General features: G+C 37.7%; 1 protein-coding gene across 2 annotated transcripts; it reads right to left on the reverse strand.

The window, feature by feature from the left end:
* Positions 1-26,715: 26,715 nt before the first annotated feature.
* KCNN2 (potassium calcium-activated channel subfamily N member 2) lies at positions 26,716-102,964 on the reverse strand. 2 transcript variants are annotated; one of them, XM_027670882.1, is made up of 10 exons: positions 102,715-102,964; positions 101,140-102,290; positions 100,887-100,982; positions 80,054-80,472; positions 53,057-53,198; positions 39,968-40,078; positions 37,362-37,489; positions 34,846-34,854; positions 32,752-32,821; positions 26,716-30,876 (listed from the first exon to the last, which is right to left on the reverse strand). In XM_027670882.1, exons 1-10 carry the CDS (start codon positions 102,893-102,895, stop codon positions 30,589-30,591), a joined length of 2,595 nt encoding a protein of 864 aa, XP_027526683.1. In that variant the 5' UTR covers positions 102,896-102,964; the 3' UTR covers positions 26,716-30,588. The 2 variants fall into 2 exon arrangements, with proteins under 2 accessions (XP_027526683.1, XP_027526684.1); XM_027670883.1 differs by lacking the exon at positions 34,846-34,854.
* Positions 102,965-144,179: the final 41,215 nt, after the last annotated feature.

Here is a 144,179-nt window from a genome sequence, read left to right on the forward strand (position 1 = left end):
GTTTCACTACAATGTCGTGAGGGAAAGGGCTGTAATTGCTGGGAAAGAATCCTGCTATGTTCTATGTGAGCACTTTGAATTGCAAGACAATTTTTCCTGAGATTTGTGAAATCCATGACACAAAGTGGTGGCGTGAATAGGGTGGAAAGAATCATATATGAATAAAAGCATGGCCTTAAAGTAAGGTAACATACCAGGGCAGAGAAAACCATTTTACATCATATATGAATTACCACACTCCTGAAACAGCATATTTAAAATTAAGTAAAATTTAAGTTAGCCTGTTATTCAATTTAGACAATGTCAGGGATAGGAGTTTGTTGGTGTATGGGGCAGAAGAGAAGCCAGGCAAAGAAGAAAGTGACTGGGAATCAGCAGCAGCTTGAGGAACTCTCATCTCCAGGTGGCTGCAGCTTATGGTCAGTACGAGTCCTCTCAGGCAAGTGTTCAATGTGAAGGGAAGGACAAGGCCCTGCAAGAACACATAGGAGCAGTTTGCACAAGTGAAGATCTGAATGAGAGCTGAAGACCCTAAAGGCTATAAGATTAGGTACCAGCATACCTATAAAATAAGCAGCATGGTCTGTGGGAACATCTGCCTCCTTCTGTAGGTCCCTTGCACCTTTGAAGATGTGAATGGAAAAAGGAATGTATTTTCATTTTGGGTTGGCATATTTCTGATATGTTCATTTTATTTTTATGGGCAAACATCAAGATGGCATTTCTCAAATCTTCCTACAATATCTGTATGACTTGTGCCATGAGGATGAACTGTGCACTTGAGTGCTGGGTCCTAAATTTCAGTGTTGTTTCGTACTTTGTGAATTTATGGTGAGTTTAAAAGAACTTCAACTCTCATGTGGACAAAAATACTATTTTGGTACAAGACCAAAAAAAATGAAAAAGGAAGAATGTCTTTTGCTCTATAGAGTTCTGCGTCGCACATCTAGCTCCTGCCTTCCCGAAGGGAGAGGTAAGAAAGGTAATTTGCTTTACTTCATGTTCATTGCAGTATCAAATCCTACTGTATCATAGCCATTTCTCCCAAAATAATGCCCAATAATTTTAATAAATTAATGAATAAACAAAAATAAAATCTGGCTCATAGAATTATTCAAGAGAAGAATTTACCTAATTGAGTTATTATTGTGATAAAAAGCAGAATAGAAGTCATAGAGCTGTAATCAATTCTGTACTGAACTCTTTTAAAAAAGCTGATTAGTACCCCTTTCTGCAGCCCTTTGCTCTTTCTTCAAACATTGACTAGTGTGTACTCTAGAAGATAAGATCAATGTGACTTGATAAGATCAAGTCACAAAGTGGTGACTTGCTTACCATGGAATGAAGAGTATCCCTGTAAAGGATGCTAATAAAACATTAGAGAGCAGCAAAAAAATGTTTAAGCATTGTGAGTAAATTGCTAGGAGAACTAAATGAACACTTACAACTGAAGAGACCTACTTAATGCTAAATTATGCTGTGAGATTTGAATGGTGCTCATTGTGAGGCTATAGCATTGTAAAAACAAAAGACATTTCAGATACGTGAGACTAATATTTGCTTTCATGATATCAGGAGTTACAATATGCTAAGACAAAGGCAAATTCTCATTGGAGAGGTTAGAAACTGTCACAAATCACTCTGTGTGATGCAGGAGAAATCCAGGAATCTAGTGTCCACTATGAACAAAATTAACTGGGGAGCATGTGTTTTTCTTGTCTCTAGATGACTGTCAGTGTTCAACTAGAGGGTAAAAAGTTTTCATGCAAAAATATTTGGTTACCTCATCTCCTTAAATAGGAAGAATTAACTTCACAAACTCTACTACTACTGTTGTAAGTAGTGCAAAATCCTAATTTCCTGAGAACTTGTAATAAAAAGAGACAACCTCCCCTAAGACTCCTGGAACATAGATTAAAAAGAGTAACAGAAGGACACAGTCTAAAACCTGAAAATAGCTAAAATAAAACCAGAAACACTGGCTAACTCTGGGGTAGACGATGAGATTGACAAGGCTAGGATATTGTCAAAGCTGAGGATGGTAAGGATGTTGGCAGGACTATGCCCACATCAGCCCATATACAGACCCACCACATCCCAACAAACAGAGCAGCGTAGGGCTGGAACAGTGATCAGGCTGGCCAAGGGGTATGTGGCCACTACAGCAGCTTCATTGATGAGAAAAGTCCAGGGGCAGCCAGGAAGCCAAGACAACAGGTCAAAGACGACAAAGGGTTGCCTGAGCTGACATGCAGCTCCCAAGCCAGGGAGGGAGAGGTGATCAGCAAGTCATCACACAGCTCACTCTTCTTACTTTCTGGGAAAACACAGCTGTTTTCCCAGCAGTTCCACTCAAGGTTGTACCTTTGCAGAGCTGACCTTGAATACAGGCAGCTATACACTTGTGGCAGAAAAGGACAGCATGTGAGACACTGACTTTTAAAATGCCAAGACATGGAGCTGTTGTCAGTTTTCCTTAAGTAGAAATAACACAGTCTTGTGTGTTAACTAATATTGATGCAGAAGACCCAAGAGAAAAGAACTGCTATAGTTACAAAACCAAAACCTGTGGAAAGATATTTAATGAAGATGATGGGATTGTTTATGTCCCAATAGCTTTGCATGTGCTATACATGGAACAGAATTTACTCAGGAATGTAAGGTTCACTGTCTTATAAACATCTTTTCTGTTTTCAGCTCCTGCTTCCACAATCACAAAACAGGATCAGCACAGTACCAAGTCCAAGTCACTCTTTGATGAAAATCTGACCTGAAACATGCATGGCATGTGATCACACTTCTGTAGAACTTGCCAAATGATGTGGCAAAGAAAATAGAAAAGTCAAAATCTTGTCTTTCTTTTATTAGCCAGCACAAAACTAGGCTGAAGCTTGCTTAGGCAAAACTGATCTTTTTGTGAGAATGTGTTCTCCTCAGGATGGTTTATACCACGACAGGACTATACTACATGGTTGCAATGTCTTTGAACCCAACACTGTGAGTTCAAGAGCTAAAGGCACTGTGTTTCTAGCACTGCTATCCATTGATTCAATGCCACTAGAATCACATCTAAGTCTTCTCACTCAAACCTAATGTTTACACATTAACTTTACCCTGTCTTGAAAGAGATGCCAATGTATTTGAGAAGAGGTAGAATTTTTTTCTTTCATGGGGTTAGATAGTGGTCTGCCTCTATTTCACTAGTGTGAATTTGTTATTGAAGACTGCATTGCTTTCATTCTTCATTTTTATTTTAAAATATTATCTGAACTGTGTAAGATTTCAACACTCTTTGAAACCTTTAATCCAAAACGATGATGCAGCATGATTTCCTGCTGTAATCCATTAACCTAACACAACGTGTGGTCTCTGCAATGATGACTGCATCTCAGTGTAAGAAATACCTTGTATTTGAGCTATTCTTACATTTTATGTAGGCTGAAAGCAGTGTAGCACAATACTAAAGATATCTTTCAGAGAAAAGCTGTGCTCATAATCTAAGTAGCCTTCAAGAATAGCAGAAGCCCAGGTCCAGAGAAAACCTGTTAATGTTCATACATCTGAAGGTACTTCTGTGTAGGCATTTATATTTTAAAGCCTAATTCTGGATATATGCAGTCTAGTATGAGAAAAGATAAAGGTTTCAATATCAAGTCACCTCAGTTTTAACGTCTGGGAGGGCTATGAGCAATTCTAAACAATTTTTCTGCACAGACTAGGAACTGAACTGGGAAAAGATCAGTGCTAATTTCTGCAAAGGGTGAATCTGTACCAGACAGTGCATACCAAGAAGCTGTGTATGTAGAGGTGTATGATAAGGACCCAAGACTTGAGGTTGTTTCCTGCTAAGTTGATGAAACTCAGAATGGGGCTTGCTTTTACCAAGTGTTAAGGACAAACGGCTTCTCTGAGGCATAAGTCTGTGCATTTCTGCAAAGAAACCAAAAAAACGGAAATGAATTCTGTGAATATACACAGACTCAGGTCTTTGTGCTCCTACAGTGGCTTTCTACCACTGATTTGCTTTGTATCAAATTCAGTGCCCATATGCTATTTCTTCTACTGGTGTCAGGTGTTGAAGTACAGAGGCAGATTTATTCTTGCACAGCCAGGTAATTGGAGGTAAACACAAGTAGAAATAAAGCCACCCTTATGTGCTGGGTGAGTAGGAAGAAAGTAAAAAGGTCCTTACTGTCGAAGTTATGAAGAAAATTGCGTTGGTTGAAATACAGGTAAAGTTCCTCAAACAGGAACAGAATTTTGAATGCTTCCTTATATAATGTGATAATAGGTGTTAACTGTACCTTCCCATTCAGCTGTATGCCTTGCTTGTAACTACGTGGAGGACTTCAGACAGACAGATCACAAAATATGAAGTGAAAATCAACAGCTAACCATTATTTTGCCTCCTTTATTGACTGAGTCTCTTCCAGCCTTCCTTGTTCCGAATCTTTCTTATCTTTTTGATAATGTCAAGAGGAGATGAAACACTCTAGTAGCACAACCAGAAAAGAAAATTAATGTGGAATCATACTGATGCACCTTAGACTTCTGGCACTTTCAGAACTGCATTGTCTTTATTCATTCTATCCCACAGCTTTAATAATCAAATGTTCAATTCTCAAAAAATAAATGTTAAGGGCATGAAAAATGTATTTGGTAACTTTTTGAATTAAATAGTGGAGACAAATGGTGCCTGAGTAATTACCTGTTGCAGGTTTTTTCATGTCCTGGAAAATAAAAAGTCTTCCGTTCTTAGTAGTAAAGTTTGCCACCGTATCAGACAATTGCTCTTCCCTTCTTCCCTTTTTCCCATTCCCTGTCTCCTCAGGAATTTTGTTCTCAAAAGGCAATAGTAGCTTCTGATAGAAATTACTAGTAGTACATCATAATTACAAAGGAAAAGAGGAGTGAGTATCTCAAATGACAAGCAGAAACTATACATGTAGCTGTGGAGAAAGGTGCTTCTATGTTTTCTTTTTTGTTGTTGTTTTTTTGTAGTTTGTTTTGTTTGCTCTGGTTTGATTTTTCTTCCTGTTGGGGAAGAAGTTTGATCCTGGTAGATTTCAAAGTTAAAGGATATGTCTTCAAGGAACAAGACATATATCTACCTTATTTGCAGGTAGGAATCCATTCCTGACAAGCTTACAGCTGTCTGGCTTCTTTTGGCATGTATGCCACAGAGAGTCTGACCAGAAACATAGACTCTCAGTGGTTCTGAGGTTCTGCATAATCCAGGGAAAATGTATAAAGTTCTGAAAAAAAATGCCCCACTGTTGGCCCAAGCAGTAGTTTGTACTCTGCGTTTTAAAGCATATGTTGAGGAAAGGAAGAGAAGAGCCTTCCTCAAATGCTTGTTCCCTTTACATCTTTTGTGCTATATTCAACTCTATTTTATTTGCATGTTGCATAAACTTGGTCAGTATTTTTAATTCTAAATGCTATTTATCCTGCCTTACTATGCAAGTTCTGTGGCTAATTAAAGTGAGAAAAGGAAATGCTTTAATGTAATAGAGGGGTAATATTTGGTCTAGTTCTGCAGCCACTCAATTAACTTTAGATTGCAACAGAGATTTTCAGAATGGGTTTGGGAAGACTATGTAATAACTGTGCTCAGCAATATTAACAAACATGAAAAGTTCTGGCTTTGCTGTCTTGGACATTTGGGGTGGTTTTTTTGGTGGATCTGATCTTGTGTTTCTGAATTTTCATGAGGCTGAAATGTGCAGTCTTGAAATATCCTCATGAGGACTTGAAGACTTTGTCAAGAAACTAATTTTTCAGCTGCCAAGTTTTGGAACAGGAGCAATGCCAAAGCCATTTGCTCTGTAATGACTATGACAACTTAAAAACACCTGGGTAACCCTTGCTTGTCCTGCTAGGTAATCCAATGAAGAAAAATTAATGACTAGTAGCCAGTCTGTGGTCAATGCAGCACGTGTAAGACTTGGTGGCAGCGGTGAGGAAAGGCACTTTTTGTTAATTTTTGCAGTAGTGTGGTGGGTGCTTTCCAGAGTAATTTGCTGAGATTGTACATAAGCTGGGACAGAGTAGGGTATGAGAGCAGACAAGATGATTTTGCTAAATGAAAATTAATATGATGGGATGGAAAAGAATAGAGAGATTATCAAACTAAGAACTGCTTTCAATAACACTGAGTGACTTCTGGATAAGGAGCAGTAGTGGCAGGCCTTAGAGTCCAATGCTGCTGCCAGCTGGACTACTGTCTGCATACACCAGTTTTTGAAAATGGAATCTTGCCCAAAACATGTGAAAAAGCTGACATGTATGAGAGAAGAGCACTGTAATGTGTGTACTATCAAACTAGCATAATTTTACCAATTACATTTCTAAACATCTCAAACGGTTTTCTTTTGGAATGCAAGTATAAGTGGTATGTGGACAAATCAATGCTTAAATATAATACATAAATAATATAATACATAAAGAACTTCAGTGTCTGAAAATTTAGTATTGTATGATAAAAATTTTTATTCTTGAAGGAAATTAGAGTAAAAAAGAAGGTTTAATTTGAAAGATGAAATAGCTCAAAGTAGCTGTATATATATGCCAGCAGCTTGCAGAAATTTGTGTGGTTATGGAATAGGGTGTCAGATTTTTAAAAAGCAAAAAACTACATGCTTGCTATAAAAACTTTTTTGCTGCATAGTTTACATGCTAAAAAGATACATGGCAATTTGCTCGAGAAAATCCTATGCAACTGGCAATGTGATATTATGTATTTGTAAAGATTACATGGGGATTGTTTAAAGAAACAATTCCCCATATCTAAATACAGTTGTTGGGTGAGAGAAGAGGATTGAGAGTGTTTTCTACTCCTCCTGTTCAGTGAGAAATTATTTTTTAGTACGACAAAAACAAGCAAAGGTTCTGTGACCCAGATAACATTTGATTTTTTTCTTGTGCTGTATGAAAGAGAACAGCAAAGTAACAAGTGCCTGATAAAAATCAACAGCACTTTGAAAGTGCTCTATGTTAGCCTGACTCTCCTGCATAGACAATCTTCACAAGCTGAAGAAACGAAAGTTCCTGAATGGGCACTTAATTCACCGGAATGATTGCAACCATTTCTCAGTGAGCATTTTCAGAGATTTCTGACATGTTCTGGAAACAGAACTGAAATGACAATAATTTGATGCCTAGGGGCTGCAGTGCAGCAGAGCAGAACAAATATGTGAGGAAGGAATATCCCTTCCCAGAAGCAGATATAATTTGAGAATTATACATCCTCCAATACATCCTGATTTCTGTTTTTGAGTATCCTGGGATTCCCTGCAGACTGCACAGGCTGACTGGCATGCAGTTTTACAGGATGGGTAAGAAGAAAGATCTGCTTTCATGGATTTCCCCACCTGTACCCCCACTTAAACACGAACAAATTCTGGAGGAACCCACCAGGCTGTCCTGCTTTCTGGCCCTGGCACGCTGCCTTCTTGTTAGGGTTGTGAAAGAAAGTAGGCAAGGGAGGGCACAAGAGCAGCTGCTCAGAACATTTCAGGAAAGCCATCCCTGAAAGAAAGTGCAAAATCAACTGAAGGGGTAGCCTAGTGCATCCTCCAGATAAGCTTGTGTTGCTGATACTTGATATGCCTCCGGTTGAAAAGCTGGGTTTTTTTTAAAGACAATCTTTGTCAGGGACCAGCTGCTCCACAAGTCCTGGGGGGCCAAGGGTGACAAAGAGGCAGGCAGAGAGAAGTGCATGTCTGCAAGAGGCTCAAGCAATGACCAAGGACTGAGAGCCTAAGCTTTAATGTATCTCCTGAGCCAAGGGGGAAGAGGTGCTGCATGAGTCATCACACAGCTCTTTCTCACAGCATATCTACTTACAGGGAAGTTTCATCCAAGGCTGTGTGGCTGCACTATGGCAGACCCAACCTTGAACACAGGCAGCTAAACCCTGAGAAGCAGAGTGGAAGATTGCAGTGTACCTTTTTACACAGGGCCCTGACATCCTAAAGCATTTTAAATAAAACTTCCTCTCACTTAATTTTTAAATTTAAATAGCTTCAGGCTCATGGTAATATGATAATTTATGGGTTCTCTTTTAGACTCATCTTTCAACAAATTGCACTATATATAGGTTATGGACCTGGAAAACATACTGCAAATAGCAACTTATCAAGTAGGCTATTAAAGTTGATTTCTTTCAAACGCTCAGTTAGAAGTAAGCAGAATAAGAATGTGTTATGAAATTATATTCTCAAAGGAGCATTGTAATGCAGAAAGTATTAGAAATGGAAAACCCTTAACCTTGTCTTGGCTGACTGCCTCGATTCCAGTACAACATGCCACCAAATGGAGATCTGTGATTCCCTGTTCCCACTCCTACTGAGTCTGCTCTCCAGTTCCAAAAATGAAAGTGGCAGTCACACAGTCTTCCTCTGAACCCTTCCCTTTCATTCCTCCTTCTGGCACTACTTCTTCTAGCAAAACAAATATCAGAAAGGAATGGAACAGAGCAGCTGCAGTAATGGGGGTGGAGGTTTTATGTGGGTATTTGAAAAAAGGCAATGCTTTGCCTTGATCATAATGCTGTGCTATCATGTTAACTCTGTTTGGTATCATGTGAGTTTGAGACATCCACACTGGCAGATATGTGCAATGTTGTGAGAACTGAGTGCGAAAGGCTGTGAATTGTTCAGATGGGACATCTTACACATGGGGAAAACACCTCCTATATTATACTCAAATGATGTTGACAGTTCCCAAGAGTGAATTCCCATCTTTCAATTTCCTCTCTCCTTTTTGACCTGATATAGTACCAAAATGACCAAGAAAGTAGAAAGGTCAGGGTTTAGAAGCATATTACACTGACAGCTCTCTGTTTGTGAGGGTGAAACCAGATTTGTTTTAAATTGGTTAAGAAAAAATATCTGTCTTCTTTTCCTTTGTCAGTGTGCTACCTCTTATTATTCGATAGTGAATTTTTTAGCTTTGAGTACTGTGATGAACCAAGGCTGGGTACTGACAGAACTGTCTAAATGACATCTTCCTATAAATCCAACCAGGAGCAGATGCAACCCTCATGTTAGTGAGCCAACTCTTGTCCTGTTATATGGCAAATGACAGGTGTGAGACTGGCAACAGGGCTGCAGACAGCAGGCCAACCTCTTCTCTGAGGAGTGCTGAGGAACTTAGCAGGTTCAGTTGAGTGCCTTCTTTCTGGCTGGTGGGATGAGAGGGTTGGGGAGCTTACTACAGATATAGAGAGTGAGCTAGGCACCCTCACTCGGTTTCTTTGCTCCCTCAATCCAAACAAGAGCTGCTGTTTGAGGTGAGAGCTGGAAAAGGGCAGAGGGAGGGCTAATACTAGAGTCTTGGGGGCTGTGCAGACCTGCGAGGTTTGTTCATATCCCTTTTAAGTGCTGTGCTTCTTGAACACATTGAATCAAGGTTGAGCCCAAAACTGCTGCTTTGCCCTACCCAGGCATAGCTAACCCCACTTGTTCAAATATTGCAAAATTTGTGCAACCCTTGTATACACACATGGTATTATTTGGCTGCACAAAAATTTGTTGTTTGGGCACTAAATGGTTTTATATTCTCTGTGGGCTTTTTTTAAAATTGGTTATGCATCTCCACTTGCCCTATATGTGCCAGCAGTTACAGAAGAGAGCAGCTATGACAGATGAGCTAGCTACTGTTCAGAGTGCAACAGCTGCTCTTGGGTGGCTCTTCCTGGGATCTGGGTGCGTTTTGTCTCTGCAGATGTCCCATTAAGAAGTTCTGAGGGCCTTTCCCCAGTTGCCCACTTTAGATTTTGCACATTTTTTTACAGAAGTTAATTTCTTGCTAGTACTAAAAAGCTAATATTATGGTCTATGAGTCAAAAAGCTTCCTATTTGTAATAGTTGCATATCTGGAAACTTCTGTAAAGTAATCTCTACTGTGATTCTGTGTGAATATGTAGTGGCAGCACACACAAAAAAAATGGCTCAGAATTTGGCAATCCTTTGCAATGTTTATAGCGGTCTATTTTTCACCTCATTAGGGAAAAGCAACATTTAGAGGACTTCTTGGTTCTGTCCTCTGTAGCAGAGGGGATGGAATATAAGGTGGTTTATCTTGCATTGTAAGCAATCCTAGACTTTTAAAAATAGATTAAGTGTTGTCTCCCTGATAGTGAGTTGGCTGCTTCAGTCACTTACCAGTGAGAGGGTGGCTATCAGTGCCTGAAAGTCTGGTGCGTTAGCAAGCAATCAAAACAGATAAATAAGCTCTCTGGCCCAGGGAAGCTTTAAAAATTCCTCTGACCCTGGTATCGAAAGAATTCTTTCCTGAGGCCGGAAAAAGCTCTCTGTGAGGAGCTTGCAGTTTAAAAGCACTGAAGCTGAACTCCTCAGACACAGCTGCTCATTACAGGCTATTTTGTTTCACAATCTTCCCTCCAATACAGTTCAAATTTCATGGTGATTTCAACAAGCCCTTACAAACAGCTGCTGCATTTTACCAGAAAAGACTCCTGTATTCTGACACTGCTGAGCTTCCCCTCAGAGTTACTGACAGGATGGCAAATTTAGAAAAAAAAATAATGTGTTTCATCATTATCTCATTTTCAAATTATGATTTTGTGACCAGTCTGAGCTAACTGAACTTCCTATTACGACATGGATATTGACAGTATTTATAGCAAGCTAATTTAAATTTTCCCTTCCCCAAATGGATATGCTGTTAATACTTAGTTTAAAGAAGTACTTGCGTCTCCAACCAAGCTGTTTTCTGGTCTAGAAGGCTGTTTTAAGTGGTAGTCAGGCAGCTGCTGAAAGACAGCCTTGTGCTTTCAACAGTAAGTTTGCCCATGATAAACTGCTCTGGAATTTCAGTCTTTTGGCAGAAATGAATGTGTGCTACAGGGCTATGGATTTGTGAATTTAAAAAGATTTTTAGGTACTATAATATTTAAATTACAGTTTTCTTCTCATGGATGTGCTTACTCAGGGAAAGTTTTTACACCTCATGATTATGAACATCCCCCTCCACACACCATGGTGTGTGCCCATCTCCACACACCTCCTCCCCAATCTTTTTAAAAATGAGTTAAGCTTCCTTGGGATAGGTGCTGATTTCAGATACCATGTTTGTGTTCTCACGTCTTTCATTGTATCCAACACAACTACTTGCCTGTAGGTAAAAGAAAAGATAAAGCAATACTTGCTTAAAAGGATTCCCTGTCATAGATTGAAGACAGTTCAGAAACTGGTCACAGTATTATCATCTGCATATTATTTATGAGCTTTTCATCTTCCTTATGTGACAGCTTGTCTTTTCAACAAACCTTTACCTGCCAGCTGTGACCTTAGTTTCAGAAAAGTAAGTCCTGTTGACATTTGATGACCTCAATCATAACCCAGACTCTTCACAAACCTGTAAAAGAACTTTCAGGTGATGAAACAAAATAATTCAGATTGTTCAGTATTTTGGGTGCAAAACGACAGACTTTTATTTAAAAAAAACCCGACTTTTCAACTCTTCAGTGTTATCTATCCTAAAGCAGCAGTCATGCTATTTCATTCAATCTTCTTGAGCGCTTCCCCATTCTTAAAGGAGAGTGAAATGGCCATTATCAACAGTTTAATGGTCACCACCAAAATCTCAGTACTCTTTAGAAATTTTCCACTAACGTTCAGCCTCTTTGTCCTTAATTCTAGATCTGTGGCTTTTGAGAGAAATGATGCTGAGGGCTGTAGCCAAACCAAAACTTGTGAGTTTTGACTAAGATTCATAGCATGGCCAGAGGTAAAGGACCAAGACATATTATTCACTCAGGAGACCTGTTCTTTAGCTGATTTTCTTGTTGTTGATGTGCAGTCTACAGTTTACATCAGTACAAGGCAGTTAACCCATGTAGAAGCCATGCTGATTAGGTAACCCCGGTGCCAGAAGCTGTATTGCTCAGCAGGGGTATCCACTGAAGTCCCACATCTATGGAGAACTGCTGTGTCTTTCTGTGAGGATGCAGATCATGACAGAAACACTGCTATTGTCCAAGACAACCAAACCCAGTTATATATTTTGTTCATCCCTAGAGGATGAGGCCACATGAGAAACAAGCACAGTTGTTCCCTATTGTGTTTGCCATCATGGGACCTTCACATTAATTCCTGGTTGTAGCCAGCCTTGTATCCTGCTCACCATCTGCCAAGATAATGCTTCATTTGAGAAGAAGAAGAGGGCTGCTCTCTACAAGGGAGACTGTAGTTAAGATTTATTTTGCAGTATATTACTTAAATTTGCTTTGCAATAGTATACTTAACATTCTTACTTAATATATACCTAATATGAACTACATATTTTCTTTTTAGCATTAGCTTACTCAAGAAAACCAGTTCTGCATCAATTCAAGAAGATCTGATTATTTTTTCCTTTTGTTTTCTCTTACTGTCCACTCAGCCATTTACCTGCAGGATTCATTGAAGTGTCTGGAGGGACAGTTGATCTTTCCTCTTTCTGCAACCAATTTTTTTGGCAGATAGCAGAAACCTCCCATTTCAAGAGATCATGCAGAAGATATCTGTCTTCTTTATGTGCTGTAGTGCTAAACAGCCCTGCCTCTTGCCTTGTGGTTGTCCTGGATTTGCTTTGGAGAAAAAAATAACAAACTACCATTTCCCCTGGCCCTTCCTATCTTCTTTTTTAAATCTCTACAGAATGAGATGGATATAGGGTCTCAACTATCATACAACCAATTTAGGAGGATGGGCACTCAGTATCTGCAATAATAGCAGCAGATGATTTAAATACAGTTCAACTTTAGTTGTTTGGAGAGTGCAGTCAAATATGTTGAAGTTGGCTGATCAAACTAGACAATGGTGTTTTCATTTATAGCACAGGCAGCAGTTTCACTTGTTCACAGAACACATAAAATATCTAGTTTAAACAGACAGAACGTTCAAAATTCAGGGGGGTAACTGTTGTTTAGGGATGCAAAGTACTACCTGAATATTACAATATGTGAAGTATCTGGAAATTTGATAGAAGCCAATGCATTCTCCAAGCTCTAAAAGTAAACTGCCTATTTATGTACCGGCACATGAATTTATGTAGAGTCTTTTAAGGCCTACATGAAGAAGTCAATATTTCTCCACTAACTTACATGTAGAAATGTATGATCACTTCACTGTGTACAAAGGCTAATATTAAGTCCTGCTAACAGCATTAAAACTTTAAAGTTTATTTACTGTGTTTAGGAAAATCAGGGTGTACCTTATATTCACCAAGAACTTGGTTTCTTTATTGGCATCTCTTTTCTCTACAATTATTTTTCACATAGCATCATCCTGTCAATTTTTTTTTCTTTCAATCCATGGCACATAAAAGGTAGACAGGAGTTCAGATTTAATGAACTGGGCTCTTTAGTAAAAGCTCTTAAGCAAAAAGAGTCTTAAAAAGGAAACTTGATAACTGATGTTATCAAGTAATATTTGCAAGATTTTTATTTCCAGTGAAGAGCTAATGTTAACTGGTTTTTGGGAGAAGAATTTTGGTCTGTTTTAGATCTTGCATGTACAAATGCAATGTACAACCACTGCATTGGAGTAACACATGATTAGTGTCTTCAGAGCTGTAGACTTACTCTGCAACGTAGTCATGGACATGACTGCCAAGATGTGCACAAAAGGTTGAGAATTAGCAGTAATACCTGTAAAGTTTTTTCTAGTTATGTGTGTGGAGTGAAGCACATCACAAAGATGAAGATAAGGTTATTGAAGACATTTATTGAATACAGTTGTCTAGGAGAGCACTATGTGGTGGGCTTTCTTCTCCTATGAAAGCACATGTTTGGGTTATCTGGTAGAGTGTAGATGAAGGAGAAAAGAATGAAAATCTTTGATTTTGTTGTCAGGCTAAAGACAACTGCATAACTACCTCTCCTTCATGTTTTCTGTGATTCTGTGATCTTTAGCAGGCATGGGGTGAGGTGTCCTACCATAACAGTGAGCATACAAACCTTATAAAACAGAATTTATAGCTAATATTACGTTATAGTGAGATGAAATCAAAACATCAGTGGTAAACGTGGGTTGACAGCAGAAAGTAGACTTCTTTATCTGTACAGGAGAAAATGCTGGTGTGCTTTAGTATTTATTTGGCTTAGATAACTCTGCCCTGAAAAGCTGTGTTATAAGCTAGTGAGGGTCTGATGTTTTCCAGATCCCGTGGACTCCAGCTCCAAGGAGCTGACAGTACTAAGTAGTCCCATAGTTCATGCATGAAGCATATGTTAGAAGTCAATAGGTAAAAATTCCTTTTTTTATTTCTATACAAGGACCCCCTAGCTGTATCCAAAAGGTGAAAAGTGCATCATTGCCACAGGTCAGCCAGCAGATTTAAGTAACAAATGCCTGCATAAGAAAGGAACTTTGCAGAGACATCCATTTTAGAATTCATTGCTGTTGTAAGGGAATTAGATTCTCTTACTCAGGCAGTGATTCACAGTCCTGTCCTACCAACTGTGCAGTAGCTAATTGGTTAGCTAGTTTTAGGTAAAGATTAGTATTTTTGTGGATGGTATATAAAGTGCTTTGACCTGGCTTCCTAAAGCAGTGAGGCATGCAGGATTATAAAATTAATCAGTCCCTCCTTTCCTCTTAAAAAGTGTTGGCTAATTTCAGAGAAAAATAATCTTATAGTACAAAAGTAAAACTAAACATTTTAACAAAACTTCTAGGACCTTAGCAGCAGGACAAAGAGACAATCTATTACTATACCTCTTATGGGAGAGCTGTGGCATGGAGAAACACTTGCAAGATCTGGATCTTCAGATTTCTTTGGGCAACAAATTTTTGTGGTCCCTCCACTCATGGAAATGCTTATTGGTCAGTCCTTGTGAATTGCGTTGAGGGTTTTCCAACATTATTCTTGCCTAACTGGCAACATTCTTTTAATTAATGTGGACTCCTCTCTTTCCTTTTCCAGTTTCATCTGTCGCTACAAGCACTTTTGTTTTAGACTCTGCTAAATTCTCCAAAAAAGTCTGAAGCTTGTTTGGTCTCTGGTTGCCTTCCCTGTGCAAGACTGTAAGGACTGAAGTTCTTGGGCAAGAGTTCCAAAGCAAAGAGAGAAATGGCAGAAAGGGACAGAAATTAAAAAACAGAAGAAAAATAGCAAAGATGAAATATTCAGGTAAGTTAGTTTTAGAAATACATTTTCTTTCACCTTAAATCTTGCAAACAAGTTGTCTACATTCTTAGCTTTTTATTTACCTTTCTTAATTTTAGAAAGACAGCAGGCTTCAAATTCTTACGTATTTGGTATCCTTCCAGATTAGTTGCCATGGCCAAGGATATTATAGTGGCTTTGTAGACAGACCTCAAACCCTGAAACCAATATAATATGAAAAATGAAAGGAGAATTATATAAACAGGGGTATAAAACTCCAAAGCCTTAGTAGAAGTGTTTAGATTTTTTGCACTATAACTTGCTAGGGTCAAAGAGATTACTTTGGACAAAAAATATATTGGGCCGAAGACATTATCTCAATATAGTGCAAAAATGATACTAATAAAATTGATGCACTGACATATCAACCCTTTAAAAAAAATAAATAAAAAGGCAGAATCTTTCATGACAAAAGCTTTGGTTATGTGAGAGTTCTGCATTTCCTTGTTTATCCTGTGTGAACCTGACTGCCAAAGCTAGGTGTCAAGGATTTGCAGGCAATCTGTTTGAAAGGTTATGCCTTCTGAAATATGATATGCAGATTCCATGTGCTTAGCAAAGAACTGCCAAGAGATTGCTGGCAGAAATACTGGTAATGCAGCAGGTGGCCTACGAGCTTAGGGGTCCAGTCTTGGTTGAGATCTCAAAATTCTGCCGTAGGTTCATGTGGCAAATTTGATGGATGAGTTTCTCCCATGCTTTTAAACTTGTATAGAGTGAAATGCATTTGGGAGAGAGTAGGGATTGTCTCACTGTGTTCAGTTACACCATAAATGATCCTTATTTTGTCCTATTGTAAATAAATATCATCCCCTATACCAGTATTAAGGAAAAGAAAACAGACAAAAGTGAAGAGGGATTGCATCTGATGGTCACATCTATTAATTTCAGGAACCTATTGCTTTATTATGCTGCTTTCTGTGTAGTGCTCTGGTAGATGTCAAATAGTTTGAAGCAGAGCGAATAAGGTAACTGCAAAGATGAACAGATTTGTGTAAACAAATGTGTATTTGTACACCTCAAACAACAGCCCCAGAAGACTCCGCTGTTACTGAAGTGAAGGAAAAAAACTTGAACAATGCATAAATACCTCCATTAGGTGAAAAAAAGTACCTTAAGGGAAAAAAGTACTATAAGCTGTACTTACCTGTAAATTAAAAGGCTCTGGGCTTTTAAACAATGACATAACTGACAGAGTAAGGTGATAACTGTTCTAGGGAGTGAGGAAAATAATGCTAAAAATAGTTGCATCCTGTGAGCTGTGGTTTCTCCTCACTAACAAAATTTGCTGATTTGAGTAGTACCGTCACTTTCTTCACTTCTCAAAAAAATGTAATATGTGTCACAACTTATCTATAGCTAAGAGCAAATGAGTTGTAATTGTAAGTTTGTATTATGGGTCTGACTATGTCTACAGATGCTAGGAGTCTATAATGTCCTGCCTTTCTAACTCAGTCTGTCTATAAATAAATACTGCTCCACAGTGGTTTGATTAAATTTGGTGCAGGAAGGGATACATGCTCTCTAGGGGGAAGTTGGCCAAATATGTTTTCAGGGAAATTATTTTTTTCATTGAGGACAAAATATTTAATTAAAAACTCTTGTTCTCCTTCATGACTTATAAAAAGTGAGATAGACTTCTGCTGAATTGTGAGTATGTGGCTGAAATATGTCCAACACAAGTATAAACTAACATTGTTTGATTTGTAGGAGAATGCTAGTCTTATTTGCACTGCAAAGCAGCAACTGAGCCACATAGTAAATTGTCAGACTTGAAATGGATTTGCTTTAAGTTGGTGAACAGCTGATGAGTCTGGTTGAGAAAAAGGTGAGCTGGCTCCTCACTTGTCCTGCACTGGGCTTTGGGAAGACTGAACAACTGAATGTTTGGGTGAAATGGAGGCCTCACAGCCTGATGTTGTTTCAGTGAGGCACAGAAGAGCACCACGCCTCTGTAGCAGCCAATAGCCACGCTCCTCCTTAATCACACAAAACAAATTTTGTTGTAAATCTTGCCTGCTGACACTGATAAGATCAGGATAAGCGCAAAAACCCTCTGATGAAGCTCAGAGAGCCACCACTGCTGCCTCAGTGGGTGGAGGAGTGCCAGAGTGTTTACTTTACCTTTTACCACTCTGTGATTGTGCAAGTTCTTATTGAACTCAACCAGGCTGATAATGCTGAGTTGGGTATAATCAGAAATGAAGCCCAGCAGCACCAGCCCCTCTGATCTCTGAGGACCAGCTGAAACGCAATGGTTTTTATTTTCTGCCAAATTTCTATGTCCTTAATGCAACAAGCCAGCATCTCCAGCAACAATTCAGTCCTGTGCCCTTGCCAGCATACTGTTGAACCGCTGGATTTTCCATTAATACATTGGAAAGGCTCCACTTGTTTTTTGTTTGTCTTTCTACCCATACAGAATGAAATCTAGTGTTAAAAGCTGATGTGATGTTGAACTATTTCTCCTGTCCTCCGGACCTCTGCAGTTGGATGACTGTGCAGCTTCTGGGAACTCTGTGCCACTAAACAGACAAGGATTTGATTTGCTTTTCCTTAATGGCCGTTATTCACCAGAAGCTGCAATAGCGGTGTACTTCCATTTGGTCCTCCTGGGGAACAAACATGGAGCAAAATAGCTTCATTCCTTTTGAAGACATAACATGTCATGAACATCTAGTGTGAAAATTTTTCTGGGACTTAAGAAACTGTTAATGCAAACCAAGAAGATTAATTTATATAGTAACAGTGGTGTGCTATCTTTCAACAATGACAGGTGTTTTAGAAAGATCAATATTAAATTTAAATTATTTATTCCTTTAAGTAATAATCTTTACTGATTTAGATTGAGAGTGTGCATATATGTGTATGTGTGTGTGTGTATATATATATATCTAAAATATAAATAGAAGATTGGGTCCACCATTGTCTTTTAATTTTTACTCATTTCCTCTCCATTACTGTCAGGGAATGGCTACATTGTCTTTTTGTTTATAATACAGTAAGGCCCACAATTGAACCTACTTATATAGGGTGTTATTTGAGGTTCTAGTATTCTCCTCTGGGCACTACCTGACTTTCTCAGAGGTTAATAACAACCAGTTGAAAATCCACTGGGAGTATTTCTAGTTACCAAGTAGGCAGCTGCTACTAAATTTAACCCTTTCCAACATGCGGAAACAAGAGAGACCCTCGAGAGAAGAGTAAAGGAGGAGTTCAATTGTAGAGTGTTGACAGCACTTGTGTTAACTAGACTAGCTGAGAGTCGATGCTGTTGTTCAATAAAAACTGGAAGGATTATTTCACAGAAACCAATAAATATATTCAGATTTGGAAAGCTGCAGTTGTAGCTGCTACAGGTAAAACAGCACTGGGTGTCAGCAGCTGACCAAGAGGTGAGATGCAGTATTTTCTCTTTCTGATCCTGTTAAACCATTAAGAGTTTTCCCTATAGCTTGTTGAAATCTGTTTAAAAGACTATAATTAACCTAGAGTGATTTTGATTCCAAAATATTTCTGTTGGATTTTTTGTGTTTTTTTTTTTAATGAATAACTTTTAAAATCTTTCCATAATTCTACCCCTACCCACTCTGTGTTACGGGAATACTAGATTTTTTTTTTTTTGTTATCTTTGTTATACAACTGATAAGGAACAGCTGAAGTTAGATGAATGTAAATTTTCTGTAGTCCAAGGAATTTTTAATTTTCTTGTCTAGGAGGAAAAGTGAGGCATTGAGTATCAAAATCATGACTCCAGATCAGCGATGTGCCACTGGTACCGGGCTAGACTTCTATGTGTTTGTCACTGCTTAAAGAAAATACAATTGACAAGCGTGGAAGTCCAAAAGAAAGCAGGTCATCAAGAGTGAAGCAAGATGTTTAAAAGGACAATCCATGTTTTAAGCATGGATTTTTTTTTCTTCAAACCACCATGCTCATCTCTGACCGGTAATTAAAGGATTATTGAAATAATGCAAATCTGAAAAAAGGGAGAAGCATAACATATCAACTTCTCCCATGTACTTCTTTTAGAGTTTAGTACAGTTGAAAACAATAATGTTGCATAAATATTTCGGCACCAATTCCCCATGTGATACTTTTTAAGTGACTGTTTAATGCCCCAAAAGGTTGCATGTTACAGATTACCTCTAAAATTGTTGAACCTCCTGTAAAAGAAATCACTCACAGCATTTTACATATCATTAAATTCTTGCTGGTTTATAATTTCCTCCTTGTTTTAGTGTATAATCAAGTATTCTTCTAGCATTTTTGGTTTTGTGTCTACTGCAAAAATTCCTATATTATACCCTTATGTTATGCTTTGGGTGTTGAGAGAGACCCCATTTAACTTGGGAAAAATGAGGTTTAAAAAATAATTTTAAAAGTGTTTTAGAACCAGGCCTCTCAAAGACATTTGGATGCCACTCAACTTGTAGTTTTTATACCTTCTCCCAAGATAGTCAAATCATCTAGTGGAATACTCAGACCTTGATTTGTCATTCAAAGCATCTTGGAAAATAACAACAAGAACTAAACCATTTTACAAAGACGGTGCTTTGGGGGACCAAGTTGGAAACATGGTTGGAAGAAAATGTCCAGATACACATAGATGAGGAGGTAAACTGGGGAGGTGGGAAAGGATTTAGGCATTTAGCAAGTAGAACTACACTGGGTGCACTGGGCACATCACTCCACTCCTCACAGCTGAATAGGAGGCTCTTTATATGCCAGTTCATCACTCATAGGACTACAGGCAATCAAATCCTTATGTGAGAAACCAGCACTAAAATGGGAGTTAATGTCTTTAGTGTCTTGAGTTTAGCGACTCAGTTGTTCTAACTGTTCTAAGCAATTTTAACCTTAATCAGACTAACCTTTCCTATAACCATTACCTAAATAGCATATGATCTAACTTTAACCAGCTTGCTGGGTTTTGCCCATGTGGCATCAATAGTGTAGTAAAAAAACACTTTAACATTGTTTCCCTGTTTTCTAATTCCTATATGTGGAACATAACATTAAAAAAAAAAACCACCACATCCTTTATTGTTAAAGTCAATGCACCATAGTAGAATTTTTAGCAGTCATCTCTGTGGCCTTTTAAGCCAATCTGCTTTCCTAGAGCAACAAAATGTACAGTATGGCACATTGTCTTTGCTGATTCATGTAAATGGTTCTATTTCTTTACTGTAGGAAGGTTTCATAAAATTTCTAATTACAGTACTGATATCTGGAATTTAGGCACTGGCTTATGTTAACAACGTCTTCATTAAGTATCTAATACTGTAGCGGAAAAATGACTAAAAAACCCTGATGGGCCTGATTCTAAGATAGACTATCTTAGTGTCTCTCAGGGCTGCAGCACGGTTATGAGAAGCATGAGTGGACAGGCCAGCAGGATGACCAGGTTGTGCCAGCTATGGTCAAAGAGCAGCATCATGTGTCCAGGCACCATATGAACACCAGGCAGAAGTTTCTGCTCTGATGATCTGCACGCTGATGGGATACATTTTGGTAGTGTTGATTTGTGGGATATTACTGTGCTCAAGTATAGTGCTTGGACAGGTAAACAGCAATTTAACTGTATGTTGGCCCAGGTCAGTGTTTATTTTCCTCATAAAGACACAAGTATTGGAAACCTCTTGTGTTGGAAACATTGTGTTTCTGAATGCCAACAGGGCACTGCAGCTATCGTTAAGTAAAAGCACCAAACTTCGTAGGGTAACTGGTGAAACCACCCATCTTCAGTGGTGTATCCCAATTGGATTAGTCTCCAAAGTACAGAATCATTGCACTATTTCTGGGGGAAAAAATATTCATTCTTTCTGTTATAGAAGAACTTTTAAAGCAGTTATCTTTTTGCTTCCTCTTATAAAAATGCTATAGGTTCTTTTTTTTTTTCAATCCCCCTTTCTCTCCCTCAAAACTAAGTTGGGGATAGAAAAAGCCTAGGACTACCTTCTCGTGAAGCATTTAACAATGGCATTAGTACTCAAACTGGCACTTGCATCATTGAATTGTTCTCTATTTTTTTTTGCTTTCGAATCCCATCAGAGACAGCTTCATTTTTTTAATAATGTTACACTCGCATGGCATTGCCTGATGCAAATTTCAGACTACCTCTAACTCACAGAGGAAGGAGCAAAGCAACAAGTTGCTAGGGCTTCTTCCCAGCCAGTAAGACAAGAAGAGGCTGTAGGGAAATATCTACTTACTACTTTCTACAGGGATATAAGCCCAGCTTTCCTGCTTTCTAGGGGAGAGCATACTGTCACTGGAAAAATGAAGCTGATGAATGGGTGGCCATTACAGCACGCTCCAGAAAGGAGCAGGAGAAGAAATATGCTTGTCAGTGTTTACTCTGAGTACCTTTATATTTGAATCATCTGAGCTTATAGCAAAAATTAGGCAGCTAAACCTTGCAGAAACGAAAAATCTTTTTTTCCTACGATTGTCATTGCTACCCTGCTTTGGAGTTAATTTAAATGTTCACCTCCTCCTCCCCCCCCCCAAAAAAAGGAAATGTCTATTTACAGATGCAGGTGATGTATATCCATCCCTGAGGGTTTAGAAAGAAAATCTCAGTGAAGAGTGGTATTTCCAATGGATTACTTTGGATAAATAACTTCATTGTTATCAGAGACTTCTCTTCCGTGGGAGTTACATTGCAGAAATTACAGGGCTTGAAACATAAATGAATTTATTGCCATCAAGATGTTCTGACAGTCACCTTGCAAAATACTTGGAGGAATAATACATATGCAGCTTCAGGAAAGCTTCTGGCTCTGTTTAAATGAATTAAACAGAGTAGTGTGAAAATGTTTCTTCATTCATAAGATTAAATCACCACATTCTTTGCTCCACTCCTTTGTGCAGCTGCCTTGTACCTAGCCTTACTGCTCAGCCTATTTATCTTGCACTCAGCCTATTTATCATGCACTCAGCTGAACTCAGCCAGAACTGTTCAAACAACTGTGAAAGGACTTGTGAAGTGTGAGGTGTGCTGTTCTGTAGCTCCTTGGAGGGCAAATAGCATGAGTCACAGCAGGGAGAACTTCATATCCTGAATCATCCATTCAAATGTCACCAGCTAGTATCTTGCTGTTTCATTCACAAGAGGTGTTTTCTCCACCAACTTAGAAGGTCACAAGAGGCCTCTACATCTGACAAGGTCTTCTTTACATTCACTAAACAAAGATCAAAGGTGGAGGGAGGGTGTAAACAGCTTGAAAAAAAGAGACTTTACCAATCTGCTTGTCAGTTGGCAGAAAAAGCCTAATATATAAATGCCATGTAAATAAGCTCTTTCTACTGAAAAAAAGCAATACTATTTTTCATATTTCTTCCTTCTCAATCTTTTTAATGCAGAGGAAAAAGAAGGCAAATGTTAAACAACTAAAACAAATATTTTCTATGGTAACAGTCTAGCTACCCATATTTTTTTTTGTCTAGTGCTCTTTGAATACTGTATGCTACAGCTGCAGGTCTTTGAGAAGAAAGATGACGGGAAGTAGATGTTCACATGGGTGAAGTGTGAGCAACAAACAGATGCCCTTATGCTGCTACCAGACATCAGACACTCTTGCATCATCTGCAGGTATGACCCACTTCTTCTCCATGGCAGATGTGAACATGGCCTCCAAAGGAAAACTCAGTTGTACCCATAGACCAGTGTTTGCAGACTCCGCCTGCTAAGTATCAAACCCTCTCAGTCCTATTTTTATGTCTCTGAAATTCATTGCAAAAATTATTTGGAAAGCCTACCTGCTTCTTGCCCATCTCTGTTCTGATTCCCTTCAACTGAAAAGAGTATCTGAAATTCTGAAAATCCACATATTTCATGCTGCCGTATTACAGCAATTGCTTCAAATTGAAAATAACTGAATTACTAAATACATTTTATGTGCTGGAGAAAACAGGGCAGGAAATATACCCCTGAATATAGAAGTTCTGGAAAAGCAGTCTTTTTCCTATGTACAGTTTTTTTGTTCCTTCTTATGCACCTGATAACTGAAAAAAATATGACCTAAATTCCTACCACTGTGCTTTCGTTAACTGAACAGCTTCCTCTGCGTGTAGATGTAACTCAAAACTCTGAAAGAGCAGAAACTCTTCCAGCTATTCTTCCATTATCTTCCAAAGCAGCTTGGGAAATCATGGGAAAGCTTCTTCTCTCCAGACCTGACTGGGGGTGATGTACCGAGCTGCCAGCAAAAGGTGTTACAGCACCTGCTGACCAGGTGAATTCAGTGGACATAGATGTTTTCTAGCATGGCTGTTGGTGCCAGCTGAGCAGCCTGAAGTCAATGCACTCCTCCAAGGCTACTGAGCCCTGCACCAGGAGGTGCTTTCAAACAAGTTGAAACCACTGAACTTGTAATGTGTTTGATCCACCATTACTAGACACACTGACTGAAAGCTCTGTTGCAAAGGAAGCCAATGGTTTGCATAGGTGGTTTGCTAGCACATTTTAGCCTCAGGACTGTCTTCTGATCTCATGTGGTAAGAAGAGAATCTGCATATTTTGACCCACCATCATGTAGCATAAGTGAGACTCTCAACTCCAACCAATGCAGATTGACCCAACTGACATCCCTCCTTGCACATTTCCTGCCCCTCCTGCCCCCTCCCACTCACTTTTAATTTTTTGGAAGTAGATTTAATGTTTAGCCACTTAGAAGACAAGTTCCTAAATCTCATTGCCAAGCCAGAACACCTTTCTTAGGTTTGTTCTCCTTGAATCCTGATAACCAGTGCTAGTGGAGTGCTGTTGGTTTTGATCTTGAAAGCAGATCATTATCTGAGAGAGGCCTGCTAAGTGGAACAGCATTGTTCTGTGCTCACAATGGAGCAGCAGACCTCATGCTTTCTTCACAGTGGTAGCACAGTCTGTCACGAGTGAGGTCTTATTATGCTCGTGATGTGATAGGAAAAGCTTTTTTCAGTCTGTAATACCATTTAAGACATAGAAGAATGTCGTGATACAGCGATGTGGGAGGAAGAACAGGGGTTACATGCTGATGTCCTGCTGAGGGGCCACGACCATCTTCAGGTTGGGTCTTGCTACCTGTTCTCTCCAGCTCATGGCCACCTCGCCTTTCAGATCAGCACTGGCAGCTGTGTACCAGGGATGCAGACAGAGGCAGCGATGGTCACCAGCCCTCAGCAGCTGCTGGAGGAAAATGCATAAAGTGAAGGGTTGAAGGTGGGCTGGAGCAATGGAGGGAGTAGCATGAACCATTGAAAAGGCCTCTTAATCAAAGCACATGCCTGTGTGCTAAGTCATGTTTGCAACAATAAAATCTTGGAGCTCTGATTGTTACTATAATGTTACCTAGCATGCCACACTATTTAAAACTGCAGGATAAGTTTAGGAGTGATTCTAAGATAGACTTCTTGTTCTCCTACACACATCAGGTTCAAGTGTGTATCATTGGACAGTTCTGACTTCTCCATCAGGAGTCTGGACTCAGTAACAGAGCACTGCCACACCTCATTTTGTGCAGATTTGTGCTTCCCAGCACATTGTATATTGAAGTTTTGTAAGTTCCAAACTGCTCCCGAGGTACACTTTTTGTTTGATTGTTGCTTGAGACCACTTGAAACCTCATCTCTTGCAACTTATCTGGAGGGTAGGTGTCTGTCTTTTGAGGCAATAATCCAGTGCAATCTCTTTCAGGTTTTCTTCACATTTCTGTAAGAGTTTGGAGTTCTTTGTTAAAAAAAAGTCTTGCTTTATACCTGTGTGATGAGCAGCCCTCATATTTCTCTAGTAGTTTGTCAGCTTCTCCATATAAGGTGATAGATAGTATTAAACACATACAGTGTGTCCCTATTATTCATTGTCAGGAAATATAATTGCACAGTCTCTTACTTTTCATCGATTCCCATGAATTTCAGATCTGGAGTGAGGCTTCACTTAAACCTCTTCTAAGTGGTGAAGCCTCTAGCTGGACAATTCACCTACTCAAATTTTTTACCTTCATTGTTGTTGTCGGTGCTACATGGTGTTTAGTCATTTATCTGGACTGGAGATGCTCTTTTGTTCAGAGACTTGCTTTGTTGTAATCCACATAAGAGAACATACATCTCCTCTTTAGATTCAAGCTACTTGGAAATTCAGGTTAGAAAGGGAACAATAGGTCAGAATAGGCATAGTTTTAAAGTAGAACCTTTTAATCTAACTAAATGCTTGTAGCTTGTTTCATGTATAATTGAAAACAGTATAGATTCTCCACAATATTTGAAGATACTAATGGGTTTAAGTGAATTTAAATGAAAGGGAAGTCATCCTAAAGCATTTTATGCTTCACTTCTCCATCTGATTTGGTTACTTGCCATGTTAGATTGCAACAGGTTTGAGACTGTGATTTATATCTTTTGTTTCACTGGAGCTGTGTTGCATATCCTCCAGTAAGCAGAAAGGATTTGCAGTCCTCTGTAGGAGAATCTTCTTCATATAAAGGCCTGAATATTATTGATCCAGTAGAGCCTTAACTATATCACTGTAATAAAGGGATATAGTACACAGCAGTATGGTGATGCTAATTCTGGGAATTGCCTCCATTTTAGCATGTCTACATACCCTAGTCCAGACTATGCTGCACCTGCTCCATCCATGTGCTGTACTGTCCAGCTGCAAGCAATTCTTGGCAGGGAGTCAAGTGTCTGCATTGGGCTTGGTGCTATGCTAAGCCATGGGTCTTGAGCAGAGTGACATAAATTCACACAACTCTCCTATTTATTGTGATCATCTTGCACACCAGGCTGCTCCTGAGAGATGGGACTTATTTGCTCAGTGCTGTGCTAACTCACACTATAGTGAGAGAAACCTGTTCTTTCTGGAATGAGTAAAACCCTGTGGTTTCTAGACCAGAGCTGATGTGCAGTGAGGCACTCAGACAGGTCAGAACCATACCTATGTACACCTGACTGCAAAGCATCTCCTAAGCGTCTCTTTTTCTTTATTCTCAGTCATGGAGAGAGAAAAGATCCTTACAGATACTCCTTAAAAGGTAAAAAGGCTAATACACATTACAGTTCAGTCTTCTCTGCATTTATGCTAGCAGATATAGGACCAGATTCATAAGCCCTAATTGACAGATGCAGGTTAATTTTATCATGCATATATAAAGTTCCTTAAACATAAATCTCCACACAAAAAAAATGGTTGGCTCTGAATGTGTGTAAGCCCCACCTCAAGACTGTACTGATATGGTACTGCTCTTCCCAGGCTACAGCTGGCTTATATCTAGGTAGCCAGGAGTGCTGGCTAAAATTTGTGCCCGTTTCTACCGAAGCAGTTAGATATGCTGATGCAGAGGTGGGTTTCTGAAAATGAGGCACAGCAGTGTTAGCTCTTTCCTACCTTCCCCATTGTATTTTGTTCCTTCTCACCTCTTAATAAGTATTTTGATTGTGGATTAAATAGGCAGAAAGACTTCAAGGACTTTAATAATAATAATAAAAAAAGGGGTATGAACAACAAAAAGTTTGGCAGACGGAGAGAACACACTAATCAGAAAAATCTTCCTTACGTTCATAAAATTTATTAAAACTTTTCATAACTTTTAGTTAGGGGAAAAGAGTTTTCAGACAATTTTCATTTTTAGTATTGATATGGGTAATAAGTTTTATTCTGAATTTTAGACACATTTAAACTGTTTATTCTTTTATGCTTCAATATGCTTTTAGTATGTGGCATATCAATTTGAATGTTCACATATGATCTGACATGGAAAGAGTTTTACAATCTGTAAAACAGTATGCCTGTCACCTATTTTTGACCTGTAATGATGACAGTGGTTCAGACTCAGTCTGGGGAGCCATGGTTTTTAAATAGCTCACAAGGAAAGGTATGGACTTCCAGAAGACATTTAACCTGGATGCTTAACTTTTAGATAGTGAACCTCTCTCCATATCAGATCCATCCTTACGGAGCAGCAGGAAGAAAAGAAAGGCTGAGTTGCACAAGTCTATCTGGAAAGATCTGCAGGCTTACAATAGCTAATGATTCGCAGAATTAAGAACTGCAGAGCTTTTGCAAGCATAATACATATGAATGTGTTATTCTGATCCTGCAAAAAACCTAAATGTAACTAAAAAGCACTGTTTAAATCAATGCATTGAGTTTTAAGCATAGCGAATAGGCCTAGTTGTGATCTTGCATTTCAGTCCTCACAGGCAAGGTATCTTTGCTCAGTCTCTGTCAGACTCCAAAGAAACTGATAAATGGAATCAGTGTCTGGAATGCAGTGAAAAGGAGGAGTATAATAGCAACTGAAAGCTGAATTTTCCTGTTGGTGAAACTAAGGCAAGATGTGCATGAAGCTTTACAGCTGTAACATGGTAAATATGCCATATGCTTTGAAAAACAATCTTTCAGAGAAAAATCGACATTTAACTATACAGCAGTTTACAAGATCTGTCATAATGCTATGCTTTCCTTTTAGTGAGCTCATATGCTAACAACAGTAAAGGAGTAGGTTTTGGAAATAAAAAATCAGCAATGGAATTTATGGTCAAACAAGGAAAGATGAAAAGGAATTTTGTGACAGGAGTAAGAAAATCAAACCAAATTGCTTTGTGCTTTTCGGAATAGAAGTTCATATCTGTCTTTTCAGGTACTGGATTCAAATGTACCACTTAAGCATTTTCTAAAACCACGTAGTACAAGAAAAGAACCACCTGTACTGAAAACACAGATAAAATATTTGTAGTGAGTTTTAAAGTAAATTAAGATGTGGAACTGGAGTATTCCATGGTGTCATCACTTCTTGTTTGCTTTAAAAACAAAGACAGAAATCCAAAATAATCTGGCAGGTTGTTACAGAACATCACTGATGGGGATAGTCCTGGTGCATCTCACGGTTGCATAAAGCTGTTGCAAGAATTTAGTGAGTTCAGGCTCCTGAGTCCTACTGTGTAAAAGAAATTGAGAGGTCAAAGATGACAATTGGTCTTTCACAACAGAAATAGCCAGCTCAATACTTATAGCTGGAACTTAATTCAAATTGAAAGATTGACATGAATTTTCAAAGTAGACCTTTGAAAATTCTTAAAAAAGTTCTTAAAAAATCCTGTTGTGCAATTCAGAGGAGAAAAAAAAAGGGTCCTACAAAAGATGTTGTAAACAATGATAGAGCTAGTTCAAGCTGACAGGACAAATGGGAATGTATTCAAGCTACAGCAAGTGTATTTCACATTCAATGCCAGGAAAAGTATTCTAAATTAAACAAACACAAAAAAAGAGAGAAAAAAGAATACTAAAACTTTAGTATTAAAATTCCAATATTATTAATCAGTGCTTCTAAACCTGCCAGCAGTGTAAAGCAAGTGGCCACATGACCATTCACAATCTCATCTAGTTAAGGACTGGACGAGAAAAGTATTAGCACTATATAATATCCAACTTTTCTTCTGGAAATGAACTTCTTGAAAACAAAAGCAGAACAGCAAATACTATGCATACTGCTTGTTATTTCCAGTCACAAAATACCACAGTCTGTAAATAAGGCACACCAAAGGCATGCAACTGTCCTGCTCTAGGTGGGAAAATACTGCAAAGTCATAATCTTTCTCAAGGACATAACAAGTGTTGGAGAAATTCTTGACCTTTTCATAAACATGCAATGCCTCTGGATGTCACTTACATTCATCAGTTATACATTTGTAGCACCAGAAAAAGGAGATCCTTTAGTTTAAATGGACATAAAGTGTCTGCTGTTTTTCAGATTATATATTTGGTTTGGGAAATTACAGTTGCTGGAGAGAACAGCTCTTTTGTCTTGTCCAGCAAGGCTGTGCCATGACTTCCTGCATTACTCTCTCCTGCCTGTTCTTACTGACCAGAACTCATAGAGTTCTCATAGAGCAATCTGCAATTCCTTCAACGCGCAAGTTAGTTACTTCTAGGTAGACATAGTATTCCTTGGAAACAGTCAGACAAGTCTACTTGTTTAGGTACAGTGTCACCCTTGTCTGTAAATTGGGGGAGGGGCAGACTGGACTAGTATATTTCATAAAGAGCAAGTACTAAAAAATATTTCATAAAGTCAGATAATTTCCTAACTAGGAATTGTGAATGCAAGTTGCATATGCTGAGCATTAAAGCTTACCTAGTTCTGCTACTCTGGATATAAACCAGGAGATAAGTCAGTCAGAGCCTTTTCACAAGTGCCTACACTATGCTTTGTGGTTTGTTTGTGTTTTGATTTGTTTGTGTTTTTTTTTCTAATAAAAGTAGGAGACATTTTTTGTTCATGAAAGTAAAGTACTACAGATACCAGAGTGCCATAACTCCCGTCTACTGCTGGCTTTTTACAAGAATTTTTGGAAATATTGCTAAAAGTGTTTTGCTAAGCTTGACTGCATAGCAAGAACCATGGGGATTACCCAAATATAACGTATACAGAACACTGTGCTGCTATCACACAATTGTGTATACTGTAAGTCTGTGTGTCAGTCATTCACTCCAGAAACATTAAACACAAAAAAGGGAGTGAAGAAAGTAGCAACCTAACACTTTCAAAACCCAAAGAGCATTATTAGGAGACTTCAGGCTTGAAAGCGATGCTTTTGATCTGGACATACTTACCTGGCATAATTGTGAGACTCTGAATAGATAAGCAGGAATTTTGCCTGTGCTTCTTGCATGCCAGTAGCTTTACAAATAGTTTAAAAGATCATTGCCACAGGCATTGCTTAAATAATTTTATATACATAAGTATATATGTATAATCTATGTCTGTGTGTGCGTAACAATGCATGGTAAACAAAAGCCCTAAGATTAAAAATCCCCATAGATCACTTCATGATTTATTTTCTAGGATAAATTATATTTTTAATTAATCACTTCAGAAATCGAAGCTATCAGTGACCTTTTAAAATTACTATACAGATACAGCACACTTTTAGATTAATATTGATTTTTTTCCCCCTCCACTGCAAGCAAAGTTTAGACAATTAGCTTTCATACTAAGAAATAATTATTAAGCTTCACTTTTTTTTTTCTTTAAAAGTTCATAATTAAGCCTTTTGATTGTGAGCTTTTTTTTTGGTTGTTAAGTCCAAGTAACCAAGCAACTATGTGCAGAAATTAACCTTTTTATTATATTATGTACTTTAGTAGTAAAGCCTGTTTGAAGTGCATGAATAAAAAGTTAGTGAAATTACAGGAAGAACAATCTAATATAGCGATAATAGGTGCATTCACTGTGCATCTGAGAGGAGGAGGGGGGAAAAAAGAAGAGTTTTCACTCATTTTGGCCTAAAATGTATTCAGGTTTCCAGGATTCTGACATCAGAACCCAGATAACACTGGCTAGAACCATAGGGCTTTACAATAAAAGCTAAAATATTGACCATATGATGGCAAAAAGTCTTTATTTGCAGTTAACTTATTCTCTTCTAGCTACTCTCTGATGAAGTTGGTGGTGCTGTGGAGGATGATCTCCTTCTTCTTGACAAAGATCGTGATCGTTCAGCACTGTAGGCAACATGCTTATCATAATTTTGTATTTGAGCCTCGAGGAATTCCCTCTGTTGCTGGCTGATTGTCTGGCTAATCAGTCCAGGGAGAGCTTGAATGCTACCAATTAAAGTTTCCAGTTTAGTTTCCAGAGTAACAATTCTCTTCTCAAAATCTTCGCTTCTTTCATTTAAGTCAGAAATCATGTCATACATGATGTTTTGAGTCTGAAAGTAAAAGGATGCAAATAAAAGTTTAGAGAGACCTTACAAGTATTGTAACAAGTAGCACAACTCTACAAGGCTTTGTAAATATTTTGCACTTCACAAAAAAAAGGATATGAGTTTTATAATAATACCTAGTCTTGTGACATAATTTTAGATTATGTAGATTAAACTACAGTAGAATAAACTTTCCACTAAATCTTTTGAGCATAAATGCAATATATTTTGAGGAGCATTCTAGATGTCAAAGTCTAAATGCAATTAAGGGAAGACCAAACACTATTTTGAAAGTCAGGTGCTTGGCAGAGCACCAGGCTAAGCTTTTTGAGCAGTCAGTTGTGTAAGCCACCAGCAGACTGATAGCTCCAAAGCTGTGCTTCATCTTTGACTGTTCTTGACTCTGGTTTTAAACACTTTCTTCTAAGTAGAACACAGATGTTATTCATTTACTCTCTCCTCAAACTGAGCAGGTTTTCTTGAATTGGCAGCAGGAGTAGCTGTGTGGATTGTTTTTGAAAGTTAGCCCAAGGAGTAAAAACTCAATTATATGCTTCTTTTTTCTGCATTCCTCAATCTATCTTCCCTCCAAAAAACACTGTTTGGTTACAGCAAGTATACAGAGTGTACTTTAAAATGCCACAGTGGTCACTAAAAACATAATCTGAAATGTGTTATTTCATAGAGAGTTGCAGTTGCTTAAAAATAATAACTGAATTTCTGCCTCATAGGCTGAGACTTCAGCTTAATTAAACTAGAATTAAAGCTGGATGTAATTCAGTAGTCAAACTGGTTGAAGTTTACAAACCATCCAAAGGGAAGGCAAATTAATTGAATGACTGACTGCCTGAAGTGTAAAGCACTTCAGTATCACAGGAGTGTTGATAACCCATTTCTCTGCCTTCTGTTTCAGGATGCTAGCATAACCCTTGAAAGAGAAACAGTCTACAATAAATAGTATCTTAAAAGTCCTTATTAGTTGCCAGAAGCATTAGACTGAATTATATTTTCACAAACTGAAGTGTCAAGTGGTTCTGCATAGCAAGAGAGTAATGAAAACTGAAGAGTTTAATCTCTGCTTTGATGCACTTTGAGTTGAGGAGGATTTTGATGTAAATGAAAAGGTGTACAAGAAATCCTTAGGAAGAGCCTGTTAATGCCTCATATTAAGATCACAGTAACTGTTAAATATTGAGGTCTAATGAGAAATCTGAAAAGCTATCAGCTCAGACCTCTAGCTGTCTAGTTGTTATTTTATATTAATGACAAATCCCAGCAACAATAAACAAGCAGCCTGCAACTGAATAGCCTCTTTTACCTCAAAACAAATGATTTAAAAAAAATAAATAAAGTCTTATGATGGATTGGCAAAGTAGGCAGCTATTACTCATTATAAAAACTTAAATAAATACAGGCTTAAACTTATCAAAAGTCACTGCTACCTAAGACAACAGGAATAGAAAAGCTCTAATTCCAGTCTAGGTGGGGTCTGTGTACCACAGTCGCTCACAGCACAGTCACTATCACCAGATGGCAAATCTCTTTACTACACAGCACTACACCACTACAACCCACTCACAGTTCAGCATTTACCATGACCACTGCAGTCACTTCAGGAGCTCTTACGATCAGCCTCTCAACTGTGAAGTCTTTTTCAAATGTACAAAAAAATAAATAAATACAGTGTATTCAAACTTTGGTCAGAACCATAAATAAGATATTTCATTCAGTAGGTGCTACCACAAAACACACACATATTTTCATTTGCTACAAATAACAACCTTGTTAACAATATTTGTATGTATAATGCATAACATTTTCACTTACAAACTCTTAATTTTGAAAGGATGAATGTTAAAACAACAGTAACTGCCTACTAACCTTTGCCAGGTCCACCAAAGTGTTGGCTTGATCGTTCAGTTTCCTTTGTTCCATTTTTACACTTCTTAATCTAAAAAGTGGAATTTTAAGTCAGATATTTTTTGTATGTTGCCATACTAGGATTTCTAAAGAGCATGCACAAACTTACAGGAGCAAATTATTGCACGGACAATGCCTTGACTACTTTGTGTAGAGTCAGAATTGGTCATGTGCCTGCTACAATGAGAAGCATGCTTCTTCAACACCGCAAAAAAGGAAAGAGCAAGGAAATGTGAGAATACCATTTGCCATGGTCAAAGTTGAATTCAAAAAAGGAGATAACAGTTTATCCAGACTACATGAAAGAAAGCCAAAACATTCCCCAAAGCCTCAGTATCGTGACAAGTAGATATAGGAAGAAACATAGAACAACTGTTTTTTTGTCATTATTGTTGTAGCAATCAAGAATCTTCCCATGCCTACATGACTAGATACAGGTATTAGCCCTGTTCTGTCGGAAATGGATTGGGTTAGCAGGTGTTTGAACCTGATGGAAATACAGTGATAAGTGAGTTTCTCCTTACTTTAAACAGAACTTCCATCTTACCAGCAGCTAAATAACCAACATACTTGCCAATACATTTGATTTTCTTAGACAATTTGTGAATCTAAATATGATTACATTTTAAATTTACATCAGACATTCCTTTGCAATGCACAATTTAAACTACAACACTGAAAACTATGAAAGAAGCAGCAAGGGTATATTTTTTCTTTGATAAGTACCCATCTGCATTATTATTAGTTATGCACATTCTTTGAAAGATATCAACACATGGGCCTTTCTCATGTGTTCCCTGATACAAAGCCCATATTCTCCAAATTAACTACCACAGGAGTGGTTTGTAAATGTGATTTCCACAAATAAGCAATTTCTCCCTTAAGTACGAGTCATTTGTTCAGCATTTCAGAACAGACAAATACTTGGACTTTCAATGACTTTTCTGGTGGCTGTTCTAAGCAGAAAATAACATTTTTCAAAACCAACATATAATTTTATAAACAATGTGTGATAAGATACCATTTTAGTCTACTAGGATGTCAAAGGCCAACCAAGATAACAATTTGGTTAGCTGTCAAATGGAAGACAGTTTGGCAGCAGGTGGGTTGCCAATGCATTCTCTGCCCATTTCTCAGTGATGGTATTACTTTGAAAGCTAGTTTAAAGAAAGTCTTATTGAAGATATTCCAAAATTAGAAAGTTTCTGTTCATATCTTTAGTTTACAAGCATTTCCTTTCATATCTAGACTAACCGCCATGAGAAAATAAGTTGTGGAGAGAGAAATATAATCTAAAAATATTTTAAAATAAATGGAAATAACTCTGTTAAGGTAGAAATGAACTGTTCACATAAAACTGGCATTCCAGTGTCTTGTTACTTGAATGTCATATGCTCTTCCTCCCCTGGAAGCTTCTTTCAGAGCACAACATAAATGCAAACTGTAGGAATAGTGCTTTCAGAGGCTATAAGATGGAATTTTTCTAAAGCAAAAATTATGGAGGAGTCTCCAAGGCATGGAATTATATAATTACAGTCTCAGAACAGAGTAATTACTCAAAGGTGAGCACATAAGGATTTGACTGGAGAATGACAACCCCAGTGTTTTGGTGAGCATCTCTCAAATAATTTGCAGAACATGTGTTTTCTGCTTTTCTTAAGATTCATTGACTCATTTGTTTGACATTTTAATTTTCAAATTCCAGGAAATCCACTGTTATTGTAGCAATACAAGTACCAGTTGACAACAACATGATAATTCTCCATGGTAACGAACCCAATACCTATCACAGGCTGTAAGAACTTATAGGTAATGGCAAGTCTTTAGCTGCAGCAGCCAGATTTAAAGAAAACCATCAGACTTTCACTCTTAAATTCATTAAGAGAAAATTTTGATTCGATGAACATCACTTATCACAGAAAAAGATCATGATTCTGGATCGTGTTTCCATGGTAGCAATCAGACCACTGAAGTTCACAAATAAAAACTCTATTTTTTGCATGCAGACAGTGGTAAATTCTGCAAATTTAGAAAGGAACAGCTTATACAACTTACTTCCGAGCTCTATTTTCATTTTGTTGAAAAAAAAAAGACAAAACAAAAGAAAACAAAGTGTAAAATATACTAAAACAACCAAATGAGCACAGTGGGCTCGATTCAGCAGGGGGAAAGTCCTAGAGGGTCCTACTTCTTTCAGTCAGCTGTCTGAAGAGTCTAACTCACTTGCAGTCATGATGAAGGAACTTGCAATAACTTCAAACCTTCCCATTAATTATCATCTACAGATTTTCTTCTTCATACATTACATAACATGCCTTTTAATGTTACCATTTAGATGATTACACCTTCATATTATCTAGTGTGCATGAGAAGCAAAAAAGACCCAGACCAGCTGAAGGCATTTTAGAGCTGTGACCATGACTTTGAGACTGTTATCATGATCTGCTCTGGTTTCTTTTACAAAACTGGCCCTGCAGCATCACTCCTTTTATTTCTGTCTCCAGTGAAATGGTTGGAAAGATGAAGGAGAGGGACCAAATAAAACTTAAGAATCCAGATAGAAAGATAGAAAATCATAAGTCAAAATGTTCAAAGATGCAAAGGGATAAAATATTAATTTGCATCCACCTACTCAGCTACAGCAGGAAGAAAACAAACTGCTAGACCAATGTTTTCATTCATGGTGCATCCTTCAGCATATTGAGAAAATTCTCTTTTGTTAATTTGTTTTCTTAAATACAAAAGTTTTGGGGCTAGAGTCCAAAGTGCTAAAGGAAAGAGGGGAGTGATTAACATAGCTGTTCAAAGTCTAGCTGTCACAGATAGCTAGATAGGAAAAATTACTGCTGCCATCTTCTTCACCCCACCTAATTAATTTTTAAGGGAGGTGCAGAACAACACTTTACATCCTGCAGAGCTCTCAAATGATATATAAAGCTGGAGATCGAGCCTGCTGTGCTTTTTAGATTCTTCTCCAAACATATGTGTGCATACACACACAGACACACAGGCAGACACACACACAGACAAAATAAATAGCCAAGTTAGAATGTTAAGAAATAACCTTTGCAATCAAGGATTCAAGTCCAGCAAAGGATGCACAGGACGTGCCATCCTCTCTCCCAGAACCCTTGCCACTCCACTCCGCCTCTCAGTCCTTATAAGCTAAGCAGGATGACCAAACTGGGAAAATATACCTTTTACATCCACGTAAAAATGCCTCAACTTTTGTTGCATTTTTATTTCTTGAAGTATTTCCACTATAGCACAGTGGTATCTAATCCTGCAAGTTTGCTAAATATAACAGTAATCGAGGTTTATAGAATACTTCATACCTTAAGCTTAGCTACCCATTGCTTTAAAAGATTGCTATGAAACAGAGAAAGAAAGAGTTAGACTAAATACACTAATATGAAATGTGTTAACCTGGCCTTTCCTTCCTGTTTTCCCTGCAAGATGACACATAGATGTTCATTTCATGATGGATGCTTGCTTCCACCTCTTCACTAGTTGCCTTAGACACAAACTGACACTCGAAAGTTATCAAACCATGAGTTTGAAATTAAATTTACTTAATTTATCTACATCTCCCCTGTATTTCATGGGAACTAATTTCATAGGCTGTACAAATGGCTGTCACAGGCTGGATGGGGACAACAGAACAGACAAATAGGTCCTGACCATTCCTCAAGAAGAATCCTGGTTCCTGGAGATGAAAGTCTCTTTTTTTTGTTTGTCTTTTCCTCCTACGTAGTTCAAGGAAGAGTAATTGAACCATTGTGCAATTCTGATAATTTTGATGTGCTTTATGACAAATATGTACTACAAATATTAGATAAATACTTATAGTCTGGCAATACCATGGTACAGTTTAATCCTACTGGTTTTAGGTCTCGGGCTCGTTTTCACTCCCTCAGGTAGAGGGAAGAACTCATTTCAATAATGCCAGAGGTGCTGACAGGTCACATGACTGTTGGTATATACTCCCATTTTCTAGAACAGATGTCAAGGGTCATAGCTGACATACCACCATTTGATCTTATGCACTGAGAATACATAGTGGAGAGATGGAGAGACAGAACTAAATTCTGTTGGGCCATGCAATGATGCTGGGCTCATGGGCTCTCTTCTATCACATAATTCTGATTTTAAAATATTAAACCACCTACTACAAAGAAAATGGTTTTTATTTTCTTCTGTCTATTGTAGCTTGTATCTTACTTCCTGTAACCAAATGAATAACAAAAAAGGATAGTTTTAGTGGCAAAGAACAAAAAAAGTCTTAGATAATTCCAGAAGCATGGGAAACTTCTTAAAAAACATTAACAAGTTTATATGGAGATAAACAACCAGCATACCTTCTATTCACTGTAGGCAGGTAATATAGTAAAACCTTATCTTTGCCTTATCCTTAAGAGAAAAATTAACAATCTTCTACGAAGGAAAGGGAATGGTGGGGAGAGAGAAAAGAGGGGCAGGATGGGACATGGGGACTAAGAGTGACTATGAGGGAAAAGGAAACTAACAGAGAAAACACCTTGTCAGGAAAATGAAAGCAAAATAGTACTTACTGATGAATAGCTTGCAAGAATTTGCGCTGATGTTTCCTTACTTTTGCATGGTCTATCTTTTTAACCAGCTTTGTATTTTTATAAATTAACCATGTTTCCCTGAGTACATTGGCCGCTGCATTTTTCACCTGTTTAATAAAAGAAAAACACCAAGCTGACAAAAGTAGTATTGTGTTATGTTTCCACTTTTTTGGTATAATGTCTTTCTAAAGCTCTTAACATGCTGCCTTAACTGTGGGAAGTAGGTACATCAAGAAGCTGCAGCAGTGAGGGGAGCAAGCAATAACTGGATTAAGAGGACTGCTGAGTGATTTCCTTATTACTTATAGACGCGAAGACTGGCCATACATACATACATAGATGTGATATTGGGATCAAATCTTTTTGCATCCCAGAATAATTTTTCCCTCTTCAGAGACTTAGCACTGTTTGGTGTTTATGGCAATATAAATTACAGTGAAGAAATACTAATGCATTATCTGTATGGTAAATAACTGTATTTAATAGGACCATAACATTTCTCTCTTTCTTGTTCTGTGGTTAGTACCTCTTAATTCTTTTAGGAATACAATAGTCTTTTAAGCTTCCAGAGCTGTTTAAACAGGTTAGGCAGTTTTTTTGTTTGGGTTTTTTTGTTTGTTTGATTTTTTATGTTTATCTCGTTTCTTTTTTATTGTTCTCTGAGAAGATGAAAAAATATCTTGTCAATTAATGTGGACAGAGTTATATTTCATAAATGATTTCATTTTTTTTAAATGTGGCTTTCCATAAAATGTTAAAGGTAAGACTACCTACATTTCTTTTTTAGGCACTCCAAAAATTTCAGTAATGCTTGAAAACAACAGACAAATAATTTCAATGAAATGTTGATTAATGGCAGAATGACTAGGTAACTTGCAAAGCCAAAATGTTTTTATTATTCATCTTTATTTTCTCTCTCTCCAGCTTTACATCATTCCAGTCACTGCAGTGTCAGAGCTAAGTCAGCGTCTAAGTAAAGGCACTGCAGGAATGTCATGCAACAGCCCTTCCCAGCAAGAGGTCCCCACCTGGTTCCTGTAAGTGTTGGAGAACCTTGGTCCTCTCTTTAGTGGGAGCACACTCACATTTTAGAGACCTCCTCACAATCTCTAACAAGCCCTTGCACTTCCATATGTTATGGTTATCTGCAGGCCGTGAAGAAAGCTCTCTAGGACTTGCACAACTACCTGTGACCTGATGCGCCTCTCAGATTTGTTTACTTGGTTTGTTTTCTATGTGCTTCAAGTTTCACGAGTTTGAAGCTACCAAAGCACCACTTGGATAAAATATTAGACTGATATTTAGATTTTTATGAAGAACAGTCGAATAAAATAAACTTCAAAAGTCACAAATGAACACCAGACTCAAGATATGGTGAATCTCTACAAAACTTTTTTTTCTTCTGAAAGACATTTGAGCTCAGCTGCCAGATTACACTAGAAAAGTGACTATTAGGAAGGGACAAATTGTGTTCTGCAGTCTAATATCAAGACCTTAACTGACTGTAGTAGGAGTGTAACTCAACAAGATCAGAAAAACACCTCATGTCAGACACCCTTTATATCTATACAACTGCCTTCCCACTCATCCTGTCTTTCCCCACTGTCACTGCTCAGAGATCCAGGCTGCTAGCGGTAACCAGTACAGAAATGAGAGAGCCAGCACAACCAGAGCAGTGCGCTGAGAAACACGGCATGTGGAGACATGACACAGCTCTCCACAGCACTGAGGGAGCTGTGTTGAGGAGGCAGCCACCCTCCTCCTTGCCTGGAGCAGAACTGTTGTCTCCACCTCAGGCACTGACATCCCTCTGCACCCATCAGTAAGAAGAAACTCTGCTGAGTTACTGTTGTGGGTATACTGACCTCTGCCTCCACATTGGCTCTTCTCAATAATGAAGATTAAACAAGTTGAGTGGACTGTGCAGCTACTACTCATTTTCTTGTTCTCTCAACACTGACCTGTCTTATTTAAGTAAATAAGGATTTCTACTACCTTATTTGCTGCATTTTTTTAATTTAAAATATTTTCATAATACTAATGTTTCTTTTTTAAAAAAAAAAATCTCTTCTAAAAATATATACAAACATCTTTCAGGGCCCTCTAGTACTATGTGCTGCTAAATAAACCTGCGTTGAAAACAAAAAAACAATGGGAAAGATTATCTTGCTCACAAACCCTGAATATATTTGTTTCCTTAGAACATCTCTCATAGCTTTAAATTCTTGGATGTATTGGACATTTCATCTATTTAAGCTAAAAAAAAATTATATTCTTCTCATATGCCACACAAAAGGTTCTAGTTTAATATAACAGTCTAGTTTCACCGCACTTAACTGATGGTCACACCAATTATCTTCTAGCTACAAGGAACCTCTACAGAATATTCAAATCCTCTAAAGTTTCTGAGAACTTGCAGTTGCCCTCAATTCAGAGAAAAACTCAAGGCATTCAATTTCTACTCTTTCAAAATCCCACTCATGAAAAGTTCATCAGGAGAACTGAGCAGGAGACTACTTAAAGCAAATGCAGAAACAAATTAATACACATTTCCTTTTCAGTTGTGAATATAAAGTGTGACTTACTCTTTTAGTTAGCTGGGTGTCCATCATGAAATTATGCACATGTTTTTCAGCTTTGGTAAGTTCTAACTTCCTTGCCACCACAGCTACCACCAGTGCAGTGCACCCAGCACCCTGGAAACAATAAAACAAACCCCCAAGGTGTTACTGCTGTATTTTGCAGAGTTTTGAGAGCAAGTTTCTCCTTTGTTGTAGAAGTATGGCAGGCATCAGGTGATTCATCCCTGGTAAATACAGTGAACATGCTACAGCTATTTTATTTCAGAGTAACATGAAAAGTCAGTAATTACAGGCTGGTAAACTGTCAAAGCACCAAAATAATTAGTGAGCAACACCATTTGAAAGCTCTACTTTTTTTTTTTTTTCTGCAGGGGTTGAAAATTTGGACACGTCCCATTTCTAATGCATAAACAAAGGGGGTGATCAAACCAACTTTTTAAACCTAGAATATTAGTAAATAAATGCTGTTCTTAAAAATTTCCTCAAGGTTACAGCAATTGCTAATGAAGAAATAAGATTAGATTAGTATTTAGTACACACACACAAAAAGAAAAGTTTTCATAGGATTTTAGGGCCTAAAAGTAATAATAAAATTAGTATTTAATAACCTTAGTGTATTTTCCTGTTGTTCTATGAGTCCTTCAGCAATCTTTTCCTATACTATTTCTGCATATCTTATTACCATTTAAAATAGCACACATACATGAGACCATTTCTTCAAAACTTGGATGGAGAAAATATCAGTTTTTTAATTTATGCTGTCTATTTGTATGCACATTCATGTATATACATGGACATGCATGTTCCCAACAGGACAATGCCAGTAGGTTCCTGTCCCTTAGAAATTACAGTTGTCTTTATCAGCATCACAAATTTAATTTTTTTTTTCTTTGGAGCGGTGAAAAGGAAAGGAGGCTAAAATGAGCCAGGTAGTAAGAACACATCTAGAGGTATAATTTACTTTACATGATTTATAAATTCTGCTGCCTGAGTATTTTTTTTATAAACGAATTTTTACAAGTTGTTTTTAAAAAGGCATAAAAATCTCATTGAATATATAAAGCTGTGTTTAACCTGCAGATTCAGTCCAATCTAGTTGTCATTGCACTTGTGTCAGTTACACTCCAAAAGCAATCTCTCACTGCACATTGAGGTCTACCACATTTTCATTCGCAGAGCTTTCTTCCACTCATTCTGTATTTCTCCCAAAAATCTATTTTCTGTCTGTCTCCCACCTCTATAACTGCCTTACTGTCTTCAGAAAATACAGAAGAAATCTCTTAATCTAGCTTTCAAAATACAAAATCCATTAACAAACATATAAAGACTGCAAAAGAATTAACTCATCGAAAACCCTTATTCACATAGTGTCCTCAAAAAAATGAATCTTGTCTCTCTGTGCACTTACTGAGGCACACAATGAATTTTGTGAAAGCCTCCAATTAATTATTTCTCCACTCTCCTGGTAGATTGTTTCAAGAAATTCATCTGCTCCCTCACAAGCACCTAATTCTCTGCAATTAGTTGTCACCTACCAAGGCTTTTTGCTGCAACAGCTCTCAGCATTCCTTCAAATGAGTGCCTTGTAATTTTGCTGCATTTCCTGCTTCTCTCCTGTCCTCAATACTAAGCCTTCTAGCTTAGCAGTTCTCTCCCCCTCTCTTCTCCAATCCTGCGTAAATAGAATTTCATGGCAAGTTACTTGAAGTCTTGCTCGCTCTATGAGACAAGTCATAATGGGGCTAAAAGTTCCTCTGCTTCTCCAGTTCCTATTAACAGTTAAAAAGGAAGAAGACAGCCCAAGCGGCTCAAGGCTAAGCACTGCAGAAATCCACTGAGCCTTCTGGGAACAGGACTAGGCAGGACATGCTCTAACATATGTGCTACCTCCCCAGGAAACAGACAGCACTCTTTGGGTCTTCTTCCTGTCACAGGAAATGCTAATGTGCAGAAGTCTTCTCTGCGTCCAAATAAATGAATAAATTATACCATAAAACACCAAGAAAATGAAGACAAAAGCAGACACCTTTTGGTCCAGTATACCAGGAGAATCAGGACCAGATATTGATTTAACGACATAACTGGAGTTCTGCATGCTTACAGCAAGAGCACTAAAATGGAACGGTTTATTAATACAGACCCCACTGGCACAAAACAGCTGTTTATGCAAATAACTGGGGGAGAGAAATACTAGAGCATCCTTTCCCAGTCCCCCTCAAAAAGGCTAGAGGAATGGTGACCGGCAAAAGGAGTTTGGTTTGAGGTGAAAGTGTTCCAGATTTTGTGATTAACTCTCCTCCTTTTTCAAAGTGACACAGTTGTAAGGGCCCAATGCTATTAAAAAGAATAGCTTTATGTCTCACGTGAAATACACTGCCTGCAGCAGCACATTACTGTCATTGATCAGCTATGACAACCACCTTTATGGTGTATATGCACTCCTATCTTCCTCATTTCCAGAACAGCCTATTGTGATGGAAAGGTATTCTAGATTCAGGTTAAACCTCTTGGTTTTGTGGTATATGATGGGATCTCAGGATATGAAAATGAGCTCTTTTTGTATTTCTGCAAAAGTAAGAAGTATTATACTATCTGCATGTTTACATTTTCCAGTACCTTGAAAGAAAAAAAATTACTCTCATAACAGCATACAAAAATTATGGAAATTCCACTTAAACTACATGATGCTAGTTAATACTTTATGTTACAGTGCTCTTTCATATTATATGCCTCTTCCTCAGAAGCTCAGCATTGTTAAAAATACTAAGAAAGTGAGAATGATTCAAAATTGCAGAAACTAAATAAAGTGATACAGTTACTTTAAAATGGTAGCATTGTAAGCACAATACTTTCTATGTTTTTTGAATATCCTGAGTCACATGAAAATCAGTAGCTCAGCTCATATGCTCAGGCTTTTTCTTATACACTACGTAGTGCACCAGCTACTTATTTATTACAATTATTTAGCATAATTAAAAGCACCATAATAACTACTTCAACTACAAGAAGGATTTTTTAGAGAATAAAATTCCACAAAGCCTTATCTTTGATTACTGCATTTTATAACTTCCAACATCATTTCTTTTATCCTGTTTTGAAATAAATAATACAGTAAATCACTGCATTAAGCTCTTGCTTAACTTTCAGGGGAATTACATATAATACGAAGAAAATAAAAAAGGCAGGAATGTGTATCTTTCCGAGTATCAAAGCAGCAATTAATTCTATTTGGAATTTGCAGTCCTTAGTCGGTCCCCTGTCCACCTCTTGCATTACAGAGTTATTGTAGTGCATTTTGACTTGGTAAGCTGCCTGATTTTAAGGGCACTTAGGACAGAAATTATTCCAACACATGCAGTGTAAGCAAAATGGTCAAACGAAAGTTAAGGTTTGACTATATTGCTCATTTGCTCCATTTAATGGAAACAGGCAATAACAGAATTGACCATCCATTAATTTGATGACCATCAAGTACTCTATGGTCAAGTGTTTGCCAGCAATCACCAGTTTTAAAAGCTGATGTACCTGAATTTTTCTATTTTTCAGAAATCATGCACAAGCTGAACCAAGTTATCTACTAATGCAAGAGAAGCCCTTAAAGATTATTAAAAATAGGCTTCCTTAAAACAACAAGATCAGGACTCAACTGGTGAGTTGAGCAATGCTTATTTCCTATTTCCAAGGATTGGAACATGAAGCACATGAATCTCACCCTGAATGCACAGTATTTCTTGCTTGATGGGAAATGTTGCATATTAGTATACAGGAAAAGCAAGAAGTCTGAAAGTAAACATATTATACATCCTCAGTCTTCCAGTTGAGCAAAGCAACAAACTCTGGACTGCACAGTGGCACCATATCTCTGATGGTGACATAAAACTTGCATCTGTGAGCAGTACAATCTTGTAGCATAAAGTTTACAACCATTTACACAGGACAAAACTTCCCTTGACTGTCAGTCTGTTCAGCTGTTGTCCTTTATGAAAACACTTTGAGGTGTCTGCAAACAACCTGAGGACATTATTTGCATCTTTAAGTCTATATATGTTGTTCCTGTTCAGGACAAATGATGCCTAAAGTTCAAATGCTCATGCAGGTAAGCAATAGTCTGTGAAAGCCATCCTTCAGTACCTTCTTTAATGCCAACAATCTAAAGCAAGTTTCCCTGATAGAAGTGTAAGTAGAAATGTATGTGGACATTTGACCACATACATACTGAGGTACTTGTTAAACAGTAGTAGGCTAATCATTTTCCTTAAAAAAATGAATGGAAGGATGGACTAAATTGAGGGGAAAGAAAATAATGTCATCAGACATTGGCTTCTTGGTATCAAGTCCGTGCTATTTGTAAAGGTAAAGTGAAGAAAGGTGAAATCAATTGTATTTAAGTTATACTTTAAATTTAGCAAAATTTGAACAAAATGCTTAAACATGCTCCTCATTAAAAAAGCACAACTATTACTTGGTGTTATCTTTCACTTTACTCTCCAGCATCGTGAGCTACAACTTTCCCCATCTATCCGCACAGTGTCTCCTCTTGGCACTTAATTCTGAATTATGCAACTCTCAGCTCCTTTAAAAAAGTAAATTATCTCTTAGATACATCAGAAATTGCTACAATGGTTATTTCCTTTGCCTCTCATTTTTACTATGTTACTCTGCACTGTGTTCATCTACTCCCTTCTCTTTGGCATCACATACAGAACATTTGCCCTCAGTTGCGTTATCTTATAGCTCCTCATGGATTTGAGCTTTAATAAGCTCTTTCAGACAAAGTCCATTCCACCATCTATTTACTCAAGAAAAGCTCCCTAGAAACATAAACAAATCTAATATATAGTTTTCTTTCAAATTCCTCCCCGTCTTTTCTAGGATATTACTTACTACAAAGCCTTGCACAGCCACTGAAGGTACATCAGATTCTGGTATGCCAAGATCACTTGTTCCGATTCTACATGAACCCTCCTTGTTCCCCACTCTACTTGCTCTATGAGGATAGTAAACTGTTCAGGAATTTGGACTATGTATTTCTGCTGTCTTTACACAGTACTGGTATCAGTTGGATCAAGTCTTAAGAGTCCTGAATTGCTACAAGAATATAAATAACAATAAATAAAAATGGTAGATCTATATTATCCAATTACAGTGTATACATCATAGTAGACCTGACGTGTTTTTTTCTCCTTCAGATCCTGCTGTTGATCGCCAAAATTATGTATCAATATACTTACTATATATCAGCTGAGATGCCTTTTGCAGTCCAATCACAGTCCTCTGTTCTCTTCACTCATGCAGCCCACCCTGAGCTTCCTGCTGCTATCAGCAGAATCATCACACCAAAGCTAACTAACGTAGAGCTGCTAAAGAGAATTTTACACTATGGTAAACCACAGTAGACACAAGCATGGCAGCCAGAAGGAAAAAGCTGGTATTTCCCAAAGTACAGGATGACAGTGAGGCTACAAAATCTGGATCAAGACCATGCCTTTACTACTACTCACAACCGCCAAGACTGAGGGTACACACTGGTGCAATACAGTGATTGCAAAACTGCAGAGTTCAGACTTAAGTAAAGTCTAGCATTTACATCTAGCATTCTGGTAAAGGCCCAGTTTTAGCGATAACCATTGAGGTGCTTCCAACTGTCCAACTAAAGGTTTATGTAAGACAAATAAAGCTTAGCACTGGCTGCATTTTCCGTTAACAGCACTTGGTCAGTAGAGAAACCCTGTACTCCTCTAAGTAAATGCCTTTGGCATTTTCACTTGGTTCTTTCTTTGATAAGGTTCCAAAATACCTTTACAAGACAACACTGATTTGAGCCATTTCTGCAAACACCTGAAGATTATATACATGCCTGAAGGGTGCTATTGGTGAGAAGGGAAGCAACACTGTGTATCAGTGACTCAGTTGAAAGTCTCCTGACAGCTTTGTTTTACTGGACTGGAAGCGAAGTGTAGTCTTTAGTGGTGTAGGTGTCACAAAAATGTCCTGCTATACTTGCCTGTAGCTGAAAGAAGGCAGTTGCCACATTTCTTGCTCACTTCCCTTGGGATCCACTGAGGGACAGAGAAGGTCCGCTTTGCAGACATATGGTTCTGGTGGGAAATTTATCTCTGCACCAGAAAAGGCACAACATTCCTCCTGCTGCTCTGCATAAAATGAAAATCCTGTAAGAATTTAAACGGGTATTTTGTTCATTTGGATCTCTAAAAGGTGGACATACAGGACCACCAGGGGAGGGGAAAAATAATAATTTAAAAAAATGTTCCTTGAAGTAAAAACAAGCTCTCCAAAACAAGCAAAGCAAAAGTTGAGGGAGGAATCCATCCACAAGACAGACAGAGTCTAGGGAAATGGTGCTGTATAAATGTGGTTTTGCATGTGTCATTGTTTACTGGGAGAGATGTGTAACCTTGCAAGCCTGAAACAAAGTAACATGAGTAATAGGACAACAACTATGCCATCTCAGCCAAAAGGGTGACCTAAAATAGTTTTCCATTATTTATACTTTCAATAGTTCAATAGTTGCCTGGCTACTATTGTCTTCAGCAGAGTTTGTCTGCAACACATCTAGAATTTTATTTCAACATTTAAACTTCTGATATGTACAACAGTAGATGACCAGATTCCTTTACTTCTAATTAATACATAAGGTTTTTAGCAATGTTTCAAATAAAAATTATGAAGAGCATTAAATGTTATGTATAAATGTGAAATTGATTAAATACTCTCACACACAGTAATGGGTAGTCGCAAGTGGGGGTGAATTAAACTTCTGGAATAATGCAAGCTGAGTACTAGGAAAGACGTGGTTCAGCACAGGACATGATGATTTATAAAATGATGACAATACCTATTCTACAGGGAAGCCTATAAATGATAGTAGTGTTAACTCAGAGCAGCCTGACAATTGAATGTTCCCTGATGTCTGGGCTTCTGGGAACCCTTCAGTGGTCATAACAGCTAAAAAATCCCTGGAGATCAAAACAGTTTGTGCCAGTGTGCAAAAAACCTTTTTGCTGAGCAAAGAGGTGAAGTTCGACTTCCCTAAATGAGCAGGCTCAAGAGCCTACAAGGCTGATGGGAAATATTACTTTAATAATTTGGGATGATGGCTACCAGTGATGTTCTTGTCCAATACCTATGTTGTACACACAAAAGTTTCATAAGACTATGTGTAAAAATACACGAAAATTGGTGTATTAAATCTGAAGCTACTGCAGATGAAATTATATTTTTCCAAAACAAAGCAGAAGTCTTGCTCTAAGAGTAATCAGCTCCAGTCACATCAACATAAACAAAGATATCATGGGACAATGGCTGCTCATTCCAGCCAGGAACTAACTGCCTTTGAACTTGCTGAAATGCATCCATAGCTAGATATAAGTGAAACAGTTCCCTTATCCTCTGACACTTCAAAAACTTCCCTGCTCTACTGGTACAAATTAAAGACCTTCTGAGGAAGTTTTTTTCCCTTAATTTTTCTAATCCTAAATGAGGGTTGAAACTTTCAGGAGATTTTGTTTACTCAAATGGAGGTAGAGTCTCTGCCATTCTCTCACATTTCAGAATACTGCCCTAATGACCACTACTTTAGGGATCACTTTTTGGAGCTTCTCAACTCAATTTTAATACTTTATTTTTCTTTACTTCAGTTAAAAATTTCATTCCAACAAGCCATGGACATAAAATAATCCCAAACAATGTTTTTCGTCACAAAAGTTTCTATTTTTGCAATTTGTTGTTGAACAATATACACAATCTGTTCTAAAGCCTGATGTCACTTATATTTATTACTGAATTATCAAAACTAACTGAAATTAATTCTAACATATATCTGAGACGTGGAACTGAGATGCTATCAATTTGTAGGAAAAGCTTTTCATATTTTCTGTATTTTCAGGGAAGTAAAAATTGAGCAGTGTTCTAGATTTTTGAAATTCCTCTCATCCACAAAACTATTCACCACATTCCTCTGACTGGAATTGATCATACCTTTCCAGCTTTTAGAGTATAATTCAAAATACATTTCTGTGTTTCATAAACAACTATGTTTCACCAATTAAACAATGTAAATAAAAGTTTTCATAAAATTCCACAATGTTTTAGGCATTATTATGCAAAATAATTTATGAACTGTTTGTACATTCTCCATAGAAAGTTCTACAAAATAACTAAAAATATTTGATTGCTCAACTCTGATGTTTGCATTCTTTTTCTCTTTTTCAGGACTTATCCCAGAAGACATGCAGACCATGTCAACTATGCAATTAGAATCTCCTTTTTTCATTCCCTCTTTTTCTTACAATCTAGTAACTAGTAAATTTCAAAGATGATACAGTTCAGATTTTGCTACTTACAAAAGTCATACAGTTAAAAATTATGCCACTCTAGGTGCTATGTTCCTCTTCTAGATAGTTCTCTGTATTTGTTGGTAAGACCAGGCTGTCTGCAATAAAACTGTATACACAAACACCATAATTTAACCTTAAATGAAGAGCCCCCTATTCTCACAGAAGAAACACCTCATCCTCACCACTTTTTCATGATTCATAGGGAAGAAACTGTTATTGTTTAGAACTAAATGAATACTTCGAATAGACATTAAAACTCACAGCATGAGAACATTTTAAATGAGATCTGATTAATTTCTGATTCAAAATTTAGAGCTAATAAAAAGTAGTATCCCTAAATCCAGACTGTGCCTATTGACTGCATTACAGCTACTCTAATAAGAATTCTTCATCTACATGAGTGGTGTTCAAATCCTGTAGTTAAAAGATAAGACTCAAAATTTTTGCAAGAAAAAAACTCTAATCTTGTCCACCTTTATTGCATAAATTTAAGGACCTTTCCTTATTTATTTGCTTCTTTCATAGGCCTAACAATCTCTTTGAAGTTCATTTCAATAACAGAAGCAATTAAACTGTAATTTCAGCAGAAAGGCAGACACTTTGAAATAACAGCTATTTTATTTAAAGCAATCTTCATCAAAACAACTAGTGCACCCTGTGACAGGACAATTGCAGCTCATCCATTTTATTTGTAGCAACACAGGTTTGACCTACAGGTCTGCTTCTAACTGTTGATAGGTGGCTCTGCAGGAAGATTCTGCATCCTAAGCTTTGCATCATAAATTAAATGCACCATCTCACCACATAATGTTGTATGTATAAAAGGAAAAGTGTCCTCTCAAACCTTGCAACAGATCCTTTTATCTGGAATCGGAAGAATGGATTGCCATTATTTTATCTTACATAACTGTAAAAGCTTACAAAGGTCTATACAAAAGCTTACACAGGCCATAATTATGCATTGTCCCATATCCTCTCACACTTGCCCCCCCCCAATTTTTACTGATGATCTTTAAATTTTTGCTCACTTCATTATACTCCTCATAAAGCAAGGAAAATTTTGCAAAGCACTCCACAGCCCTAACTCCAAAAAGCTATTAAGAAGGTGGAAGTGCTGCCTATACAAGCAGTTGTGCTTAGCAACTGGACAAGTAAAGTGGTCCACCTGTAGCTGAGATCCCCCTGCTGATGAGGATCTGAGAGATCTACCTGGGTGTGCACTGATCACCATGCACAGTGTCTTCAGTGTGCAGACATAACCCCAATGAGTTGCACGACATGCAGCCATGGGTCTCCCCACTTCCTCTCTATCCTGTTCTAACAACAGTGACAGCAGTCATATTTCTATCCATCAATCACACTCTTGCAGACCTACCTAATGTATACAGAGGGCAGAGGACACGTGCTATTTGATTTATAGTCCAACTGGGCCGTAGTCTACTACTGCTGCCTAGTGAAGTCTCATTGGAAAAATACTTATTGGTAATCGAGGTGAAGTATCCAGTTCACTCACACTTGCTCGTCTGTAAAGCATCTCTGCATTAACCCATCTTTGTATTGTGCTGTGCCAGTATTTTCATGAAAATTTCACATATTTAACCACTTTGCAAGATCAGAAAGTAAACTGTTCAATATGACAATATTTTCTCACTATTTGCCTTCTTTGTTCACAGGACTTTTTTCCCCCGTTTTTCAAGTACATTAATCGGACTTCTTTGCTCTCTTACTCTCAACAGTTCTCAAAGCATTTTTCCTTTTGGTATAATCTGCATATGCGTAAAGATTTTCCTATTTATCAGCAGTGCATATTTGTAGAATTCCAAAGATGCCACTTGAACCAGTGCCTCAAGAGAGCAGTAGTTACAGTTCCAAAAGCCAGCTCAACTTGGTGCCATCAGCAAACTGCATAAAGTCCACTTCCCAGGCTGGAGTACAAGGCAGGGTTCAGTCTGAGCCCTCCATTTACATTGCACAGAAAGCAATTCCTGAGGCTGAAGTGGGAGGACAGCCAGGGCACCTGAGCTCTTCTTTTACCAAACAAGGCCTCCATGGGCCATCAGTTCTGAGAAAACAGTATTAACTCTTCAGTGGTCTGTGTAACTACTCCTGTATTCACAAGTATTTCTATTTATTCTGCCTTCCACCCTTTTTAACAGGGACCTTACCCAAAAGCTCAGTGGTATTTTTTATTGGTCACACTAATCCAACAACGTATTTGCTACTTCAGATTCTAGGGAACTACACTTTCCTTCTTAAAATCACAGTTGCATTTTGCTACATACATTCAGCAGTTTTCCTCATGTATCTTTAAGTTAGACCATCAATCACTCCTATTGAAATAAAAATCACTAGATTTGTTCTTTTAGGATCTTATATTTTTCACAACAAACATTAATTAGTTACTGTTCAAGTCTCAGAAGAGTAGCTGGAAGAGAGTTCATTATTATGCTCATACTTTGTATCTCCCAGATACTTTGTATCTCCCAGATCCTTTATAAAAACAAAACAAAACAAAACAAACAACCCCCCCCAAGTAATTTTATCATCTGACTTTTTCCTATTGCTCCATAATTTTTTTATCAAAGATGACATTAATGCAATTAGAGGTGAGGCTTTCAGAATTGTGTTACCTATCATCACATGCTAGCTACTTGGCTCATTTTTTTGTTAAGAATGCTATCTGTCTCTGGAGGTATTTATCCCAAACTCATTACCATAAGAGACTGGAGACTTTGCGCATCCAAAGCAGCTGCAGAATTTATGATCACTAAGAAAAAACAATCACAGACACAAAGGTGAGTATCATCCATACATTTTACAGGTCTATCAGTTGCGAAAAAGCAATGCCATGTGTGAAAATAGTATAAAAAGTAGTATGTATAAATTTGTACTTTAGTTGTTCACGGAAGCAACTACCAGAAATATTCTGAATCCAAATAGTGCTATCATAACTGAAATGACAAATCCATTTTAATATTTCAGCTTCTGTGTCCTTCATTCACATGTATATAGAATAAAATTTGCAAAAATATGTACTATGTTTTTCTGATTTTATTTTTACTTTGTTTTCATCATAATAAAATCATAAGCTGATCCACAGATATTTAAAATAACAGTCCAGCTGCTGCTATCCATTTGCACTAGCAGAAATGCATTTGTGTGAAACCCATAGATGATTATTACCAATACTACTATTCTCATTGCACTTCTGCAGGGTTTTGAAGGGTCCTAAATTTCTGTGTAATACTTATTCATAATGAAATTCTGCAAAGTCTTGAATAATTTGAGTGAAAAAAAATGATCTTATACCTGCACTTTCAAGTATTTGCTTCTTAATTAACAGTGCTTGGGAAGAAGGAAAGCTTTATAACAGGGTTCTGTCCCCATTCTGCATGTCCCTGTGGCAATATACAATGCTTCTCCATATTTTTCCTAATGAATTTATGAGCACATTTTATTCTCTCTGGTATCAAAATCTAACAAAGAAAGACAAGCAAAGCCAAATACCCCAGAAGATGGCAGATTTGAGCTCAGCCAACAGCCTTTACAAAAGCCTTCTGAGTCATTCTGCTTTCAGTCTGTACTTTCCAACTGCAGTGCAAACTCTGTATTTAAGGAGATATGCATCTGCCACCGTTGGCAAAATTTACTGCAAGTCTTTCTCAATAAAGCCAAAGACCTGAAACCAATCAGTTTGGTTTTTTTTTAAAAAGCATTTAAATAAAAATCTTTATAAACATTAAAAAATGCATTTGTCTATTTTACTTTCTGGACGTAAAATACACACTTACAGAAAAAATTTTACCAAAACGTCTGTTTAAAAGAGGCAATGATTTGATACCATCTGCAGTCAGCCATGATCCCAATACAGGTGTTTTAACAGAGGCAGATACTGGAACTGCATTAGTTACAACAGACAAAATTCAGATGCAAGTATGTATCTTATTGTTATATACAGTGTTACATGACAACCATTCTGCCTCTCTCATTGACAGGGACATTTATACAGAAGTAAATAAAGGTAGCAGAGTCCTGAACTCGTTTACTTCTAATTTACTGCAGATATGTGTAAATTTCCCAGACATTGTAATACCTTGGCTTACTCCCTACCTAACTTTGACCAAATGGTGCAATACCAAAAAATTAAACCTTGACATGAAATATTGAGTCTGCATGGCCTAACAACTGCTGAATGATATCAATGGTAGCAAAACCTCTTATGGTTCAAACTGCACAACTTAAATCCACTTAAAGCAATGGAATGCTATGGATAGTATAAGACTTGTAAGAAATAGATTAGAAAACTAAGCTCAAGCAAAAGGCTTTAGGAGTTTCACCACCATCATGTTTCTTTGTTTATGAATAACTTAATTTTAAGAAAGGAAAGTCAGAACTGAAGATTCATTATTAGTATTGGTACAATCACACGTGTCCAAAGATGATCAAGATGATATGATACTTTAACATTTAATGGAAGACTCTACTGCGATTTCTGAAGCTATGAATTATGTCAGGGTGGAATTTGTTTCTCTGTATTTCATTATGCAGCTGCTAAATTTTACCTAAAGAAGCAAAAAACTCCATTCCATGACCAGGAATGAAAGACTATGGGAATGGTCTGAGTAAGTATATATACTCTACAAGACAGTAAATAAATGTTTCTTTATGACTACAAAAAGTTTTGGGATTACTTGCAGCAAATGTAATCTCATATGCAATGAATAAATTCACTCACCATGATTCCAGTAAGTAAACAGACTCCTTTCCCACAGTATGTATTAGGTACCATATCCCCATATCCAATGGATAGAAAAGTTATTGAAATCAACCACATTGCCCCAAGGAAGTTGCTAGTAACATCCTGTTGATCGTGGTATCTGAAAAGAAGAAGAAAACAATTTCTTTATCATGAAAACAATTACTAAACTTTTGTGCTGCCAGAGAGAAATTGCATTAACTTGTCATATGATCATTCTTGTATTCTATCTCCTTCTTAAAAGCAGCTCTAAGGAATTAAATAAAACTTAAATGCAATTACATCAGCAGTAAAAAATCAGAAGGTATAAAAACAGAACCAGTAGTAGAGATACTTGTGATGGTTTATAATTCAGGATTTGGTTACTATCAGTAAAAAAACTGAAATCTTCTTTTTTAATAGAATGCCTTCATTGGGAGTACAGGTCCTGCTAATACTCTTCAGTAGCATAAGACACCAGTCTACTACAATAGCAGTCTGAGGCAAACGTGAAAGTGAGAGAAGGCTGCGAGCACATCTTCAGCTCCTTGGCCTAAATGCAAGTCTATGATCAAAAATCTAATCACGAGGTATCACATAAATGCTGTCTTAGACAACCTATGGCCTACCCTCGCCATCTACATGTTCAAGATAAGTAGAAAAATATGCTATTGTATTGTACCTTAAATATAGCAAAACCACCCTTTTGTGTTAGGTCAGCTATTAACTGAAATTTCATTATGTGCCATTTGTTGTCTTAGTTTCAATATTATAGTGGAATATGTTCATTTGTTGCTTCAAAGAAAACAAGTTCAGATTAATAACCTTGTCTTCACATAACATACATACCTAATAGACTGTGAAGATATAAGGACACATTTTAGGTCTAAAAACCTGTAGTCACCACTAGCTCTGTGGAGGAAAAATGCCTAATGGCCTAAGATAGGTGGAATTTAGCTCCCTGGACAGAGCAGCTCTCCCACACAGAATCTCTGTGGCAGCCACTGCAGACTCAAGGTTGCAATCACCCCTGCAGCTGCTGAGAAGCCTCAGGTTAACTACATGCTGTTAGATTCCCCAAGGGTATCACTTTACCCAGTTCCTAAATCCGTGTCTTACAGTGGGTCACAGAGGGTCATTAACAAATTAGTTCACAAATCCGTAAACAACCTGCTTTCCACAACTCAAATAATTGCTTGTTTTCGTCCTTTCTGGACCGCAGTCTCTGTGACGGAGCAAGAATGCAGAACGAGCACACAGGCTCTCTCAAGAAATTCCTTATTCTATCACTTGTAAGATATTCACTATAAATGTCTGCAAAACTCTGCATTCAGAGTCCCACCTATGCCCTGATAATTACAAATCATAAGACTTCTTCAACTACCACAGACCACAGCAATCACTCCAAACAAGTCTGCTCCATATTTCACCTGTACTTTTATCTCTCCTGGTGTCAGTGTTGTCTCTCACATACTTTATACAAGCTTTTGAAGATTTTTTGTTCTACCTCAAACAAAACCTAGAACATTGTTGAAGAAGCCCACATTTGGAGCCCTAAAGATGACAGTGACACAAATAATGACAACCACTACAGCAGCAAGACTAGTAAAAAAATGACAGCAACCTTGATTTAGCTTATGACCACAGCACTCTGCACAACAAAAACCAATCAGACATTGGTTTTTTTCCAGTGTGCACTCAATGTTATGGATTTTAGTCTCCACTTAACAAACTTAGCAAATAACGGCTGTGAAATATATGGATACAGGGAGAAAAACACAGTCATCTCATCCAGGAGGCAAGAAGAAAGCATATGTATCTAATCATGCTACTCCCTACAGAGTATTATGCAAGTGATATGACCCATAGGGTCTGGATGAGCTTCACAGAAGGGCACTAAAGCCACAAAATATTCTAAGGCTAGCAACTTAGTTAAATACTAGTAAATGCTCACATAAATATTTATAATACATTTCTTTAATGCCTCTCTTTGGATTTTGAACCCAGCCATTTTCATATTTCAGATAAAAAACAGGTTTTTCTGTGATGATGAAAATGCAATGCGATGCTTTTGACTTTTTCTACATTTTGTCCAAATAGTTAACATCCTTACAAAATTTCAGCACTACACAGTGATAATTACAGACATCTTAATAAGACTGAAAACAGAACATTCAAAGACAGCTCACTGAGTTCCAGAAATAAATACCAGTTTCACACAAAGAATGCCAAAATGTCTCTCTTAAGCCTTGAACAATACAGGGAAAAAATAATGGAGTCTTTATTCACTTATGCTCCTTTACCCATTTCAGAAAACATACAACCCAACATACACAAAGATTCTTTAGAAAAGGTGACACAGGGTTAAATTTTAAAAAGCACATGAGAAGTTTTTCAAGTTTCATTGAAGACACAGAGACAATTAAGGTTTCCTAGATAAACTGCTTGTTAAAGCCATCTGCATCCATACTGGGTACCACACTTCAAAGACCTGATCAAATGTTTTCATCTTGTTAGCTCAGGACTGCTGGATTTCCTACTCTGAATATTTCACCTGCTTGTGACTTTAAGGGTCTAGTTCAGCAATTAAATGTTGCATGCTTATTTTAAAAATCATCAGCAATACTTATGAATGACTTTGACTAAGAAACAAAGGATACTTTGTGCCCTCCCTATTGCCTCAACTGCTCAAGCATGGCAAAGCATACAAATTACCTAATTTGCCTAATTTAATCTTTCAACAAAATCTAAAAACTTTCTCTTGCACTGTACAGGGAAAGTTGGAAGGGTGATTTCTCAAGTTAAAAATCTGTAAGCAAAATAGAGACAATTTAAAAGGGTGTCACCCTCCTGAGAATCCCATGCCAGATTTACGGGAAGGTAGTTTTCTTCTGTCTTTTATATTTTTGCAACCTCAGTCATGATTTTTGAATCTCTGTGGTTAGAAATTCTGGTACATGTTTACACCATTCTGATTTTCATAAGATTAAAACTGTGCCATCTTAACATTTCCAAGCGCTCTACTATGTCACTAGGCACCACTACCACTTGGGATTCAAGCCTGAATAAGCAAAGCCAGGGGAGTCTTCTGCTGCCCTGTGTCCACAATCAGGTAGAAAATTACTATATCTATATCAAAGCAGGAAAAGCAATTTCTTTAAAAATTATTAATTACAGTATCTTATTTGTACAGTCATGGAAATGGCTAAAAATCAAAACAGGAGGCATGTAAGTTGCTTTGTTTTGAGGAGGGGGAAAGAAATCAATCCACTGCCTTTTATTACTTGCTTTCAAAGTTATCCTGCAACTAAAGACTGAACTTCTCCATTTATACAGGGAATAGTAAAACAGACAGAGCAGAAATTAAACTTTCCCATGTGTTTCTATAATTGGAGCTCTAATGTGTGGGGCGGACCCCTGGTGGCCTAGTGGTTAGCATGCGGCACTCTCACCGCTGTGACCCAGGTTCGATTCCTTGGTCCCCCGGGCAGATGGAGCTCGTTAGCCCTGTGAGGCCATCCATCTATGAGAAGGTCACTCTAAACAAACCTACGTCCTGAGGACCTCACTGCCATTGTCCAAGCTTGCTTGGCCCCGGCAGATGAACCTTAGGATTAAAGGGTGGGCTCAGTTCAGCGCATGCTGTGTCTCACCTAAAAAATCCATTGTGCAGGCTGGAAAGGTAAAAGACCTTTCCCAAAAATCTTCGTTCGCGAAGACTGGCCATTATTAATGTGTGGCACTGAAGTCACCAGAAGACCTGAGAAAAGTAATTCCTACCACTGTATCTTTCACTTCACTATTGAGACTATGCCCAGTAGAGTCAATTGCAGTGGATGCTATCCTGAGGAGAAAAGCCATCCACATAAACAGCTGGAGCAGAGCTGGCTCACTCACTGCCAGTCATCATATGCCACTACAAACATCTCCAAATTCCAGCTGGACTGTGAAAGGCAGCTTGGATGTAACACATTTCAGAATTGACCTGTAGTTTTCCTAAACCATCCATTCAATCTGTATCTGAGAGTTCTGAGATTTGACAGGAAAATACTGTACTGTGAACAGATTGGAAACCCAAAAGCTCAGGAAGTAAGGAAAAAGAAACAAAGATTTTCTTTCAGTGACACAAAGCAAAATCCTGCCATTACCAAACAAATTCCAAAACAGAAGATTTGTTGTTTTTAATTTTTATTTTGATAAAGGTTTTTATTTTTATTAAGATTTGGATTTTTAAAACTAGAATCACTACAATTATATTGATTTAAATATTTAAAGTCCACTATTCTTAGTCAATAAAAACTTGCACTAGAAATACAGTGAGTCACTTGAAAATAAGAGCTAGTTAAAACTGCAGCTATAGACACCCAGCCTTACATGGCAGCAGAAATAAGGGTCATTTAGAAAACCGATGTATTCCCCCAAAGTAGAAAAACCACTCGCTGAAGTGGTCACACAGGTGTAAGAATTATTTATCACACTCCTTTTCTAATAAGAAACATGCTACCTCAGGTGGTGCTGCAGCTGGACCACACTACTCACCAGGTAATCATCATCCTGTGAAACACCACTATCCAGTTCTCACCAACTAGCATATATAAGTCCTGACACTACTGTAATTTAAACCAAAAATAGCTGAATTATTATATTTGTGCAAAAATAGCATGGCTCGATTCCTTCTTATGCCAAACTGAGTGGGAGTTTTACAACTCATCTCAGAAAAACATAAATATATTCCTCATCTGACAATACTGCAGTGGCTTTGGTTCTCAAAGAAGTATTTCAGTTTCTGCATCAAACTGTAGTCCTTTCCTTCTGGTATCACTATTGGTATCATGATTTTCAGTACTGCTTCCCTTCCAGAACCATGTTTGTATGTGATATGTTTCATTTAATTTGGTAAACATCATCTTTTTAGCTGCACACAATTATCCCACATTCACATCTTGACATCTAAAACACATTCATCTTAAAAAGTGATGAATAAGAAGAAATCAAGTACAACATTAAGCTTGACCACTGATGCATCAATTCACACTTAGTAGCTTCATTTCAGTTTGTCTTGCCTCCATGGACAGCCTCTGATTACTTTCTATCTTTGCTTTTGCTTTCTTGAACAAGTCAAGGAAAGAACTAAAAAATGTTTGAGAAGATGACCCTTTTTGTAGGAAAGAAAATGGCCTGCTTTTACCATAATAATTAAGAAATTCCTGGCCTGTACTGGAATGGCAATCCAGGCTGACTTTTGTTTTGTCTTGTCAAACCTTAAAAACTTTTAGACTAGTAACAGCTGGAAACAGGCTCAGTCCATTACACCAGAAACTTGTGAAGATGCTGTTGAGACACTGATTGGTCTAACCAGCTATTAGAGCTCCCCCACAGTATCAGGTCATTCTGTTACAAGTGCCTTTTTAGTCTTAGTTATATGGTAGGTACTGGCAGCTTTTTAGCTGTTAATACCGTGATGATAACTGACAGGACTTTTTATTTCTTTTTACTTTCTCCTGTTTAAAAGAAAAAAAAAAAAGAAAACCTCAACAGCACTAGGAAAGAACAGTGGCGCTGACTCTGAGTATGATGGCAGAATTTTCAGAATTTTTGCCTGCCTTGTCAGGTTTAGGATCAGAAAGGCAGCTTGAAGAAATGCACGCTTGTCCCAGTCTTTTTATAACATATCTGTTGATGTCCCCCAAATATTTATGAACATGAGCAAAAATGTTCTTGCCACAAAAACTGCTTCATGAAAATACAGAACACCACAAAAAATGATTGGATTTCAAACAGATCAACTCACATCAGTAGCAGTTGTGAACCTAACCAAAAGTAATGGATGAGAGTAAGCTCTCTGGATTGCTTCTAACATGGTCAAAAATGTTCACGATTTTTCTGCTAAAAGTATTTGCTCGCTGTTTATAGAAAGCTAAAAAAACCCCAAGGAATATGAAGCATCATTACATCATTAGCATAAGTTACTATGTTAGCTAAGATGGATGAAAAAATAATCTAAAAGAAAAGAAGACAGAGGAGAGAGAAATCGCACAAAACCAGAAGGGTGAGATGGCATGTTTTAAGAAATTTTATCATTATTCTTGAATATTAAATTGCAGTTTAAACATAAGGGGGAAGACAAAATTACTAAAACCTCTAGCTGCTGCCATACCCACCTGTCAGTGCTTTGGGCAATGGGTAACCTACCAGTAGTGAAACAAGGAACTAATTGCCATTTTTTCAAAGGGTGTCTAGTTATTCTTTGTCCTCAGCTGGTGGGGGTCTTGCTTTGCCTTCCTGGTGCTGTAGAGAGATGATGTTCTGCTAAATCCTTATATCTGACTGCAGCCATAGTAGATGGAAAGATACCCCATCTTTCCAAAAGAAGCCATTCAGATACAAGCACAAAGTTGCTGAAGCTTCTTAGAAGTACCTGACTTTCTTGGAGTTTTTTTAACTTGCATTCAGTAATAGTTTGAGTGCTAGGGAGAATCTTTGGAATCAATTCTATGAGTATTGGGAAATTTGGAAAGCTTTACATTTGTTACAGACAGCAATCCACTAAAAAGAATAAAGGCAAAGAAAGGAGAATTCAGTATCAATGTCCAAAAAAGTAATCCTGTGAATAAAGTGATAACTACTGCTTTGGAAGGTCTTTGACTATATGAAAACATTAATATGTCTTATTGAAATTTTCACAGAGTTTGTTTAAGGAGAAATTTTTCTTGCCTCAATTAAGAAATACACCCAACACCCTCAACCCATCCCACCCTCTTTTGTACATATCCCCCAATACAGGCATATTCTTACTTCCTACTGTGTTCTTTTCATCAGTTTCAAGCTATTTTGTTTCTGCAGTGGCATAAGTGAAGTAAAATTGACAACAGTGGGACCAGGAGTTCTGGTGTAGTGTTTTGGGGTTTTTTTGAGTTTGTTTTTTTTTTTTTCTTTTTGTTTTGGTTTGGTTTTTTGTGTGGTTTTTTTTTTGTTTGTTTGTTGTTTTGTTTGGTTTTTTTCATTTCCACAGATCATCTTTCAAAATGTTCCCATTTAGTGTTTGCATGATTATCCATTTCAAAATTCTTACTTTGCCTTTATCTCACATTTCAGATGTCAATAAAGCTTTTCTGGAATGAATATTGTTCATTATCTCAAGAAGCATCCTAATAAAATTGATAACCTTATGAAACTCAGAAAAATGTAAAATGTTATCCTTCTACTCTTCAACATGTAGAAACATAATGAAATGTTTGTTTGGGAATTTAAACTTAACTATAACATATATTTACCTCCAACGTGCTTGTGGTGACTCAGTAGAATAATGAATAATGCTAAAGATCTCAGAAAGCTGTACAAAAAGTACTAAACAATTCTAAACTCCTAGAGACCTGAATGAGCTTTGCCTGAAGCAGGGTTTTTTAAACATATAATTTGACTGTTTTGAAAACCAATCAGGTTCACTGTGCCTAAACATGGCTTGTTTTAATAAAATGTACACAAGAGAAATGGAACAGAAAGTAAGGCCAGTATGAATACCTTTGTGTCTCTCAGAGATGAAAGCTATGACTAACAGCAGCAGCTGTCATGAAGGTTACATGACTGATTCTTCCCATTTCAAAAATCATATATTAATCACTCTTTGTGTAAAAGTTTGCTTAATTTTTAAGTATTTGGACTAAACCATTTTATTCTATTCAGATCATCTTTTAGATAGATCTATCTTCCTCGGGCTATACAGCAGGCTCAGGAATTCAGCTTTTCTCAGGTATTTGTTTACATTTGATAACATGCTGTCACCAACAAAAAGAGTTCTCATGTTTCAAAAAGTTGCCTTTGGATTTTAAAAACTCACCTCTCTAGCCTTTTCCATCTCCTATATACATTTCCAAACTCCATGGTCACACAGCTCAATTCTTCATACAGCTCAAATGTTAAGAGGCAAACTCAGGCCCTACTGGTTGTTGTTAGCTGCTGGATCAGGAGTACCAATCAGTACCAAAACAGTGTGGTCCGGAACAACTTTTATTCACAAACTTTGGCGCACATATTACAACGTGCTCCACAATTCCATCGTATGTGACTTTTTAGTCTTCACAAAAAAACCTTTTTCAATGCAAAGTGGAACTCTGCTCCAGGTTCATAGTGCTCACAGCACAAAATACATTATTGTCATACCATTTGGGGCCTCAATTTTTGGAAATGAAATATCACATTTTAATATTTTATAGCTCTCTGACAGACTCCCTGCACGAAGTTAAGATCTTTGTTACAGCCTATCATTATTTTGGTGGTCTTCACCTTCTGAGCTCTCAGCTCCATACTTCATGGTCTGATTAGCCTGCATACTCAAAGCTCCAACTAAAAACAAATGAACTCAAAGTCCTCTATAATGACACGCAGGTTTAAAAATAAATCTCTTAAATTAGACATCCAAAAATTGCATAACACCAAAATTCTTCATTTTGCCAAAAATAGTGGCATGTCCTGAGGCAGCAAAATAGCCTCTTAAATGCCTCAGTATCCATATGTGAAGCAACAAGGAAAAATTTTTAGTGAACAAGCAATCAATCAGGCTTTTCACACGAGCTGTTGACACCCTTTCGTCTCTTTAGCAGCTTAATGACGAGAGCATTGACCATGGGGAGTAAACTTGCTTTAAGGCTCTTCTCAAGCGTGAAGCCAAATTACGACAACGTTTTCATCTCACTGTTCCACCTGTTAGGGTACAGGCTGTCCAAGTAGCTCAAAATACATTTCTGAAGCTACTTGAACTCTAAACCAAATTCAAAATGGAGAGAGCATGACTCTTTAATCCAGTGGAGAGAGATACTGTCTGAAGCGTTTAGGATAGGAGCTGGTAAAGGGAACTTGTCCTTGACAAACACTCTTTTGAGTAAACATTAACTCTGCTTTCAAAGCAAAATTCAACAAGTAATCCAGAAAGGACTGAGACTGCAAACACATTGACTTAATGAAATAAAATGAAATATGCACTTAATGAAATAAAATGAAATATGCAAGACCTGCTCTTTCTGTAGTTCTGTATATCATCTTTATCAGAAATGGTTCTGCAAAAGAAGTTACTATAAATACACATTTAATATACTATTAAAATAGATGAATTTAAAAGTAGGAAACTGAAGTGACATAAGCAAGCTTGAGGGAAAACTTCTATTTTTCAGCACCTTTTAATCTTATTTTAAAGATATATGGATGTGTGTGTATTTCCTTTCTGCAGCCATTATTTTTTACACAGGCTAATCTTTGAGATTTGTCAATACAATAAGAAGGAATTTTATTTTTGAGGTTTGCTTTAATTTTTCAAAGTATACAACAGCACTGGTTAAAGCCGTGTTATGATAGAAATATGAATCATTCAAAATCAATGTTTCTTAATGAGCTCACTGTGAATCATTCTTTATATTTGCTAGCAAGTAATTCTATCCCCTCTAAAATTTTCACTTATCTTGCATTTTGCATATCTGGAGATACCCTGTTACTATTTTATACATAAACTCCCTGCAGAAGGAGGAAAGATTTGGGGTTTGTTTAGATTTTTTTTTTTTTAATTGAAATCATCAGAATCAAATGATATTTAAAGAATCTGAAATAATTTGCTGAAGAAAAACTTCAGAAATAGAAGTTTTGGAAATTAGAAATAGAATTAATCATTATACACTTCAAATGAAGCCCATCTTTTTTTTTTTTCCTGACATAAACCATCAGAATTAGGTAAAAGTTAGCCTTTTAGTGGGTGGACAAAAAAGGAGGAGGGGAAATTATACAGCAAAGATTATGATGAATTCTTCAGGAAGACTTTCTGACAAACTGAGCACTCAAGTTATTTTTCTCTTATAGAACTAATTTCATTTTTCATCACGCAAATTACTATTTTTAAATATCTTGGTTTTCTACAGTAGAAGCTGATGTATTGCCTTGTACAAAAAGGAATGAAGTACAAGTTCATGACCATAAAGCCTCCTCTCTTTTTTTATTGGTCCAGTTTTCATGAGGATATCAACAATTTTACCAACATAAGCATGTTCTCTAATGTAATGGACACTAGAAACAGATGACAAAAATAAAATAAACTAAAAAAAAAATAAAAGCCCAAGCCAATTTCCTTTCCTCTGGTAATAAAATAACAAAATACCAGATTAATCAAACTGTAAATTCTGCATAAATTGGAGAATAAAGCTGGTTTATATAGCACAGCAGCTTATAAGTAAAAATTTTTAAAAATCTAGACAAAATTTACTAAGTTTGAATCAGAGCAGAAGCCTGTGGTAAGTGCAAAAGATTTCATTGATTGCCTCAGATTTCGAGTAGACTCATACCCTGTATCATGAACACTGATGGAGTCATATGCTTAACTTAAATCAGCTAAAGTGAACTTGTTCCTTGAATATATTTTAATTTCCTTTATTAAAAGGAAATACTGTATTTAGAGTTTAACTCCTTTAAGTCACACTGCTTGAAACTAGCTAGATTTTACCAAATATTTATAAAGACAATTCCAAACCCAAAATCTGTGTACTTTTGAGAGTCAGTTGAAAGTTGTACCAAATCTCATTAACTGTTCATTAATGAAGCACTGGGCCCAGTTAGTACATTTAAAGTTATGAAACATAAAGTATAAAAATATAAGTATATATTGCCATATGGCAAATGAAACAAGGAAAGCACTTGTTACATACATATTTTCCACTTTTTTTTTATGTATGAAACTTCAGCATGAGGCTGTCAATATTTAGGGAAAAAAAATGGTTCTCCCTTTTAAAATTTTGTTCTTTTCATCAAACTGATTAGAAGGCTAGGAAAATACTTTGGGGTAAATTATTGTGATTAAGCCAGAGATGTTAATTTGCAGTGATTGAGAAAGGCTATTGATGTGGAAGACAGTTTTGTGACTCTGTGTTGCCGTACATCCTACAGTGGAGTGTGTACATGGATCAACTATGGGACAGACTTCTGTCATAAGTTTCTCAAGCTAAATGCAAGTTGAGATAATACCATTGTTTCAGAAAGGCTTTCAAAAATAGTATGCATGTCATGCTTAACTCTGGTGATTATAATAAAAGAACATCATTCTCATTTGCTTGACCTCTGCAGTGGCACATTCGAAGACAGATGTATTGCCCAGCTAAATGTACCCAAAAAGAAAATGCTTAAGAGACCTCCACCATAATATGCTAATTATGCTAAATGCAATTACAGTTTTCTTTACTCTGCTTTAGGCCTTGGCATATGCTATCATCAAATTCTGTAATAATGTGAATGTGAGATTACATGAAGTCTGAACCTTGTACTTTCTTCCCAATTCTGTCATTTAAAAAATTAAAATCAGGGGTTTTGATTTTGATGATTTTGCATTTTTGGCTTATTTGCTATTTGCTTTCAGAACAGAATAACTTCAGTAGGGATCATTCCGATTTTAATGACAAATATTTACCAAACAAATAGAAACTTGTAGTATTTTCTCTAAAGACCATGAACAGGAGAGGATACTTTCTACTGATAAATTTATTTTTACCAAAACCATTTTGTTGCCTAATATCTTCACCTTCAGTTAAAACTTTGTGACTGCATTTCTATAGATTTCAATGAAGCATTGAAGAAAAAATGAAATTCTGAGGGAATCTGAGCAGAAGACATTTTCAGCAAGAAAGAGCACTTACATATTGTCACTCTATTTTGCAATGGAGGGGAGAAGCCTGGATAGTGTGGCAACTGAATTCACCTTTTGCACTACCTACACTTGAAATGTGTCTTGGAATCGATATGTTAAACATGTTGAAAAAATCCTTTAATAAACCAGAAATTATCTACTGCCTATTGTTTACGCCACTGGCAAAGTCCATGTGAATCATACAGTGCATATGTGAGTTATCTATGTGACTTTCACACTTAAACTCAGTTCTTTGGTCAAGATTTACCCAAGCAAGCACATAATCAGGGGTCATGCTTAACTAAAGATGTGTAGAATGGGAACATTTGAATTTGGGCCTGCTGTCTGTAACTATACTGGCTTGCTATGAAAACTAGATTTAATTTTAACTAATTGCTCTTTTTTCAGACTGTGGAATGGTTCATAAAGGCTGTCAACATAATTATCACTGAATTGCAACAAGGAGTACAAGCAGGAAGAAGAAATGTAAAACAAACTTGAAATCTAATTTACAGTGCTCTCTCGGCCCTAGAACTGAGATGAGTCCACAGATGTGATAAAAACAGGGATGTATAATATGCGTGAGCAGATCTAGTTCTAGGAAGAAGAATGCTGCCCTTAGGGAGCTATTAATCCTCCTCCTTTCACTTATTTGGCACAATAGGCTTTCTGCAGGACTTTACATTTACAACAGGAACTCAAAAAATTGAGCCATTTTTAAGAACTCCAAACGTGACTGGAGAGCTAGAATTAGATACTTTTGAACTTTTCTGGTATCTTAACTGCTTCACCTGTTCTGCTTCATAAACAGTATCTGAAATTACAGTTTGAAAGCACCACAAAAGACATCAAAAAGGGTATATTTGTTTGGGGTATTTTCCCCCTCATTTAAAATGAGTAATGGAAACCAGCTTACAGGTCAAAGACATCTTATTCTATTAGCAAAAATCCATGACATTAAAGAATAAACAAGTTGGAGATGTCAGCAGAAAATGCTTGGTTTGGAAAACAAAGAATAAAACTAGACACTGAACTGAAGATGTTTGTCTCATTTTAGTGGAGTACAGGCCACTTTATACGTAAATAATATCTTTGCAGCTACAAAAGTTTCATTATAAAAATTTATAAACAAGTATATGATATATGTATGTGTACATATGTATACACTGAAAAGTTTTCCTCTATTAGTTGGACTACATTTGAGTGTTACCTCTTAGAGAACTCAAGAAATTACGTGACTAAAAGTAAAATTATCTTTCATCTTTAAAAGAAAAAAAATCTTTTCTTTAGATTGCACCCTTTGAGTTTCAGAAACTCAGTCAGGAGTCCCCCAAAGGGAAAGAGGAAAAAGAATTCTAAGTATATGGATTAAAAATCCCTGGAAAATGAGATATACAGTCTTGGTTTTCCATGCCATCCAGCTTCAGTCAATTTCTCCTTCAGGTTCTGGAGTTATGACTGAAGAAGTAGGTGTGGAGCTGCGGTACCAACCACACAGACCTCTGCAGGGAATGGCTTATGTTTTTTGAATATCTTTCCCAAAAGCATGTGAAAGAAAAATGTAAGCAAGCAGAAATAACAACATTTCCTCTATTTTCACACCTCTCACCTTGTTCCTCAAAGTGAGCGTAGCTAGATTGCATCTCTACCTGTACAATAATTTGAAACAATATAAAAGCATCAGCACTGTGAACTCTCTGAGTTCAAGACATTTTGTTATTCAGAACAGGGACATCACACCAAACAATAGCAGTAAACATAATTCTCTGCATGAAATAGACATAAAGAACTTAAATGACTTTGGTCAAGGTCACAAGAGATCTGTAGGATGGATTCTCTATTTCATGCTCTCTATTTCCAACAAACAGAACATCTTCTATATCACTAAATAATGCAATCTGCAACTAAAATTTGCATTGTTTTATGACTTTATAAATTATTTGCATATATTTAGCATACTTTTGTTGATACATTAAAACATTCGCTTCAGTGTTCTATACTATCAAGAATGCTACTGCCACTTACCTCAATAACAGCAGTGTTAGGGTTGCTCCTACTAAAACTGTGCTAACATTATTCTAGTCTAAATTTTTATTTTCCTTCGAAAAAAAATGAAAATGAACTGATAGAAGGTGTAATAGAGATTACTGTGTCTCCAGCACACACTAGAACACCAGAACACAGCATCTGTTCTTGGCCTGTTATCTGTGCTAGAACTCATTTTCTAAAAATCAAGTGATATCATACTCCTTGACATCAGAAATACAATCACTGAAGGACAACAGTGTCCTGCTGTGATACACTGATTGCGTCAGCAGGTTTTCTGCCTCCCAGCACACAAAGAATGAGGAAGGCAACACCGATGTGATCTGCTTGCAAGGAGCAAATACCACTCTTAAAGCAGTATTATCAAGAATTACCATGCATAACCTTTGTTAAATGCTTGTAGGCTTGGGAAAGGAAGAAAATTAATGCTGCAGGTATTGCTGAGAGCTGACAAGTATCTTTGGTGTTCAATTAACTAAATGTAACAGATCATTTCCCTTTGAAAACCTTGGAAAAAATCAACTGTGAAAGACTGCAATTTAACATCAAAGTTTAAACAGTCGGGCTTACATTTTAGAAGCTCATTAGTCTGAAGGTGTATGATGATTTTCTGAAAAGATGAATGACTAAAAACAGAGTTAAAAGGAAAAGATATTTGGGCATGAATACTTGATCTGAAATCTCTGTTCAATTTCAGGCAATGTCGCATCTCTAATTTCAGATTGTGAGAAGCTTTGCCAGTTACATCCATTGCATTCTTTATGAAATAATAAGAGGTCACCTTTAACTTAAGGAATTAGAACACACTATCTTCTTTCTGAAACGTAGTGAAAAGACAAACTGTTTTTATCAGAAGGCTATTACTTAATATAAATCATTTGCAAAGTTGTTTCCCGCACGTACTATTGCATGCCCAAAAACATGTACTCCAGCCCCTGGACTGACACTAAGGTCAGAAAGAAAAACATTCCAGACAATTCTCAGGTCAGGCCAATTAAGCCAGGGTGTCTACAAATTGGTAAATTTAGGCTATTCAATAACAACAAAGAACACAGTGACTGAAGGACACGGGAAAAAGATTAATGTCATCCCTCTACTCACCAAAAGTAAGCCTGAAGCTTGATGGTGCACTTTCCAAACAGCACCTGCACCAGAGTAAACTCAACAGTCTCCTATCCCACTGCAAGCCCAGTAGTTGGTGTGCCATGTGTTACAAACCCATGTTTAAGTTTCTCCCTCAGATGTACTAGAGCCAACTACTGAATTCAAACCAAAGCTGATGATCCTTCTGACACGACTGATTATTAACCAAAACATCTTCCATGCTCTGCCATACTTTTTGCCACAGTGACCAGGGGAGTAGCATCTTCCCTTTAGAATTCATGTCCTATATCTATCCTATACCTACGAGAGAGGCAACAGCATTAGAAAACAATCCAAAAAAGGAAAACATGCTCAGCCAAAATCCTCTTCTTTTCTCAATCAGCATTAAGTTGCAATGAGACTAAGATATTGTTTCTTCCTTCTTCAAAAAAATTCTTCTGTTAAACATTTTTACAGCAGCTAAGGCAACAATGTATTTTGACTATTTGATGTTTCATTTCATTTAAAAAACATCCAGATCATATGGGACAGCTAAAAGAAAGGAAACTATGGGCAGAAAAGCATTATTGGCTCATAGTACTTTCTGCAAGCAAAGACAAAGTACTCCTGCTAGGTCTCTCTCCCGTATTTATTAAAAGGATCATAGACTTTAAAGATAATAATTCGGCACTGGTTAAAGTCTTATGAAAAATAATACTTCCATATCACAGAACTGTTAAGTCCTTGATAATTTACCCAGTTATTCAATCAGTACCCATTCTGGAACATGGATTTTCATGGCACATGCTACTTAGGAGAGCATGAGGTCACCAAGTTACAGTTCAATCATACAGGTTTTGACAGCTCAGTCCCAAACTTTTCAAGATTTTTAGTCACATCTCTGCTTAACTGTTTGCTCTATTGTGCAATGATAGAAGCACATTACTTTGAAACTGTGTTCCTTATGTCTTAGTCTGCCTCTGATCCTATAATGGAACACACAGCCAAAGATACAAGGGTGAAATAAAATCAAAGTTCAGCTACTGTGCTCAAGTAGCAAGATGCAAATGTTTAACCATGTTCCAAAATGGCTATGCATAACCAAGCAGTGCCTTAGGTAATACTCACTAAATTTTGCTTAAACTAAAAGGAACTACTACCCCTCTCCTTGAGAGGTATGGTCTGTAGCTCAAGGATTGGAGATCATTCCCAATGATGAAAGGTATAAGGCCCTAAAAAAAAACCCCAAACCAAGCAACCATCCAACCAACCAAAACCAAACAACAAAAAAACAGAAGCCCAAAACAAACAAACAAAAACAAAACAAAAAAACCCCAACAACAGTCAGGCTGGTTGGTCTGACTAGGGCCAGGGGGGACCTTCCAACCCTCAATACCTCAGCAGCATGGCAAGAGGCGGCAATGCAGCAGCACAAAGGGAGCTGCAGAGGCCAGACCTTCACTGCCAGCTCACTCCTGCATGGCCAGCAAAGTCTCTTTTGGTTTCTTACTGCGATGGTGAATGTCCTAATGTTTGGTCTAGTAATTCACTAAATTCCAGGTTAGCTTTTGGGGTGGTTCACTTACTAGTAAGTAATAATTGGTTTGCACTTTCAAGCTGCACACACCCTGCTTGTAGAGTTCCTTTTGAAGATGCCTGAATTATCTGCCCCAAAAGAGGGATTACAGCATTACAGATAAGGAAATTGAAGCATAAACGTAGGAAGTGAAAACCCCTGAATTGCAGAGATGGGTCTGGAAAAGAGAGACTTTAGTATCCCAATTTTATATGCAATCCCAATCTTTGAAAGATTAAGTTCATTTTTTCAGTCTTACACACAACTCTCAATTCCTAGGTTTTTAAAACCTTTCTGCTTTGACTCCAAAGTTGCCTAAAACTCAAAATATTTTTAATGCAGCCAGTCTAATGAGACAAAACAAATACTATGGAACTACATTTGTATCTACTCAGGTTTATAATTATTAAGAATATTCTTTAGCATTATCATGGCCTGCTTTATTACACTATTGTAACAAAATAAGCACTGATGAAAAATACATCATTGCATTCCTAAGACTAGGACAGACAGTCTTGCAGTTCTGGCATACACACAATATTAATTCCATTCACTTTATATTAAGTGAATAATTTGTTTACACTTTCAGGTAATCACGTTTATCATAGAACACCACGTTAACATTAATATCAATAACATCATCTGTTCTACAGCTACAGATTTTATAATTCTGTCATTTCTTGTTTATGTATCACAATATGTTTTACTGCTTCTAAGACAGCATACACTGTTTTTTATTGCTATTTTTCACCTTTTAAGTAGTCTTTTGCAAGTCAAAGTTATCAGTATTTAGTGAATTAATGGATTGAATAAAACTTTTGAAAACAAACAACCCTTCTCCCCCAAAAACCAGCTATGTTATTGACAGTTATTGGCAGATATTCTTCTCCCTCTTTTTCTTTTCTCTCACACAGAAGTGCACTCAGATAGACATTCTGAGGTGATGGTAACATTGATTTTCATGCACGCTCATGCCAGTAAAAGTGCTGCAGATTTTTTCTGTCATACACCCCCATTTCCCAGTATTGCAAAACCTATTTTCAGAGCTGTATACAATCACTGACACTGATACTTAAGTTTGTACCCAAAGCTCATCCCAACACCTTGGCATGATTTGCATGATTACACAGGCAGGATGCAATCATTTTAGCCCCATCATCGAAGCTAATGCAAGCCCACAGGCTTCCACAGATTCTGCACCAGGTTTCAAACCAGGCTGTAGCCCCATGCCACTGTCACCCTCTATTACTGTGTGTGTTCTTATTTACGTAGCTGCTACTCTGGAACACTTGCAGTACTTTTTACCTTCATTGCACCTTCCCAGTGATGAGGGATTGGTCTCTTTTGCTGTCAAGCCTGGCAACAGAAGATGCCCTTAAGCCCCGTGTCACAAACACTCTATAGGAAAGCACAGTACAGAGACCTCTGTTTAGTGCCAGGCGTTTCCAGCTTAGCCTGATGTATGACTGCAGTGCAGTGCTGTGCACAGTGCCTGCACACACCTAACAGCAGCACAAGTTCACTGATCCTACTAGATGGTGGACTTTAAGGTCCCACCACCAAACTGACATGAACATATCTTCCTCTCTGCAAGTGAGACCTCAGAGGCTCTCACCTCAGGCTGCTCCGTATGGGCAGTGAGTAGGCAGGGGCAACAAGCCAGCTAGCAGGGCGTGATGCCTGCCTGGGCAGTGTTCTCAGCACGAGCTGTCAGCGCGGTCAACATTGATCAAAACTGAACAGTTCCTCTTGAACTGCTCTAGGCATTCATCTTCATTTGAATGCCACCAATTTTCAGAAGTGTTTAGCTCCTTTTTTTTCCTCACTAGAAATTATTACATTTATTAGTACTGCAATATCATATATGTAAGTGCTATTCTTCGATACCACTGTGCTAAGCAGTGTGCAAACACAGTTCAAAGACAACCCCCAACACAGAAGCTTGCAACTTAAATAATCCAAGATGCTTGTCCAATTCACATTGCACTGATAGCTTCAGTTTTCCATTAATATAATTCAATTCAATGAACCACTCTTGCGGAAACCCATAGGAATTCTGCCCATGGATTTTATTTACCACAGAACAAGGCTTAAAAAGAAATATTGGATATCAATCAGTTTTAGAGAAAAAGAACTGCAAGTAGATTCAGGTTCTATTTTCTAATTGAGGAATGCTCTTGATTGATCAGCCTATAAGCTCTGAACTAGTATAACATCACTGTTTTCAGAAACACAAATGTAGGTGATAACACACACCAACACTTGCACAGTTAAAATATGAAGAAAGTGATGTATCATGGCCCTAACTCCAAAATCATTCCTAGTGAGCACTGCACAACTGAGAACAGTGAGATCCCAGGAACACAGACACACCCCACTGATAGTGAGGAGGAGAAAGGAGAACAAACATCTTTTAAAAACCTAATGCATTTTTTCTGATTCAGCTGCCCAAATACAAATGTCTAAAACACACCACAAATGTTTGAATGAAGGGTATCCCACTGGGGGAAAATTCAGCAAATGGCTCTGGGAGGCTGAGTTGCCAGCTGGGGTTGAACCAGGACCATCAGTATAAATAAAATGAAAAGGAGTCTGGATTTCAGTCCAGAAATACCATTGAAGTTTTTCCAAAATATCAGTATCAGGATATGGAGAATTCCTGGGGTTTTGTGCCAAAACAGGGAAGAGCCTTGTCACTTGCAATGAATTTAGAAGGAAAAATGTACTTCCCTCTACAACTCTGACGCTCTTCCTTTGACTAACAATCTTTTTTTAAATATAAAAGCACTTAAAAAAGAAATACAAATACTAAGGGTGAGTTTCTTGGAATAGAAAAAAAAAGTGATAGACACAACCTTCAGCCTGACTCTTCAGAGACAGCTGCATGTGTCAGGCATGCCCCTCTCACAGACTGCTGCAGGGGGTATCATGTCAAGGTAAGACTCCCTAATCCTTGCCATACACATCGCTCCAGTTTGGTAGTATCTATTTCCTGCAGCATTAATTTCTTACATTCAGCAAGACAGATCAAGTCATGCAGGCAGAACTGTGCCCTTTTCTACTACCACTAAGAGAAAGAAGACGCCACTTCTAACCTCAAGATATCCTCAATAATGCCAAAGAAGGGATATATCCTCAATAATGCCCTAGTGATGGGACATTCTCCCTCACTGGTCACTGGTCTGCAGCATGATAAAAAGTTAGGGCTCTCTGTAACTGCTGTTAAACTTTGACACAGATTTAAATATCAAATGGTTCTGTAGGAATTATGTTGTTTTGTACATAGTTGAATTGTACTGAAGGTGACAGTGTTTGGGTCATGTGAGTAAGTAGTTCCAATATAAGGCTTTTTCAGCTCTGCATAAAAAAACAGTAACAAATTACCAGATAAAAACTAAAGTAACCTATGAACATGTAAAGCTCTATGGGTAGTAAAGATCTGCTGTACTTCCCATATATATGTTAACTATATGCAAAAATTGTAAGCATAGGTTGGCCACTAGTGTGATGTCTCTGCAATATTTATTACCAATTTGCTGCAAATCACCTACTTTCTCAAGAACAGCTGTAGTTAAAAACTAAAGCTGATTTTGAACTCTTCAAGGAAGAGTTTCGAACTCTTAAAGAAAAAAAACTACCCAAGCAAAAAAAAATAAAATCTGAATGTTTGAGTCAACAAGTTAAGAGGGGAAGGGTCACAGAAAAGGAAAATAAAGAACATATATAATATTCGAAAAGCACCTGGTCATATTTCCCTCCATAAATCCTCTAATTTCCCTAAACTGTGCCATTCCCCAACACTATCTATATACTGTTATTGACCTTACAGATTTGAATTTCTAGCACAGAATTGTAAATTCCCAATGAAAGCAATTCTTCAATAATTAAGGTCAGAGTTCAGTCAGCATATTGGCTGATTATTAGCACTGAAGTGACAACCATGGACTGAAGTTCTCACTGTGCCCTGCTCATCAGATCAAGAAGCAAAAGAAAATTGATAGTAAAGTTTAAATCCACTCTGCAGGGTGCATTTTTCAAACACATTAAACTATTGGAGCAACAAATTATATTTTGAGTGACAAGAAATTGTTTTTTACTTCAATATGACCTTTTTTCTAAGGACTGCTTTTGAAGTATTATGGGAAATAGTTCTGACTCATTTTGAAGTAAAATATTCCGAATAGTTTAAAGCGCTGATTAAAATTAGGGAATAAAATTATGTACCACATTTAAAAATACAAGGATCAGAGGATGTAACTTTGGATCCAGTAAAGAAATAATGATAAAAAAATTCCATAAATTGCTTTCCTATTTGAAGGAATTTGGAATGTGTACAATCATTCTTACTGACCAGAACAAAGATTCTTCCCTGAATTATGTTTTGTAGATTGAAGATTAATGAAAAAAAGAAATCATTTTGTCTTTAATAACAGGTAAGTACTCCTCTGTAAATATTTTCATTCTCTTCTGACTTTTCTATTTACAGAAATCGTTCTTACTTTGTTCACCATTCCTGGAACTATACATGAGCTTTTCCACTTCACTCTGCTCTACAACTGTTGTACATATAAATCCTTTGTAAAAAAAAAGATGGAATTTAACCTAAAAAAAAGTTTTCCTAGTCTAGTTAGATGACCCTGAAAAACAGATATAAAATCTTTTTTTCAGTAAGCAAGGAGATTTTTTTCACTTGTTTTTTTAACTTTTTTTTCTTTTGCACTATTTTCCTCAAAGTTAGGTCTGCTATTTTTGGACTAGAGACCCACCAATCTACCTTGGATTGATACATTTTTGTGAAGGAATGACTATATCCACTGACACTGCACAAGCTATTGCTACTTTCCATATCTATAAGGCTAATTCTAATAACCCAAACAAACCTGAAGAGTACATGCTTACTTATAATCCCAAAATTATTTTGCTGAGAATACACAAACAGCATTACTCCAAAGGAAAGTAAAACACGAATTTAGAAGAACAGCAATCAAACTCTACATGCATTAGAATAGGTGCCTGTGCTTCCTCCCTTAAATGTACATAAACTGTTTTGTCTTCAAGCAGCAGCAGAACTTCTGTGACAGACTCCCTTGCTGCCTTCATTGTTGGATAAAACAATAGATTTGATGTCTATTGATAACAATTGCAACAAAAATGCAACCCGTTACATCCGGTTTTAGTTATTAACTGCTTTGAGATGTAAATATTATAAAACAGTAATCTAACATTTACAGTTAATCTACGCTCAGCTTGCAAAACCAGGAATGAAAACTAGTAGGCAGAGAACCATTCATTCACGCCACAGGTGCAAGTCAGGATGATGATGGGTCATCATTGCTCATTGTTGTTTTGAATATTTACCAGTTCAAATGGTAAATAATTGAACTGGTAAATATTTCAAATGGTAAATATTTGAATATTTCTCCAGGAGAAACCTGGAGAAACCTGACTGCAAGTAGCACATTTAGTTTTAGTGAGCCTAGAGCCAAGTGAAGGTAAAGAACCATGATAAACAGCTAGCACTGTCCACACACAAACACTATTTGATCTGTTGACAGTCATGAGCCTGAAAAAAATAAAAATAATATGTCATTGTTTCTGACCTTCTGAGGCTAAAAATAGGTTTAAAATTAAATATTCAGGCTTGGGTTGTTTTTGTTTGGTGGTGGTGGTGGTGGGTTTTTTGTTTGTTTGTTTATTTTGGTCTTTGTTTTTTTTTTAACTAAGAAAAAGAATCTTCACAATAGCACTGCAGAGAATGCTAAAAGCAATTTCCACAGGAGTGTGGCCTTGGGAGTGTGCGTGTGGTACACAATGTCAGATAAGGTCCTCAAGACAAGCAAAGAACTTAAATAAATACTGAGAGAAAATTAGATAGCTAAAAAACATTTTTTCCTGAATGAATTACAACTGAAAGTGTCAGTGTATCCACTTGCTTGTATCAAATGAGTTCTTAACATTTGCCTCCCAGTTGTCATGTGTGACCTGCTTACTGGAAACTTTGTGATGGCGTCATATTTCCAACAAATAAGACAGATATTTATTTGTAGAAAACGAGGATGAGCAAAAAGCAGAAAAGGATTTCACCTTCACACACTGATGGATTTTTTTTTTGTTTGTTTGAGTTTGTTTTTTTTAAAACAAGGAAAGAATACACAGCATAACCTGACAGGAGAAAGAAATGCTGACTAAACAAACCACTCAATCTGAACTGACTTCATTGCCAGAAGTTAGAGAGAGGTGCAAATAGAACCAAAGATGGTGCCAAAAACATGCTCTCTGCAGAAGAAGAAAATCCAGTTCTGTTTTCAGTTCTGCTGCTGCAAATCCACAGTAACTCTGGGCATGTGATATGAGCTGCCTGGATGTACAACAGTGTAAAGTGGGCACATGTAGTTCATATTGCCTTGATATATGGGCACATTATCGCCATGTATTCAGAAAACAAGGTTCTTTCTTCCTTCACACAGAAAAAATAACAGAAAAGCAGTACACTTCTCACAGCAGAGACAGTTCTACAGAAGTGAAGCAAATTTTTCAATGATATAATGCTATCCATATTAACTTTCTTTTTCTTAAGAAATCAAACTTTTTCTATTTTTACTGCTATAAACAACTGATGACCATGCACAGAGCTATTTTCAGCAACAAGATCTGTGGGGGAGACTGCAAAAAGTAAGTTGCTTGCAGGGCTCACAATTCATATATGAAAGCAACATAGTAAAAAATCTATTAAGTTAGATCTAACAAAAAATTTAGATTTTCATTATGAAGCCCATATATGACAGACAACAATATATGGATGCTGGCAATGAGAAGGCAGATATTAAAACCTATGCAATGTAATCTTCCCCTCAAAACAGACATAAAAATTTGAGCAATAAACCAGTAAGAGCTTCTGGCACTTTGTGTTCAACACTTCATGCTTTCCCTACCTTTTCTTTTGAGATTTCCTCAGCTAGATCACTCTGCAGCTCCAGCAACCCATTTACACTCAGTTGGCTGTCCACCACCATTATCTGTACCACATTCTGCCCTCATGGATGACCTTATACTGAAGTTCTGGAAAATACCTTGCTCACCAACCCAAAGTGTCACTTGCTATAATTAGCATTCTGGGAGCTAACAATACAGACATTAAGGCACTGAGAAAGACACATGCCCTGTCTTAGTTCAGTGTATATCAAGTGATCAGTCAGATGACCATTAAAGCAGTGAAGTCTTTTTTCAGGCAGTCGACTTGCCTGGCTCAACCCATGACCTGTCTCTATAGGGTTGTCTTCAGAGAGATGGATAATGATGCTCTTTCATGTTACCTTCCTCACTATGAAAATCAGTGCTTCCAAATTTCCCTTCCTATTCCCAGGACAGTCTGCATTAAGAAAAGCCTGACTTTGAATAGAAGAACAATCTCAAAATCAGGCTGTCATTTAGCAGCAACAGCTTTTGCTGAGCACACACAACTTCACAGTAAAAGGCACTGCCTACTTCAATTTCCCCCCTCACTGAGAACATGGAATAGAATGAGAATCTTTCCTATTCAATTGTCACATTTCAATTTTCTATTGAAATTTAAAAAATCCAATATTTTAATCTATTAAATATTATCACCATCATCCTGTTCCAATTCGGATAGTCAGCTAAATGATTTAATACACCAATGAAACACTAAAACCGCTAGGGCAAACTTTTATGTAAAGCTTCTATACAATAGAAACTTGCTGAGCTTGGTGATAGAGTAATGCAGAAAAACATTTAACACCATCAGATTTAATTAATGTAAATCATCCCTCATCAAACCAAACTCCTAATTTCTGTTAAATGTATCAAAATTCATTATGTTTTCCTATATATTCTCAAGTGGAACAGCAAATACTCCTTCCAATGATAACATTTATCTTCAGGATAATTTCGTGTACATAATTTCGTGTCTATTGCAAAAAACCCCTCTACTTAAAGCTAAGAAAAACTTAAGAGCAGTTGAAAAAAAATGTACTTTATTTTTGTAAATTAAACTTTTAACTACTGAGCAAATCAAAGCCACTAAGATCTTGGGAGACATCTTCTAAGGACTATGATCTCTACACAGCCCAGAAAGGATTGAGTGGCCATATTTGTCCTTTCTCATGATAAATGGCTATTGTATCTGACCCCAGCTATGCAAAAAAGGGATGTTTAGTTTCAATTGGCAGTGTTAAGAGCATTCCAATGTGTGGGGTTTTCGGGTTTTCCTCTGAAAGCTTTTTTTTAAAATGTACTTATCTATGGGCCATGGATTTAGCTGTTTTTGATGGACTAACGATTAACTGGTATCAGTAGCCAGTATCATTCATTTGGCAAAACACAAACATATTCCCTCAAGGGAAAAATCTGAGTCAAAACATGCAAAACTGGTTGTGCAGCTAGCATGAGTGACATAAGAATCTAATTCCTAAGTTGAAAACACATCCCATTTTGTGTTTTTGACACATAAAATTAATCACTTTTTTTTAAATTTGAAGGAAAATAACCTTGGACTGGACTCCACTCACAGAAGGTTATTATGCTAGGGACATACTAATCTGATGCTCACTTCTATATTTAACTTGCTTTTAGTTGTTTTTTTGTTTCAGTTTTAGAGGAGTCTGTAGCTACCCAGCCTACTGTCCAAACCATTACAGTCACTTCAAGAACAACAACTGCAAAGTAAAATGTGGAAAATCCATTACTAGTTTAGCAGAGAGTTGAAGAAAATTCAACTTTTTGCAACCCTGACTTCAGTTTATCTGACCAAATAAATAACCTTCTTCCCAGGGTCACAGTGATGCAGAATTTTGTCACTTTCTAAATACAAATAAACACACAAAATCAAAACTTTATGAGAGTGTTGCCTTCACTCTCCCTGACTGGAAATTGGGTGAGGTGGTTTTTGTTTCTTTTATTTTTAGTATTATATTATATTACTAGTATACTACTAGTATACTACACCTTCTTGTCCAGCCATCTTTATATAAGAGAAATAAATATGTTCTACAAATGTGTATCAAACAGAAGTTGCTGTTTTTCAGTAATTTTCCCTGTGAGAGGCACAAGTTTCATAAGCTTATTTTGAATGCACATGTATTAAAAAGTTAATAACACAATAATTATTTAATGCTGACACCACCAGTTACATGTAAAACTGTGATAGCAATGGATGCTTAAGTTATTCAAAATCACTTAAAAAGTGACAGTCTGGGAAATGCCTGAGTAGACACTCGGGAATTCCTGAGCAGTAATTCTATTGAAAAAACCTGGCAGGAACAGAAGCGAAAAATACGAGACAAAGAGGAGATGCTTTGCAGAAGTCAATTACATCTGAAATAAGAACACACTTATTAAAACACAGCTACTATAGATTGAGTCAAAATCTAGGGTGCTCCTCTTCTGCACCATGGGGAATGTTTTGAAATTATGTTATTCTTAACATGAGGTTTTCAGAATACTCTTAAATTATTAGTCTTGCTGTAATATGATGTAAAGACATTGACATAAAGCATCCACTGTAACAAACTACACTCCACAATTCTAGCAATTTTAACAATAAAACTACGACAACATGATTTCTACACTCGGTTTATAAGATCAGATATTTTTCTTTTTAACAAGTTGAGAAGTAATGCAAGAAGTAATTTACAAAAGTAACAAAAGCAGAACAGTTGGTGTGCAATTTAACTGCTGATTTAAATCAGCTTGCTGTCACAAGTAACTCCCCTAAACTGCTTCTAAAATGGGCAGACACAGAAAGGAACAGGAAAAATAAAACAGACAACAACCAGCAGCAGAAATGCTTTAAATATGTTGATGAGCTTCCAGCTTCAGTAAGGAAAATCCATTCCAGGATCCCGGAGCTGTCCCAGGCATTAAATCTTCCATAGAGAATCATCCTAATTGTCTTCTTAGAGTTAACCAATCTCATATTCCTAAGCAATTCTATGCAATCAGAAGCTCGTTTCTTTTTTTGTTAAAGCTATGTTTGAGAAATTCAATTTCAAGCTGTCAACACTGATAGCCATTTGTTCTGCACCTACACTGAAGTCTATGGGAAGGGGAGGTTGGAAAACTAGACGAAATGAACAGAAGTCTGACTCTCAAATGCACTTTTTCTGATTTTCAGAGAAGGAAAGAAAGAGTTATATTACTGCAAGTGTTCTGCCTGTTCTCCTTTACTGATCTTGCTAACCTCTCAAAAATATTTTGCATGTTTTTTTTAACAGCACAATAAAACTCAAATTACACCCCCCCGTTTTGTCCTCACTAGATTTATATTACAAACAAAATAAATGAAAATTGGTATCAATGCAAAATATCAACTGCTCTTAAATACATTCTATGATATCTCTCCACTGTTTTAAGTTATATCAAAACATGGAAATCAAATTGTAATGCTACAGTAAACAGTGGGTCACAAACCTCTCTCCAGAAGTCCTTCAGACTAAAAGGCAAACCACTCCTGACAATCTCTGTCACAGAATACAAACCACCCACCACTCAAAATACGAAGGACTAGGGAGCCCCATTCTAATACATATTTAGGTCCCATGAATTCAAAACTTAAGAGACAAAACAATAGGGAAAAATAGAAACACATACAGAAAGAACTAAACGAACAAAACAACCTTACCTTTCACAAGCTCGGACAGTCCATGCAGCAATTATCCATAATGAGATACTAAAAACCAACAGTACAGTTCCTGGACATATTGTCATTAGAGTCTTCATAACAAAACGGGTATTGAAGTTTATCTTATTTAATGCTCCAATGCTTCTAGATGAGGCATCAGTGAAAAGTTTGCTATGCAAAAGCATAACTCTGGCAATAAGATATAGTCTTAAGAACATTGGTATAGATAAAATAATATCCACATCAGCTGTTGTTGTGGATGGAGCGTAAGAAAAGGCGAGTCGAGCTGTCCATGTGAACGTATAATTCCCAGGTATGGGATGTATAGCACACACCAGTATTTCCAAGCAGATAAAGAAAATACGCTCATAAGTCATGGCTATTCTCCAGTCATCTGCTCCATTGTCCACCATGAACAACTGAAATAATAAAATATAAGGTTAACTTTAGTACATCATTAACAAAACTTGTTATAATTCCATTTTAAAATACCATAGTTTTCAGAGCTGTCAATGACCACTAAAAAAGAAAAAAGTATGCCATTTCAGAAAATGACATTACTACATCACTATGAAGAGAAATATAACTCTGGTTAAGATAAAAAGAATTTTTTCAAGACCTATTTTTAAAACTACATGTGATGCTAAATTTTCATACATTATTTACTAAGAATTCTTCATATTTTGTTTAATTGTAATTGTAATTGTAATTCTGGACCAACTAAGCCTTGTCCATTCAAAATCAATTGTTTACTCTAAGTTCATAAAACTGAGACTTATTTAAGTGTTTTCAGAATGGATATCTAAAATACAAATTAAAAATACTTTCAAGGATGCAATGTTAAGCCCACACAACAGCATATCCACGTTTCAGCCAAGGTGATATTACAGCTTTTATAGAACCATCCAAGCTGTCTTCAAGGCACCAATACTGAATCATGTAAACTGTAAAACTATGTAAGAAAGTGCACAAAGACTCAAAATGATATCTCATAGTGAAAATATGAAAAGTAATGTCCAGCAAATATCAGAGTAGCCCAGGCAGCTGGGTGATGTCCACTAGTAGCTGAAAATTAAATGCACATGTTGGTTTTTGCACAATCAAGGCCTTCACCTTGCCATCCACAAATAAAGGTTCTAAAACATTTCACACTGTTTAGTAAATTATGTTCCTGGTGATTTACTAAATAAATAGTTAATCAAACAACATCTGTCACTAATAGAGAGTTGAGGTATGCAAGAACTTGCAAATAGGCAACTTTTTAGAGAGGAACATAACCCACATGTAAAAAGAAGATACAATCTCAATGACAGAAAAAGACCTTCTCATCAACTACAGTCTGAATCTAAACAAGGTTGTTCAGCAAATAGTTAATAGGAAATAAAAATACTTTTGCAGGATTTTTAAAATTGGATTATTTAAAAATGATGGGTGAGAAGGCAAAGAACACAATGTGCTCCCTAATGGAAGAAAAGTACTTTCAGCACGCTAAATACTATATACGCAGTGGAAAAGACACTCATCTGCACTGCTCTCTGCCCCTTTCCATCTTTCAGGAGTTTAAAAATACAAGCCTGATTTCTCTGTATGTGTTTTTTAGCGATCAAAAACACACTCTACATCCTCCTCACTAAACGTTCAGTTTGTTTTTCATAAAATTGCTCTACTGAAATTGTTTGGAGTAGTGATAACCTTAAATTAACTTTATCATAGTGGAACTGATACTAAAAGAAATAAAGTTAACCATAGTAAGGAGCACAACAAACCAAAATAAATTTATGTCTTTGTGGACTTGATTTTTATGTTCTTTCCCTCCATCTTACTACAGTCGGTGTCAGTGACAAGATTTTGGTACTGGGTTGGCTGCAGGGGTGGCATCAGCAAAAAGAGGTCAGGGGCTGCTCTGCAATGTACCCACTGCAGGACATAGGTGAGTTCACCACTGAAGCTTGTGGTGCTTTCTGTGAAAGCATATTTAAGAAAGGGCAAAACGCTGCCCACGCAGCGAGGAGCGAGAGTAAAAAGTGTGAGAAACAATGCTGGAAATGCCAAGGTCAGAGAAGAAAGAGAGGAGGTGCTCCAGGCACTGGAACAGAGACTTCCCTGCAGGCTTTGGAGAGGACCATAATGAAGGAGGTATTTCCCTGAAGCCCTTTGAGAGGACCACTCCAGAGCAATATGGATATTTCCCAAAGGAACTGTCACCTCACCTGCAGAGAGCCCACACTGCAGAAGATTCTCCTTACAAGAACTAATGCCCATGGAGGATTCATGCTGGGGCAGATTTACCCTGAAAGGCTGCAGACCATGGAGAGGACCCACACTTGACCACACAAAAAGCATGAGGAGAAAGGAGTGGCAAGGAGAAACCGTCATGGACAGACTCCCATTTCCCTTAACCCCTGTATTCACGCAGGGGAAGATAAAGGAGTTGGGAGTGAAGACATTCATCTTGGAGAGAGTGGGGCAGGGCAGCGTGGTTTAGTTTTTGCCATTATTTCTCACCATCTTACTCTACTTTTGTAGAGTGTCAATAAATTAAATTAATTTTCCCCAAGTTGCGACTGTTTTTCCAGTGCCAGTAAGTGGTAAGGGATCTCCCCATTTTTATTTCAATTCACAAACTTTTTCATCTTATTTTCTCTCCTTGTCCTCTTGAAGAGGGAGAGCAAAAGAGTGGCTCGGTGGGGGTCTAGCCAAGGACAAGCCACCACACTTACATACAGTTCCTACCTCCACTGCAATATTATTGAAGACAAAGACACTCAGTGTTGAATTAAGCTAAAGAAACACATTCAATGTATACAACATGAGCACATATACTTTCTTTCACCTCTGGTCTCTCTGCAAACTTCGCATACTAGATACATGAACTGACAATGGAAGGCCAATTTATGTATGTATGTCTTTCTTACCAAAACACTGCTGGTTTACCTTAGCAAATGCACTATTTAGTATTAAGGGCCAAACTTTCAAAGTACTGTAAGGCTCCAGTGCATTTGATTCTTGTAATTAGCCCATAAATGCTGTCAGTCAGATCACAGAAGTGCTACATCAGTTACAAAGAGATCCAAGTATTTAGCACACCCAGAATACAGATTGACTGAAACCAACTTGACTGAAAAAGAGAGATAATATCAAATGTCTCAAATGCTGTGTGGGTTTCCAGAGAAAAGAATAAATAACCAACAGATTTAAATATTTCAATTCTAAGATACATATCAAATACATGTCAAACTGGCAGAGTTAAAAAGTTTTAAAATCTGCTGAAAAAGGTGATGGTCTTTTCTCCTCCCTCCCTTTTTACTTACCATCTTCACAAATTTAGAAAAGAATTCTATATGTAGAAAGTCAATTCAAGAAAAATTATACCTTCAGTACTGGTTCAGTTTAAAAGATGAGAATAGAAGAATGTTGAGTTAAACACAGGCATTAAAATTTGATCTTACAATTTTCACAGAAGAAAATGTTATTTTATCACTCAGTTTTTTAAAAACTTTGAGATGTCATTATGGAATATATACTTGATAACATATTCACCTGTCAGCAGAAGGAAACCCAACATGCTACACAGAAAGAAGTTTCTCTGCAGTGCTCAGTGGAAGAGGTTATGCTTACAGACACAGAAGATCTTTATCAACCTCCCTTGACCTTAGCTGAGCCAATTTCTTCTAAGGAAAATAGTATTTTAAAGTGATAATATCTTCAACTGTCATATAATGAGATTTAGGAGGTGAAAACATGAAAGGCAGAAAATACCAGAAGTTACAAAGGACCTCAGATCCAGTACAAAAATTTCTATTCCATAAAAATATTAATATTTCAAAATCACATTTATGAGTTAGATTTCCTTACAATTCTTTACATCTAAGTCCAAACTATGATGGATATCAAACATTCTAGAACATGTATGGGCCTCTAACACACTCTGAATAACAATTAATTTCAGACATAAGAATATGACACAGAAATTAGTACAGGATTTCATGTCCATTTTATATACTTTAAATTATGCAATCTTCTAAATGCAAGTTTCCCTTTTAATTTGGAAGATACAGAGGTATTTGTGCATGCCTGTGTGCCTGGCTAGGTACTTCTAGTTTGGAAAGTGAGGAACATAAATGAATGGAAAAGAGAAAGGACAGCTGAACAGCACAATTTAAAGGTTATTTACACACAGTCTTAGATGCTTTCAGTTAATCCTGTTATAATAACCATGCATTAATTTCAAGATACTACTCCCCATTTGAATTGAGTACGATGCTAGCAATAAAAAGAAAACATAATAAAAGAGTGAGACAACTTTTCATATACGTTTGAGTCCTGCACAGAGAAGGACAAACTCCAGTCAAGGTTAAAGATGTTATGCCATTTCATAGCTTTCAAATTTCATGTAATTATTCAGTGTTAAAATCTAATTCAAGTACTTCATCAGTGTACCGCAAGGTTCTTCAAATGCAGAACTCTCATATACCTTTACTAAGTCTACACTCTGTACGAAAAATTCTAAAGTTATTTTCACTTGGAATTATGTAATGTATGCATGTAATGTATGTATGCATGTATGCATGTAATGTATGTATGCATATATGCATGTAATGTATACATATTGTATGTAAATATAAGATATAGAATCAATCTTTAACTTCAAATAAACTTGATATTTGTAATCCCACACATTAAAAGCATAAAATATATATAATATAGGGTATGTGTACCATATAAATACCATATAAATATATGGTATGTGTACCTATCATGTAATATCATAGGAAAAAAAGAGAAACATATTCAAAGTATACGGATTGAACTCAATGACAAATTAGATCAGAGACTCCATGAAGGACAGAAACAAAAGGAGATAAGTTAATTTTCTAAATCATTAGTAAATAAAACCTTGCATAGCAGGCTACCACAGGTTGTTAATGAATGCAAAGAACAAGGAAACTTGTCTGTTTTAAAAAAGCCTTTACAGGTAAAACAATAAGTTTGAAAACTGTAGCGCTACCCTAGTCTAATACTGTGGGGATACGTTAATACAGGAGTAAAAAGGAAGCAACAAAGTGATAAAGCAGCATCAGCTGTAGTCCTGGAAGCATTCCTTGGAGAAATGGAATCAACGTTACTTACAAGCAAATTGTTGCAATTGTTTAATTTAAGAATCAAAATTTAAAATTGTCAAATAATGGAGTCACTTAAACCTTATAAAAGAACTGATGGGACTACAATTTAGAGTAGCAAAATATAACCTCTAGGGCTGCTGACTTATCAAAACTTTTGAGCAGCCATTTTTCTATAGTTTGGAGTGCCCAAAAAATCATTTATACTACTAGAAGAAAGCCATTATGGTACTCAGGGAGGAAGAAGATACTGCTTTTGTCTCCCTACTCCAAATAGCCAAGTCATTGTCCCAAAACACCCCATTAAGTAAAAATTATTTAAAACCATATGGTGATGGGTGATTGATATCTCAGGCTTTTAGCACAGTTGCCTCTAACTAGAGGATGAAAATTACCTTCTTACATCATCAGAAGGCATGTAATCCAATCGTCTGTAAATTACCTAAAGGCCTGTACTTGACCTTGGAGAGCCTGCAGGAATTCCTGGCAGCTGCTGTACTCCTCATCCTGAATACAATGCCACAGAGCAGAGATGTTAGTGGGTTTAATACATATGTAAAGTCATGAGGCATCAAATGCCCTCTACATACAAAACCCAGAAGGCAAACAATATCTTTTTTCACAAAATTACATGAGGGATTAGCTACCTTGTATTTGCCAGAATGTTTCTCACACCCAGAGTTGAAGTTAAACTTTCTAGTAGGTCACTAGAAATTGATCAACAAGAACTTGTGGATACACCTACCTATTGAAAGAAATATGCTTCGTTCATTCAAATGAGGAAGCTAGACTGCTCTATTACTTACACAGGTACGCTAGCATACAAATACATATACCCCTCCTGATTATAAACATGCCAATTTAAACAGCAGATTGCAAAAGTCTTGTAGTTTCAATACAAAAATTATTATTTGCATAGTATATTATTTAAATTTGCATCTCTTTGCAAAATCAGTTTTTCAGAATTATTAATATTATCCTATAAACACTGTGTACCTCAATGCATGTAAAGAAAACTTCATGTTAATGTGTTATGGTGGCTAAAAAGGCTCAAAATACTTGTCTCAAAAACTATATTTAAACAATGCCGTCTCAGGAAGGGATATGTAAAAGAGGCTCAGAGCATTTATAGTCTTTGTGAACCGTATTTTCAGAAGTGCATTACCAAAACCTTCACATTAAAATACATCTGAACTACACATCTTGGTTACTCTGACAAGTCACACATAACCTTAACCATTTCAAAAAACAGATATGTGTTAAACAATGCTCTTAACAGGTTTGTCTGTCTCTGTCCCTCAGAAAATTATAAAAAAAATTGAGACCTTTTAGAAAGAAAAGAATTTATGATCAAATAAACTAACACAGGGTTAAAATCTGCATGAGCCCACACAGTTAAATTCTGCCTAACCATATTTCCCTTCTGGTTTAAACCACATACTGACAGTATTTTTTTCTATAGTTTTTTCTCTCTAAACATATTCAGAAGCATCCCTCAATATTCTTAAATGGCACTGGTCAGATTTTCAGCTCTACTCTTCATCTCAAACAACTACAGGCTTTGAGCTTAAACCCCTGACAGCCTACTACGTCAAAAGATCATTATAGCACTCAGCAATTGCTGGGACGTATGTAATTTCATTTCATATAGGTCTGTCCATGTATATATATGTGCTCCAGGGACATAAAGAAGGTGAGATGCTCCTGAAAATGCCATTAACTTTCTATGCCAGTAATAGTACTAAGAAATGAAATCCAAGGACTAGAAAGACGGAAAAAGAAAAAGACATTCCAACATATCAGGATTCGTTTGCAAATGCTATGGAGAAGAAGAACCTCCTGAGATAATTATGGATTGAACTAGGAAATCATCACAAGCTTATAAGTATATTGAAAAAAATAATCAAAGTAATTAGATAATGAGCTCACTATTACTAATAGAGCTGATTGTAAACAAAATTATTATAAAATCTTTTTTTTTTCACTTTCATTATTAAAAAAGTATTTCACAAGATGATCTCCTAGTACAATTCAGTTTGGACTCTTGCTTGAATAATCACAGTTGAGCTTCCTCAGATCGGTAATCAACAGAGAGATATTTAGTTACAGGAATTTTTATGAACCTTTAAACAAATCAGAGCTCCATAAATAAAAGTCCACCACTCGGAGTTACGATATTCATTTGAGATATTCAGCAGAATAACTAGTAAGCGACTCAAATTAAACTGACTGGATCAGGAGTTTCTACTCAGTCAATGTCAATGAAAGATATTTCTTAATTTTTAAAATACTCTTCATTTAACAGCTATTTCATTATACCAGATCCTACCCACTCCAGTTGCTTAAAATACAATGAGAATAACCTCCTTAAGTTACCACATGTAGAAGGCTTCCATCCAGCATCAGCAGTTCCCAAACATTTTGTGTCTGGGGTTGACAGTCAATAATGTTCTCCAGTCAGATACAGAAGCAACACGACTTAATAAAGCTCTGAATGTAACTTAAGTGCAAGAAGAATCACAGAGAAGGAACAAAAAACTGGTGGGAGTGGCAATACACCTGAAGGCTGTGCCACCATTCAGCAGGACCTTGATAGGCTGGAGAGCTGGGTGGAGAGAAACCTAATGAAGTTCAATAAAGGCAAATGTAGGGTCCTATACCTGCGGAGAAATAACCCCAAGTACCAGAACAGGTTTGGGGCTGACCAACTGGAGAGCAGAGGACATGGGAATCTTGGTGGATGACAAGTTGACCAAGAGGTGGCAGTGTGGCCTTGCAGCCAGAAGGGCCAATGGGATCCTGAGGTGCATCGGGAACAGTGTGGCCAGCAGGTTGAGGGAGGTGATCCTCCCATTCTGCTCAGCCCTAGTGAGGTCACATCCGGAATACTGTGTTCCATTCTGGTCTTCACAGTTCAAGAAATACAAGGAGCTATTGGAGAGGGTCCAGAAGAGACCACAGAGATGATGAGGGGTCTAGTGCATCTCCCTTATGAGGAGAGACTGTGGGAGCTGGGCCTGTTTAGTCTGGAGAAGAAAGGGGATCTCATCAATACATACCTCAGAGGTGGATGTTGAGAGGATAGTGCCAGAGTCTTTTCAGTGGTGCCCAGTGACGGGACAAGGAGTAATAGCCATAAACTAACACACAGCAAGTTCCACCTCAACATGAGGAAGAATTACTTTACATTGGGGGTGGTAGAGCACTGGAACAAGCTGCCTAGGAGTCTCCCTCTCTGGAGACATTCAAAACTCACCTGAACGTGTTCCTATGTCACACACTCTAGGTGATCCTGCCTTGGCAGGGGAATCTCCACAGGTGTCTTCCAACCCTAACTATTCTGTGATTCTCTGATTCTGTGATTTGAGATAGTTCTCCTGTATAAACATACAAACTGGGAAAATGGGACCAGTTCACTAAAATAGCATTCATCTCTTTCATACTATTTATTATTCTGTCATTTAAAAAGCAGGGTAGAAATAACCAAATAAAAAGAATATATGTTACTACATAACAGATATAGCCACTAAAGAATACACTGAGTGATCCAGAGCAACCCACAAGAGCACTTCTTACAATTGACCATGGGATGGAAAAGATACCTAGATTCAATATCAGCTTTCCCTATTCCCCCCTGCCCCCCCCTTCTCTCCCCACCCCCGCAAGAACCTAAGGACTGAGCAAGGTTCTTGGGATGTAGCCAGCCCTCAGGAAACATTTCAGCATGAAACCTAACCACACCACAACTTGTCAGAGAGTTCAGCTTCCACCAGCTGCCAACCCACACTACTCTCTGCCTTTGCTGGCCTGCTCTGGCTCACTTTCTCTGCTAAAAGAGTGCACCAGAATATTAACTATTTATTACACCTAAAAAGGAAGGTTGCAAAGAAATAGTAAATGCATTCCTTAGGTCCACTTTCACAGATATAAAGAAATGACCACACTGAAAAAACAACCATGCTAATACAATAATCTCTAACAACAACAGCAAAAAACTCTTCAAAAATTTCTTCCAGTCTTTTAGGTCTGCTTCAACTACTACACTGAATGTGGTAGCATGAGGATGGAAACACTGATTTCAAAACAAGGGATGATTTTAGTTTTGCACTGAAGCAGCAGTTCCAAAACTTCATATATAAAGAATATAGCACATCTGCCTATAAAAGAACTGCTATTTCACAGAACTAATGTTTAGAATGTATTTACTAATAAACATAGTGGTCTGTGTTATGTTTTTCTTCATTACAAGTACCTCAAAAATAAAGTAATTCTGATACTATATTCTTCTTGCAGAAACAAAATTCACTGGGGAGAACCATCTACATTCCAATATATTTATACTATTAATTTTAAATAATTATTTTACCATTCTTCCTTTAGGATTTGTTTTTCTTCATTCAGTACTAAAAATAATTTGTTCTACAGATCACTGCACAAAGAAACACCATCTCCCAAAACAGCTGCCATCTGCCACTGCGAGAAACCTCTCACTCTCTTCAGGGATGCTCAGTTTCATTACTCCTAAGAACACTGGAACAAATTAAAAAGAAGGATGTATTTTCTGAAGAATTGGCAATATTTTTGCAAGGGAAACAGAAGTTAAAGGAAGAAACATTGAATGTGAGGCTAGATAAGGCGAGTTATCTCATTCGTTCTGCCAAAGGAGTACAACAGTGACTCTAAACTAAGGAACCTGTTTTTAAGGAATGACTGGTACCAAAATATCACATACACAAGAATCTATCTTCTCAGTTCCTCCTTTAGTGTTTACTTGTGACATAAATACTTCAAGTATACTTCAGGAATACTTCAGTAAGTTTGAATTTTTTTTTAAACCGATTACATTTTTATTAGAATGACAATCGATGAGTACACATCAGCACCACAGGAATTATAAAATCCCTGTAAAGTGTTCTTACTGTGTCAGAAACAGTTTAACCAGGAACTTCATTTAAGTGTATGTTCAAAACAATACATAAATACAAAAATCTAAGTATTTGTTGTCCTAGAGCATGACCACTTAAATAAGGGAAAGTATATTGTGCAGAAGGAAAAGTGGAATGGAGTTAGAAGTACTTGTGTATTTAAAAATCCTGATAAACACAGTCATGCACTAATGCCAAGTGTTTTGAGGCATTCAATCTTATTCAACCTAAATGATTCTACAATTCCTGCAAGAAATGCCTCTGTAATTCATCCTCACAAGTAAAATTGTGAGGGGGCAGCAATAAAGCAGCCATGGATGTAATACCTTTTATTAATGAAGGCCTAAAGTGGGCTTCTGGCTAAACCATATAGCAGATAAAGTCTTCAAACTGCTTCAAAGATTAAGTTAAAGTATCTTTAAAAAGGGCAGCTTTCAACATCAGGTTAATAAACATAGGCATGAGTATATTTACAGGTATTTACCTGTATTTCTTTATAGGTTAAATACTGTTTTACCTGATCACTACTAATTATGACTGTAGTTGCTTCCTCAGGAAAATAAAAAGTCTTAGCATACGTCTTAGCACACAAAGTTCTTTTTGCTGCCCATTAATTATTTGAATATTACAGCTTCGTCAAATCTGTCGAGTTTACAGGAGCTAACAGGTAAAAGATGCTCCATCCTCAAAGCTACTGGGTTTTTTAAGATGTCTGAAAACTAGATACATGAAACAAGTTTGCTGCCAACCCCCTTATCATCCACAATTTAAACATAAAATTGCTATTCAAAACGGTTTAGAAAGCTTTTTTTACAACCCTCATGCTCAGTAGAATAGACCACAGCAGCAAAAATTCTGATGTCCAGCAGTTATGCTATCAGGATGCTATCAGCCACAACATACATAGAAAAGTCACTGGTGAAACACAAGAATTATTAATTTTGGATGAGCTGACATCTCTGATCACAGGCTTGATATAAAAGAATCTGTCTTTTTTATTTTCCTTCCAAGTGCCAAATTATACGGGAAAAGAATGGTCTGCTAGTTGACAACCACACTACTAAATTGTTCCATTGCATACCATTCTGTTGTGGGAGGTAGGCAAATGTCTACTCATATATGGCTGCACATAAAGATTGAGAACCAAACATTTTCCTATCCGACAACCAAATCTGAGAGTCAGACTAGCCATGGGTAGTCTTCTATCAATATCTTTTTTACATATTTTGCCATCAAACTGTCTTTAAACTATATTGAAACTGAACTGGCAATACATCAGACCCAGCACTTCCCTATCTTACCACAAAAAGATTTAGTTATTCTAAACTATCATAATGTGAAAATCACAACAGAATGCAAATTATTGGCTTTTACCATGAAGTCTAAACCTGAATGAGGACAAAATAAGCAAGTGAGCTTAGTGTGAAGCCACTTACCCTTGATACCATCCAGATAAGGATTATGCTCTGTAGCAGCTGCCACAGGGTACCTTTACAGCTACACTCTAATTTGGATGGACGAGAATTGCTGTTCTATCAGCCCATTCATTATGCAGAGCCCAAGCACAGCTCATGGGTAGTATACTACAAAGGAATCTACAATAAAAGGAACTCACTACAATCTGGGTGTAGTAGCTGCATGGCCAAAACTGAATTTTATGGCTACTGGAGAGAGTAGCTCAATGGGCAAAGGGAAAGTGGGTTAAGAGCATCCTTAGCTTATTCATAAATAAATGTCTGATCAAGAGCTTTCAAGTCTTCCTGACAAAATATTTTAATAATAAGGGTGTTGAGGATCAAATCCTTAACACATAATAAGGACGCTGTAAATTGAAATGGTCTAAAAATCCCACTAATTTAGATACAAGTACAGATCCTCTTCTGAAGTCAAAATACAGCTCAATTGTGTATGACTGGCATAAAAATGGTAATTAATATTGTATCAGAAATATAGCAAGAACAGTTTTGATGAATTCTTTTTTAAACTTAGATGCTATCACTGAATGTTTGGGAATCATTATTTCTAGTAATTTTTATTATTTGTTTAGGTAGGAGATAATTTATTTTGTGCTGTCTAGCCACACTTGGACATTCAGTATTTCTCCAGGTTCCCAGACTGAAATCAGAGTTCTATGCATGTGGATTTTCTGGATGCAATGGTGCAGACTGAATCAAAGTTACTATGCTATTTTCATTTTTAAAGACATGCCTCATTCTCTGGCTGCAACAGATCATATTCTTAAAAGCATAACAACCTTCACAAAACAAGAAATATTAGTCACTACCTAGAATGGATCTCAGTTTTGTTAAATGACTGAATATGAAAAAGTGCTTCATAATGTATTATTCTAGTGAAAGACACTACCATGAGAGGTCACGGGTAGGGTAGATGTGAATGTCTCTATACACCTGCCCCTATAGAAGCTGCAGAGCTATGAAAGCTGGAATAAACAATTTTAATAGGGATAAAAGGCTTCATAAAGATTTCCAATAGTATCTCATTAGAACACTTTCTGGAGCACTGCATTCATTTTACATTGCAATTTTTGGAACATCCGCTAAAGCAGGCATATAATTCTTGAAAATTATAGGCATAGCTGGATGGCAATTACAGTGTCTTATTTACATGACAAATGACTGATCTGAACATAAGACTACAAGATAGGCAAGCCTAAGCTTCAAATCTAGTTACAAAGCCATCCCCAAATTACTTCCACAGCATTTGAACTCTTGGTCTCAGTGTTCCCTTCTGTAAAAATATCATTTAAGTGACAGAAAAAATGTGAGGACTTGTCCAGGTAATTCTCTTTGACAATGAAAACTAGAATATAAATATTTGTTCTAGAATCATTTACTTTTTTCAGGCTATCTTATACCTACCCATCAAACCACAGAACTGATGTATAACTGTTTATGGAAGGTACACAGCTACATTCTGAAATACTACCAGGAACAATATTTATGGCAGAATACAAATAAGAAAGCTCAGGAAGCTCTTTATCCACAGCTGGCAATAAAATCTATGGATATGAGTCCATATATATTTACTTTTCAATTATTTTTTATTTCAAATATGCTCTTTTACAAGCAGTGGTTTTGCAAGACAAATTATACTTAAGAGTCACATACGTACAGTCTTTCAACTCTCTACTTCTGACCTTGATGGCTCCTGCAGCCTTCATTAACTTTGCGACTGTGTTCAATTAGAATTCAATAAACAATGTATCCAATATATAGCTGTTGGTCAGCTATATAACACAGAACCCAGCTCTACCTTATTCATCTGGAAAGCTGCACAATATTAGCATGCACAGAAGTTTAGAAGCTGCCATTTGGACACAAAATGTCTTTGTTTTAATATGTTTCTTTACAGGGAAAAAAAACCCCAAACAAACAAACAAACAAAACCACAAAAAACTCCAAAACAAACAAACAAACAAAAAACTCAAAAGCCAGAGCACATTACCTTTAAAAAGACTAAGAGCAGTGACTTTAAAATATAAAGTTATTTGAGGTTTACCCTTTGGCTTTACTTTATACAGAATTAAGAGAGATGTTTCCATTTGTCATGAAAAGGTTTAGTACTTCCTCTAAAAGAATTTACTTCCAAAAGATCCGTCAGCCTCCACCAAAATGAAAGATAAAGAAACACCTTAGAAGATGCACACATTGCTTTTCTGAACTCACTTCACTCCTTCATGAAGTATCTAATATTCACACCCTTTAGCATTTCAAATGCCAACACAAAACAATGTTTATTAAGGACTGTTTTCACACAGATGGAAAAGCACATTTGCACAAACTGTTCAAGAGGAAAAGGTGAATGAATCAAGTTACAAATATGTGACACCCTCTAACTATGAAAATATTTATGTATGATATTAACTGAACAATTCAGTTTGCAAAAGCCTGGGTTCACATAAATCCTTTTAAAGTATAAAATGTTCCTGTTTCACCACTCCATTTACAAAAGAATTATTTCTAAGCTGTAAAGCATGTTCTCATGACAGTCTCTCCTGACCTTTTGACAGATATAAGAAGAAATTTCTTAATGTGGCTTTCATTAAAATAATGGGACAAAGTAATCTTACACAACCTAATCAAAAATACACTGAGACATAGGTATTTCTCATATCATATTTTTTGAATGGAAGTTATTCCATTCATGTTTTTCAATGCAACATAGTTTATGTTATTAAACAAACAAAAAACCCCACGCATGAAAAAAGGTATATTAAGTTCTATTTGTGTGTGTTCTCATGATGTGTAACTTTTCTCTTTTCCATACAACAGAGCTGTGGAAACTTTTTACAGTGACCAATATATCCAGCTTACCTGAAAGCCAATTACAAGATCAATTACAGACTCTTCTTTTACGGACAATTCATATTTTAAAAGGAGCTTCATAGGCTCAGAGCAGTATTTCATCCTCTAGTAAGGGAGTGTAACAACAACTTTCATCATCAAGGGGGAAAACAACTGATTGAAGCTGCATAGAAGCTTCCACACAGCTTTTTAATTCTCCCAAGTCTTAAACAGCAGCCATTCCTGTTCTGATCTTTGCTCAAAACATATGAGAAATATGTCTCAAATCAAACTCAAAGCCCAAGATACTTCATTTAGTAGATCATATACAAACCAGAACTATAATCAAAAAGCATTAATTTACACTTGTCAGTTTTGGCACACTTTCACTTAAAACTCGGGCAAAACAAAACTGCAGTCAAGTACCTGATAGAATTTTCTAATCTGAAGCCCTCACAGTTGAAAGATCTCGCATGGACAACACTTTCACAGTAAGATGGGCATGCAGAATGCCTCCAAGATTGTATACAGCAGTATCTTTTGCTTTCACCTAAGCTACACAATTTATACAAACCCAGAATCTTACCTCTGGTTACAAATGTTCTCTCTCCTCTAACATGGGCAATAACATACCTTCTCACACTTCATAATGCACTACTATGTCTTGATAAACTCCCAACAGCCACATTAAAAAATGCTCAGAACCATGTCAGATATGAATAGATAATGCTAGGTATGGCCAGGCCAATCACTCAGTGTAACACCTCCTCCTACGTTCTAATGAAGCCTGTTGGAAATTGAGGCACAATACACATGTAACTTTAATGTCCCTTCTGAGGTTGATCACTATTAAAGGATTTTCCAGCCTGTTTTCCATGCCATATGCATTAAAGTGCTACATCTCAGAAACACTAGGCAGTTGTAACTTTACCTACATCAACAGGATCTACACATAAAAAATGTACTGAACAGAATTAAAACTAAGCATTTCCGCAAAAACACCCTAAAGTGTTAATTTGACAGATATGGTGTTAATTTGACAAACATGGTGTCCTTGGATTCCTATATGATTTTCTGCTGTTCATGACACATATGAAATGTAAGACTGACCGGTAGAAGAGAATTTTTGAGTCTGTACATAAAGTTATTGTATCCTGGATCAACTGCTACACAATGAGTTTTGCTGTTGCCTGATCCAAGACCAATTAAAATAAATAGAAAAAAATAATCACTAATTCTCAAAAGACTTCAGATCAGGATAAACATCACTTAAGGTTTATTTCTTGATTTTCACCAGTTTTTCACCAGACTTGCTCTCTGTGCTCTAACTCATTCATTTCTGCAGCAGAAGATCTATAGCCTGTGTGAGCAATCTCTGGTGCTTCAATATACCTAAGCAAATGTAAGTTGGACTCAGCACAAAGTCAACAGATTGCCAGCAAGACAGCTAATGAGATGCACATGTACCACCCCAGTGAAGGCAAAACAATAACATAGATAGAAACAAATAATTTAGCCTGCAGAATACCCATAACTTCTTATGAAAAGAAACTGTAAGGGAGCTTAACTTTCATTCATGAGTGCAAAATTTTTACTGCAAAACTTTCCACTGATGCTAGTAAGGTAATGAAGCTCCTGTAAACAGTGTTTAATACCATCATGCACTATGGGATTATTTGCACAATAAACAGGTCAAGATACGTATTTATTACCATTCTTAGCTGTTACCTGATACTGCCTGTTCCACTTTTCCAAGTTTTCAGGCACAGGGAGAAGACGACTGATTCTTCAGAAAGACATTTGGGCTCTCAGCTATGATAAATTTTATAAAAGGTAATGAAGACTGGAAGTGTCCAAACCTATCAGTAGCACATTTTCTCACCACTTTCAGAACCATCTAGGGATTGAAGGTGCTCTCTCCCTGGAGCCCTGGGAGGTTCTGCTGTGAAAGCAATAGCTTGACCTTGGAGTTTGCAAGACTTTCCACAGGCATTCTACCTAAGTATGAACTAGCAATACATTTTAGAAGTGGTTAGAAATTTCAACTGACATTAAAAAAAAAAAAATTATTGATTTCTATTCACTTCTAACAAATAGCAACAACTATCATGGTTCTGCATGAGTGACAAAATATGCATTAGGGAGAAGGAAAAGAGGCTCAGATGCTGTCCAGGAGAGTGCAGGTTAGCATTACTCAGGTTACTATTATTCAGGACAGGCAGTATGTTTATTTACACAAGGGATACACTAAGCAATCCAGCATTAAAAGAGAAGTGTTCCAGATATATTCTTCCACTGACCACTATCTCTCAAGAACTATTAGGTGGAATGCTCAACAAAAGACATTAAAGACCTCCTACTGGCAATCTCACAGAATTTTGATTTTAATCCTTTGCTCTGAGTAATACAAGAAAGTGCCAGTGGAACTTCAGGGGTGGATGGTTAAAAAGCTTTTCTACCTCTAGCAGTACTAGAGACAGGCAGAGAGGTCCATTTTTTAATAAAAGTAGAAAAACTGTAGCTTTACCATGTGAACTGCCACCCAAAACTTTCTTAAATTCAATTTTATTAATGGATCTAACAGCATATTGCACTAGAGAAATGTGGAATGGAACAGTAAGTTCTACGGATTTTACAATTTTAATTATGTTAAATTCTGCCTCTGCTTTAATTATGCAAAATATTATTAAGTAACAAACTGTTTATGCATTAATTGGATAATGTATACATCAAAAATTATTATGATAATTGGATCATGTTGTCTTTTTAGCTCTTCTCTCCTTCATCTCTTCAAACTCTCAACTGGAGTAACAGTCAGAGAAATACCTGTTCTAGTCTAGGATAATGATGAATTACATTTTTCCCATTGATCTTTCAAACACAAAGCACTTCCTCTGAAGAACTGAATCAACGACCACACAAGCTTGGAGAGAGAGCAATGCATATTTCATTATCTTTCAAGCGTGATGTTTTTAACAGCATTATAGGCATGAAAACAACGTAACAAAAAGAGAACACACATTTTGGGGTTGTCACTATCTTGAATTTCAGCTCTGTTTCTGTTGTTCATTAGGATTTTTTTTTTCTAGAAGGGGAAAGGATGTGAAGCAAACTTGCCTGTAATTTTTATCCTCTCTTCTGGAAACAGGAAGGTAAGCTATGAATTAGCCCTTGAACCAAACTGGTTTCATCTGACTTCTATTGTATTCTTAACACTAACTTATATTTATTAAATTCTTAGAGCCATACAGAATAATTTAGTACACTGCCATCACTGAAAACCTATTTGATAAAAATATTTTAACATTTACGGTATTTCACAAGACTATGCAACATTCCTACAGTTGTCTAAATACTGCAGCTACCACCCTTCTGGAGACTGTGGTCTGCCAGATGCAGAGCCCTGTAAGTTCCAGAGAGCCCATAAACACAACTGTGTAGCGAACAGGTTTTGATGGAGAGGCAGAATGGGACGGATGTGTCGCCCGGGACGGGCGCTCCGCGCGGAGCTGTCCGCGGTGCTGAACAGGCGGCGCGGAAACCACCGGGATACTGGGAGTGCTCCAGCTCGTACACCGCACATCAACCGCGGGAAAAGGTAAAGAAGAAAACTCATTTGTCTCACGTCGCTATATCACTGTCGGTTTGGGAAGAATCTTAGCAAGCCTTTATAAACTTCCCTTCCAATGCCTTTAAAAAGTGCAGCAGGTCTGGGACAGACAAACTCTGGAATCTGGTTTAACTGACCGGCTCACTGTTTTCAAAGCAAAATGTACAAGCCACGTCGTATCAATGGGAAGACTAAAGCCACCTGCTATGCTGCTAGGCACTGGCCCATGGACGTCTTTGCATGGTTGTTCGATCTCCCTACCCATAAATCATGGTCACAGACTATTGAAAAGAACGAAAAAGCTGATTTCCACTCACCAGCACTTTAGGTCACCAGAGGTTTCTTTGTATTCATCCAGCATTCAGTAATAATTACTAAACTGTCAGCTCGTTTCCTAGCATTTTTTTTGCCTCATGCTTTGTGAAAACTTTACTTTTGCTTAGGTTGGTTTGCTTCTACCAGAGTATGAAAGTCACCACACTGCGAGCAAAATACAGCAATCTTCTTCTCTTCTATGGAACAAATTCTCCTCTGTCAATGAATTCCTGCTTATTTATGCCACAAAAAATGTTTAAATATGTTTCAGACAATAATCAGAAGACCAATAATCAGAAAGGAATATTTAAACTGGAATGGGACTGACAAATAGCTGGTGCAAATAGTCCTCCTGGACACAACCAACCATCTGTGGGCTCTATTCTACAAACCTCATTCATTCTACTGCACATAGCAAGATGTTTCCTTGAACTAAAGACACGTCTGCCTTCAGAAAACAGTCAGCTTTAAAGCTTATTTAACAAACATGACATTATCAGATTTACCCAGTATTTTCTTTTGCCTGGTGAAGATTATGTAAGTCACTAAGCCAAAGTATTTTAAAGGTACTTCTTTTTTTCAGGTCTCAAATGTAACATAAATTTTACAACTGTCAGATGGAGGTAGCTTTTGCTCTACATACTCTTCACCTTATTTTTTAAAAGTCAAGTGTATGCAGAAAACCAGACTATGCATAAATTCAAAACAGAGCAGATATCTAATAGCTAAGGAACGTACTATGCACTTTCCTTCTAACAAGCTCCTTGAAACAGAGAACTTCCTTTCATTTTCAACATGAATGACAGAACCCCTTGAAGCTGCAGCTCACTCCAGGCCCTGCAGTTTTTAGTGTCTCTGATTCTAAAACATGGGGTATTGCTCTTTTACAGGCAGGTATACTTGTGTTCTGTACAGTCAGGCAGCACTGAAAACTACATTAATCGTGATTAAGTCACATGATTGTGTAGCTCCTTTCACGTAGTTGCATACATGAGGAAGTTCTTTAAAACGGTCAGTTAAAAAAACCAAAGTGGAATGACAATTTTAGTTTTTTATTATTGTTTCTTTCTGATCCATAAGAGGTCTGATTCCTAAGATAATGAAAATTTGTAACTCTCTATCTGAAAAAAACCAGCAATGAGTTGAATCTTGGAGCAACTACTTAGTATAAGCTGATGCTTAAAGGGACCTACAACTATTTGGCTATCTTCCATAAAATTTTCAATTTAAGGTTTCTGGAAAATGCATAGACTAATTCAAACGTTTACAGAGGGATTGTTTTCAGCTTTGCTCTTCATGCCTGAAGCACCACTTGTGGGATGATACACCAGAGAAGGCTCCCACACTTCAGCAGTGCTACTTATTTATTTTTATACAGATGAAGAGACCTCTTCATGAGTACTCCTGTAGTTTATAAATATGCTCTCTCTTCAAAACACTTGTTTATTGAGTACAATATCATTAAACAGCTTTCAATATCTCTGATATTAATGCAAAGAAACTGGGTTCTGAGCCAGGAAAAGAAGTTTTGCATGTGCAAGGTCTGCACAACAGGATCCGATCTGGCAACATAATACTTCTTTAACATTACCCTAAGTAGGGGACTATTGTACCATTTCACATTGAAATTACAGCATTCATTTGCACAGAAGCAGGGTACTATACAATTCTTAATTTATCTTTTTTTTTTTTCTTAACTGATTAGTATTAGTGCAAAAGTCTTCTTTGCCCTTGAAATCTGACATTTCAGTTTTCAGCTCAAGGGATCTCTAATCTGAAAAAGCAAAAGCACTGTATCTATGAGCAAGATGTTTTTCCCTTCAAAACTTTGAAATCTGTCTGTTGTATGTTTCAGTTGAGCTGAAATACCAAATTTTAATGTCTTGGTCAAAAAAAATACAACTGAAATTAGAATTAAGTCACTTGGACAGAACCTGTGACAGTATTTGTAAGATTTATTCTACAGCTTTAATCATTATGTTCCTCTTACCTTTAGCCCTACCCTTCCTCACAGTTTTCTTTGGTCACATTCCTAGAGGCTCTGCATCGTAAAACAAGTCAAACATCAGTCTTCCCCCTCCTCTTAAACACTCTTCTAGAGTACCCTCATATCAGAGACAGTGCAGTGAAGATTACATACCTTGCACAGTGAAAACCATTCACCAAGCCATCGAGAGAAAACGCACAGCATGAAATTGAGTCATTGGGAAATAAAAGATTATTGCTGTACATCTGCTACAGGAGACAGCAGGCATGTCACCCAGAAAGCATGTTATAACCTCAGGGCAAAGTGATCCTATAGTATAACTGCAGGTAACAGTCCCTAGCAGGGAGAACTTCGGAGCAAGCAGAGTTTCCCTGGCTTGTATCCCACCATATCTTGCCCTGTCTCCAGGACTGAGGTCCATTCACCAACTTCGGCAGGCATGCAGAGACCACTTATGCTTTCTGAACCAGTGGGACATGCCCAGTACTTACCACCACTGTACCCCTGGACAAACCGCCTCACACCCCCATCTAAACCAGGAACTTTTCCTGATCCACACAAGGAAACCTTACCTGGATTTCCCTTGCATGGTACACGATGATGAGCCCAAGCAGGATAATCGTAGACAGGCTAATAAGGCATTTCAGAGCGAGGGAATACAGCGACTCCTGCAAGAGAAAGACACCGCCGTCCCTCAGAGACCCACGCGCTGGGGCCGGTCCGCCCCACGGCCACCCCGGCCCCGGGGAGGGGACCGGTGGCACCCACCGTCCCACGGTGTCCACACCGTCGGGCGGCGGGACCCGCTGCCGCCAGGGCTGGTACCTTGGTGTAGGCGCCCCAGGAGAGCTCAGTCTCGATGACCATGACGACGATGCCGAACATGCCGAAGATGAGCGCGTAGTCGCTGAGGCGCTTGCGCTTCTCGAAGAGCGCTCGGCGGTGTCCCAGCTTGTAGCCGATGTTCTGGTTCTTCTTCTTGCTGGACTTGCCTCCGCCGTTGTTGGTGCTGCCCGGGCCGGGGCCGGGGCCGGCGGAGCTGTAGAGCGCCAGGTTGTTGGAGTTGTTGTGCTCGGGCTTGGAGACCACGATCTCCGGGGCGGCGGGGCTGCCGGCGGTGGCGGCGGTGGCGGGGCTGGCGAGCGGCGGCTGCAGCGGCTGCGACTCGGAGTCCAGGTCGTGCAGGTTCCTGCGAGACGAACTGAGGTTGCTGAGCGGCCGCATGACGCCGCCGTTGTACCTGCAGCTGCTCATGGCTATTTCGGTGAAGGGGTTGCTCTCCCGGCGCTGCTGCTGCTGCTGGTGATGGTGGTGGTGGTGATGATGGTGGTGGTGGTGGTGGGTGCTGCCGCTGCTGACACTGCTGCTGGGGCTGACTGCCTGCTGCTGCTGCAGGCTATGGCACTGGTGGTACTGGGAATACTGGTGAGGCTGCCTGAGCGCGCCGGCATGGCTGGAGGGGGTGAGCTCGTTGACGTTCAGCTGGCTGCCCTGCCGGGAGGACGCAGCGGAGGAGAGCGGCGAGGAGTGCGTCCGGAAGGCGCCGGAGAGGGGCGAGGAGGCGCGGAGCAGCAGGGGCAGGTTATCCCCCGCGGCTGCCGCAGCAGCCCCGTAGTAGGCGCAGTTGTTGCACTGGAGGCATGGGCTCTGCTGTTGCTGTTGCTGTTGCTGTTGCTGCTGCTGGAGGAGGCTCTGCTTGTCTTGGCCGTGCTGCTGGCAGTGCGGCGGCGCCGGCGCCGGCGGGCGCTGCTGCTGCTGCTGGTCGGGGCCGAAGCCCGCCGGGAAGTGGCGCGGCGCGTCCATACCCGGGCCGTTAAAGCCGCAGGAGGACCGGGCGGTGGTGCACCGTGCGCAATGCGTGATGGTCGGCAGGGGAGCGTCCTGCTGCCGCCACGACGGGCCCATCCCGGCTCCCGTAGAATCCAGCCGACGTGTCCGATTGGTCGGGCGCACCAAAACAACGGGCATCACGTCACCTGCAGGGGCGGGACCGGCTGCGCGTGAGCGGCGCGGGGACACCCCGCCCGCGGGGATCCCGCTTCCCGCGGGAAAGGGCTGCCGGCGCCCCCCGCCCGCGGGGATCCCGCTTCCCGCAGGTAGGGGCTGCCCGCGTCCCCCGCCCGCTGGGATCCCGCTTCCCCCGGGAAAGGGCTGCCCGCGCCCACCTCCCGGGGGGATCCCGCTTCCCGCGGGTAAAGGGCTGCCCGCGCCCACCTCCCGGGGGGATCCCGCTTCCCGCGGGTAAAGGGCTGCCCGCGCCCCCCTCCCGGGGGGATCCCGCCTCAGCCCGCGCCGGGGCAACACAAGGCTTCCCGGGCGGGGGAGCGCGCTTGCTGCTGGGATCGCCCCCGCCCGCCGGGACAGAGGCTCCGCGGCGGCTCTCCCCCGCTCCCCGCTTACATCTGCGCCGCCTCCGGAACATGGGCGCCGCGTCGCGCTCCGGAGCTGTCCAGCAGCGCCGCCGCCGCCCTGCAAAACACAGCGTCAGGCTCGCTCCGCTCCCGCCGCCCGGGACGCGCCGCCGCCGGAGCTGGAAGAGGCCGCGGCCCCGGCGGGGAGCGGGAAGCCCTTCCCGGCACATCCCGAGCCTGTCCCAAAGGACACACGGCTTCGGCCGGCTGCTTCTGTTCCCCTCCGCGGGAGAAGGGAGAGCCGCCGCCGGAGTGTCAGCGCTCGGGAGAGGCCGGGGGTGCTTTGGGGCTGTAGAGCCGCTCCGGCGGCTCGGTAGGAACTCTCCCGTGAAACGGGACCGGGGTCACGGATTGTCTGCGTTGCCCTCCGACTCCGGTTCCCGGGCATGCAGTGTCGGTGCAGTGCATTTTACCTCTTCCCCTTCCTTTTCCTCCTAGACTCTCACTGAATAATCCGTTTTTGCAGCTCCCTTTGGCAGAGCAATGTCTGCACCAGGTAAAGTCTCTTTCCTGCGTTTATATAAGGGAAGATTTTTTTTAAGGGAAGAATGAGGAAAATGGTAAGCGTGTTACAGCTGTGCCATTCTTGTTACCTAGGCGAGATTATAACAGCGTGATGTTTGGGGGGTTTTTGTGTGCTTTTTTTGTTTTGTTTTGGGGTTTTGTTTGTTTTGATTTTGTTGTTTTTGTTTGTTTCCCCCCACGCACAGTTGGGCAGCACTATCTTTGCAGTTTGGAAAATCAGCTGCAAAATTTGATAGCATGGAAAGTTTTCTTACATCTTTAACTTCTCAGTAATGTTCAAGATTAAATCCACTAAGCTTTTCTAAGATCATTCTAATTTCTGTATCTCCCATGATATTCAATTTCTTTTGAAACCCTTGAGTGACTTGTAGTTTAGAAATATGAGTGAGGCACTGCCATTAACAAAGTTTTTAACTATGCTGTATTATGAAATTTAAATGACTTAATTCCTAATCAAGATGTACTTTTTAAAGGAAGCGCACATAGCACCTACACAATCACACCACTCTCATAATGTAGTAAATATCATGGTTTTACAATATAGAGAGATTATTTAGAGACTGACCAAAATTTAAACTTGGCTATGTTTACATAGTGTAGGTTATTTTGAAAAAGCACCCATAAATATGAGTATTTGTGATACACAACATCATAATGCCTTGTGATAATTCAAAATTTGTCTAATAACGAAGTTTTGAATAAAAATCTACACACACTTTATTGCATGAATGATAAAACACTTTAATTTTGAAATTACACTAAAGTGTATTTGGATGCTCATGATTGCTCTCAGTTCCCCTCAGCACCAATGACCAAGCAAAAAAGGTGCTTTTATTTTTAAGAATGACCATACTGTTTAATACAGCTTCAGATACTGCATTGTTTGTTTGAAAAAACTCACTATTGTTATTCCATCTCATTGGTTATATTTTGCCTGTGTTTTCAAACACACATGAAGTGCATGGATCTTAGAAAATTAAAATCTCAGGGAACCCGGGCTTTTATCACTCTGTACATAAAAACGGTGCTGAAGCATGCTTTCAAAATATGAGTTCTGTGAATTAGTTAAAGATTAGGTAGGCCTAAGTTTCATTTTTCCTTTACTGTTCATACTGTGTCCTTAATGTTTGCTTAGAGATACTTTCCTTTAAGCTTTCTCTTTACCAGAAGGTAAAGTCCTCATGACCTAGTTTACTGTGGAAAGTTTTTTAAGAAATTTGTAAATCTCCATGTTTTATTTAGAAGTCACCAAGGCTCTGTCCTGTAACTTCATCTATTCTGATCATGCAATCTTATATTAGAATTGTGAAGAAGGAAAAAAATATCTTTTTAAAGTATTGGTACTCTAAAATATCAGATAACTTAGTTCTATATGAGGAAATCATTGCATTTATTTTTCTCGTTCATATATAGAAGTCACAAGTCCCAATTTTAATACCTCTACTGCTGCTATCCTGTTTATTTGTAGAAATGCAAGGGCAGTGCTGTTACTAGCTTTTAGATATTTAATCTACTTGCTTGTTTGTTTCATTCTGTGAATAAACAAATGAATATTCCCATGTTTAACACAAGAGGTCATACTCATCACACAACTTTTTATAAAACTGATCAACTAGGATTTTGCTTGAGTTCCATTGTGCAACCTGGGATATCTCATCACAATTTCAAGGTATAAATTAAGAATTGGTGAGAATTTGCATTTTCAGAGCTAAAGAGGTAAACCTTCCTCTCTGTGATGCTGATTAATGGGACAGAATAGAAAAATGCTATTTATTCTAACATCTTCCCTTGTAACATAATTTTGAAGTTTCCTTTAAAAATTAGTGTATTTGTTTTCAGAAATAAAATCTATTCTTCATGTGAACTGAATTGTTACGTTCTTTTGCACCACAAATTAATTAGTGTGGCAGCTCAGAACTGCTAAATCATGCTAAACTGGTAACAGTGAACCCCCGTGGAGGAAACATTATCTGGTTGGGGTTGGGAGCTTTGCTTTTATTTCCTGTCTTTTCATTGTATACTGGATGGAACTGCTCTTACTGATTATTATAGGTCCTACTTCTGCTTTGCCAGAAGGGTTGGTTTTCCACATAAGTGTTTGTGTGTCTACACGCATGTGCACACACCTTAATATAAAGTAAGAGAGAGATAGTTACTGCAGATCTCACTTGATACTTTATGCTCATTGGAGATATTTGAAAAATAGATTTTTTTTTTTGTCTAAACTCTAATTGCAAGAACAAGATAAATACTGTTGAGCAGTATTGAGCGAGCAAAACTACCAATAACAGGACAGGAAACACAACAGCCACAAGAAAAATTGTATTTTTGAGAGTAAAAAAATCACTATGAAATATTTAAGGTGACAGCTGTTGGCTAGTCATTTGAAAAGCTCACATAGCAACATGTAATGGAGATACAACACCTGTAGGGTACAATAAAAGATATTAGAAAGCTACTTTTGTTGTTACCCTATTGTCCCTACTAATGCCAGACTCCTGTTAAAATAACTGAGAATTCTGCACTCATAGAAAGATAAAAAAATATAGAAAGATAGTAACAAAAAGGAAAAAAAGGAATAGGGAAAAAATGTCAAGGAAATTTCATTCTCAAAGCGTATTCTGCACAAGACCTAGGAGTTTTTAGATAACATTAAAGGAAAAAGCCTTGACCGGTTCAAAAAAAAGCTATTGCATATACAGTTCAGTATATAAACAGAAAGATACCATTCAGTTAAAGCAGAGTCACATTAATAAAAGCAGAGGTAACACCAGCAGCAATAGGGTAACATAAGATCATTCAAAGGTATCCATGCAACAATAAAAATGTATAGTGAGACCACACCAAATGACTGCCGTACAGCTGCCAAGATGCTGGGCATGGAAACTAACCATATGAGCCACATGTGTAAACTACCTTCTCCATGCCATCTGACAGGACTTTCACACACCAGATGCCTCTGACATTCAGTCCAGCAACTTCTGGTGTCATGTAATTATATACCCTAAGTGGAATTCCACCCCTGCTGGACCTGTGCTTATTTCAAAGACCTTTTGATAATGTTCCACAGTAGTGGGGAAAGGAGAATAAATACCATGACTCCATGCAGATGGTACAGGTACATGTCAGGAGGATGCATGTCTTACTGTTTCTACTTTTGATTTTATACAGTTTGACTAATCTGCACTTTCTTCGGCTTCCCCAGAAATATCACCTATGAAAACACAGGTTCACTCCAATTCAAAACCTTCATCTATTATCTGGGATGTGTAGGATACAAAACATAAGGACACTGGATTGATGACAGCTCTAAAACAGTAACCAAAGTTTTCAAAAGTGAGGGTGTCTTCATTCATAGGGGTGCAGCTTCAGAAATATCAAGAATTGCCGCATGCATTTCCTCCAGTCAAGGGGCAAAAAGAAATGAGGGGTTTCTTTTTTTTTTTCTGCTAGAAAGGGTTTTTATTATTGTTATGCATGTTGAAAATACTCCACAAAATACCTGGTAAAAGTATTTCTTCACTTAATTCACTTTCCCATCTTTTCTGGATATTTTTATAGTACTTGGAGGTCACACAGACCTAATGACTTCCTTCTTGCCTTTGCTTTTTTGTCATTATCAAGGGATACTGCCACCTACAAAGAATTTCTTACTAACTAATTGCATACATATTAATACTGCTCTGACCAGCTGATACAGGTGCTCCACAGGTGACTTACATTATGTTTAATCAGACTGTTTTTTATTATTCTCACAAATTGGTGCAGTTTTATAACAGAACTTTAACTCAGTACAATTACTGAAATGCTAACATCATGCAGCTTTTTCTGTTTCAGCCTACGCAAGAGCACAGAGTGACTTTGAGTGTGTGGGGGATTATCAAGAGTGAGAATTTACTTTTAACTCTACAGAATGCAGAATTTGAAGAACTTTGACTTATTGCATCCAGGGAGACAGTGCTTACATCGAAAAAAAAAGATTACTTTGCACACCTTGGTACTGCACAGATTGAAGATGTTAGCAGTGCTTTTTCTCTCAATAAAATATGTAATTTGTGATTTATGTAGCAATTGATTCTAATTAAATTTCATTTACCCATGTTTTAAAAAATAAGGGTTTTTTTATTGGTACTTTATCATCAGTGCTTCCATTTTATCATGAGAACAGAGTTACTATAGATTTGCACTGATATTGTTGTATTTGTAAAATTCATTCTTGATTACTTAATAACAAGGTCCCTTACTAGGCAAAATGTGAAAGATAGACTTTGCTTTTATCAGTTGACAAGTATTTGGTGTGTATCATGCTTTCAAATCTTAAATGCTTTGCAGATTTTTCCAGTCAGCAGCCCTCCCAATTGGAAACTTATAAAATGTAAGGTTGGTTGTTTGGTTTGTTTACTGGGAGCTTTTTTATTTGTTTCTGTGGTCCTGATGCCCTGAAAGACTCTACAATTTCCATGGCACATTCAAATCTCTTGTCACGGAAGTCTGTTCATTTGTTGCTGTCATCATCACACCTAGAGCTTTTTGGATGCATTCATAATGCACACAAATGTCAGTGTATGCTGTGGTCCTGCTTGCAGAAATCGCATCTCTATTAAGCCTGGAAAGTTTATGGACTTGCAGAACAAATGGAAGCAGGAAAAATATAAAACCCGATGTTCAGTTTTATGTTACCTGCTGTCCCACTTCCTACTCAGTATACACTGAATTGTATTTGTGTGGTTATTTTTCTAGTTTATGAGGTGGCTGACTGAAGAAACAAGTTTGGGAAGAGGAATGGGGAAGGCACTGACAGACTATCTCACTCCTTCCTCTCTAGCTAGGCCTGTCTGTAGTACCTTCTTTTTTCCTCTTCACATTACCTCTCCTTCTCACCCTTCCCTGCTGCAGAGGAAACAGGATGCTTATGTTACGCGACACTACCTCTGGGTCAGGTGGTAGAAGACAGGGAAGAATTTGTCAAAGTAGAGAGTTACTCAAGCAACCTGTGCCTCAGGTTGCAACTCAAACTAAACAACTATTTGAAGTGATATTCCAGGAAGTGTTGGGAAGTTTTATAAAATTTTCATTCTCTGAAGTATAATTCTTCTCTACCTCATCCTTTATATTTCCATACTACTACTACCAAAAGTTAGCTGTGTGTTTGAGGAAAAGACTAGGCAGTTTTAATTATCAAAACTCTTTAAGGAGAAACAGCTTAAGACTTTCCACATAGCCCATAAAGTCTTACCCTATTCAGAAACTTTTCTATACAATTAAAATTCATTCCTTCCAGATGGGTAAAAGACATCTCTGCAACCCACTATATGAGATTAGTAGCTCTTGCTTTAGCAAAGTGTCATCTAAAACATGTATAACACTGTAAACTGCTTTAAACAGTTAGGATAACCAGACCATTTCTCAACAGAAAAACTACTATAAAAAAAATTATTATTCTCCACATCTTCACACATTCAGAATATATTCTACATTAGAGTAGTCTGATGCAAAAATGGGAAATATATGGACTTAGTTTTTTTTACCCTGACCAGCATTTTAGATTCTTCATATTTTCAGAAGATCAAAACTAAGTTTGAAATTGAAAAGGTCTTCTCACTTTAAATATGAAACCTTTGCTGCAACTGTTATAAAGTATGTCCTTAAAGTTCTTTCTCAGATAATTTTAATAATATTGAAAATTTATGAGTGTTCAAGCTGGTCTGCATAAAACTAGTTTTTCTGTCTCACAAAAGCCTATCCTCTGGAGAAGAAAGCCTCTCACAGGGCATAGTAGGAATATATTTTCCCATTTATGATCATTACTGCAGAATGATCAAGGCACATAGGTAAGAGATCTTCCTGTACTGACTCAGGAAACAGCAATACAGGTGACAGTGTTGAGAGCAACAAGTCATCAAATTGTCATATACTACTCAGCAACGAAAATTCTTTTCAAGGACAGAATTCCAGTATTCAGCAAACCATGTTTTCTGAAGGCTGGAGAGGCAACACCTACCTGCACCTCCACCTGCCTTGTTTCTAGGCACTTGATCCCCACTGCAGAGTTCAAGCATGTGGATTACAGGGGTTAGCAACCCAGTGTGCAGAGCTTGAGCTAGTCAGTAGTATGAACTGAGGAAGCCCAACACTTAACCAATGACTAGTATTCAGAGTGCTCTCCTTATGGGGTAGGAGCATAAGCATTTTCTTTTGAATACCATCAGTCCTTGTGTTCTTCTCTCAAATGTAAGCTAAATGTGTCTGGGTGGGTGTTTATTCTTCATATAAACACAGTAAGGAAGAAAAAGTGATTTTCTTTTCTGCCATCCTGGATGAACACACATACGTATTCCATCTCAGAGAGCAGGTCCTAAAAATAAAGTTGTATTGTAGCTGAGGGAAGGAACAACCAATCCCTCCCCTTACAATTGCCTACCCGTGAAATTTGAGATGATTCATTGGGTCATTCAGAACAAGAGTACACAAGATACATGAATCTAACCAAAATCGGTCATTCTCATCAGAGTAGAAACAGAATACCCTCCTAGGAGGTGCAGTGAGGCCCTTTAAGAGACACCTCTCCAAGAGCAGTGTGCAAATATTCACTAAACCCCTGCAAAATCTAGTGCTGTCCCCTTTGGAGGAGACACAGGAGCCAGTTAGCCATCTACAGACTCTCATGATCAGACTTCTACATCTGCTTCAGTGCAGTAACAACATTTGAATGCTCAGGGGAACATACACTTTGAACCACAGATCCTAAAGATACTTTCGGAAATGCCCTGAAGTCTTGAGGCTCACATAGTATTTGCTAGAAATATCTGACAATCTCTAAGTTTATTCTGACACTCAAGAATTGCTCATACTTTACAATACCCTAATCTGTAGTCATTGTTAATCTTGCATATTAAATTCAGCATTTCATCTCTCTTGTTATATATGTAAGAAAAGGAGGTTTCACTACAAGCCAATGTCATCATACTCACTTGTCATTCAGCTTACGTACATCTGTCAGTTTGTATAAGTTTTTGTCCTGCTGCCCTTCACATGCATATGCTACGTAACTGATAGGACTGTCATTCCAAGACATGAAGCTGCTACATGGCTGCTAGTTTACTTCAGATCTGAAGTATCTGCATGTGATCTTTACTAACTCTGGAAAGCAACTTCAGCTTTGACAATTTCTTTTTCAACTTCACTAATATTTTTATTATTTATGCTTTATGAGCATGTTTTGCATAACAGAAAAAGGAAAAAGACTTTATTTTTTATGCAAATATCCACAGCTTTATTTATAATATGTGAAATGTGGCATTAATGAAAAAAAAAGCCACATTATAAAAGGTTTGGCTTTGTTTATTCACAAAAATAAATCAATAAAGCCCATTTCTGCTTTCTCAGACAATCAACTATTAATCAGTGCTCCCATTTCACACCCCTTTCATGTTCCCTTCTGTGCATGAGGGGATTAGAACAGAAGGTTTTGCCTATCTCCTTCTGCGGTTGTTAAATTTAATGTTAAACAAAACAAAAATCACAGAATGCATTCATGCCCTTGAAGTCTGGCAGCCAAGCCTTGAAGGTGAACACTATCCTTTCTGCTCCTGCACTGATGAATAGCTACCTATCCAATGCAGAAAAATACCAAAAGGGTGGCAAAAGAATGTCTCTGCTCAAAACGCTTTGTGCTGTCCTGTGGGACTGGATCTCCCAGACAGATGCAGAAGATTAAAAGTTTGCAATGTACTGGGTGACTTAGTCTAGCAATAGCATTACTGAATAAGGGAGACAATAATGGCACCTACTATGAAATTTTGTGTTTATGTATTTTCCCTTTATTGCAAAAATGAAAACACTTTTTTGTTTGTTTGTTTAATGTAATGACATGATATTGACAGTTTCTGGTTTCATCAGACATAAAAAAGAATTTCTAAATCTGTTTTGATGCAAACCTAAATTACCTAATCACTCTGTTGAAAAATAAATTATTCACAGTTTTACCCCTTGTAACCTTGTTCAACTGTTTCGAGTGTAATGCTGTCATTTCTGCAGGCAAGTATTTGCACAGACCAAATGTGTATGCCAGTGAATGTTTGCTCTTGTCTTTCTACAAAAGTATCTCTTTACAGGTGTAAACATATATTTTGTAGATATAGTTCAAATGTTTACTCTTGAAAGCTGTCCTAGGAGACAGTGGAAGGTGTAATTGCAGATTCTAGGTGAGGATGATAAATCTACATCATGTACTGGAAGCATTAGTAAAAAGATGTATAATTATAGGTGTCATTTTCTAATGAATTGTGGTGATTTACACTTGCAAAAAGGTGGCTGCTGGATGGTAGGCACAAACTCAGCCAGTATGTTTGCACCTACATGTGTACTTATGTGATATCAGGGCTGCAAGCTGATGGGGAAGTTAGGTGCTAAAACAGCAGAAGTGGTTGCACACTGGAAGGAAGAGTGTCATTTCTGTTTATTAAGAGGCAAAGTGTGACCTTGCATGAAAATGCCCACTAGTATGCTCATAAACAATTTGTTTGTAAGCAGCTAAAGCCACTCAAGTGGATCAGTATTGCTTATTGGTCTCTGTAATATAAGAGTAACTCATAGCAGCAGAGCTAGAAATGGAAACAAGACAGCAGTCACTGTGAAGGAGTACTGGAACTATGGCAGAAAGGTGGAAAGAATAGTAATGAGGGATAAAAAAAAGCTGCAATTCCAAAATAGATGTGACAGCAGATGTTTTTTAAAAAAAAATCTAAGACACAGGAATTGAAAAGTGTAATTACAAGAAGAGGACGGGATGTTTTGGCCAGAAATACAAACATGTATACAAAATAAATTGTCTATATTTCGTGTTGTGTTACCATCACTGAATTTCTTAAAATGCAAGAATGTCAGTAATTAAATGCCAGTGATATATTCTGGGGACAGATTTTCTCCATGTAGAATACAAATACCGTTTTGGCCTAAATCCTGAACAACAAAAACTGTCTTGCTGATGTAAAGTGCTTGCTCTTTTAAGAACAGTCCTACTAATGAGAAGATCTTGTAATTTTTACAGACTTGATCTAGGTCCTCAGCACATGGAGGAGATGACTGACGTGTCCTTCCTCTCATGCTCAGATACAGAAGACAAACAAGGCCTGTAAGCACCAGGACTTCCCCTCCTTGTAATCTGTGGGGAGAAGGCAGTGCCCTGGTTCCAGTTTTGGGCAACTATCCTATCCCTGATGGGAGCTAATAAGAGATTTGGTATATGGAGGACTTGGCAATAGATACAGAGATAATCTCTCCCCTTTGCAAGTGTTTACAAGGGTAGGAAACTAGGGAATGTGTCCACTGACTTTTAATGATGTGGGTAACAGAAGGCTGATAACTGTGGCTGTATCAGTCCAACCAGGGACCAACATAGCTCTGCTGCTGGTAGGAGCCCCTTTCCAGTGCATTTCCACTATGCAGCAGGCTGACAGGGTGGGCAGAGCTTTTGTGGTCTCAGCTGTGCCCTGTAGTAGTTTTGACAGTGATGGCTATGATATAATTGGTTGGATCTCTCTTCCAAGGTCTCTTAGGTGAAACACTAGTTACAAATCTAAATTGATACACCATCTGCCTTCTAATCTCTCTTATTTAAAACTCAGACTTACTAAGACAGTAATTTGTGAAGGTTCACGTTTTAGGAAAAAAAAGAACCCCATTATAAATTTTGAATAATCCCATTTATAGTATTTCATTTACTTACTGCTAACTTTTCTGGGAAGAGAAAGAAGACATAGGTCCTGTTTCTTTTGTTCCTGTTGTATTTTATTTTTAAGCTCTTTTATTTAAAAAGGACTATTCTTATAACATTGTGTTTTACAAGAGAAGACCATTCAAAAAAGCTGAGAAATAAGAAGTGCATGTAGTTTTTTCTTTCACGAGTGTTTTCTATGCTTGGCCAATGAAAATTATCCCTTTCTTGGCTGCCTTCAGAACTGAAGCACCCTTCTTGAAAGGGAATGTCCAGCACAGCATTTGAGAGAAGGCTGCTGCAGTGTCTTCAGAGTTACTAAGTTATTCTTGTTATTCTTCATCCTATTACTTTTGTATGCATTTTATTTGTGACAGTGTTCTGAAGCTTTTCACTGAGCTACCTGCAGTGATGTGTATTATTCCTACCTCAGGTGACTTTGTAAAAGAAGATTAAAAATTGTTCATTTATTGCTACATTAAAGCAATAGTTTCCTAAGGTTCCTAGCTTTTATGTCATTTGCTCTCAAGTTTATCTATAAAGTCCAAGCAAAGAACTCTAATTATTAGTAATGATGAGCTCACTCTAACATTCTTTATCCTGTTAGGGCATGTGCAAATACCATGATCAAGATTAACCCAGTTTACTCTTCAGATGGCTTATGAATGTTCAAGTTTTTCTAAATGTACTTATCACAGAGCAGTGCAGTCAAGAAGACAGATTTGTTTCTTCTATACCTGTGAAGAATATGACTCAGGCACCCAGAAAATTATGTCAAACATTTGGAGGCAGTGTGACAGATCTTTTGGAACTTTTTGGCTGATACACTTTGCCAAACTGACAATTAGAACAGGTGCTTAGCAAATCTGAAAACTAAGTCAATTACTTTTGTGCTAGCATATTTTGTACTCCTTCTTAATTCTAATACAAGCTTTTATTTTTCACTACTAGGCAGAAGAAAGGTGCAAGTATTCCAGGTTGAGGAAAATAGGGTCACAGTGCCAGTGCAAGCAAACTCAGGTGATTCCTCTGTGTGTAAAGAGCATTTCTTTTTCTAAAATAATACAAACAAGATGCATTAACAGTAGATTACTGGAATTATGCTAATTCAGGAAGAAGGAAAATATATGAAAACAGGCATTTAATAATAAAATCAGATGCACTGGAAAACCAGAGAGTACTTTCTCAGTAACAATATTATAGGGGACACAAGTAAGACATGTTAGAAGAGAAGAACTTTCAAGGACAAATTTAAAGAACTGCTTAATAATACTGAGTTTGTCCAGCTGCTGTAGTACTCTTGTATTTCTGTGTAAAGAGATTGCATAAATACATTTATTGCATGAACATGCACACAAATGAAACAAGCAAGGAGATTCAAAGCATAAGACTATGTCTACTTCTTACAGAAAGCAAATCCTTAATTTAGCTTTGTATAGTTGCCTGGCAATATAGCTTTCTAGGAATCTCCAAGAATAGAGCTACTTGATAACAATTTTTTGTATAATTCTAGAAATTTCCGTGGCTAAAGTCATCCCTTTATTTCTCTGAGGAGAATCCTGTTCATTTTGACTAACTGAAAGAACATGAAAGAAAGAGATCACTGATGAATTCTAAGAGGTATAACAACAATAGGCATTTATCTCTAAATAAGCAGTTAATAATAATGCAGAAACATTAATTGTCTCCTTGCATTTTTCCCTACAGCTCCTGCATGTAGGAATAACATTTATTGCAATACTATTTCCAGTCCATCATGGATGTAAATATCCGCTTTTTACAATAATCTAAGTAAAATTATTTTCCTAGCCAAGGGGAAAATCAGCATTTTTATACCTTCTGTTAAAACATCCTTTTACATTTTCTTATTTTTTTCTGAATCCCTCCGTTCTCTGAATATCTCAAGAGTAAAGTTTTTAAGGGATGACTTTTGGCCACTTAATTGCATGTCTCCAGTCAGTTTTTTCCAGTGATCCATTTGAGCACTAAGTGCATGACCAAACTGGGATGAAGCTGTAATAATTATCCTGATACCTGAGAAATTTTAAATGATCAGTGAACCACACAGTACAATTGGCAAAAGAGAAACTATTAGAAGAGAATCCAGACTAGGATTGGTTTACAATCCTATCTTTGTAACAGTATTTTCTTAATTTTACAAATTAATTTGAAAAGGTGCTCACTTATACTAGGCAAGTATTATGTGTCCTACATCACCCTTCTCCTTTCAAGATTTGCCTGTTTTGAGTACCTTGCATATTGTAAGTTTCTACTTTCAGAAAATTTTCTAGTAGATGGATTTCTTGATTGTGGTTTACATTGTCTTTCCCCTGAGGATATCTTTACAATAATTTCATAAAAATTATGAACTCTATTACACTAGAACATAAATGATATATACTTAAAATTGTTAACCAGTGAAACTGCTTACTACTGAATACCCACCACTCTGATACCACAGAGCATATCAACCTCTGTAACACGAACTATAGGCTCAAAAGCTGTGCCCCACATCAGCAGTAGTTGTAAATGCTGTATTTCTCAGCATTATAACAGTTCTTGGGTATCTAGCCACCAATATAATCCAGAACCTGCCAATTACAACTTGAAACTTTACCCAATGCATTGGAAGAGTTAGTCATCTTAGCTGTGAAATTGAGAAGCAATGTGAACCTGATATAGCCAACAGGAAACTGCCATCCGAGGGGCAATGGTACTTCATGAAAGTAAAAAGCTACCATACAGTACCCAGGATAGATCCTAGATCCAAATTGTTTCCTGGCGCACAATATTCATCACCACTCCCTGCAAAAATGGAGAGGAGGAAGAAAAAGGACGAAGAGGATGCAGTGGTGCCTGTGCCATGTTTCATCTGCTCAGCTCATGCCAAGTTGCAGAACAAATAGAGTCAATATCTTCCTCTGAGTGATGAGCTTTAATGTGCATCTCTTAGCTCAATGCTTTAGCCACTAACCTACAGGGTTTTCTGAAATAAAAGTCTTAATAGAATGAACTTTAAACACTCATTAGTACAGGGTCTGGAATCCAGATTTCCAGGTCCCAGATGACTTTCTCAGCCATTAGTCTGCAGAGCTTTGCAATGCCTATTTAATTATTCTCTTCAACGGTAAGAATAATTGAAAAAACCTTTCCCTATATTCTAGCAATTAGAGTCCTGCTCTGTGGGATTTAAAATTTTATCATGCAGATCTGTAACACAGTCTCTCACAGGCTAGGGAACCCTTCTAGGTCTTAAGATTATTTAATAAGTGAATTTGTGGGAACAGGTAGCAACACTTTTGTTTTGAAAAGAGCAGTGAGGGAAGGAGAGAAAATACATAATGCGTTGCAAAAATGTCCAATGGAGGTGGCCATGATGGTAAGAGAGAGGTAGAAAAAATACTTAAAATCACTTCTGGGCAGACATAGATATGAGCTGGGTGCTTAGCTGATCATTACATGTAAGATTTTAGTACTGGGCATCCCCAAAACCAAGTGACTTGAGAATTTGATTAATGAAAGTGAAAGCATCTTCATAATCAAGTAGCAGATGTGATGGAGGGCCTCAAACCTTGAGTCCCAATCTTACATCTTTCACCAAATCCCCCATAAAGAAGAGATCCAGATGGGCAATTTGAATACATATTCAATATTCTATATTGATTTTGCAGTAAAAGAGGATATGGGGAAAACAAATAAAGGAGAGAACATCTGTCAATATTTATATATGCATTTCAAGATGAAATAGTTCAATTGCTAACTGCGGAATACATAACCTATTGCTTAAGACTTCATCAATGTCAGACAGCTGGCAAATGGCCTATATGGTACAAAGGTTCCTGGGAAGATAAGTGACATTACAGACCAGTAAAACCTGGCATTAGGATCACAAAACTGAGTTAGAACTATAATAAAAGATAGAATTAATGCACACTTGGATTTATTTGATTTTGAGAAAGAACCAGGTTTTTTCTTCCCCTTCAGGATGGGCTCTATCTAAAAATAAAATGGATTTCCTTGAAGAAGTCAATACAATGGTGTTAGCAAGGGAGAATCATTTAATACACCGGGAGCTTCAGAATGTAGAAATGTGCAAGACCCTGAAATAAAGTTGGTTTTGCAGTAAATAATCATTACTGGGTTTTAGTCAACCATGTAATTTTTTTAAGCATTAAAATAGACATTTTTGTGGCAAGAGCATAGAAGTAAAATTTACTAAATCATTTACTGAGGCAAAATAACAAGTAATTTCATCAAGGCATTTCAAATCCATTAATTCTAACAGTGAGTTGTTTTTTTTTCTCTGCATATACACTTTCAGATTATTTTTGTAAGTACTAAGAGGATACATAGCACCCCTAACCTTACTGCTGTTCAGCCAAGGTCGTACTGTAAATAAACAAAACAAAGGAAAACAGTTGCTGAATATGAACAAACTTCGCAATGAAATACAGCATATTTTTATTTTGCCTGTTGTGACGGTGTGAGGCATGTGGCAGGAATACCCCTGCTAGATGGCTAGTTGACCTGTCAGTGGACAAAGAAGAGACTCCCCCAGCAAAACATCTGGAGAACTAAATACTTGAAAAGCTTTTTTTTTCTAACTTTCGAGGCCGAATATTCACATGACTGAGTGAGCTGGATAACCAGAGCAATTAGATTTCAAAGTGAAACATAAATAGATTTTTATCAGAAGTGATAGTTTCATCAAGCATGGTACACAGAAAAGTTTCTCCTTCTCTTTAGTACGGTGTAATTTTAATTCCTTTTCCTGCCACTCTGTGTGTCTATAGTAGCTTGAGTTTTATACATAACTATATGTAATTGAGAATGCCTTAATTAAAAAAACAATGCAGTGGAGGTGGAGGGAGTAGGGTTCTTGAGTCACTTTTTAATTGACAGCTGGTCAATTATTTTCATGCAATATTTTTCTTCAATTTACAAAAAGTGCGTAACATTCTTTCGTCATGAGTAGAAAAAAAAGTTTCAGATTTTAGGATTTAATTACTATTCCATTGCACTCTATCTCTGTTCTTCATTGAACTGAATTTAGGAAGCAGTTTTAGCTGACAATATTGATTTCAGTTATATGAAAGGAGAAGATATAGAAGGATTATTGAAAGAGAGGAAAAAAGGAACAGTGTTGAGAAATGCTGATCTTATTAAAAGAGAAATACCTCTGTAGTGAAGATACTCAGTTAATGAAAGACAAGTCAAATCCTCTTTGTATATTAATTTCTCCTTTGAATTCTCTTTCATCTAATAGGAGTAGCATTAGAAATCTACATAAAAATAGTTGTGCTTACCTTGTAGCTGTGGAAATGTAAGAATAATAAAGGGGAACTCTAGAAACTGAACTTCAGTACTTGCAGCTGGACTATTTATATCAATCTGTAAATGTATAGGACATTGTTTTGTACTCCCTTTGTTTTATTGTGCTCCCTCACGTGGCTAAGCCAAAGAGAAAAAAAAAAATCTATTTTAGATTTATTACAGTTTTTGCAGCATGAAGTATTGCGAAAAAGACATCTTTCTGCTTCAAAACTGCTTCCCACAATATTTGTACTTTGCAGATGAGTTACAAAAGCTTTGATTTTAAGTTGAGAGAGAGTAATTGAAAACTACTGAGGCATCAGAGAACTGAATAATTCTTCTAGATCTCTTCTTCATAAATTGAATTGAGATCTGGATAACAGAGTATGGTGGGGGTTTTTATCCCATCATATGTATATGCATACTTTTTGTTCATTTGCTTAGTTCATCAGTATGCTTCCTCATAAGTGCCTTGCTAAAGAACCTAATTTTTCTGTATCTTTTAAAGTAGTTACTATTTTTTTTTTAGAAATGGCTTTAAAATTTAGCTGTCTTAATTCTTGGCACTTTATACTTGCTACTTTATACTTTATACTTTATACTTTATACTTGTTACTTTAAAAAGACTCTTGAGCTTCAGAAGGCACTGAGAATCCAGTCTCAAGTATCATGCCTTGAAAATGTATGAAATCACCAAAAGCAGTGGTTCCAAAGTCATTGTAGGCTTGCAAAAGTCTTGGGCTTACTAACTGCTTTATGTAACTGCAGCAGATTCAAGGAGAAATAGCAGTCCCTCTATAACATCCCTATCAGAATTGTCTTTAGCCTCTCTGTTACATTTAGCATACTACACCATGATGCCACTCTGGTGTCACAGTTCAAAGTATTGTAAAAACATAACATAACGTGAACCAGCCTTAACCACTTAGGTTCCCTGTGCAGATCCTGTTTTCCAAACAGGATCCAGAAGAACTAACTAACAGCTAAGCAGAAGTGTAAAAAATATGTATTATATGTGTCCTGTTCCCCAGGTTAGTAAGCAAAGGCAAGCATCTGTCTCCAGTTCAGAACCTGAAACCTCTCCTGATCACACACCAGTATAGAAGCCAGCCAGAAACAGGAACAGCATCTACATCTACATCATAGTCTTGGGATTAGAAATTCATCTCCTACCTTTTGGAAACCTTCCCAAACTAATATTTTACTATCTGTATCTCTCTCCTGCCAAATCACTGAATAGAGTCTTTGAGAAAGAAAAAGATAAGGAGCATGACTATACAGCTATGCAGGATTCAGTGAGACAGGGATTCCTGCTGTCCAAGACTCTGGTACTTGTCCTATACCATCCAGAGCATCACCTCTATCTTCTCTTCCAGCTGTGAATTGAAGAAAGCAATGTCTGTGGTTATATTTCACGAAAACTCCAGATCTGTAGAATTTGCACAATGTGTGTTGTATAAAAGCCTACCACACCTCTGCCTCAAAGAGGCTAATGTAGCAACATCTAATTTCTGTCTAAGTGAGATTAGACTGAGATTAGTTCAGTTGGTTAGAGCATAGTGCTAATAATACGAGGTTGTGTGTTTGATATCTGTATGGGCCGTTCACTTAAGAGCTGGACTTGCTCATCTTCGTGGTCCCTTCCAACTCAGAATATTCTATGATTATGTATTGACTGCTCAGCAAAGACAAGACCAATGTTTTCTAGTGTAGGAAATCTGTAGAGGCAAAAGCTAAAGTGATTGTGGGTTAGGGCCTGTATATTAGCACTGAACAGATCCCTGGAGACCTCCCAGATGAAAGTCAGTGTTTGGGAATACTTATATTTTGTTGATTGCAAAATATCATGGACAAGGAAAAGAGGGGGTATAAAAATCCCTCTCAGCTTCTGTGTCTATATATCCTATATATCAGCACTGCAAAAAAGTACAGCTGCAATCTTGTGCTCCCTTTTGTTACCATTCTTTGACAGGCCCACATTGCTCTAGTGATTTAGTCTGCCTACATTTCCCATGTGACTGGTCCCTAATAAAAAAGAAAACACAAAATATCCATGGTTCATTTGAGGTCTCCTATTTGTGATTCATTAACAAAAGCTTTAGGGTTTTGTAAAAATGTGTTTATTGGACTCAGACGAGATGGCTAACAGCAGCAGTGGTCTGTCTTTGTTCATGTAATATCCCCAGGGCTGTATTTTAAATATTTGTGTGTATTTGGCTATATTCATCCTTCTAAGTGCTTTTTTTTTCCTTATGAGCATATTGAGAGTTGTAGATCTGTTAATGTGATAGATACAAATTGGATAAGCTAAATTGTTGAGAGCACATTACTTTGACCTAGGAAATACAAATTGCTTGGCCGGTAAGCTCAGATATGTCCCACAGCATTGTTTCTTGTACTTACGGTCTCAAGGTGAGCAGAAGAATGAAGCAAGCCCAAGACTATCTGGCCCTGTTAGTGCTAAAATGCCCTGGGTCTCCCTGCTCTCCAAGGCTTCTGTTTCAGTCCAGCATTGTCTTTCAATCACAATAGCTAGGCCACAATTTCTAGAGAGAACAAAATTTGCTGGACCAGAACAAGTTGAGAATTTTGTGAGGTTGTTAGTTTGTTTGTTTGTTTGTTTTCTTTAATAGAACAATTACAGCAAATGCATTTAAAATTTTCAGTAAAAATAATACCAGCTTGAATATGCACATTAACAATTACTGAAATCTATTATACATATAGACTATATTATCAGCTGTAGAAATCACTTTTTTTCCTGTTGGTAATAGTTGAACTTTATTATCACTACCAATTTGATAAGTCTGTTTCCTGTTTTCTTTTCTCTATAGTTTTGGTGTCTTCTGCTGTTTAGTCACAGGTGTGCCACTACTACAGCCACATATGTACAAGTATGTGAAAGCCAAAGAAGATGTTTAATTAGTGAAGCTCGATGAACATAGAGAAGTATGTAAAAAGTTGGAGCATCAGCTGAATATTTTATTTATGTGGTGATTTCGAAAAAACAAATTGCAGTACAGTTAATAAAACTGCGTAACAAAGGCTAGAAATGCAGACATTTACAATACATGGAAATGGTTGTTGCATTGAAGTGATTTAGCTACAGAAATTTTGCTAGACAGACACTGATGAGGTGAAATTTCTCTTCTTCTCTATATGTCTTTGACTGAGCAAGGGTAACTTTGTTATCTTTCTGATATCTTTTACATCTTCTGCATTTTCTGGCATGCCCTAGTCAAGCTCAAGGTGAAGAATTGCATTTATTCAGAAATCAGTTTTCCTGCTCTTCTTTAACCAATGATATCTCAACGCTCCTCTCTGTGACAAGTCTCCTAGAGAAACTGCAGTCCCAGCACGCAGCACAAGTTATCGTATGCAGTTAAAATGGAAAACAAAAATTGTTTATACCCTCTATACCCCTTTCCTAGTATTTCTTTACCCTGACAGCCACAAATAAAAGCAGTTATTACATCTCTTTTCAATGCATCTTGAAGCACTTGTCTTTAAATCCTGGCTCACAATTCTCCCTTTCTGCCCATTGTTCCTTCTGGTGCAGTTATGCCACAACAGTGCTCTGCAAAGGGACAGGTGCACGCATGCCTGGGCCTGAAGCAAGGACATGCAAGTGGCTCCTGCAACTCCATGAAGTTTGTTTTAAACTGTATTGGTTTCAAAACTTCAGTGCCCAAGCCCTTGAAACTTGTTGGTGGCTTTCAACTAGGAAAACGATAGCAGAGCAGATAGACACTAAGGGAGTCCAGTGCAGACTGACAAGTTATTTATATTGGTAAAGCATAAAATATACAACTACCAAGAAGGTATGAAAGCAGACACTCCACCGAGATTTTATTATGGGATCAATCCTTACTAAGGGATGAGATATATACCTGAATAACCTCTTTTCATTTCCCAAAATATATTTTTCACCAACAACCCAGTGTATCTCTTTCTTCCAACTCTTTCTTGGAGCATACCTAATTGAGTTTTACGTGATAAGTCTCTGGAGGCTGCATTCATCAGGCTTATATAAAGCTAGCAGAGTGCCAAAGAACATTCTTCAACACTGTCTTTCTATCACAGAAAACTGGGAAGAAATAGACTTCAAGATGTCATATAGTAAATTCTCTTAGCCTTCTGGCTCCCTTCTGGCATTCCTGACACCAATTTCTCTCACCTAAAAGCTACAAGTGAGGGAAAATACATTGCCCTCTAAAGGCAATCTCCTCAATGGCTAAAAAAGGCTTAGAATGCTTTGTAGATAGACAAAATACAGTACGTGCAATATCTCTTACTTTAGGGAGGGTGTTGACTATCTCCCCTGACCTTTCCATAAATGTATTGCAGAAGTGCAGTTTAGATGGGAGCTGCCATGAACCAAATATAGAACTGATTAGAAAAGTCATAGTCAGTTCTTAGTTTCACCATCAAACTGTAAAAATATATAAAATGGGTTTTCACATGAATGATTCCGAACTCTTGAGTAGACCGTGCACTTAATATGTTTGTGTGTGTTGGAAGTGGAAAAGATCGCACCCACTTTGGCAGAAAGAGAGCATGCAAAATTATCTTGACAAACCAAGGAAATAATCTGTGCACAATATTATTTTTCTGTGGGAATAATCAACTGCAGGAATTCAGCTTGAAGATTATCTATGCAGCAGCTTTGCAGGAAAGGAGCTGGAAAAAAAAATTACTCATAGATTAAAGAGGCTCTAACAACTCATACGTTTTTAATATGGCATCATCTGAGGTATTAACAGGACTATCAGTAGTCAAACTGACTAAGGAACCCACACAAATAAAAGCCTTACTAATGGGAATACTCTGCTTTAAGCTCCTCACTTTAGAAACTCTATTATATCAGTGGAAAGCTTTCAGTGGAGACTAACAACAAATGGAAACAAAAACTGCAGGGTGGTTGGGGCAGTCAGAGATTACAGGAGTATTTATTTAGTTTCGGGACTACACTTCAATGAGAAAATTAGTAGATTTTCCTTGTGTCTCCTGGATGTAGGAGAAAAGCAATAATCATGAATTACATAAAGATTAGGTGTCTTTGCTGGTGTGGATGGTTAATGTCAAGAATGTATTATGTAAGAAAGAATGTAGCATCTTCTAGAGTAAAAGACTTTCTCTAGGAAACTTTCAAGAAGAGTACCTGAGGTTGAGGATGAACTAGACAATCTCTAAAGGTCTCTCCTAGCTATATTATTTGTTCTGCCTATGAGAGCTGAGCGTTCATCAGCTGCTCTGAACTAGTTTTAGAAAAGCTCATGACATATTCTTGGTCCAACATAATGACTCACCAGCTTAGATCATTTCCTGCTGTGGACCTCATCTACACAATGCATGTCATTCTTACCACAGTCAGTACTGCTGTCTCTCACTGACCTTTCCAGTTTCACTATAAAAAACCCTATGTTTTCTGACCCACCTTGTGGTTGTTTCCCTGACACATTACTGGAGGGAAGATCCCTTCTCCAAACCCATAATTGTTTGTCTTTTAATTAATATTTAAACCTAAATCTTCATGTGCGAAGCCTAGTCATGATGATTAAAAAAATATAAAAATCCAGTACTGTTCCAGCCATGGTTTTTTTCATCAGCTGGTCTGTGGGAGAAACATAATTGAAAGTTCCATTTAATGGCACACGTGACACAATTTTAAGTTCCATTTACAGGCACACAAAGACAGATCGTTCTCTGTACTCAGTGTTTTGGGACTGGTGTTTTGCCAACGCCGTGTTATGCAGATGTGAGCAACATTGTGTTCACATGCCTGTTGGAGCACAACGTGCAGTGCAGCACAATGCCATGTTTCAGCTTTTGTCTGCTGATGGCAATAACCCCTTGAGCCAAATGCATCAATGTCTAGGAACAATAGATTTCTTTCTTTTTGATGTTTCTAATTTAAAGTAACAAGTGGTTTTTGTTTATTTCAACTATAATTAGTTCTGGTAATAGAGTTGGACTGCTACCCACAGAAAACAAAGCTGTGTATTCATTTTTTCTTCTCTGCTAGTCCTGCAGAAAAGCTTTAAGTTGCAAATACTTTAAATATGGTGTAGGTAATCTATCTGGTTAAAAAACACTTAAATTCTCCTTTCTCCCTTCTATCATCACAAAATTATCTTCATTAACACTCTTTTTCTTTGTCCTCCTATGTAGGAAATCACAAAACATTCCTGAGAACAAGTTCTAGTCCCAATTTACAAGAATGATCCATACTTTGGCTAAGGGAATGACACTGCTTACTACTGGCAAACTTCTCTCAAATCTCAGGTTTGTCGTCCTCTCTGACTTTTGTAGCAATACTAGATACAGAAATTTCTCCAGTTACTGCTGAATATAAGATCTTTCTTCTTTAGAAAAGCATTTAAAAATAAAGAAAACTAAATCCACACATCTGAAATCAGCCTTCAACATGGAGATGCCAGACAGTTCTGAAGGAATAGATACCAGAGGACAAATTACCTCAAAAAACCTGAGTGGACCATGATCTTACATGCACATCCCAAATTGTTCTAATTTACCAAATGAAAGAAACTTAACAGATCTCTAAATCAAGATGATGGGGTGATACTAATGGCACAACTGTCCCTTTATACCTTCAGCTCACTGGAAACTGCAACGGCACAAAGAGGAGGCCCTGGTTGCAGCAACCTTGCTATATATCTTGTCCATCCAGGACTGTGGTGTAACTCTTATATATGAAAAGCATATACATCTATGAATTAATAAAAATGTGGAAATAGTTTAGTTACCATGTGACATGTCAAAAACCTGTTTCAAGTTGTCCATGTGATGCTTTAGTTTGTTTTCACTGCAGATTTTCAAAGATGTAGCTGCTCCAGAGGCACATCCCTCTCCAGGAATCCTCTAAGACCACTGCATATTTCTAAAGTGAGGCAAAGCCCACAGGTAAAGCAAGTGAGAAGCAGAGAGAAAAAATATTTCTCTTTGAGGTCCTCATGGGTTGCATGTCTAGAAGAGATCAGTTCACTCTTCCTGCATTGCAGAATTTTCCTCGTAGAAGGTCTCCTGATCATAACCATAGAAGGAGAAAAGAAACAGACATGTGCTATGTACTCTTTCTCTCAGGTAGGTTGTTCCATAGAAGCATGGAAGAAAAGATTAAAACTCCTTGCACCAGCCATTCTTGACCTCTAAATCAGGCTATTTGCTAGGCTATTGCCTAGGTGACAATTGCTTTAGAAAGTTCCTAATATAGATTAACACTCTGGGCAACCAATTATTCAGTAATTTGAAACCAAATCCTGAATATACACTACTGTTCCAGACCTTTTGTAACTCCTGCAAGCTGCATAATCTATGAACATGTTGGCACACAAAAGTGTATGATAATTAATAGATTCTTATCACAACGTGATACACATCATCAGATTTTTTCATTGTCTTTGATCCAGCAGTCACTGGCAGTATTACAATACAGAGTAATTACTTTATCATATTATTATCCTCCTATGCATGGTAAAAATTTGCATAGCTGCAAAGCATTAATTTTGTTCACAGTTGGGGTTTTTGTACACTGATGTCTCACTTGAGCAGTTTAAAGTAAGAATTGAAATCTCTCTGCCAAAACTTTTCTTCGTTAATTTTCTACACCCTTGAGTCCTTGAGTGACATTTTTGCTGCCTTGGAAATACTTCCTCTTTGTAATGAGCAGGAGGCACAGTTGCTTTTGGATCATAACTCCTCTCTTCCTTTTTTCTTTTTTTATTTTTTACCAAAGCAGCCTTCCAGTACCTGAAGAGAGCCCACAAGAAAGATGGAGAGGGACCTTATACAAGAGCATATTGTGACAGGAAAAGAGGGAATGGTTTCAAACTAAGAGTAGGTTTAGATAAGACTTTAGGGAGAAATTCTTTACTGTGAGGGTGGTGAGGCACTGGATCAAGTTACCCAGAGAAGTTGCAGATGCCCCATCCCTGGAAGTGTTTAAGGCCAGGTTAGACGGAGCTTTGAGCAACTCAATCTAGTGAAAGGTGTCCCTGTTCACGGCTGGAGGGTTGGAACTAGATGATCTTTAAGATCCCTTCCAACCCAAACCGTTCTGTGATTCTGTGATTTTATCTTTTCAGTAAGTAGAATATTTTAATTATTATTGCCTAGATCAGTTTGCAACCACAGTAGAAATTAAAATGCCAATATATCTTCATATTTTATAAAAGGGATTCCATATAAAAGCAATCAACTGTTGTAGCTTTTCTGCATAAGAGTTAAGTGCTTGATCTTTTACTACTATTACGGAAAAAACACCTCCAGCCACAGGCCCTCTCCACATCCAAAATTAAAAGGAAAGCCCAAGAAAACTGTGTGATCATTTTGCACATCACAGACAGTATTGGTTGTGCTCTTGCCTTATGTTCCTTTAAGAAGACTGAGGCAGGCAGAACTCCCTAGAGCAGAGGGCAAAAGAGAGGGCTTTGTCTTCTACCAGGCCTTTCTCAAACACATATGCCATCTCAGGGGGGAGATGTTCCAGCAACAACAGCATCTGGCTGGCAAGACAGCAGTAGTCTGTAAGTCTTATACAGACCCTTTTTACTTCTGTTGTGCCCTAATTTGATGGTTTGTGTTTTCTTTATTTCAAAAGAACGACATTTCTAGTGTTGTCAGTGAAAAACACGCTTTTTGGATTATAAAAATCTTTCAGTCTTCCTTTGGGACTTCACTGTAAGGAGAATGTCTGAACAGATCCATGTCAGAGCACCAGATTAGCCTTCCATCCAGCAATATCTCTTCATTGTTGGCAACAGTTGTATGATACTACTCCATCACTTTGCAATTTAATATAAAACACGAAACTTATACAGTGTCACGGTCACAAAACCATCTGAGCGTGGTGCATTGCAGATATTGCTCTCAAAACAGAGAGCAAAACATTTTGCATGTTCTAAAATGAAGAGAGTTACAGCAACGAATAACTGATGCATGTGATGTCTTTAAACAGAATTCTCTGCATTTTAAGTAGAATTCTCTGTATCTTTAAGCTCTGAGCCTTTTAGCAGAATTCGATATCCTTGGCCCTTCCTTTGATCTCTGTTGCAGATGAACCCGATAGTATCATTCTCACCTTTAACCCCTCTTTTGAATGTAAAAAGGTGTAATCAGGTGTGTTAGAGCAGGTGTTGCTCAATGCTTATGGAAAGCTTTTGTATTTTATGTCCTTCTTGGCAATTGTTTAAGCCAGAGCTGCAGATCACGTCCTATTTGCCACTCAGCCTTGGGTTCTGTGCGTCCTGAACTCAACTTTGCTCAAAGCTGAGTAGGGGGCACCTCCCCAAATGACCACCAGAGACCCTCAAAGAGTCCCCCGCAGGTGCAGTGGCATATATTGCATCAGGCTGCTCAAGCTAAACAATTATGCAATAGGTAAATTGTAACTATGTATTAAATTGGGGTGGTTATGTAGAATTCAGTGTGTAAATTCTCTTGCTTTTCACTCCTTGGTGTGCTTGATTTGTGGAAAACTCCCACCTTGCACCCTGTGCAGAATAAACAATGTCTCCTTTCTAAACCTAACTCTTTGTCCGTGTTTAGAAAATTCCCAGAATTGGCAACACATGGAGTAAAATAAATTGGAGGAGGAATAAAATCAAAGGACAGATATTTATTTTTAGGAGCTATAGAAAAAGTATTTAATTAGGGACTCTGTATTTGGGGGTTTCCCTTGGATGGTTTTTAAAACCATCTCATTGCATAGAATACAAGGAGCACTATCTGAATCTTATGAACAAGAATCTACTTACATATCACAAGTTTTTGTTCCAAATCTGACCTGACAAACAACTGCATCTAATTCAAACAAATTTAAAGAATGGAGAAAGAAGCATCTTTATATAAAGATTTTATACTAGGAAGAATTTCCTTACTGTGAGGGTGATGAGGCACTGCAATGGGTTGCCCAAAGAAGTTGTTCTCTCACCCTGGAATTGTTTAAGGCCAAGTTAGATGAGGGAAACTGGTATAGTGAAATGTATCCCTGCTCTTGGCAAGGGGGTTGAAACTAGATGTTCCTTAAGGTCCTTTCCAACCCAAACCATTTTATGATTCTATGATGAGTCTGTGTTCAGCAGAGCTAGCAGGAAATGACCCTATTTTACTGGCATTTTCAAATTAATGTCTGCTCCAAATTCAGATCACAAAATGTTGATGTTTCCCATAGAGGGGAAAGCTCCCTCAAAAGTTTCAGAGGGAAAATGCTGGAAACATGCAAATTATAAAGGATTGCTCGGTCATTCCTAGTCCAAAAAAAATAAATTTAATTTTTTTGTTTGTATGATTGCTGTTGTTGCATGCAGAGGGAAAATTAAGCTTCTAGACCTGAAAATCATTTACTGATTTATCAAAGTCAATATCTGAATAACAGCTTGGAAAAATCATGCTTCCATCAAAGCAGGATGGTAACCAGAGACAGATGCTTACTGAGTCAATTGCTGCAATGGTATAAAATCTTATTGTCCAAAGTGAGTGTTCAGTTCCTAATCCAGAACCTGTGGGAATCATCCTCTGCCTTCTTCTCGGAGACAGTTCAGCAACTTGGTAATATTGATATGGTTCTCATTTTCCTAAGGGTAATGATGAACACTGGAAAGATTGTTTCCATCCATTTGTTTTAAGTACTGGCAAAGAGACTGTAACAAACAATCCAAGGAAAATAGTTTATTAATCCACTGCATTTCTGAAGTGAACATCTAAGTTAGACTTGATAAATTTTTAACTGTTTTAATTCTTCCATCCCAATCATGAAAACACAACCACCTAGAGGAACCTTCAGCAGCATACTAGTGAAACGTGTTGCAGACTAGTTCTTTTGCTTTTCCTTTTCCCCCCCAGACTGTTGTGAAGCCATGCACATGCACACAAGGTTATGCTTAACATGAGTGCTGAAAGATGTTGCATTAAGTACAAATGAGAGTCAATGGACCAAACTTTCCAGCATACAAACTCCTTTTTTCAGTGAATGTGACACAATGGGTTTGAAATAGCCAGAAGTCTGGATTTGGAGATTAACTGAACAAATAACAGCAGTCTTTGCCAGCTTAAAGCTAAAAAGCCATACAGCCACCTTCTGTGCTTGTTATATTTAAGAGGATGTTTAATGTTTTCTAGGGGCACATGGCCCCTAGACGTGCACAGCTTGTATCTCATTACTTTTCATTACTCTAAGCTCGTACTACTAGCTCCATGCTACTTTACCTTACAAAAAGGGAGAACCAGGGAGGTAAACTGACTTCCCAGATGCTGCTCTCCAGCAGTGTAGGAGAGTATGGGGACAAGGAGATTTCATCCTCTTTAGTTATGGTGTTTAGGTGATACAGCACAACAGTGCACAAACATCCCCTTCCTATAGTGCCTCAAGAAGTGCCCTAGAGAGTGCTGAAGGTTTATGGAAAATACACTGTACACAAGGAAACCGAATCCGAAGTCCTAATTTGACACCAATGCTATCCTTAGAGCTTCTTTTTGAAATCCCCAAGAAGGAGAAAATTATCAAACCTTAGAGGGAAATTGCATGGCTTTTGAGCAGTTTTACACGTATATCCATTCTCATGTAGTAGGTTAACATGCTTTATATTTGGCATTTCATTTTTTTATTATGGTTTTCATCCCAAGATGATCCTAAAACATAGAATTCTTTAACTGTGAGATAAGTAAATAAGAAAGAAAACCTTCTAGTAATCACTACTCAACTAAAAATAGTATCAATATGTGTATTCCATAGCTAGCAAAAGTCTGCTGAATTTTCTTCTTTTTTTTTTCCCATAAAGAAGAAAGAATTCAAGCTGATATATCTGGCTTTATCTGATTACAAACTGAGCCTATATTTGTTTAAGCCCTGGAATTGTTTTTTTTTCCTTTGGTTGGTTGGTTGGTTTTTTTGGTTTGTTTGGGTTTTTGGGGGTTTATTTTAGCAACAAGTACTCAGAAGTCTAGTCTGTTTAAAAAGCCCTGGTAGGTTTTCTGTTTGTTCATTTTGTACAAGTTGTTCTTTTACCTAGAGCTTTATTTCCAGGATGGCAAAGCTGTGGTTCAGCCCAAAGCCTGCCACAGACTGTCAGGCAGCACATCAACTACCAAGAACACAAAGATGCCTGAAGGTACCCTGTGGAAAGAAGACTTTTTCCAAGATAATTAAAAATCACCAAGTTTCAGCAGCAAAACACATGAGACAGAGAGACAGAGTCAAAATTTAGAAGTAGATCCCTTGCAGCCACAGTGGGAGCTGCAAGACATTATAAGAGAGCACAGGGAGTTATGACTTGCCAGAGAGTTATGACTTGCCAGAGAGAGAGAAAAAAGTTTAGCTAAATGCTCATAATGTTGTACATACGGCTAGCTAGGAAGCCCTACTATTGCTCATCAAACTCACTCTATCTTTTCTCCAATTCAGAAAATTGTATCTGTACTAAGGAACTACATATATTTTCATGTGATCAGCACAGTGGAGCTCCTATCTTGGTCTAGAATAGTTTAGTGCTGCAAAAACATAATAATAATAGTCATCATCATCTTTACAGATCCTGTAGGATGCTAATTTTAAGGGTTGTCAAGCAGTTAATGTTACTATGGGAACTGACTCTTGGTTAGTCACATATTTTATTTATTTATTTCACTCTGCACTTAAAAATTGCTTGCTGATTTTGTTCCAGGCTACCTGCTTTTCATGGAACGAAGCATTCAGTTTATTAGAAATGAATTTACTGCAGTAAGTAAAACTTGCTGTGGGGTTTTTTTGTTGCTTGGTTTGTTGGTTTTTTTTTGGTTTTTTTTTTTTTTTGGTTGGTTGGTTTTTGTTGGTTTTTTCTGCAGTAACACATTACATCAGGCTATAGTATTTTCCGATGAAAGTTGGATACACTTGTGATTCCAACAGCCTTAAAGAGTTACAGAGCAATTAAATTTGCAAATCATTACAGCTCCTGCAAGGCTAGTCTGGCACCTAACTAGCCTAGACATGGAAAATTTCCAATAGCTATTATTTCCTATAGAAAGAACAGAGTTTTTCTCTTCTTACTGACCAAGAACTCTCAGTTTACTTTCCAAAATAAGTTAAATTAAAGTCCTCTCACAAATTGCATCAAACAACAATGAAAACTCCTGTAGATCCAGGATTAATTTTATACACATATACATTCATCTGAAGAAGTTATGGCATTTGTCTGGAACATGGGAAACTGTCCAGGACTCAGTGGTAGTTGGTAGAGACTGCACTTGAACCAGAGTTTAATTTAGTTGTTAGGAGTTTCTCTCAAGTTACCTACTCTACTGAGCTATGCCACACAACTGTGGTAGAAACAGGAGGATGTAGTGAAAAGGCTTTGATTTCTTCCTAGTCCAAGGGCACTTTCATGTGTTTTTTCCAAATTGCTCAGTGAGGAAATTGTCCCACATATTTCCAGAAGGAAAGAAAAGAGCCAGAACTCAGGAAGCATCTTTTTCAGTTTTTTCCAATTCACTAAGGAAAAGATTGCTGATGTTCAATATTTTTCAAGAAGCCATTCCCCTTTCTTCTCTCTCATACAATTAGCAAAAATAAATATATATTAAATATCTATGTATATAATTAAAAATATAGTTACATATAATATATGATAAAATATATAAATAAAACTACATATTAAAAAATCGGTGTTTCAGACTCCCTGTATGAAAACCAAGAACATTATGTTTACACTTCACATATGTCATAGATCTTAGGAATCCTAGAGGCAAACAATCACTGCAAATTTTATTCATCTTGTATTGCTTAAAAATTGTTATAATATCTGCAACAGCTTCCCTATAAATGACATTTTTAACTCCCCCTGGAAGTCTCAAGTCATCCTCTGAGGTATGCTGCCATGGTAGTAAAGGGTGGGAATGTGGCCCTTGTGAGGTGTGCATGTGTAAGAAAAGACATATTTGTTTTAACTACACAGTCTCTGAAGAATGATAAGTTGTTGTCACAGAAAAGCAAGACTCTTGTATCTCATTACATTACTACATCAGTGACAAAAAAATACAGGGCTTTTAACGGCATAATAGCAGATCCTCCACAGACTATACCTGCTACCTCCTTGGAAACTGATAAGCACATGATCCCTTGAGATTGAATTCAACAGTAAAATCTACCAAACTAATGATGAGAAAACCCACAAAAGATTACTGAATACCCAAATATTAGTTCATATACTGCAAAAGTGGGAGGGGTAGAATTTAGACTGTTCCCTTGGTGATTATCAGCTGCAATATATATTATAATCTGGCCTGAAGATTTAAGGCTTGAAAGAGGTTAGTTAATAAAACTTAGCCTCAGGCTGAAATATGTAATTCCTCAACATTTCTGCATACTTCTGCTTTCCTGTGTTATGATTCTGTCCACAGGATATATAGTAGCTTTCAAGTATTTTGATTATTATAATCTTTCATTTAGAAAAAAATAATCAAATGAGAGGGATTTTTTTCCACGTAACTGATGAAATGCACCTAGAGGAGTGTATGAGAGAAGTGGTCGAGACAATAGAGCTCAGAAGAACCTGAACATGAAGTATAAGGAGGGAAACAGCAGGAAATCATACTTTTACTTTGAGTTCTAGTTTCTACTTGTTGTAATTTAGGAGTAATACATGACAAAAGCAGTTGACTATTGATAAAAACCAGTCCTATTTTGAAAATATAAGACCAGTAATACTGTCTTGTCCCATGTGACAGTAGCAAATTGGCAGCACTAGTTTTCTAATGTTCATGGTATAAAAATCCCAGGTGGAGTGAGGGGCAGGAATTATACCTGCCACTAGGCTCAAAGTACAGAGAGAATTGATTACACCAAACACACAGTGTATACAGTAAATTTTGGCATTGTCTTGATATTGTGGAAGATCTCAGTAAACACAGTGACAATTTCATTGAAGTATGGGATGTGGAATTCAAGAGTTATATTCTGCATCCAAGTCCTGAACCATTAGCATATTTGGGATGGAAGACAGTGCTTCATGGTACCTCTTATCATATCTCTTGTTATAAAAAAGTAATAATTTTCCGTTAGCAAAGGGCAGTACTGACTCCATCCAAAGTCCACTCTCAATGAAGGTGCCAGAAGAGGCAGAGGCATATTATTCTCGTCGGGGTAAATTTCCAATGCTGTGCCTCTGAGTGAACACTTTTTTCGTTTAACCTAAGACCACCTTTTTGAAGTTGCAATTTTTCCATGTGTTTTGAGAAAGTATAGCAAATTCACAAGTCACAGCAGTTTTGAGTTATGCCTCTTTTAGAAAAGAAAGAAATCACCATTGGCTTACAGAAAGTTTTCCAATACAGATGCTTTTACTGGAGCTTTGACAGCAGAGCTATGCCTCCGAATTGTAAACATAGCAGCTGCTTTAGCCATCAAGAATTTGGTTCAAAAATAATAACACTTTTAAATAAAATAGGCATGAACTGTAATACCCTGTGAATTATTGAAAAAGATGTAGATACAATTGGAATCCATTCTTTCACAAATGCTCAGAACAGTAATTATTTTTCCTCAAATGCTTTTAAACTCACTCCAGCCATTGTTCAGTGATTTATAGGCTCTACAAAAAAGCAGCTGGTGTGCTTTGACCATTGTTTATTTTACTAGCCAATTTTATTCCACTGGTTTTTTATATCCTTTCTCCTGCTTGTTGCATCAGCTTATTTCCTCAGGTTATACTTGAATAATTCTCGTGGGCTGGGGTGATTTCTGTGTTGTGTGTTGACGGTGTCCAACACAGGATGGCTGCACCCCTAGAGCTAAAAACTAAACAATGTTTTGGTGCCATGTGCTGTCTTCAGTCACTTTAGGTGTCATTTTTCCCAGTGAAGAGACTCAATAGGCAAAAAAGCACACTTCACTTGGTGGATTTCAGAAGAAGGTGTCTAAGAAGCAGCAGAAATAAACTGAAAGTTAGTCCACTTAGATTTCCTCAGGGGAAAAAAAAAGGGGAAAGGACATGGGCAAAGTCAGGAAAACTGTTTACAGTCCTCTCAATGGTACAAGTAGTAAGAAGTGGTACTGAGGAGCCACATACACACATTTCAGTATTTGATCCTCTGTAATCCAATAGATAATAGACATCCACTAAACCTCATGTCTATCGTTCCAGTGAAAATGCTAGTCTCATCTCTAACTATTCTCATCTTCATAGTTCCAAGAACTCTCTATCATTCTAGTGGACTTGACGTGAAAGTAGGTTCAAATGAACAGATAAACTCATCCCAGTTACCTAACTGGAGTCAATTCTATCCCTTGACTATACAGAATGTCTTTCAATCGACAGAATTCAATTCACAGAAAACAAGCAGTGTGTACTAGGTATTAACAACACAATGCCCCCTCCAACCAGTAAAAATAAGTAAATAATTTCTGGATTAAACAGTTTTTCCTAAGCAAAACATTCCTGAAAAACCAAACCATGACTTTTGAAATGTCCCTCTATTCTTCAGCTCTCTTGTACTGTTACTTGTCAATACCATTTAAGAACTAGTACACAAAGAGCAGCTGCTTCCTTTTGCTTAGTCTTAATGCAATTAATTTACTTTAAAACAAACAAGCATGCAAATAAAAAACCCCAACACATCAGCTTTGATCAGCATTTGCACTATACTTTCCCACTGGACACTTCAATCTGTAGGTCCTCATTTTCTGCTGTATGGTCTGTGTATCAACTACATCACACCACCATGATGAATTGCTGTTGTAGGGATCAGGTGTTCTGTTTCTACATGCTAAACAAAGAAAAGGACCATGCCTGTGTTGTTATTTAAAACATAAACTTTTCATAAAATTCTGGATCAAATGAGCTGGATGTGTACATGGACTTGTCCTGTGTCTGCTGAGGTACTTGCTCTGACATTACTAGACCTTGAATAGACTATGAAGTACTTAAGTTCTCTGGCACTGCAGCTTGGATATTGTCCCATCCACATATCTGACCTTGCAGTATGTTGTTACAATGATCCTTTAAGGAACAAAAAGTTCAAGGGGAAATGTTTCAGAGTGGCAGCACAATAGTCAGTTGAGTGAGAAATGACAGAAGCAGCTACAGCAGTAACAACTGCCCTCTGAGGAACAAAGTAAAGGGTTGTAAGCCAGAGCACATGTCGGCATGGGTCTCCCACCCAGTCGGAGCCAAGATTAGATGATGCCACCTGACACAAGTGCACAAGCCTCACAGGATGAAAAATGGAGGGAGATGACGGATGGCAAACCTAACCTACAGAAACCACTGCAAAAGCTACCCAAGCTGTCCCCAGCCAACACACAAACTCTCTTGAGAGCTGTCTCTCTTTCCACACACTTTGGAAGATTTGAGTATTTTGGTTGCTTATTGTTCAGAACCAGCATAACAAAGCCTCACTCTCAGTTTCTTACAGACATGTCTAACAACAAGAAGAAGAGTAACAAAGAATCTTATTGCTAAATAACTCTGCTGAGCTAGCAAAGATTATGTGGAATAAGTCACTAATAAAGCCTCAGGCAGGAAAGGCTGAAACAACCATTATCTAAACAGAAGGAATATCAACCAGAGTACAAGCAGGAATACCAGGGATTAGTTGAAATTCAAACACACCTTTTAGAAAGATCTCAGAGACCTATTCAAGCCCAATGAGTCTGTGTTTGTGCACTCGCATACACAGAACTGCCATTCCAATAGTTACTACAGAGATACTCTACAGCAAATGGAGCATCTGCTGTAGACTGGGCATTGGAAGGAACAGCTTCACAGGAATGACTATAACAGTTCTACCAGACAGTACACTGTAATTTAGGAGGTAAAGCAAAGTGGTAGGAGGTGTGGGGTCAAATCACTTCATGGATAAAAGAAAGATTATTTGCACCAAGCTGCTTGATGAGAAAAGATTATTTTTGAGGAGATTGATGCAAGAAGCGCCCAAAGATGTTTAAGCAAAGGAGGGATCCACACTGCTGAATGTTGTCTGCACAGAAATTTGGTGGCTGAAGACTGATAAAAGTTTCAGAGCCTGCAGACTAAGGTGAAACTGAGCAGAGAACCTCTGAATATCTTCTAGAAAGCTGAGCACATACATCCTTTTTTTAAACACAGCTTTCCTTGTGAAAAAAGGTATCACTATAGGATATCGTGAGGTTCTGTGGAGGTTTTAGGGTTTACTTCTGGCACGTGGCACAAAATTTAAGCCGATGAAAACTCCACAGAGAAAAGCAGAATGCACTAGTGTAAAAATAAATGAGACCAAAATCTGTCCCACAAGCAGAGATGCCTGCAAAGATTGGACGTTCTTTGGCGCATTATGTAACATATTGCAGCAAAACATTCAGTTGCTTCCAGAACTCTGAACATACGAAAATAAAGTCATTTTTTAAAAAGATGAAACTATGTCTTTTAAGAATTATGCAGAGTAAATTTTTGTCCATCTGACTACTTATGTATGGAAATGTGTTACACAAGATAGCACTGGTTGATTTCATCTTTTGTTTCAAAATAAATGTCCTTTAACTGTTTTCTGTGAAGGATACAGGGGTGGAATAAGACGGAGATGAAAATTTAACACCAACTCTTTGAAATGGAAATTGCCTAATAAAAGATTATCAGTGATAACAGTGGATTTATGGAATGCAATGGTGGATCATGGAAATGGTTATTGAAATGCTGATGCATACAAGCTTCTAAAATAAATTTTTATTGCCATGGCATGTCCAACAGATCTTGTCTTCCCTTACTTCACTTTCAAGTATACCAGCAGATGCTAAGATTGGCAATTTACTTGGTATATTCATGAAAAATTAATGACTTTGAAAGAATATGTAGGTGATACAGTAGTTATGACTTCAGTAAACAGTAAAAACCCTAATTTTTAAATTTTTTCCCTGGATTTTGATTTGTAAAAATTTAAAGCAAGGTTTCTAAAGTAAAAATTTTTGGAGATTCTAGATTACGCTTGCACTTTAGGGTTTCAGATAAGAATAAAATAAAGCAGATTCAGTGGGGTAAAGAAGGAAGAAAGGGTTTGTAAGAAACTCTTCTCTTTACAGATCACTGTCAGACTTTGCAATATTATCCCTTTTCATATAAAATGTTACCAGTGTGACCAATTTTTGTTATTAAAGTGTCTTACAATGATAGCAAGAGAAGAAATCCTAATAGCAAAAAGGCAGTGTCAATTTCTAGTTTATTGAACATTTTATATGTTTGGCATTGTGTTTATATGCATTGCTCAGTCACGCATGTTATTTCTGTGTTTGGGATTATGCACATTTTTGATGTTTGCCTAGGCAATTTTAAGTTGTTCTTCCAATTGCACCAATGCAATTCTCTAATTGCACTGAAACAAAATCAAATCTGGGTAAGACTGGGCAGTGACATTAGGACTTGGTACAGGCTGGAGTGTTGCTGGCAGCAGTGGGGGATCCCTGGGGTGCTGAATGCGGCGCATTGCCATCCAGGGCCATAACACTGCCCCAGCCAGGGTGCCCAGGTGCTCTGCTGTATCACATGCCCTCTGTGCATCTAATTGTCACAAACACCCTCTTGGCCTTACGATAACTCTGATGGAGAGCAACAACTCGTTCACGGTGATGTCAAGACATGCAACATCCCTTTCATCCACATCAGCCCTTGCAGCCTACTTCAGAGGTATTTTATCTGAGAAATATATACACAGCAGGAGGAGAGGATCTTTTTAATAACCTAAGGAGCACGTGTTAACAGAGTTGTCCTTCTACCACACCTTCTGGGTTTGCACCCTTTACGTGCCTGCAGAGTGGATAGCAAGCTGAAGGATTTGCAATACTGGGAGTCGGCATGCGTGGGCTTTGCAGAGGCACTGAAACTGAAACTAGTTTTCCCACTTAGAACCTTCAGAAGGAGGGAGAGAAGAGCCTATATATGATACACAGACCCCAGATAGTTCATTTTGCCAAGTCTAATGGGAGTAATAGCAGAGAGAGAAATAGTTTGGTTTGGGAGCATTGTAACAGCTATTGAGAGCAGAGGTCCAGTTGAGTCAGCTGCACACCAGGCTCCCAGATCATGGCCCCTGGACCAGACACTGTGAAGTGAAGCTCCCTCAGAGCTGGATCGCAGCCTTACAGGGAGATCTGACAGTATGGGAAGGGGACTAGTTTGGGTGATATGGGGACAGTGGAGGAGGAAAGTGGAGAGAGAAGAAACCAGCCTTTTGCCTTTATAGTAGAGCAGGTTTGGTCCACAACAGACATGTGGTTCTTAGTGACAGAGAATTGCACAGAAATACCTTCTCATCAATTTCTATTTATCTGCTTAAACAGTCACTCTAAAACCATGTTATTGCAAAACTCTACAGCTAGGAAATTCCTCAATGAAATCCACTGTGATCTAGATGCACAACAGATATATTAGGGAGATGGTGAACATTTACAGCCATCGCCTTCTAAAAAATCCTTAGCTTCTTACCCAGATTACTGTATTGTGTACTTCCAGTGCTGAATGCTGCAATTTGAATCTGTAGGAAGCAGATGAAACAGATTAATTTTCATCTTAAAGTGAGGGAGTCCTGGTACATATCACGTGTGCACCTTGAGGTTTCTTTGGTCAAAAGGAGTATGTAACCCACTGTTTCACATGCTAAAGGGTCTTCTTCTGTTTCTTACCCAGAGGAAGATGCTAGCTGTTAGTCACTGGTTACAGAAAGTAAAATAGAAGTAGTGCAGAAATTCCCCAATTCCCTGTATGTCATCCACAGTAATCATAAAAGGAAGAAAACAACAACAAAAATAAACCCACAGTGACAAGAATCTACAAAAATTCAGACATTTTGAATAGGTACTACATGTACCTGACATTTCAAATAACTCAAAATTTCAAATCATTTCAAATACCTTGCAAAGTACTACAACAGCTTAAACAAACATTTCTAAACCAAATTGTGATTAAATAGTAATTCTATATTTGAAAAAATGAGTACTGACTGGCTTTTATCCACATTGAACTTCTGAGTCTGTGAAAATTTCAAGGTGGTGAGTTTAGTTTGTGTTAATTTAAGAAGTGAACTGTATTTCATGTCTATATGTCACTATGTCACTTCTTCAGTCACCTAAAACTATCTTCTTATATTCTTAAGACTGTCTTCCTGTATATTTAAGTTATTTATCCTCTATACCAAGTATGTTTACTTAATTAGAAAGAAAAGCATTTCTATCCAGCTAGCTATCAAAGAATTTCTATTATTCCTATTGAGTGAATTATAGAGGCTATTCTTTAACACAATAAAACAAATAAACCCATTTTGGATAAAGAAAAAGCTTTACCTGAAATTTTTTACTTGCTTTCTTCTGCTGTGCTATGACAGATGCTTTCACAGCATTTCCGTTAGAGAAATTTTATTTTATTTTCTATAAGTTCACCTTGCTTTGTTCCACTCACTCAGGCACAATGATAACTGAAGGTTCTGGTCATCTCTTTCCCACAAGGAAAATCTTGCCTCACCCTTGATATCAAGAGGGCATCTATTTAAAAGATTTGAACTATTGATGGATAACTTCATCTTCCTGCAAAACTGCAATGGTGCTAACCTATAAAAGTGCATTCTGAAGGAGGAAAATAGAAGGAATGTCAGAAGTTATTTCTTTGCTTATTTGTAGCTGCCTAAACATCAGTACAAAATTAAACACAGCAACTAAAATCCTGGACTTCCTGATGCAAGTGAGGATTTTGGCAAGTACAACATTATAGAAAGTATTTTATTCACTATCATTTAGAAATTCATATTTGAACACCCAGCCAAACTACTGCTCCAAGGTCTGAAATGTCTTTGCTTCTACCAAAATCAAATCCCATCTTTGCAAAATAGTTCTCTGCATTAAATACTGACCCCTTTTTCCATTTTTTTCAGAGTTACTTTTTTTTTTAATTACAGCAAATATTTTTCTTGTAATCTATTTCAGAAATGTATTTTCAGAGGATCATTTATAAATATACAGAAATACTTTATCTGCCTTAAGAAGGTTGTCTTTGATAAGATGATCCCTTTTCCCCTTAAACTCTCAAGCAATCTGTTTCTTTATTTTCTATAAGGAATCAAATAATGAGAAAGTATACATTAAAACTGAGAAAGAATAATTCTACATAAAACATTTTATTATGACGGTATTCCACTTTCATTAGACCAAGTGCAAGGTCCTTCACCTGTGTCCAGGCAATCCTCAGTGTCAATGCAACCTGGGAGATGGATGGATTGAGATCAGGGAAGGACTTGGGATGAAAAACTGGACATGAGCAGGCAACATGTACTCATGTCCCCGAAAGCCAAACATATCCTGGGCTTTATCAGAAGAGTGGCCAGCAGGTCAAAGGAGGGGATTCTGACCCTCTACTTTCCTCCAGTGAGACCTCTGCATGGAAAACTGTCCAGTTCTGGGGTCCTCAGCACAGGAAAGCCCTGGACCTGTTGGGTCAGGTCCAGAGGAGAGCCACAAAAATGATCAGAGGGCTGAAACACACTTGACAGGCTGAGAGTGTTGGAGCTGTTCATCCTGGAGAAGACAAGGCTCTGGGGAAACCTTATATTGCTGCCTTTCAAGAGGGCTTAAAGGACAGGTGGAAAGAGACGTTTTACCAAGGCCTGTAGAGACAGGACAAGGGGTAATGGTTTCAACTAAAAGAGAGTAAATTTAGATTGGATATATGAATATGTTTTTTATGATGAGGATGGTGAAGCACTGGAACAGATTACTCAGAGAAGCTGTGGATGTCGCATCCCTGGAAGTGTTCAAGGTGAGGTTGAATAAGGCATTGAGTAACCTGGTCTAGTGAAGGGTGTCCCTGCCTATGGCAGGAAGTTTGATGACATGACCTTTAAAGGTCAAATCGTTCTGTGATTCTATAACTCCTTACTGATAGATTTAATTCATACAACAGCATATTTCTTTCCTACACAGATTACACTGTTTGAGGAGTCAAAGAGGTAAGAGCCAGGACTTTGCATCTCATTCCACATTCTTTCGCTCTCCAACCCTTTTGCTCTCCTCTCCCTTGGTACTTCCAATCCTTCCATGTTATCTCAAAAGACCTTCTATTCCAAGGATGTATCAAATGTAATTTCTTCTCTGCAATCCTGGTTTTTTTCCTGGTCTTTCATTCCAGCTCTTATTTCACTGCCTTTTCCTGGTAGCCTTGACCACTTGCAATACTTCTCCCATGCTCCATTAAAACTCGGTCCCACAAAGTTCTCAGCTCATATGTACAGCTTGGGGCATGATAAATACAGTGCAGTTCAGCCTATATGAATGTATACACTGATATACAGTCAAATTAAAAGGCCTTGCTAGATTTGATGACCACAGTCAGACGCTTGAAGACTTATGTCTGTCTTTCACGGAAACCACAACCAGCTTAAGGGAGTTTCTTAACTTTTAATAACCCTAATAAGAAATTCTCTGTCGGTTTTAAAGTTATTTCATCACCCATTCTGCTCACTGCAGACTGGTGGTTAAGAGCAATCCCTTGAACCAACTACCTGAATATTACAGCTTATCATCCTCACCTAAAAGCTTTCAAGTGCCTTGAAATCTGCAGTGCAACATGAAGCCAAAATCTTTCCTTCTTTTTGCAAACACTTGAAATACAGTAAGTCTTCATTAACCTTCATAAGGTGGTTATTTGTCCCCTTTTTAACTGATTTTTTTTCATTTATCCAAAACAGGATGACCAATACAAAACATAAAATAGACATTAGACAGTTAATCTGCAGCAATGCTAATTGTAGTGTGAAAAAAATGTCAGGACTTACAAGCCCTTCATTTTTCTTTTTCTGTGGCAAATAATGGCATCTTAGTAGATGGTTAAACTGTGGTATCAAAAGGTGGTTTAAATTATGGTACCAAAAAGAGTCAGGACTTATAAGCCCTTTGTTTTTCTGTTTGCATGGCAGATAATGGCACCTTAGTTCACTTCTAAATGACATATCAGAAAACAAATGACATCTTCATTCAGCATTTCTACAGTAAACTGATTCTCAAAAAGAAATGCAGCCTTAATAGGCATGTAAGTGATCATTATAATGAACTCGACTTGTTAAGTATTTCCACCTAAAAACATTTTCAACATCTGTTTTTCTGTATTAGCAAATGCTGACTTTTTAATGAGATCATTGCTGCACTCTCTGGTGGTGCTATTTCAATTTGCCTCTACTTATAAACTTAGTAGGTTACAACACAGTCTGAGGGGGTGAAAAAAAATACCACACAAAAACCCCCCAACCAAAAACAGAATGAAAAAGGGAAAATCCAAAGAGAGACAAAGTTATCAATAGTCCCATTAAAAATATCAAGTACAAACTTGCTGTTGAGGGAGCAACCAGCAAGACACAATTTCACAGTTTCATTTTATGCTGAAAGAAATACTATCATGTCCCCAAACTTATGGCATTTAAACCTTATATGCCTGGAGGTTTGACTTGCAGAAGTACGGAGCCATCACCTCAAGCCTGCAGCAGAGGAGTTCCAGTCTTGGAACTCAGTATTCCATAGTAAGAAGGAATGAGAACACAATGAGAACATTGCAGGCCAGATGGGGAGTGTGCTTTTGAAGAGAATTTCACAGTTGCCTTCACATGCCACAGAGCAAGCTCAGACCATAACAGTTATATTCCTTCTGGACAACACTGGGAAGTTAAATGCTTTCCACAAACTTAACTAGTGCACTCCAACCACTAGTGGGCATTCAGGTCAGAAGATCAGACTAGCACTTCCTTGAAACAACTCCACCCCCACCTCCAAAAAATGTCAAAGTGCCAACACCAGTACCGTAGTGCTAACCTTGTCAGCTTCTAACAGGTCACACTACTTATGAGCATAGATACAGCTGAAACATAACGTGACAGCAAAAAAGTGCAACTCTGATGGCATAACTATAGCACTGAGAATGTTTTCCTTGACTTTAAGCAGTTTTCTGTTCCTCTTGAATGTACTCAGAAATTTTAAAAACCAGCTCCTTAACAGAGCTTCCTTGCAGAGGAAAAGTTGTCCTTGCAGCTACACAGGTAGCAGTAACACCGAAGGATGGAAAGGTTACAAGAAATTATCATTACTGTTGAACAACTCAGACTACTGTTTTGCCCAAACCACAAGGGGAGAGGGAGGAAGGATGGGATAAATTGGCTGTGAATATATTTAGGCTGTAAATAAGAAAAAGACTTGTAACTCAAAATGGAAACAGGAGTTGAAAGCATCGCAGTGCTTGCTGTAATCATTATTTCTAGCCAGTTCAGAGGTGGAGCTTGATCATATTTTTAAAGGCATTACAGAAATACCTGTCTGTGAATGCAGCAAATCAGACTATGTGGCCCAGTATATCTCTTTCACTCTTACTTTCTCCTAAGCTCCCCAGATAGAGATATGCTGTGGGTTAGCAATACAACAGTGGATGCTTATGTTAAAAGCTTCTCTAGTTTTTGTGGAAGATTGGCAACCAAAATCATGGTATTTTATCAGCACGTATATACAGAAGATTACAAGGTTATCATTCTTAATATAGTAAGATACTAATTTTTACTTAAAAACACTTCTAGTGCTGTGCATGCAGGCAGAAATGTGTGTATCTGTTGATGGTGAAGGCTTACAAAGATAGATGTAGGTGTTTGATAATTCACAACTTCCAGTTGTAATCAAAGAGCTGAAAAATGTTTCACAAAAAGGAAAGCCTACACTATTTTCTTGTTTGAAATGCAGAGACAAATAAGAGGATCATGCTTTTTCACCCTTGTTGCAAAATTAAAAATGTCCTGCTCTGGACATGGGAGTACAGTTCCCCTGAGATATGCAGGACCCAACAGTGTCCTGTCCAGAGTCACAAACTGATGAAGTCAGAAACTTCCCTGTCATCCTCAAGTAGCATAACTTTCCACACACTTTT

Source organism: Neopelma chrysocephalum, unplaced genomic scaffold (genome assembly GCF_003984885.1).
Source record: "Neopelma chrysocephalum unplaced genomic scaffold, ASM398488v2 Primary Assembly neopelma1_96942, whole genome shotgun sequence".
Classification (NCBI taxonomy): Eukaryota; Metazoa; Chordata; class Aves; order Passeriformes; family Pipridae; genus Neopelma; species Neopelma chrysocephalum.

Excerpts from the sequence above, each read along its gene's own strand:
- KCNN2 (XM_027670882.1), bottom strand. The coding sequence starts at position 102,895 with ATGTGCCGGGAAGGGCTTCCCGCTCCCCGCCGGGGCCGCGGCCTCTTC. Across the intron at positions 53,199-80,053 it reads ACTGTCCGAGCTTGTGAAAG|ATACCACGATCAACAGGATG; the intron begins GTAAGGTTGTTT and ends TCTTCTTTTCAG. Across the intron at positions 37,490-39,967 it reads ACACCCAGCTAACTAAAAGA|GTGAAAAATGCAGCGGCCAA; the intron begins GTAAGTCACACT and ends TTTATTAAACAG.